General features: G+C 42.7%; 5 protein-coding genes across 9 annotated transcripts; 3 read left to right on the top strand and 2 right to left on the bottom strand.

Annotated features, from left to right (window-relative positions):
- The first annotated feature begins 2,905 nt into the window (after positions 1-2,905).
- LOC311135967 (E3 ubiquitin-protein ligase RNF26-like) lies at positions 2,906-5,995 on the top strand. The gene is made up of 2 exons (XM_084170012.1): positions 2,906-3,047; positions 3,398-5,995. Exon 2 carries the CDS (start codon positions 3,409-3,411, stop codon positions 4,810-4,812), a length of 1,404 nt encoding a protein of 467 aa, XP_084026138.1. The 5' UTR covers positions 2,906-3,047; positions 3,398-3,408; the 3' UTR covers positions 4,813-5,995.
- An 11,368-nt stretch (positions 5,996-17,363) lies between these two features.
- Positions 17,364-24,244, bottom strand: LOC311135644 (protein MIS12 homolog). The gene is made up of 2 exons (XM_084169669.1): positions 24,199-24,244; positions 17,364-18,586 (listed from the first exon to the last, which is right to left on the bottom strand). Exons 1-2 carry the CDS (start codon positions 24,221-24,223, stop codon positions 17,925-17,927), a joined length of 687 nt encoding a protein of 228 aa, XP_084025795.1. The 5' UTR covers positions 24,224-24,244; the 3' UTR covers positions 17,364-17,924.
- Positions 24,245-47,630: 23,386 nt separating this feature from the next.
- Positions 47,631-53,550, top strand: LOC311135724 (derlin-2-like). Its single transcript, XM_084169750.1, has 7 exons — positions 47,631-47,789; positions 50,889-50,954; positions 51,103-51,176; positions 51,413-51,506; positions 51,979-52,174; positions 52,316-52,406; positions 52,865-53,550. The coding sequence occupies exons 1-7, from the start codon at positions 47,697-47,699 to the stop codon at positions 52,968-52,970; spliced, it is 720 nt and encodes a 239-aa protein (XP_084025876.1). The 5' UTR covers positions 47,631-47,696; the 3' UTR covers positions 52,971-53,550.
- scimp (SLP adaptor and CSK interacting membrane protein) lies at positions 53,524-59,069 on the bottom strand. Its single transcript, XM_084169752.1, has 5 exons — positions 58,996-59,069; positions 55,684-55,802; positions 55,488-55,545; positions 55,169-55,251; positions 53,524-54,970 (listed from the first exon to the last, which is right to left on the bottom strand). Exons 2-5 carry the CDS (start codon positions 55,793-55,795, stop codon positions 54,777-54,779), a joined length of 447 nt encoding a protein of 148 aa, XP_084025878.1. The 5' UTR covers positions 55,796-55,802; positions 58,996-59,069; the 3' UTR covers positions 53,524-54,776.
- Positions 59,070-70,782: 11,713 nt separating this feature from the next.
- Positions 70,783-119,607, top strand: LOC311136548 (rab GTPase-binding effector protein 1-like). 5 transcript variants are annotated; one of them, XM_084170716.1, is made up of 19 exons: positions 70,783-70,956; positions 76,123-76,251; positions 78,294-78,497; positions 81,938-82,101; positions 82,358-82,477; positions 82,760-82,895; positions 83,063-83,241; positions 84,390-84,491; positions 109,162-109,473; positions 109,575-109,727; positions 112,021-112,125; positions 112,443-112,559; positions 112,800-112,898; positions 113,258-113,398; positions 114,403-114,592; positions 116,813-116,868; positions 117,710-117,808; positions 117,984-118,100; positions 118,842-119,607. In XM_084170716.1, the coding sequence occupies exons 1-19, from the start codon at positions 70,911-70,913 to the stop codon at positions 118,941-118,943; spliced, it is 2,571 nt and encodes an 856-aa protein (XP_084026842.1). In that variant the 5' UTR covers positions 70,783-70,910; the 3' UTR covers positions 118,944-119,607. The 5 variants fall into 5 exon arrangements, with proteins under 5 accessions (XP_084026842.1, XP_084026845.1, XP_084026844.1 ...); XM_084170717.1 differs by lacking the exon at positions 76,123-76,251 and having other exon boundaries at positions 70,797-70,956; XM_084170719.1 differs by lacking the exons at positions 116,813-116,868; positions 117,710-117,808; positions 117,984-118,100; positions 118,842-119,607 and adding an exon at positions 114,940-115,107.
- The last annotated feature ends 24,572 nt before the right edge of the window (positions 119,608-144,179 follow it).

Below are 144,179 nucleotides of genomic sequence, written 5' to 3'. Positions count from 1 at the left end.
GGGGGTTTGGGGGAGGGGTGACTGGTGACTGGTGACTGGTGCCAGTCTTCACATTGCTCAGTTACAATGACATGGCTTGTGCTGAAGAGGACTCTAACATCTACCCTGACCCCTTATAACAGCCGTTGCCGTGGTGACCCAACATAATTAACAAATGAATCACCTTGGAGTTTCTCAGCTCAGACACATCAAGGTCTGGTTGGTCAGGTGGAGAGAGGGGGTGGACCGTAGGCTGAATCCCAGACACAATACTGGGCGGGGTAGAGGACAGGGGTGGAGCCAAAGTGGGACCCAGGTGGCCACTTGGAGCCAAATATAGTGCGTTAAAATGGGATCAGGGCACCTCTTAATCATCATTAGAAGGCTAGACACTTTATATTAATGTATTATTTTATACAATTTCCTAGTTCTGGCTCTTGTCATTTTTCTACTTACATTATAGTGAGGGTAGCAGTTGTAGCTTCTTGAAATTCAGCTCATGATGGTTTGGTGAAGAGTCGGAATATGCTTTTTTTATGCTGTGAAAAATTCAACCACATACTGTAGGTTCCATATCAAAAGCTTATTTGAATGGTCATTTCTTATATAAACCATGGGCAACCCTTGCCTTTTAAGAAATAAAATCTCCTACTTTTGATTTTGATATTCATTATTTATCTCTCCCTCATAATAAAGCTGTTACTTAATTAAAGATGAACACTTTGTTGTAGGTTATGTACATGTGTTGTGTTCAATTGTTTCTGTAACATTTTCAGTTGAGAACAAGGGTGTGATTGTAAAAGCTGTATGCTTCAGGTTAGCCTCAAGACTTCTTTGACAGACCATTGATAAGGTCCCTATCCCCACACCCAGCTCAGGACAAGGGCAGCCAATTCAGTAGATTTCACACCCGAGCATAGCCTATGAGCATCGACCGAGGAAAGCAATTATAGCTCAGCTGTTCTTGAAAAGGGGACTTTCACAGGCCAAGAACCCCAACCCTCAAAATTGTCAGAGTGCCAGAAAATATGAATGCTATTCTTTCATTAGTTCAGTTACATACTGAAGGCTTGCTCTATTTAGGCTATCAAAATATAATTTAGCCTGAGTAGACTATAGGCAATGTTGTTCTGTGTGTCCTTGGCTGTATGGGAAAATATACTTATCATCTCAACAATAAGTTGATTGTGCTATTTAAATTCCCCCATTCTATTATGTCTATGGAACCAATTGTTACATTATAATCATTGGCATTAATCTCTTGACCAATCCATGAATGTCAACTATCTGTCCTATTTGATTGTTTATATCAAACGTCAACCTAGGATACTGACAGTGCACTTCCACCAGCAGAGTCTTGGAAATCCTTCCTGTTCTCAGCACATCTTAAACATTAAACATGGACAACTCTTTCAGGGGGAGACAGTGGAGGCACCCAATTGTGCTATTAGTGAGGACAAGTGTTGAATGCTCCGAAGGCCTATATGAGGAGTGTTTAGTGGAGGTCCTAGTTGGCAGGAGAAGGGGGCTTTTTCAAAGGATGTCTGATGCCATTTTTCCACAGTTCACTTGAAGGAGAGCAGCAGCTGTGATAAGATGGGCAAGAACAACAAACAGGAGAGGAGTGAGAGAGTGAGAGATTGCAGCTGTCTGAAAAAGATCTGGGAAATAACAAAAGACTAACTGTGGACATTGGGTTACCTAACTGTTAACCTGGAGGCTCATCCATGGAATACCATGATGTCACTTAAAGAGCAAGAGGGCTTGATGTATGGTTGAAGTTGTTTGAAGAGGGTAACACCATATCCTGGACTCCAAATGGAGGCATTTTGTTGACTGGCTCGTTTTAGTCTGTACACTACCACATATTTTTGGAAAGCCGAGTAGCATGACACAAATAGTGGGGAAAACACAGAGGTGGGTGCAAAACAGCTGTCTCTTCTAAGACAACATCACACATGCACAGCTGGGATGAAGGAACATGACTGATTATGTTTTCACCCCTCCAAAAGAAGCCATATATTCAGGTTGTGTGATGATTTGATAAGGGCCACGGTTGACTGCGGTTCCAGAGCAGACAGGATGGGGGTGGACAGGGGTGTTAAGCAGTCAAATTTTGGATTGTTTTTGCCACTTCCATTATGACCATCCTCAGGGCAAGCTTGCTGGTGAGATCAATCACAAATAACATACATTGGTGGTGCTGAGGGATTTATTGACTCATAATGAGAAACAAGACGTCCATTAACAAAAGCATGCCATAGTCTCTCTCAACATGGACTAGGATCTGACCAAGATACATTTTCTCATTCTAGAGTGAATTGTTGAGTGAGGTTATGGCTTGATATTTGGGATATCCTACAGTACAATGGTGTTAATGGTGTTACTACTTGAATGGTGTTGCCTCAGGTGAGTGGGTGGGTAAGTAAATACATTAAATATATCAAATTACTTGGCCTGTATTGTCTCTTAAAGCACAGAATGACAGAGGGTGACATGAGTGTGCAATATCTCACAGTTTTGCTTAAGGTTGGCCACTGTCTAGCCAGGTAACACCAGAAAATGGGAGACTATTGAAAAACAAATGTGAAAAGGAACTGTAATGCCCCTAAATATGTATAAATATGTTTCCACTGTCCGTGCAAAAACAGGATAATATGGACATGACAGTATGGACATGACAGTATGAAAAAAATATATATGATTAAGAGTATAAGATCGCTATGATTGGTGATAAAGTAACTAATGTTACAATGTAATTATTAGTTAGAATATAATATTATTTGTAATTATTATTATTTTATTCTTTGTCGTTCTTGTTTCTTTCACAGGCATAAACGTTGAAGCGGTCACCATCACAAGATCTGAGCTCGATTATTTTGTCTCGATAGGCTTCTCAAAATTGAATCTTCCTGTCTGGTTTGTCGTGTTTACATGAATGGCTAGAATGACAGCGTCTTTAGATGGGAGCCTGCAAACATTTTTATTGATTGTGTCAACCAGGGTGTATGTCAATCCAATTATCCCATTGGTAGCAATTGGTTAGCGCGTTATATACGCTATGTAAGGTGAGATCCGTTTTCTATTTTAGCTGCTATAGCTAGCTAGCATAACATGCTAACTAGCTAGCTGATAGTGGGTAGGGTTTCCATTAGCATTAGGAGTAGCAGACTAGAGATGTTTTTTCTTCTTCAATGTGTCATTTTTCAAATTTCTGTTAATCTCAGTTCATGTTATGTCATTGGTAATCAGGAATAATAGCTTTAGCTAGCCACTTAATAATGTTGCACAGCTTGAAAGTTAGCTAACTATGCTGCTTAGCGTAACTGATAGCATGCTAGCTAACTAGTGTAAGCAAGTTTTGAAACGTAAATGTAGTTCAATGGCAAACCTTAACACATGTTCTTGTCTTCTGTAGGGAACACTAATATGGATGTAGTGAACTTTGCTTCCTGTGTCATTGGGAAATGCCTGGATACTTTTTGCCTTCTACTGGACTTGGTCATCTGGTTTGTGAATTGGCTAGGCCGACTTTTCTCCAACATGGGTTTATCTCTGCACGACCTGCAAATGATGCCGAGTGGCTCCACCTTACTAGAATACTGGAACTGTGCCCTGTTCTCCTTCCTCACTGTAACAGAGGTGGTCACAAGCACAGCACACGGAGCTTTCAATGTACTGGAGGGATGGCTTCAGACCTTAGGAGGGGTGTTTGAGAGTTTCAAAATGGTGGGCCACCTCTCTTCTCATGTTGCATGGCGCACCAAGGAGCTGCTACACCGCGGACTACTGTCTGGACATACTGTGCTTAAACAGACTTGTGACGGTTTTAGCATCGCGTTCAGCCTCGTTCTCTACTTTGTCAACACTATCGTCAACATTCTCCTCATTGGTACCCAGAACTGCTTCTCTGCAATGGTAGGGGCCTGGGAGGCAGTGTCAGGCCCCCTGCATAAAGCCTTGGAATTGGCCCTCACACTTCTCACCTTCCTATACAGCTGCCTGGTGGGCACCTCTGTACTGCTTTGGACACCCTGCCAGCTAGCTCTTGAGTTTCTGGGCTCCCTTGGTCATGTCTTTATCACAGTGTTCATGCTCAACATCTATGGCTTGCTCCTAACAGCGGTCATTGTTGCTTTGACCTTGCTATATCTCAACCCGGAGCTGCCTCGTCGTGTGGCCCAGCAATGTCTTCACTTTGTCAACGTAATCCCAGGAATGCAAAATCTACAGAGGACCATCTATAGACTTTACCTGCTGGCCATGGAGCGAGCTCAAGCTCTTCAGGACAATGCTGCTGGACCACAGGCTATGGGGCAGGTGGCCCAAGCAAGACAGCCAAGGGGCAGAACAGTACAGCCTTCTGTGGACCAAGGTGGAGTGGGGCACCCAGTTCTGGATCCAAGGGCCCCAGGTATTCCTACTGACCATACAGGTACCCTTCTTCCCCCAGAGCAGACTGGAAGAGAACAAGTGGAGTTATACTCAACACTTGAACACCTCGACACTAGGTGGGATGACATCAACCTTAACCCAGACCAATACCACCACCAGTCTACAACAAGGACTACAGTGAAGCAGCAGCCTGCCTCTGGCCAAGGCAGCCAGGCCCTTCCAGTTGACACTGGCCTCCTCAGCCTATTGAAGGAGCATGAGGAGAGGAAGAAGTGCGTAATCTGTCAGGACAGGGTCAAGAACGTGTTGCTGCTGCCCTGCCGCCACCTGTGCCTGTGTCGCCACTGCTCGGCCATCTTGCTACAGCAGCTCCCCCAGCAGCACAACTGTCCCCTCTGCCGACAGGCCATCACACAAACCATGGACGTCTTCCTCTGAGAGACCCAGGGACCTGGTAGTGCACTTTGGGGTACCATTTCAGACACGCCCCCAGAGTTAAAGAGCGGGACGCTGAGATAAATATATAGAAAGAAATGCAGCCAGTCTGAAAACAACCCCAGTTAGCAATATGGGGATGGCTCCAGCTCGCCTTCCAATGGGCTTTAAAAGAGCTTCTGCCATGTTGCTTATTTCTTCTGTACATTTTAGATCTGCAAACACTGAAGGAGGGGAAGACTTTAAACTCAGGATAATGAGTGATGATAGACATCCACAATGTATAGCTGTGCTGATAAAACACAACTCTTGTCCACTGTCATGTAAAAAATGGTACTGTATGTATGGTGCCTATTTAGTGGGGTGGAACATTCAGATAGACATTCATTTTATAGACTAGCATTGACTATAGAGTTTTGTTGGCTCTGTGCAGTACATTTCTATCAATGCTCTGCCCCGAATAAGCCCATAGGGTTTCTGATGCTCACACTTTGCTTCCACCAGTTCAATTAATTCATGTTGCAGCTTGCATTTTAGGCGTTTGGTCCTTTAGGTCTAGTTGATATATTGTGGACATATCCTTGATGGTTTTCCACAGTTGCACTAACTATATTGCACTGGCTACGAAGCTGCTGTTCTGGCTTGTGCAGTGAACAAAATGTTACGTTTGTAATTGAATAGACTTTGAATACTTCCAGTTCCATCTTTCAGGCACATACTGTAGGAGGGCTGCACCAGTACTGTCGATAACTTATGACTACTAGGCCTATAACAATGTATAAATGGTAAAGATGAGGAATAATCCCATTTGTTTGAGAACTAATAAATTCAGAGCGAACTAGACTAACACTGCTATACTAATATATTTAAAGGAAATGTATATGTATACGGGCAAAATTCTACACTTAAAAGTTTATGATTTGATGAACAAGGTCATGCATTTTTCTATGTTTTGTACCTATGAATGTTTTTTTAACGTTATTCAGATACATGTGTTGTCTATTCATTACCCTTGTCAATGTTTTTGTATCATTTCAAATAAACATGCTACAGGCTATGCCTTGATGTAGGCTATAGTTCCATATTCTTCATGTGTATATGCCAGTGTGTATTTTTCATCAAAACTAACAAGCTGAAATCTACGGAAGTCCAGAGAAGAAATATTAATAAAAAATATTATTCCCTCGTTATGTGGCGATCACAACTTATTTATCTCATGATCACTACATAACAAAAGTTGTTTTCATATGTAAGGCTTCTTGCAGACAGCCTACAAGGCAGCATCCTGACCTATCAGCCTCTGGCTGCTATTGAATCTGAATAGAACACGCCCACTCTTGATCATCACCCCTTGACTTTTAATTTTTTTTTCCCCTCAATCTACACACAATACCCCATGACAAAGCAAAACAGGATTTTAGAAATGTTTGCTAATTTCTTTAAAATAACTGAAATCTCACAATTACATAAGTATTCAGACCCTTTACTCAGTACTTTGTTGAAGCACCTTTGGCAGTGATTACAGCCTTGAGTCTTTTGGGTATGATGCTACAAGCTTGGCACACCTTTATTTGGGGAGTTTCTCCCATTCTTCTCTGAAGAGCCTCTCAAGCTCTGTCAGGTTGGATCGGGAGCGTTGCTGTACAGCTATTTTCAGGTCTCTCCAGAGATTTTAGATCGGGTTCAAGTACAAGCTCTGGCTGGGCCACTCAAGGACATTCAGAGACTTGTCCTGTTGGAAGGTGAACCATCGGCTGACCTAGAGTATGTGGACAACTGCAAATACCTAGGTGTCTGGTTAGACTGTAAACTCTCCTTCCAGACTCACATTAAGAATCTCCAATCCAAAATTAAATCTAGAATCGGCTTCCTATTTCGCAACAAAGCCTCTTTCACTCATGCTGCCAAACATGCCCTCGTAAAACTGACTATCCTACCGATCCTTGACTTCGGCGATGTCATTTACAAAATAGCCTCCAACACTCTACTCAGCAAATTGGATGTAGTCTATCACAGTGCCATCCGTTTTGTCACCAAAGCCCCATATACTACCCACCACTGTGACCTGTACGCTCTTGTTGGCTGGTCCTCACTACATACTCATTGCCAAACCCACTGGCTCCAGGCCATCTATAAATCACTGCTAGGCAAATCCCTGCCTTATCTTAGCTCATTGGTCACCATAGCAACACCCACCCGTAGTATGCGCTCCAGCAGGTATATCTCACTGGTCATCCCCAAAGCCAACACCTCCTTTGGCCGCCATTCCTTCCAGTTCTCTGCTGCCAATGACTGGAACGAATTGCAAAAATCTCTGAAGCTGGAGACTCTTATCTCCCTCACTAACTTTAAGCATCAGTTGTCAGAGCACCTTACCGATCACTGCACCTGTACACAACCCATCTGAAATTAGCCCACCCAAATACCTCATCCCCATATTGTTATTTATTTTGCTCATTTGCACCCCAGTATCTCTATTTGCACATCATCTCTTGCACATCTATCATTCCAGTGTTAATACTAATTGTAATTATTTTGCACTATAGCCTATTTATTGCCTTACCTCCATAACTTGCTACATTTGCACACACTGTATATATATTTTCTGTTGTATTTTTGACTTTATGTTTTGTTTAACCCCATATGTAACTCTGTGTTGTTGTTTTTATCGCACTGCTTTGCTTTATCTTGGCCAGGTCGCAGTTGTAAATGAGAACTTGTTCTCAACTGGCTTACCTGGTTAAATAAAGGTGAAATAAAAAATTTAATAAATAAAAATCGCCCCAGTCTGAGGTCCTGAGCGCTCTGGAGCAGGTTTTCATCAAGGATCTCTCTGTACTTTGCTCCATTCATCTTTCCCTCGATCCTGACTAGTCTCCCAGTCCCTGCCGCTGAAAAACATCCCCACAGCATGATGCTGCCACCACCATGCTTCACCGTAGGGATGTTGCCAGGTTTCCTCCAGACGTGACACTTGGCATTCAATCTTGGTTTCATCAGACCAGAGAATTTTGTTTCTCATAGTCTGAGAGTCTAGGCTCCTTTTGGCAAACTCCAAGCGGGCTGTCATGTGCCTTTTACTGAGGAGTGGGTTCCATCTGGCCACTCTACCATAAAGGCCTGATTGGTGGAGTGCTGTAGAGATGGTTGTCCTTCTGGAAGGTTCTCTCATCTCCACAGAGGAACTTTGGAGCTCTGTCAGAGTGACCATTGAGTTCTTGGTCACCTCCCTGACCAAGGCCCTTCCCCAATTGCTCAGTTTGGCCGGGCGGCCAGCTCTAAGAAGGGTCTTGGTGGTTACAATCTTCTTCCATTTAAGAATGATGGAGGCCACTGTGTTCTTGGGGAGTTTTGGTACCCTTCCCCAGATCTGTGCCTCGACACAATCTTGTCTTGGAGTTCTATGGACAATTCCTTCGACCTCATGGCTTTGTTTTTGCTCTGACATGCACTGTCAACTGTGGGACCTTATATAGACAGGTGTGTGCCTTTCCAAATCATGTCCAATCAATTGAATTTACCACAGGTGGACTCAAATCAAGTTGTAGAAACATCATAAGGATGATCAATGGAAACAGGATGCACCTGAGCTCAATTTCGAGTCTCATAGCAAAGGGTCTGAATACTTATGTAAATAAGGTATTTCATTTTGATTTTTTTATACATTTGCAAAAATGTCTAAAAACCTGTTTTCTCATTGTCATTATGGCGTATTGTTTGTAGATTGATGAGGGATATTTTTTTGATTTATTCAATTTTAGAAAAAGGCTGTTGAATCTGATCAAGCTCTGAGGCTGCTATTGAATCTGATCAGCCTGTCAGGAATGTAGCTCACACACTCTGTACATTTTAATATTATCCATAAAACATGAAGTGTCCCTTACAATTATACACATATCAGTTATGCAAGCTAACAACCAGCATAGATAACTGGCTAGTTAGCTAACAAGATTACCTAGCTAACTAGCGAGCTAGTTCGCTCACAAGACTAGCCAAGCTAGCTGTGTTGTTGCTTGCATGCGATTGGCTGTGGTCTTGGGGGTGGCACACAGCCTGGGAGACAGTGCTGCCTGTCAGGCATCGTTCAGGGCTTAAATGTCCCACGAGGGCTTAGCTGCCCCAAGAGCCCTTAGCTCAATGGTAACAATTAGCTTGCTAACATTCTAACTTATAAACTGATAATGAGCTCCAAACACAAATGAAAGCATGGTTAGCATGAAATGTACCATCCCTTAGTGTAGCAATCAATAAAAACGTATGCACTGATCCACCATGGGCTCTGCCGCCTCAGCCAAACTGTCAATCTATGATCAATACCTCCACTCCTATTTATAGTTTCTCGGGATCTCGACAAAACAACTTTTATGTCATGATCATAAGAAACTTGTTGTGATCTCGACAAAAAAACGTTTATGTTGTGATCATGAGAAAATTATTGTGATCTCGACAAATCTATTGTTAGGTCGTGATCATGAGATAAATAAGTTGTGAACTCGACATAACGAGGGAATTCTTTTTTTATTCATATGTCCTCTCTGGACTTCCGTAGAGATCCATATTTTACATATCGATACAATTTGTCTAGTGTTGTGACTACATTAGTAAGTAACACTTCACCATACCTTTATTTGTCACACACTGGGAACTAAGCAAAACTGAAATGTTAACACCACTGCAGATGGTGTGTGTACGCCATAGGGCATGGTGGTAGACTATTCATGTTTGTTTTATTCATTGACATAAATCTGGATGATGGATGTCTCACACACAGTGACCCCCAGATATTTTTTGCCAAGGAAAATAATATGCTTACAATGCAGTTTTAAGTGTTTCGTTGTTTTGGTAATCATATTCACTGTATGAGCTCTGATTTGTCATTGTGTCATTTTAAATGGTACTGTGAGACTGGTGTGGGCTACAATGGGCGTGATCTTTCACCTGCTCCCCTGTCTATTCTTCAATGTATGAAGAACAGTAGTTTAATACATAGCAGTTCCTCGGTTGAAAGTGCTTGAATCCAGGTTACACTGCATTCTATCTGAGAAAAGTTTGTATTGGCTTTACACTTTATCCATCAACTAGTATGAAGCAGTAAAATGTTAATAATTGATTGAACGCCAAGCCTGATTTGTAAATTAATTCTAGATTCGCCAGATTAAGTTCTCACTGCCACCCACACTCAGTCATTACTACCCCGTATTATCATTTAAACACCATTGGGAAATTGAATTCAGGTCTTATGTTTTTCTCTTTCAGCACAAGAGAAGGGACATGAGGGAACAGCAGGGGGGGGGGGGGGGTAAAGGCCCCTTCCTTAGTGGGACGTCTTGCTTTTAAAGGCTGGGGAGTGGCCCTGTCCTACCCTACCGCTCTCTGGGCTAGCCATTGTTCCCCTCCTGACCTGGCACTGGGCCAGCAGGGCTGCCATTACGGGGCCTTTGTTGGTTCTGGGGGGATAATTGGCCAGCAGGAGCCGTCTCTGGACCCTCCAGGCTGAGTGACAGCCAGGAGAAAGAGCCACGACTCCCCGCGTCCACTGTGACAGCTGCCTCACCCAGCCACTCAGGCCTCGCCCATTGTCTGAGGTGTCCTAATAGCTGCCTATGTGGAATAAAGAAGAAACATGCACGTCTTTTCATAATGAGGCATGTTTTTGGAGGGTTTTGTCGTGAGGTGAAAATTGTACATTCTCACTGAAAGGTTGTGGTGCTTTTTGAAAATTAAAGTCCCATCAGTTCATGCTGACCTCAAAATTGCCAACAGACTATTTACTTCATCATAATTTTCTATCGCCTCAATGTACACAGAGTGTACAAAACATTAAGGACACCTGTTCTTTCCATGACAGACTGACCAGGTAAATCCAGGTTAAAGCCATGATCTCTCATTGATGTCACTTGTTAAATCCACTTCAATCAGTGTAGATGAACGGGAGACAGGTTAAAGAAGGATCTTTAAGCCTTGAGACAATTGAGACATGGATTATGTATGTGTGCCATTCAGGGGGTGAATGGACAAAGACAAAATATTGAAGTGTCTTTGAACAGGGTATGTTAGTAGGTGCCAGGCGCACCCGTTTGTGTCAAGAACTGCAACACTGCTGGGTTTTTCATGCTCAACAGTTTCCTGTGTGTATCAAGAATGGTCCACCACCCAAAGAACATCCAGCCAACTTGACACAACTGTGGGGAGCATTGGAGTCAACATGGGCCAGCATCCCTGTGGAACACTTTCGATACCTTGTAGAGTCCATGCCCTGACGAATTGAGGCTATTGTGAGGGCAAAAGGTGGTGCAACTTAATAATAGGATGGTGTCCTTTGTGTTTTGTACACTCAGTGTATATTCAAATTAAACCTCTTCAGAGACTGTATTCTATGTCCATCTCTAGCTGTCCATTGCCTGTCTGTAATGTCAAGTGTTGGGAGTTGTGGTAACCATGGAGCTCCATATAGACAGAGAGAAGCTCGGGGGGGGGGGGGGGGGGTTCCTCCTCCACTCCCAGACTGCGGGCCAGGCAGAGCGGGTGGGTGCGTAGGAGGAGGGCTTTTGTCTTCTCCTCTCCCTGACTCTTGTGGGCTGCCAGCCAGGAGAACTCAATCTGTCACCAGCTGTCTGCTAGGCTGTACCAGGGCCAGTCCCTCCCCCTCACTGCCCACCACTCTCTGGCTGGGTTAGGTCACACCCTAAAGGCCAATGGATGAGCCTCTGTCTGCTGGGAAGCCCTACTGCAGATTATCCACCATTAAATGGTGGGAAATAAGCCTACTTACTATAGTTAGGGACAGTTTACTACTTTGTATCTGTTTACAAGCACGATGCATCATGGAGTATTGGTGCTAACTATTTATTGAAACTACTGTATGTTGTAATTTAGGCAGTATGTTGCCATTTTTAATTGCTCCAAAAAACAAATCTAATGAGAATGTTTATTTATCAAGGTTCAGATCTTTGATAAATATTTTTCTAGAATCACGCATGTTACTTTCTGTGTAAAGTTGTTTTTTTCCTCAAAAGTCTGAAATGTTTCCTTTAATTTTGCCAAAAAACTACAAGCTTGAAATTGGGGTTTCACAGTTATTTGAGAACAGCAGTATGTTTTAATTGATTTTACACTCAGGAAAATGTGAAATTTGTAGCCACCGCCCCCAGAAGACAGAAAATCCCTTTGAGGTAAAAGCCTAAAAAGTGATGGTGTTGTTACCTTTCCAGAATCCCTGAGCTACTGCTAAGAAATGACTAGTCTGCTTGTATTTATGCCAGTCTTTTCTTTCAACCGAGACCTTTGAGAGATAAATAAAATGGGATAATTAATCTAATGCATCAACACAATTATCCCCAAGCTGTAAGCTGGACATCTAAATAGTAGACAGAGACGCCCTTGTCTCTATTGTCCTAGCAGTAAACATAGATCTGAGTAGAACGTCAGTGTAATTACAAGCTCAGGCTCAGTAACTGGCCAGTAAAAACAAATAGTAAAGCTATGGGAAAAGTGGTGTCTGGGGTATATGAAGGCTAAGGTTAACCAGTAGCCTTGTTCCATTAGGAGGCTAGAGAAAGGAGCAGCAGCAGGAGAGAAATGGCCTTTCAGCACCCTGGAGAGCAGCCCAGGGCCACCCCAATCCAATGACACAGTCTGTCCTCAAAGGGCAGCAGCGGAGCAACAAAGGTTGGGTGGGGACGCACAGAAATTCACAATACAGTTCTATAATAGTACGCATATGTGCAATTTCTTTAGAATAAAGGAAAACTATGGTGGAATCAATTAATTCTATATCATAATACTCTACATGACCAAAAGTATGTGGACATCTGCCTGTCGAACATTTCATTCCAAAATCATGGGCATTAACATGGAGTTGCTGCTATAAACAGCCTCCACTCTTTCCACTAGATGTTGGAACATTGCTGCGGGGACTTGCTTCCATTCAGCCACAAGAGCATTAGGGAGGTCGGGCACTTATGTTGGGCGATTAGGTGTTCGATGGGGTTGAGGTCAGGACTCCGTGCAGGCCAGTCAAGTTCTTCCACATCGATCTGGACAAATCATTTCTGTATGGACCTTGCTTTGTGCATGGGGGCATTGTCATGCTGAAACAGGAAAGGGCCTTCTCCAAACTGTTGCCACAAAGTTGGAAGCACAGAATCGTCTAGAATGTCATTATATGCTGTAGTGTTAAGATTTCCCTTCACTGGAACTAAGGGGCCTAGCCCGAACCAACAGCCCCAGACCATTATTCCTCCTCAACCAAACTTTACAGTTGGCACTATGCATTGGGGCAGGTAGCGTTCTCCTGGCATCTGCCAAACCCAGATTTGTCCGTCGGACTGCCAGATGGTGAAGCGTGATTAATCACTCCAGAGAACGCGTTTCCACTGCTCCAGAGTCTAATGGCGGCGAGCTTTACGCCACTCCAGCCGACGCTTGGCATTGCGCATGGTGATCTTAGGTTTGTGTGCGGCTGCTCGGCCACGGAAACCCATTTCATGAAGCTCCCGACGGAAAGTTATTGTGCTGGCGTTGCTTCCAGAAGCAGTTTGGAACTTGGTAGTGAGTGTTGCAACCAAGGACAACTGAGCTGTTGTTGCTCCTAGACGTTTCCACTTCACAACAGCACTTACAGTTGACCGGGGCAGCTCTAACTGGGCAGAAGTTTGACAAACTGACTTGTTGGAAAGGAGGCATCCTATGACACTGCCACGTTGAAAGTCACTGAGCTCTTCACTGTGCTCAATTTTATACACCTGTCAGCATCGGGTGTGGCTGAAATAGACAAAACCACTAATTTGAAGGGGTGTCCACATACTTTTGTATATATAGTGTATGTGGTTAGACTTTTATTCATTTCAGTTAAGAAATGTTTGTTTCAACATAGCTGGTGAAAGAAGGCTACGCTTGGCTACTTCAGAATGCTGTTTGAGTGTCTGGAAGAAACTTAAAGCACCTAAGGTGAACAACAAGCATAGTTTCTGCTGCCTGCATTTTCTGGTTGCTATAGTAACATGCGTGTAGTCGAAACCACAGAAACCCTGAATATGTGTAATCATTGCTTGAGTGTGGGGAACTCCTGCCAGGGTTATTCCCCAAGTGCCATGCTGAATAAAGATGAATTCTCTTTTTAATCCATGTTCTGCCGGCCACAAGCGTACTGAAACATACTGTACCCTCAGAGTTCTTCTTTTTAATGTGCCTTTTATATTCATATAAGAATTGGACAGAATTTTTTTATATAAATGTACATATGAGTCTTATGTCTCTATAATTCAACTGGGCCACTATGTAAACCTGAGTGGGCCCAAATTGTGTACGTTTCTCAATGTGGAAATAACTAGCTAAAAGTAGCAACACTCAATGAAAACCTAAATCTTATTGACAACTGCATGTAAGGACATATGACCAAAGGGTCACAGTTTAGCCAGTTTTGTTTAACCAGCAATTTGTGTACGCATAATTGATCAGCTACTTTCCATTGATTGGCTGCATAATCTGTCCATGTAGGTTTAGCCCAAGGAGCACTTTCCACAAGCCCTATTGATCGTCCACGTGTGGTGACCCCTCCTATCGACCATTACTCCTACACTTATCTCAACACCTCATTTTCTAAAGGACTTACCAATAGATGGAAGCACAATGGAAACAGACAAGAAATCAGAAAGATTTGGAACCACCTGAAAAAAATTTTTATACAATGTTTGCATATTCACAATTGTAAATTGTTCAACATGCTCTTGAACAGTGGTGGACAAAGTACCCAATTTTCATACTTCAGTTAAAGTAAAGATACCTTGATAGAAAATGACTCAAGTAAAAGTCACCCAGTAAAATACTACTTGAGTAAAAGTCTAAAAGTATTTGGTTTTAAAATATACTTAAGTATCAAAAGTAAAAGTATAAAAATGTTATACAATGTTTGCATATTCACAATTGTAAATTGTTCAACATGCTCTTGAACAGTGGTGGACAAAGTACCCAATTTTCATACTTCAGTTAAAGTAAAGATACCTTGATAGAAAATGACTCAAGTAAAAGTCACCCAGTAAAATACTACTTGAGTAAAAGTCTAAAAGGATTTGGTTTTAAAATATACTTAAGTATCAAAAGTAAAAGTATAAAAATGTTATACAATGTTTGCATATTCACAATTGTAAATTGTTCAACATGCTCTTAAACAGTGGTGGAAAAAGTACCCAATTTTCATACTTCAGTTAAAGTAAAGATACCTTGATAGAAAATGACTCAAGTAAAAGTCACCCAGTAAAATACTACTTGAGTAAAAGTCTAAAAGTATTTGGTTTTAAAATATACTTAAGTATCAAAAGTAAAAATCATTTCTAATTCCTTATATTAAGCAAACCAGATGGCACAAGGTTATTTATTTTTATGTACAGATAGCCAGGGGCACACTCCAACACTCCGACACTCCAACACTCAGACATAATTTACAAACGAAGCATGTGCTTAGTGAGCCGCCAGATCAAAGGCAGTAGGGATGTCCAGGGATGTTCTCTTGATAAGTGTGTGAATTGGATCATTTTCCTGTCCTGCTAAGCATTCAAAATGTAGTGAGTACTTTTTGGTGTCACGGCAAATGTATGGAGTAAAAAGTACATAATTCTCTTTAGGAATGTAGCAGATACCCCCTAATCACTACTTAAGTAGTACTTTACACTACTGCTCTTGAATGAAGTCAAATTCTTCCCCTTCTTTTGATCTCTGAATCACATTTTCTAGTTCCTTCACTATGTCAGTATTCACAATATTATGCAATTTAACTGCAAATAAAGCTTTCATTTATGTAGCTACATCAGCATAAGACCCACCCAACCTTAGAGAAACCTCTCACTAGACCCAAAGTATTGATCATACTACCCTTCTTGCATACCATGACATTCAAGACCAATCATAGTGGCACTATAGATTGGGATGTTAAAATGTCACCCCTGAAGAGTCACTCTTTTCATTGACCTGTGCACAGGTCAAGAGTAATAAGGGCACCGAGCAAACCTGCACATACTCACATCAGCATTCTCCCCGTATCCCCAATTGCATTGAGAAAGAGCTCTTACTCTATCACTAAACTATTGGGGTCTCTCTTCTCCCTCCACCCTTCTTAATCACCCCATCCCAGATTGAACTTCATTAACATTGCCCTCCTGCCTCCCTCACTGGCTCCCTATATGACAGAAACACTATTTCAGGCCCACTCAGGGATAGCTGCTACTCTGCAGCCCTGTCAGCAACGTGTCCTGGCTGAGTGAGAATGTGGAAAGTTATTTATCAGTGGACTTGAGCCCCAGTGTAATCCAACAGTGGCAGGGTAGGGAGAGACGGGGATTGGGGAGATGCGAAGAGGGAATGGGAAAGAAGGGGATTGAAGAGAGAGGAAGAAGGAACAAGAGAGAAAGGTGGGCTTACAGTAGGCAGCCTGTCCAGTCTTCCCATTCCACCCTACTGATGAGGCTCTATCCGTGCGACCTTGAGCTCGTTTGGGTGCCCCCCCCACCCCGCTTTGGCTTTAACGTGAGAGAGAGATGAAAGAGTGGATGGGGCTGCTAACCCAGTCCCCCTTCAGACCCCTCATTGCTCTCATCCTTTTTCTTCTGCTCAGGCTCAGTGCTAGCCCTCCAGCAGCACTACATCCAAGACATGTCACTTTTCTGGGGGAGCATAACTACTGTACAGTATACTCTATGTACCATAACATTCACAGTAGTGCTATGGAAATTATGCAAAACTTGAATACATTTTTCAGATGGTACCAATTCTTTGTGATCTATGGTTTCTATTGTGCATACATCTATTGCATTGGATAAATATTTTGTGTCTTTACAGGTCTTGGAATTGGAGGTGGCTGTGGAACATAATAAACCACCAAAATTATATGCTGAGTAGACTAAGATATGGAATCGTATCCCCAGGCTTCAGAAATGAAAAGAAACCCGACATACGTCTCATGTTTAATTATGAGCATGAAAAGGTTTGAACCTGACTTCACAGACATGTTATGCTACTTTGATGTTCCCTGACTGGATCCACCACAACAGGCTAACAATTGATTCAAATAATTATACAATCAATTTAGAATTGGGTTGGGTGCATGCATGTAAATGTGCATCTGGACATACTGTCAGAAGAAAATAATAATTTGTGAGCAGAAATAAATGTTTTGGGATGTCAAGTGCATATTGCCTTGTTTGGGAGAAATCTGTACACCTATTTGAATGTACTCTGCTGGTAAAATGTAGGCCAACATTTAAAAAGTTGTTATTGTATTTTTTTTAAACATAGGCTATAAATACATTCCCAGTATCCATTAACAGGAAGGACCCTTGTGAATATGGAGCCTGGGGTTCCAGCCATGGACATCACACAACTGTCTGATCACTGCAGGGTCTCCCACCGAGACCATACTGTCAGAGCAGCCTACTGTCAAACGAGCTGCTTATCAGTCAGTCAACATCATACAGCATTAGACATCACAGACAAGCCTAGACTGCATCTGACAGAGAGACCAAGATGGGAAAGGATTGGAATGATACCTGAATTAAATCAGATGCGATTGCACAATTACACTTTTATTCATTCAAAATGATGAAAGTGTTGTACGTTTATAATGATTTTGCCTAAAATATATTACGGCAAAGAATCAAAATAATTCACACTGTACAAAGGCACTACTTGGTCAATTGACGTTTGAGATGGCAATAACAAACCAATGCCTCCCCCTTGTGGTGACTATGGCTCCAAAGTTAATTCACTCATTAACACCCTTTTTTTTTTTTATAATAAAATTAAATGCTTTTCAAAGATCCAGAGTTAAGACTGGGAAATTAAAAATAAAATACCAACAGTTTGAGCCTTTTACTACTCAAATTGTGGATAATATATTTACAATGTATAGAAAACCATCAAAAAGAAAATAAATCAAACCAATGGTTTGAAACGTGCTCACATTCTTGTATGTAAGACGTGGGTCTGACAAATTGTATAATTGTTCATACATCCAAAGGCATGGAATTCTATTTGTGTCTTATGTCCGACAGGGGGGGCCATTCCAAGTCAGAATGTTGTCACACCTGCGATCTACCCATCTCACAACACCACTAACAAGTATTTTACGCCATGTGGGTCCATCCCACTGATGAGTCCTCATCCAGTCCTTTGCTTTTCTTATTGATCTCTCCAATGACAGCTTGCAGTTTCTTGACCGACTGCATCATCACATGGAAGCTGTTGTGAAAGCTGCCCATTCCCTCCTGCATCCATGCTGCCTGTAGTTCTCCAATCCATCTCAGGATCCCATCCAGCTGCTCTTGGACCTCTCTTTGCTCCTCCAGTTCAGCCAGCAAGGCCTGCCTGGCACACACCTCCGCCTGGTACGCCTGTTGCAGCTCCGCCAGGGAAGACTCCAGCTTAAGAACCTCCTCTAAACGTTGAGGGTACTTTTTGTGTGGCTGGTCGTCAGGCAGCAACACATTCGGAGGGACTGAGAGGACGTTGTTGACCAAAACAGTTTCCATGCAACCAGACAGACGATTGAAGCGTTCCTGAAGGAATATCTGCAACTTTTGGGTGCATTCTCTTGCCCTTGAACGTAGTTGCTCTCCATTTGGTTCAGTCCCGCTTAGTTTTCTCACGAACACCGCTTCTACAACGAGCAGCAATTCATTCAGGCAGTCCTGAAAGGCACTGTATACCCTCACCATGCAGGTCTGAGGGGTGAAACCAAAGAACTGTGCCTCGTACAGCTTGAGGGAGGAGGGAGACATTGCCTCCTCTAGAAAAAAGGAAGGCAGAATATTGGGTTTACATTGGGATGCACAGGGTTCATACATATTTTGACAGAATTTCATTACTTTTCCATGACTTTTAACCAAATTTCCATTACCAACAATTGGCGCCTACTTTTTATACGTACATAATAAGTATGCGTAATGTGGTATCGACACTGGGAGGCTGCTCTCTGATCCCATGTAACATCTCCTGTCGTTATGCAAGGCACTTAACCCCCCACCCCCCAAGTAGAATACCTGTTACGCAACTGTATAAAACACATCTGGTCAATCCTCAGTCTGGAGAGCTACTGGGTGTGCAGGCTCTTGATCAAGCCCTGCTCAAACACATCGGAGACAGATTATCTAGGTACGGTTGAGCAGCTCATTTCTCAAATGTGGTTTGTTAGAAAGGGACTAGAATAAAAGCCTGCACACCCATTAGCTCTCCTGGAGGATGGTTGACCACCCTTGATTGCAACAAAATATGTTTCATGCCTTTTGAAATAATTAGCTCATTCAATATATCAAAGATCAAATGGCTATGGTAAGCTACAAATCGTTATATTTAGCTGAAGCAAGCCCACACATTTCTTTCAGGAAATGTACCTTTTCGAGTTTAGTCAAATTGACCTTAGAAGTGTTTACTTTGCAGGCTGGCTAGCATCTATTGAGTTGCAATGTCCCATACATTTGATGCCCAAATCAACTGCTAGTATCTACAAAACAAGAAGCCACATAATCCAAAAGAAAGTCTACATCAAATATTTTCTTCTAAAATAACTGTTCGTGATTCACAAATTATTATTTTCATTCACATGATTCGATTCACCACGATTGAACCGAATCCCAACTAATACAATGGCGTTGTGAATCGTTCGTTTCGTCAAAAATAATTGTTTAAATAACTCATGAAAAAAGCAAATCGTTCAAAAAAGGCAAATGAACTTTGTATTGCCTTATTTGCGAGTGTCGGTGAAACGTTTTATTTTTTTATGAAAACAATACACATGAATAATTGCTAAATGGCTAACTAGAGGGTACACAATATGTTTTTGAATTGGCTACCTAGTTAGTCTGTTCTCTATCATATTTTATAGGCATACCTGCTGCTGCAATGTCCGACTGTCTCCCTCTCCTTGAGCAACCGCCCACTCGTGTCGCACACATGCAAGTGATGCACACAAACAGACGCGCAAAAGGGTCATGCTGATCCTGGCTGATACGTAGATTTTTTATTTGATTGATCAAATATTTTACAAATGTGCCTAAATAAACTAAAGTAACAGAAATTATTAAATTAATTTCCTTTACTTTTTGGTTTTTATCATTTCCCCAAACTTCTCCAGGCCTGGAAAACACCATTTAAAAATTCCATGACAGTACAAACCCTGGATGCAGAGCTCTGTATTTATTAGTTAATCCTGCTGTCTGTCTATTCCTTCAAGGACCACATTGGAAATAGGGCCCAAGTTCTGTACAATGTGTGTTCCTCTTGGCTCTAATGTGCCAAGAGGAACACACACATTGTTCCTCTTGGCACATTAGTGTTGTCTACCTGTACAATTTTTTTAAAAATCTATCAGTCAAAACATTTACAACTGGCTCATTCTCTCCTTTCCACTGGTTGTAAAATGTGTTGCTGATAAATAGAAAAGTGTTCTCAGAAGTTATGATCTGGTTCGATAACAACAATAATCACTTTTTATAGTTAACCTCAGGTTTATGGCAATAAAACAACTATCAACTGACCAAACATTCCTATATTTGTTTACATCCCTGTTAGTGAGCATTTCTCCTTTGCTAAAATAATCCATCCACCTGACAGGTGTGGCATATCAAAAAGCTGATTAAACAGCATGATCATTACACAGGTGCATCTTGTGCTGGGGACAATAACAGGCCACTAAAATGTGCAGTTGTAACAATGCCACACATGTCTCAAGTTGAGGGAGTGTGCAATTGGCATGCTGACTGCAGGAATGTCCACCAGAGCTGTTGCCAGAGAATTGAATGTTCATTTCTCTACCATAAGCTGCCTCCAACGTTGTTTTAGAGAATTTGGCAGAATGTCCAACCGGCCTCACAACCACAGACCATGTATAACCACGCCAGCCCAGGACCTCCACATCCGACTTCTTCAGCTGCGGGATGGTCTGAGACCAGCCAACCGGACAGCTGATGAAACTGTGGGTTTGCACAACCAAAGAGTTTCTGCACAAACTGTCAGAAACCATCTCAGGGACGCTCATCTGCGTGCTCGTCGTCCTCACCAGGGTCTTGACCTGGCTGCAGTTCGGCGTCATAACCAACTTCAGCGGGCAAATGCTCACCTTCGATGGCCACTGGCACACTGGAGAAGTGTGCTCTTCACAGATGAATCCCGGTTTCAGCTGTACCGGGCAGATGGCATACGTTGTGAACAGAGTGCCCCATAGTGGCGGTGGGGTTATGGTATGGGCAGGCATAAGCTATAGACAGTATCTGTGACCAACAGATGCATATCTGTATTCCCAGTCATGTGAAATCCATCGATTAGAGCCGAATGAATTTATTTCAATTGACTGATTTCCTTATATGAACTGTAACTCTGTAAAATCTTTTTAAGTGGTTGTGTTTATATTTTTGTTCAGTGTAGAAAGATACTGTTTGGCGTAGCACAGAGAACTTGTTGATACTTCCTCAAACCCTAATTGGAAGACAACCATTGTCTTCTAAACGTCCATGTCTAGTTGCAGGGTGTTTGCTTGAATTTAGAAAATGCTCTTATTAAATTATATAAATGTTTTGCTTCATGAAGTAATCCAACAATGTGAACGCCGACATATTGTCTATTTCCAATATTCTCTCATTGATTGAGACCCGTGAGTGTCCACCCCAAAGTGTTGCATGTCATGATGACACTCACCTGTCTCAATCAATGAGAGAATATTGGAAATAGACAAGATGGTACACAGTAGCCATATTTCCATTAACTTGTCCCGTGATTTTTTGTTGAAAGTTAGAAAATAGATGTGACAATTGCCTGCTAGGGTGCATTTCCGTTTAACTATCTTGTGTTGATCTAAACAGTTGGACGTAATGACATCACACCTAAATATGTACACTTTTTCACAAAAACCTAGTGTAGAATAAAAATGTAGTGGTTGAAGTGTTTCCATTACCCATTTAGGCAAATTGACATGAATAAATTGGTGACAGCCTGTACGCCCTCACACCTATCTGTTTCATGTCTCAGGTAGCCCACGAATGCCAGCAGGGATAGAATGCAATAATTGACTAATATTTGCAATTTAAGTGATAATGCCCGAGAAGCTGGTGTTTGGAGGATATATTTGCACAGATGCTGTTAGGCCCGAGAAGAAGTCGAGGGCCGGCCAACCATGCCAATATATCCTCCAAACACCGGCTTCGAGGGCATTATCACTTTTATACAACGGGTTACCAACATATTCAAATAATGATTTACATATTTTCATTAAAAATGTTATTTTGATTAATTTATTCATACTATTTCATAATTCCACAAGATATAGTCCCGACACAAATCTAGGGTTGCTACCCAAGCCGGCTGGTCGTTCGTTCTATCGGTTCGGTTGTCAGAAATGCGACCCAGTCGTTCAGTCTTTTTGATCTGTATCTATGGACACGACCCAGTCATTCATTCTAAATGTTCCATTGCCATACTGGCTGGCAACGTTCTTATCCCTTGCTTGCTAGGTAGCCAACTACGGCTAACTTACAGTCACGTCAAAAAGCCAGAATAACAGCAAAGTAGCTGCATTTGTTTATGCTGTTTTCTAGTGACATTTATTTGGATACATCATAACAATGAGCTAATGTTGCACGATTTCGCCTGGCATAGAAAATGTGCTCTCTCGTCAGGACACTGTTGTTCAGAGGAGCTAGCCAACAACAACTAACAATCACTTCAAACTGAAAAGACAGAAAACTAGCTGCACTTCGTTTCGTTTGACCTGTTTTCTATTGATAGTTTTGTATATATCCATAAAAAAATGACGCTGATTCATGATTTCGACTGGCTGAGAAAAGTTGCCTGCCTGTCTCATCCTGACTTCCAACACGTTCATTACTATCAGACAGCTGGAGATCGAATTTGAATATTGAAACAATGTTGCAAATGTCAGAGACAGACAGCAAGGTTTCAACAAATCTCCACTGTTAAACAAAATTTTAGTCTAAAAGAAATGTGAGATAATGTCTAGATGCTTTTTAATGTGGAGATCAAGTTAATAAATTGCCTGTCTGGGCTGATGAGACAGTGGATTGCGCAGTCAGATGGAACAGAGTAAATAGGCATTTTAACATCATAGATTTAGCCGGGAGTAACTTGTGGAATAGACACCGGCTGGAATGCGCTTTTAACCAATCAGCATTCAGGATTAGACCCACCAGTTGTATAAATTATATTTTAAACTGGGTGATTCGAACCCTGAACGCTGATTGGCTGACAGCCGTGGTATATCAGACCGTATACCACGGGTACAACAAAACTTTATTTTTACTGCTCTAATTACGTTGGTAACCAGTTTATAATAGCAATAAGGCACCTCAGGGTTTGTGATATATGGCCAATATACCACAGCTAAGGGTTGTGTCCTAGCACTAGGCGTTGCACCGTGCATAAGAACAGCCCTTAGCCATGGTATATTTGCCATATACCACACCCCCTTGGGCTTTATTACTTAAATAATTCTCATGTGCTAACATATCACCACGGTGAAACTTGCACAACTGTAGATCTGAAATAATTTGATGGTGAAACTTGCCAGCCAACCAGAAAAGCAAGGCTAAGCAATTCAGGCATTCTTGAAAGTCAGAACAATCTTTGTCCTGCAAAGGAACACTTTTATAAAAATGGATTTAGCAAGACATAGGCATTTTTATAGTTAAGAGGTGACATCACGTGTCCCGCGTAACTTCAAAATGATTCGGCAATCATCATTTATTCGAAAAACACCGTTTCCATCATCGTTTGTCACAATAAATAATGTTCAACCTCTGTCGAACATATACAAGTCGATCTTTAGTTTCTTTCGTCGAATAAACCTGGGTTAATGGAAATCTGCCTAGGGTTTAGATTAAGTTACTTAATGGAGTGGGAAAAAAACATTTAATTACGGAGCATTTTCTACATTCAAACGAATCCCCTGCAACTAGACATTGACGTTTAAAGACATTGGTTGTTTCCATGCGGGGAATTGAGTAAGTATTGAACATTCTCTGCGTTACGCTAAACACTTGCTACCTTTCATGTCTCGGCTAATGGAGCATCACATTAGGCCGTTACAATCTACTAGTTAATCACGCAAGCCACTTCTAGACAGCTTGCCGACCTAGGAAACAACTAGGCTAGCTAGTATAGTCAGATGAATGATCAATATCTTTGGAGTAGCTAGTTAGCTAACGTTAGCTGGCTATATAGTCTTTTACGATGACTACGGACACGTCCAGGAATGCATTTCAGTGCGAAACACATACTATTGGCGTTAATGGATAGGAAACAATTTAGACGAATATGTCAAACTACTATTTACATATACTGGAATGTATATTCGTAAACAATTAATAATTGTCTTATTATTTTGCCCCTTACCCTGACTGATTCTGCACTCCGCCATTTCCAACTTTCCCGCGCTCCTTTTGTCGGTGGTCGTCAGCTGGCGCTACAAGATGTTGTATGCGCTTCTTCTTCTTCGATGAGGTTTAACAGCGGTTGGCATCCAATATGTTGCATTACCGCCACCTACTACACTGGAGTACAACTCCCTTATATTTTGCTTGAAAAAAATTAAGAAATACCCTACCATCTAACAATCCACTCACAACTTCAAAAAAAATAACAAAATATATAATACAATTAAAACCACTATTTAAATCTATTCATTCCTACCTCATGCCCTCAACCTGAAAGGATGGGACATCACCACTTAACACACCCTGTAACTCTTCTGATGTCAAGTCTCACACACCAAAATATCTCTCTGCAGCTGCCACCACAACCTCAATTTTATTCGACTTACGTTCCATCCCTGCAGTACAATTAATAACCATTGCTATAAACGCTAAAAACCCAATCTTACTGAAACATATATCACTTCTTGGCCTATCCCTATGTACTGGTAAAGATCTACTACTCTCACCACTCCTCCCCCTTGACCCATCTTCCTCTACTTTCTTCACTGCCTCAGCATATGACAACTTCTGCACTACTCTTACCCTGGAAACTTCAACCTGCCTCTCTCGCACGGGACATTTCTGATCCCCAGCCCCACGGGCACCCCTACAATTAGCACATCAAATCACATTTTATTTGTCACATACACGTGCTTAGCAGATGTTACTGCGGGTGTAGCAAAGTGCTTGTGCTTCCAACAGTGCAGTAATATCTAACAAGTAATATCTAACAATTTCACAACATATACCCAATACACACAAATCTAGTAAGGAATGGAATTTAAGAATATATACACTACTGTTCAAAAGTTTGGGGTCACTTAGACATTTCCTTGTTTTCGAAAGAAAAGCAATTTTTTTGTCCTTTAAAATAACATCAAATGTATCAGAAATACAGTGTAGACATTGTTAATGTTGTAAATGGCTATTGTTGCTGGAAACGTCAGATTTTTTTATGGAATATCTACATAGGCGTACAGAGGCCCATTATCAGCAACCATCAGTCCTGTGTTCCAATGGCACGTTGTGTTTGCTAATCCAAGTGTATCATTTTAAAAGGCTAATTAATCATTAGAAAACCCTTTTGCAATTATGTTAGCACAGCTGAAAACTGTTGTGCTGATTAAAGAAATAATCAAACTGGCCTTCTTGAGACTAGCTGAGTATCTGGAGCATCAGCAATTGTGGGTTCGATTACAGGCTCTAAATGGCCAGAAACAAATAACTTTCTACTGAAACTCGTCAGTCTATTCTTGTTCTGAGAAATTAAGGCTATTCCATGCGAGAAATTGCCAAGAAACTGAAGATCTCGTACAACACTGTGTACTACTCCCTTAACAGAACAGCGAAAACTGGCTCTAACCAGAATAGAAAGAGGAGTGGGAGGCCCCGGTGCACAACTGAGCAAGAGGACAAATACATTAGAGTGTCTAGTTTGAGAAACAGATGCCTTACAGGTCCTCAACTGGCAGCTTCATTAAATAGTACCCACAAAAGTATCATTAGTCACTGACCACCTTCCGGAGACACTTGAAACCCTACCTCTTTAAGGAATACCTGGAATAGTATAAAGTAATCCTTCTACCCCCCCCACATAAAAAAAAAGAAAAAAAAAAGTGGTTGTCCCACTTGCTATCGTAAGTTGAATGCACCAATTTGTAAGTCGCTCTGGATAAGAGTGTCTGCTAAATGATGTAAATGTAAATGTAAAACACCAGTCTCAACATCAACAGTGAAGAGGCGATTCCGGGATGCTCCATGCAAGATCTCACCTCGTGGAGTTGCAATGATCATAAGAACGGTGAGGAATCAGCCCAGAACTACATGGGAGGATCTTGTCAATGATCTCAGGCAGCTGGGATCATAGTCACCAAGAAAACAATTGGTAACACACTACGCCGGGAAGGACTGAAATCCTGCAGCGCCCGCAAGGTCCCCATGCTCATGAAAGCACATATACAGGGCCGTCTGAAGTTTGTCAATGAACAACTGAATGATTCAGAGGAGAACTGGGTGAAAGTGTTGTGGTCAGATGAGACCAAAATCAAGCTCTTTGGCATCAACTCAACTCGCCGTGTTTGGAGGAGGAGGAATGCTGCCTATGACCCCAAGAACACCATCCCCACCATTAAAACATGGAGGTGGAAACATTATGCTTTGGGGGTATTTTTCTGCTAAGGGGACAGGACAACTTCACCGCATCAAAGGGACGATGGACGGGGCCATGTACCATCAAATCTTGGGTGAGAACCTCCTTCCCTCAGCCAGGGCATTGAAAATGGGTCGTGGATGGGTATTCCAGCATGAAAATGACCCAAAACACACGACGAAGGCAACAAAGGAGTGGCTCAAGAAGAAGCACATTAAGGTCCTGGAGTGGCCTAGCCAGTCTCCAGACCTTAATCCCATAGAAAATCTGTGGAGGGAGCTGAAGGTTCGAGTTGCCAAACGTCAGCCTCGAAACCTTAATGACTTGGAGAAGATCTGCAAAGAGGAGTGGAACAAAATCCCTCCTGAGATGTGTGCAAACCTGGTGGCCAACTTCAAGAAACGTCTGACCTCTGTGATTGCCAACAAGGGTTTTGCCACCAAGTACTAAGTCATGTTTTGCAGAGGGGTCAAATACTTATTTCCCTCATTAAAATGCAAATCAATTTATAACATTTTTTACATGCGTTTCTCTGGATTGTTTTGTTGTTATTCTGTCTCTCACTGTTCAAATAAACCTACCATTAAAATTATAGACTGATCATGTCTTTGTCAGTGGGCAAACGTACAAAATCAGCAGGGGATCAAATACTTTTTTCCCTCACTGTAGGTATTCCTCTTGTCCAGATGGGATAGGGCAGTGTGCAGTGTGATGGCGATTGCATCGTCTGTGGATCTATTGGGGCAGTAAGCAAATTGAAGTGGGTCTAGGGTGACAGGTAAGGTAGAGGTGATATGATCCTTTACTAGTCTCTCAAAGCACTTCATGATGACAGAGGTGAGTGCTACGGGGCGATAGTCATTTAGTTCAGTTACCTTTGCTTTCTTGGGTACAGGAACAATGGTGGCCATCTTGAAGCATGTGGGAACAGCAGACTGGGAAAGGGAGAGATTGAATATGTCCGTAAACACACCAGCCAGCTGGTCTGCGCATGCTCTGAGGACGCGGCTAGGGATGCCGTCTGGGCCGGCAGCCTTGCGGGGTTAACATGCTTAAATGTCTTACCCACGTCGGCCACGGAGAAGGAGAGGCCACAGTCCTTGGTAGTGGGCCTCGTCGGATGCACTGCGTCATCCTCAAAGCGGGTGAAGAAGGTGTTTAGCTTGTCTGGAAACGAGACGTCGTCGTGGCTGGTTTTCCTTTTGCAGTCCGTGATTGTCTGTAGACCCTGCCACATACGTCTCGTGTCTGAGCCATTGAATTGCGACTCCACTTTGTCTCTATACTGATGTTTTGCCAGTTTAATTGCCTTACGTGGGTGAGTAGCTAGACTGTTTGTATTCGGACATATTCCTAGTCACCTTGCCATGGTTAAATGCAGTGGTTCGCGCTTTCAGTTTTGCGCGAATGCTGCCATCTATCCACGGTTTCTGATTAGGGTAGGTTTTAATAGTCACAGTTGGCACAACATCACCTATACACTTCCTGATAAACACAGTTACCGTTTCAGTGTATTCATCAAAATTATTTTCGCAAGCTACCCGGAACATATCCCAGTCCGTGTGATCAAAACAATCATGAAGTATGGATTCCGATTGGTCAGACCAGCGTTGAATAGTCCTTAGCACGGGTACTTCCTGTTGGAGTTTCTGCCTATAGGAAGGGAGGAGCAAAATGGAGTCATGGTCAGATTTGCCGAAAGGAAGGCGGGGGAGGGCCTTATAACCATCCTGGAAGTTCGAATAGCAATGGTTGAGGATTTTAGCAGCGCGAGTACAACAGTCGATATGTTGATAGAACTTCGGCAGCCTAGTCCTCAAATTTGCTTTGTTAAAATCCCGGCTACAATAAATGCAGCCTCAGGATATGTGGTTTCCAGTTTGCATAAAGTCCAGTGAAGTTCTTTGAAGGCCGTCTTGGTATCGGCTTGAGGGTGGGGGGTATACACAGCGGTGACTATAACCGAAGAAAATTATCTGGGGAGATAATACGGTCGGCATTTGATTGTGAGGTATTCTAGGTCGGGTGAACAGAAGGACTTGAGTTCCTGTATGTTACTACAATTACACCATGAGTCGTTAATCATGAAACACACACCTCCGCACTTCTGCCTCCCGGAGAGATATTTATTCCTGTCTGTGCGATGAACTGAGAACCCATCTGGCTGGACCGATTTCGACAGAATATCCCCAGAGAGCCATGTTTCCATGAAACAAAGTATGTTACAGGCCTTGACTCACTAACTGTTAGTCACTCTAGATAAGAGCATCTGCTAAATGACTCAAATGTAAAATGTAAACGTAAAATGTCTCTCTGTAAATAAATCCTTGCCCAGAGCTCATCGAGCTTGTTAACCAGAGACTGAACGTTAGCGAGTAGTATACTTGGAAGCAGTGGGTGGTGTGCGCGCCTCCTAAGTTGAACCAGCAGGCCGCTCCGAGTGCCTCTCCTCTGCCGGCGATGTGTTGGGTCAGCCGCTGGAATCAATTGCCCTGGGGAGAGCAAACAAAGGATCTGCTTCGGGAAAGTCGTATTCCTGGTTGTAATGCTGGTGAGTTACCGCCGCTCTGATATCCAATAGTTTTTCCCGGCTGTATGTAATGATACAAAACACTTTCTGAGCTATTATATAACCTCGTCGGCGCCAGGTACATAATCACAAACCACTACTTCCCCCAATGCTACACATTCCTTTGTCTCATGCCCTTCTGCACACTTCTCACACCTTGGAACCTCCCTCCTACACACTGCTGCCACATGCCCATAAGTTTGACACCTGTAACATCGTAATGTATTCGGCACATAAGCTCGTACAGGATAACATATATCCTAACATCACTTTGTCAGGCAAAGACTCAACTTCAAAACTCAAAAGAACAGACAATGACTCTTCTGTTTCCCCACTCTCGCCACCCTGTTTACGTCTCACCAAACGTCGAGCATCACAAACACTGGGAATCTTCCCCTTCAGTTGGTCAACTTTTACATTTACTGCTACCCCAGTAATCACTCCTCTCAATGGCGCCCTTTTCTTGAGAGCAAAACAATTCACAATTCTTTCCTCCATTTGTTTAACTCCAAGTGCCTTCTCCCTCTGCCCAACAGAAATACAAACAATTATCACTAGACCACTTCTGGTTACCCTCACCGATTCCACTATACCCAACTATTTTTTCACCCACCCAGAAACCACAAATGGATCAGCCAAAAGACAATGGTCCACTTTTTCCACAAACTTCACTCCTACTGTCACATACTCATCTTTATCCTGACCCTCGGAGCAAGCCTCGGGCTCAGAGTACTTCACCCTCATTCACTTCCATTTCTCCTCCTGTCTTCAGCTCACTCTGCTTACTTTTTCTACCATTCTTCTTTAACAAACCTTCTCCCTTTTTTCTGACATTTTGAACCGACTCAAGCTCACAATCTTCCTCCCTCTCTCTCTTAGACCTCCTCTGCCTCTCTTTTTCCCTCCATTCCTCCTCCGTATTCCAAGTATACGTCTTCTTATGATAATACTGCACTTCTCCTGACAAACATCTTGTTCTTGCTTTCTCAAGGGACGCCATTTACGAGGCTCTCCAACTGAATCTTTGTATAAAGTTACTTCCACCGTACTCCTGGTTCTCACCAGGGGACTCTGGCATCACTGCCTTTCTCTCAATTTTCTTATTTTGTTCTTGGCTATCCCGTCCAAAAAGTTCTCGCTTCGCCACGACGAACGTACAGAACCCTCTTCATGAACGTAAACCAAAACCTCTGCTGTCACATCCAACCTGGATCAATCCTCCCGGCTACGGAAGTCATGTTGTATGCACAGTATCGCCGCCTACTATTCTGGCAGAGCACAAACATACATAGGGGCTCCCGAGTGGCGCAGCGGTCTAAGTCACTGCATCTCAGTGCTTGAGGCGTCACTACAGACCACCTGGTTCGATTCCAGGCTGTATCACAACCGGCCGTGATTGAGTCCCATAGGGCGGCGCACAATTGGCCCAGCGTCGTCCGGGTTTGGCCGGTGTAGGCCGTCATTGTAAATAATAACTTGTTCTTAACTGACTTGCCTAGTTAAATAAAGGTAAAATTAAATAAATAAATAAATAAATACAGTGGTTGAAACTCAGGGTTGAACCTAGAACCAGGCAGAGACGGGCTTTGTGGACCACAACTACCATTGTGGAGACCCAAGAAGCCCAATGACGAACCATATTAACATTTTCACACACAACAATTAAAAGGCATTCAATTACAAAATAATGGTTTATTCTGAAACTATTTGAAATAGACCACATTTCTTTGGCTGCCTATGTAAGATTTACAACTGAGAATTGAGACCGCATATTGGGCAGCTAGAATGACAAAATAGAAGGCTAGGTATGGCTCTTGTCTAGACACAACTTCACTAATAATTTTGTATCATTCTAAAATCTCCATGTCATTATGAATCAACAATAAGGCTAGAACTATAGAACCAAAGAAAGAACCATTAGCCTGTACTTTTTTAACTCTTCAAAATTGGACGAAAACCATGGAGGAGAGGTCAGACTGAATCCGGCCAACAGTTGAGTTAGAAAATAATATGTAGCTAAAAGTGTTTCTGTATCAGTAGAAAAGTAGGCCTACTCACTAGTATTAACTAGATTATACAAGGTAGCCTGAGGGTAACTGAAGTTTGAAATCTGGCACGGTCAGACTGTTGTAAGACAATGAAAGGAAAAAGATTCACACAGAATAAAAAATAATGAATACATTTCTCCACATATCAATGCAGAGAGGGGACAATATATACTGAACAAAAATATAAACGCAACATGCGATGGTCTGCGGTTGTGAGGCCGGTTGGACGTACTGCCAAATTCTCTAAAACGATGTTGGAGGCGGCTTATGGTAGAGAAATGAACATTCAATTCTCTGCCAACAGCTCTGGTGGACATTCCTGCAGTCAGCATGCCAATTGCACGCTCCCTCAAAACTTGAGACATCTGTGGCATTGTGTTTTGTGACAAACTGCACGTTTTAGAGTGGCCTTTTATTGTCCCCAGCACAAGGTGCACCTGTGTAATGATATGCCACACCTGTTAGGTGGATGGATTATCTTGGCAAAGGAGAAATGCTCACTAACAGGGATGTAAACAAATTTGTGCACAAAATTTGAGAGAAATAAGCTTTTTGTGCGTATGGAACATTTCTGGGATCTTTAATTTCAGCTCATGAAACATGGGACAATGTACATGTTGCATTTATATTTTTGTTCAGTGTAGTACCACAGTATGAGTCATAATACCCATAAAACCTAGAAGTCAAATAGGGAAATGGTTCCAATAGTTTTTCCACCATTCATTTTTCCCATAGGGCTATGTGTTGTGTAGGCTTACACTGGCGTGACGTTTTGATAACCGTGTAAATCTCTAGGACAAGGTGACTTTTATCAATATATTTGCCTAGATTTACTCTCAGATTCGAAAATGCTTATTACAGTGCATTTTGACGTTTTCCATATTTTGTTACATTACATCCTTATTCTAAAATGGATGTAAAAAAATATAAAATTAATCCCTCATCAATCTGAACAAAATACACAGGTCGCAGTTGTAAATGAGAACCTGTTCTCAACTGGCTTACCTGGTTAAATAAAGGTGAAATAAAATAAAAAATAAACACCATAATAACAAAGCAAAAACAGGTTTGCAAATTTATTAAAAATAAAAAACTGAAATATCATCAAGTATTCAGACCCTTTATCACTACTTTGTTGAAGCGCCTTTGGCAGTGATTACAGCTTCTTGGGTATGACGCTACAAGCTTGGCACACCTGTATTTGGGGAGTTTCTCCCATTCTTCTCTGCAGATCCTCTCAAGCACTGTCAGGTTTGATGGTTTGCTCCATTCATCTTTCCCTCAATCCTGACTAGTCTCCCAGTCCCTGCCACCGAAAAACATCCCCACAGCATGATGCTGCCACCACCATGCTTCAGGGATGGTGCCAGGTTTCCTCCAGACGTGACGCTTGGCATTCAGGCCAAAGAGTTCAATCTTGGTTTCATCAGACCAGAGAATCTTGTTTCTCATGGTCTGAGAGTCCTTTAGGTGCCTTTTGGCAAATTCCAAGCGGGATTTCATGTGCCTTTTACTGAGGAGTGGCTTCCGTCTGGCCACTCTACCATAAAGGCCTGATTGGTGGAGTGCTTCAGAGATGGTTGTCCTTCTGGAAGGTTCTCCCATCTCCACAGAGGAACTCTGGAGCTCTGTCAGAGTGACCATTGCTCAGTTTGGCCGGGAAGAGTCTTGGTGGTTCTTCCATTTAAGAATGATGGAGGCCACTGTGTTCTTGGGGACCTTCAATGCTGCAGACATTTTTTGGTACCCCTCACCAGATGTGTGCCTCAACACAATCCTGTCTCGGAGCTCTATGGACAATTCCTTAGACCTCCTGGCTTGGTTTTTGCTCTGACATGGACTTCTTCTATGATATAATGGCGGTCCGCAAACAAACGTTAAAAAGGTGCATGCCGCCACCTACTGTGCTGGAGTATGTGGTCAATTACGGTTTACAACATTTCTAAATCCTCCTACCTGTCAAGGGGTGCTGAAGGTGGGTGTGGTGCATGAATCAAGCGCAGGACGCAGAAGCTCAGTCCAAAAGACTTTAGTGCAATATTCACGTAGAAAATAAGCACAATAAGCCCGAAGGCGAAATAACGGCGCACACAGGCGTCAAACAAACGGCGCACTAACATGTGCGAAAAACCTCTCCAAAACACTGGAGGGAAGTACGTAGCTCCAACACAAAACAGAAGAGCAATCACACACAAAGACAAACACACACAACAAGAACTAAATAGGACACTAACGAGGACTAACAAGACACAGGTGTACAACAAAACCAAACGAACATGAAACATAGATCGGTGGCAGCTAGTACTCCGGGGACGACGACCGCCGAAGCCTGCCCGAACCAGGAGGAGGAGCAGCCTCGGCCGAAACCGTGACACTACCTAACTCGGTACTTCTGAGAAAATAAAAAAGAGGCCTACTAACTTCTAATAGACCCTCCCCCATCCCCAAAATCCCTTCCAACCCCCCGCAACCCTGTCCAACCTCAATGACCCTACACTTCAATCTTTCCCTCTCTTCAACATACTTACAACAATATAACACATGCTCCACTGTTTCATCGACCATACACTCCAGACACAAACCATTCACATGCTTGCCAACCAGATGTAATGACGAGTTCAATGTCCTAAGCGCAAACACCACCTCTTCCTTCCTAATCTGACCTTTGAACCTTGGTCCACCGACCTTTCTTTGAAGGGCATATAAATGCCGGCCCATAGGCTCAGAGTCCCATCTCTTCTGCCACACATCTAGCAAAAAGGCTCTGATCTTACATTTGGCCTCACCTCACCCAGTGGAACATTAATATCAATTATATCTCGTTTCAAAGCTCTTTTGGCTAACTTGTCTACAATTTCATTCCCTTCCACACCCGAATGTGCTGGGACCCAGTAGAATCTCACTAATACACCCATTCTCTAAATTCTCCATAATAACATTAATACCTCCAATAGTAGGTCACTCCTATTAGATTTACCAGATTATAAACTATTCAATACAGACAGAGAATCTGAGCATACTATAATTCTAACAGGTTGTATGTCCTCCACCCACTGGAGGTCAACTATTATCGCCAACAGTTCAACTGAGTATACTGAAAGTTAATCTGTTAGTCTTCTACATATCTGCACATCAAATTCCGGAACGTAAACGCCTGCTCCTGTGCGCCCACTATCTGGGTCCTTGGATCAATCTGTGAAAAGCGGTAAAAAAGCATAACAAATTCTAGCAATGTAATTGTCAACCAGTTTCTCTATATCACTGACTTCTGACCAATCTTTCCTTTTCTCTACCAAGGTTAGATCAATAACAGGATCTGGGAGTAACACCACAGAAGGGCCAACCTCCAACTCCCTCAAACCACTCTCATCAGCAAGCTTGCTAACTGTCCAACCAAAACCACTACCTTGTCTACTAGTATATTCCCAACAGTCATCTAGAACAGTAGCAGTGGGATGCTCAACCTCACAGCTTTTCAACCTAACCCAATAAGCTAATGACAATTTTTTACGCCGTATATCCAAAGGCATCTCACCTGCCTCTACTAGTAAGGCACATGCAGACATTGATTTAAATGCACCAATACATATCCTTAAAGCTACAGTGGGGGAAAAAAGTATTTAGTCAGCCACCAATTGTGCAAGTTCTCCCACTTAAAAAGACGAGAGAGGCCTGTAATTTTCATCATAGGTACACGTCAACTATGACAGACAAATTGAGAATTTTTTTTCCAGAAAATCACATTGTAGGATTTTTAATGAATTTATTTGCAAATTATGGTGGAAAATAAGTATTTGGTCACCTACAAACAAGCAGGATTTCTGGCTCTCACAGACCTGTAACTTCTTCTTTAAGAGGCTCCTCTGTCCTCCACTCGTTACCTGTATTAATGGCACCTGTTTGAACTTGTTATCAGTATAAAAGACACCTGTCCACAACCTCAAACAGTCACACTCCAAACTCCACTATGGCCAAGACCAAAGAGCTGTCAAAGGACACCAGAAACAAAATTGTAGACCTGCACCAGGCTGGGAAGACTGAATCTGCAATAGGTAAGCAGCTTGGTTTGAAGAAATCAACTGTGGGAGCAATCATTAGGAAATGGAAGACATACAAGACCACTGATAATCTCCCTCGATCTGGGGCTCCACGCAAGATCTCACCCCGTGGGGTCAAAATGATCACAAGAACGGTGAGCAAAAATCCCAGAACCACACGGGGGTACCTAGTGAATGACCTGCAGAGAGCTGGGACCAAAGTAACAAAGCCTACCATCAGTAACACACTACGCCGCCAGGGACTCAAATCCTGCAGTGCCAGACGTGTCCCCCTGCTTAAGCCAGTACATGTTCAGGCCCGTCTGAAGTTTGCTAGAGTGCATTTGGATGATCCAGAAGAGGATTGGGAGAATGTCCTATGGTCAGATGAAACCAAAATATAACTTTTTGGTAAAAACTCAACTCGTCGTGTTTGGAGGACAAAGAATGCTGAGTTGCATCCAAAGAACATCATACCTACTGTGAAGCATGGGGGTGGAAACATCATGCCTTGGGGCTGTTTTTCTGCAAAGGGACCAGGACGACTGATCCGTGTAAAGGAAAGAATGAATGGGGCCATGTATCGTGAGATTTTGAGTGAAAACCTCCTTCCATCAGCAAGGGCATTGAAGATGAAACGTGGCTGGGTCTTTCAGCATGACAATGATCTCAAACACACCGCCCGGGCCACGAAGGAGTGGCTTCGTAAGAAGCATTTAAAGGTCCTGGAGTGGCCTAGCCAGTCTCCAGATCTCAACCCCATAGAAAATCTTTGGAGGGAGTTGAAAGTCCCTGTTGCCCAGCGACAGCCCCAAAACATCACTGCTCTAGAGGAGATCTGCATGGAGGAATGGGCCAAAATACCAGCAACAGTGTGTGAAAACCTTGTGAAGACTTACAGAAAACGTTTGACCTGTGTCATTGCCAACAAAGGGTATATAACAAAGTATTGAGAAACTTTTGTTATTGACCAAATACTTATTTTCCACCATAATTTGCAAATAAATTCATAAAAAATCCTACAATGTGATTTTCTGGAATTTTTTTTCTCATTTTGTCTGTCATAGTTGACGTGTACCTATGATGAAAATTACAGGCCTCTCTCATCTTTTTAAGTGGGAGAACTTGCACAATTGGTGGCTGACTAAATACTTTTTTCCCCCACTGTATATACTGGATTATGTCCAGCTTCTGAAGCCAAGTCTTCGCCGCTGTTCCATTAACTATACACCCGTAATCAATTGTCGTCCTGATCAGAGCTCTATAAATATCCATCAATGACTGTCTGTCAGCACCCCATTTATAACCAGAGACCAAGCGCATAAGATTCACCACCTTCTTACAATTTGTTTCAACATTTATGACATGATCTTTCCACGTATATCGCTCCTTGAACCATAGACCCAAATATTTGTACTTAGAAACCCTCCCCATAGGCTATCCATACATAAACAATTGTATATTATCATTAACTTTCTTCTTTGAGAAGAACATACAACAAGACTTCACCACTGACAATGTAAAACCCCAGTCAAGCGACCATCTTTCAACATCCACTATACCTTGTTGAATAGATTTGATCACATGAGAGACTTTAAATCAAATCAAATCAAATTGTATTTGTCACATGCGCCGAATACAACAGGTGTAGACCTTACCGTGAAATGCTTAATTACAAGCCCTTAACCAACAATGCAGTTCAAGAAAGAGTTAAGAAAATATTTACTAAATAAAATAAAGTAAAAAATAAAAGTAACACAATAAAATATAAATAACGAGGCTATATGCAGGGGGTACCGGTACCGAGTCAATGTGCAGGGGTACAGGTTAGACGAGGTAATTTGTACATGTAGGTAGGGGTAAAGTGACTATGCATAGATAATTAACAGCGAGTAGCAGCAGTGTAAAAACAAAGGGGTGGGGGTGGGAGTGGGGGGTGGAGGGTCAATGTAAATAGTCCGGGTTGCCATTTGATTAATTGTTCAGGAGTCTTATGGCTTGGGGGTAGAAGCTGTTAAGGAGCCTTTTGGACCTAGACTTGGCGCTCCGGTACCGCTTGCCGTGCGGTAGCAGAGAGAACAGTCTATGACTTGGGTGACTGGAATCTTTGACCATATTTTAGGTCTTTCTCTGACACCGCCTAGTATATAGGTCCTGGATGGCAGGAAGCTTGGCCCCAGTGATGTACTGGGCTGTACGCACTACCCTCTGCAGTTGCCATACCAGGCGGTGATGCAACCAGTCAGGATGCTCTCAATGGTAAAGCTGTAGAACGTTTTGAGGATCTGGGGACCCATGCCAAATCTTTTCAGTCTCCTAAGGGGGGAAAGGTGTTGTCGTGCCCTCTTCACGACTGTATTGGTGTGTGGACACCAAGGAATTTGAAGCTCTTGACCCGCTCCACTACAGCCCTATCGATGTGAATGGGGGTGTGTTTGGCCCTCCTTTTCCACGATCAGTGCCTTTGTCTTGATCACGTTGAGGGAGAGGTTGTTGTCCTGCACCACACTGCCAGGTCTCTGATCTCCCTCTATAAGCTGTCTCATCGTTGTCGGTGATCAGGCCTACCACCGTTGTGTCGTCAGCAAACTTAATGATGGTGTTGGAGTCATGCTTGGCCATGCAGTCGTAGGTGAACAGGGAGTACAGGAGGGGACTAAGCACGCACCCCTGAAGGGCCCCCGTGTTGAGGATCAGCATGGCAGATGTGTTGTTGCCTACCCTTACCACCTGGGGGCAGCCCGTCAGGAAGTCCAGGATCCAGTTGCAGAGGGAGGTGTTTAGTCCCAGGGTCCTTAGCTTAGTGATGAGTTTTGTGGGCACTATGGTGTTGAACGCTGAGCTGTAGTCAATGAACAGCATTCTCACATGGGTGTTCCTTTTGTCCAGGTGGGAAAAGGCAGTGTGGAGTGTGATTGAGATTGCATCATCTGTAGATCTGTTGGGGCGGTATGCGAATTGGAGTGGGTCTAGGGTTTCCGGGATGATGGTGTTGATGTGAGCCATGACCAGCCTTTCAAAGCACTTCATGGACTATGGTGGTTTGCTTTAAACATGTAGGTATTACAGACTCGGTCAGGGAGAGGTTGAAAATGTCAGTGAAGACACTTGCCAGTTGGTCCGCGCATGCTCTGAGTACACGTCATGGTAATCCGTCTGGTCCCGCGGCCTTGTGAATGTTGACCTGTTTAAAGGTCTTGCTCACATCGGCTACGGAGAGTGTGATTACACAGTCGTCCGGAACAGCTGGTGCTCTCATGCATGCTTCAGTGTTGCTTTCCTCGAAGCAAGCATAAAAGGCATTTAGCTCGTCTGGTAGGCTGGCGTCACTGGGCAGGACACGGCTGGGTTTCCCTTTGTAGTCCATAATAGTTTGCAAGCCCTGCCACATCCGACGAGAGTCAGAGTCGATGTATTAGGATTCAATCTGAGTCCTGTTTTGACGCTTTGCCTGTTTGATGGTTCGTCTGAGGGCATAGCAGGATTTCTTATAAGCGTCCAGATTTGTGTCCCGCTCTTGAAAGTGGCAGCTCTAGCCTTTAGCTTGGTGCGGATGTTGCCTGTAATCCATGGCTTCTGGTTGGGATATGTACGTACGGTCACTGTGTGGACGACGTCTTCGATGCACTTATTGATGATGCTGGTGATTGAGGTGGTATACTCCGCAATGCCATTGGATGAATCCCAGGAACATATTGGTGGAACAAGCTCCCCCACGACGCCAGGACAGCGGAGTCACTGACCACCTTCCGGAGACACTTGAAACCTTACCTCTTTAAGGAATACCTGGAATAGTATAACAATAATCCTTCTACCCCCCCATAAAAAAATATAAAAAGGGTGGTTGTCCCACTGGCTATCCTAAGTTGAATGCACCAATTTGTAAGTCGCTCTGGATAAGAGCGTCTGCTAAATGACTTAAATGTAAATATTCCAGTCTGTGCTAGCAAAACAGTCCTGTAGCGTAGCATCCGCGTCATCTGACCACTTCCGTATTGTGATGGGTGATTTGAAAGAGTCAGGCGCAGGAGGGTAATCACAGAATAACATGATTTATTCCGGAATACAGAGTTACGCAGAAATGCGTCAAAACAGTCCAGTGCGCAAAACAGGCGCACTGGAACCAACAAGGCACACGGGGAAAATAACCTGGAGATACAAAATACAAGGAGCTCAACCGAGCTTCACGATCCTCACAATAAACAATCACACACAAAGACAAGGGGGCAGAGGGAACACTTATTAAGGTACTGATGAGGGCGTATGAACCAGGTGTGTGTAATAAACAAGACAAAACAAATGGAATGATGAGATGAGGAGCGACGGTGGCTAGAAGGCCGGTGATGACGAACACCAAAGCCTGCCCGAACAAGGTGAGGAGGCAGCCTCTGAGACAGTTGTGACACGTATTGAGTGAGTCACTGGTACTACCTGCTTTAGTTTTTGCTTGTAAGCAGGAATCAGGAGGATAGAATTATGGTCAGATTTGCCAAATGGAGGGCGAGGGAGAGATTTGTATGCGTCTCTGTGTGTGGAGTAAAGGTGGTGTAGAGTTTGTTTTCCTCTGGTTGCACATGTGACATGCTGGTAGAAATGAGGTAAAACGGATTTAAGTTTGCCTGCATTAAAGTCCCCGGCCACTAGCAGCACCACTTCTGGATGAGCATTTTCTTGTTTGCTTACGGGCTTATACAGCTCGTTGAGTGCGGTCTTAGTGCCAGCATCAGTTTGTGGCGGTAAATAGACAGCTACGAAAAATATAGATGAAAACGCTCTTGGTAGATAGTGTGGTCTACAGCTTATCATGAGATACTCTACCTCAGGCGAGCAATACCTTGAGACTTCCTTAATATTAGACATCGCACACCAGCTGTTATTGACAAATAGACACACACCCCAACCCCTCGTCTTACGAGACGTAGCTGTTCTGTCCTGCCGATGCATGGAAAACCCAGCCAACTGTATATTATCTGTGTTGTCGTTCAGCCATGACTCGGTGAAACATAAGATATTACAGTTTTTAACCTCTACAGGATCATTGTCCCATATACGGGACGGTTGAGCTAACGTGCGCTAATGTGATTAGCATGACTGTTGTAAGTAACAGCAAACTTTCCAGGACATAGACATGTCTTACATGGGCAGAAAGCTTAAATTGTTGTTAATCTAACTGCACTGTCCAATTTACAGTAGCTATTACAGTGAAAAAAGACCATGCTATTGTTTGAGGAGAGTGCACAACAACAAAAAACGTATCACGGCAACTGGTTTGATACATTCACCTCTGAAGGTAAGTAATGTACTTACATTCAGTAATCTTGCTCTGATTTGTCATCCTGAGGGACCCAGAGATAAAATGTAGCATAGTTTTGTTTGTTAAAATCCATTTTTATATTCAAATGTAGGAACTGGGTTCTACAGTTTGAACCCTTGCTGTCTCTGGCTCCACACCCACCCCGCCCGGCCATCTAGATGTGTGAAAGTTAGTGTATAAGCTAATGATCCATCATGTAGGACATTCCTGGGAGTGTGTAAACTTACATTTTGTATTACCATTTAATTTTTGTATGCTTTCTATAGTTATGTACTTGAAAATGCATCAATTGACCAATTCGGCACATTTGGGCACCCTTGGTACAAAATAGTCCAGTATTGTAATGCTTCACTGGATCAATCTGAAACTTTGCACACACACTGCTGTCGTCTTGTGGCCAAAATCTAAATTGCGTCTAAACTGCAATAAAATATATTGTGGACTTTCTCTTGCATTTCAAAGATGATGGAACAAAAAAATAAATAGAAAACGCATGTGTTTTTGTTTGTATTATCTTTTACCAGATCTAATGTGTTATATTCTCCTACATTAATTTCACATTTCCACACACTTCAAAGTGTTTCCTTTCAAATGGTATCTAGAATATGCATATCCTTGCTTCAGGTCCTGAGCTACAGGCAGTTAGATTTGGATATAACATTTTAGGCGAAAATTGAAAAAAAGGGTCCGATCCTTAAGAGGTTAATTTCCTTTTGGTAGGATAGTCTCGAACGGAGATCATCCAGTTTATTCTCCAGTGATTGCACGTTGACCAATAGAACGGATGGTAGAGGCGGGTTACCCACTCGCCGACAAATTCTCACAAGGCACCCCAATCTCCACCCCCTGTATTTCTGTCTTTTCTTCACGTGAATAACAGGGATTTGGGCCTGGTCTCGGAGAAGCAGTATATTCTTCGCGTCGGACTCATTAAAGAAAAAATCTTTGTCCAGTTTGAGGTGAATAACCGCTGTTCTGATATCCAGAAGCTCTTTTCATTCATAAGGAGACAGTAGCAGCAACATTATGTACAAAATAAGTTACAAACAATACGAAAAAACACACAGAATAGCACAGTTGGTTAGGAGCCCGTAAAACGGCAGCCATCCCCTCTGGCGCCATTGCTACATTCCTTCCCCTCTTCCAAATAGCTCCATCATTAGCATATAGGGAAGCCCCAATACCCTTACCTACATTCGAAAACACATTGTTAATCATAATGTTGAACAAAATAGGACTGATAGCACTGCCTTGAGGAATACCATTGTCAACTCCAAAGGCATCAGATAAAATGGATCCTATTTTAACTCGAAAAGAGCGATTCAATAAGAAGGCCAAAACCCAGTTATATAATCTCCCACCAATACCAAGTCTTTCCATCTTAATCAGTAGGCCTTCTCTCCACATAGCGTCATAAGCCTTTTCAATGTCAAAAAAGACAGTAGCCATTACTTCTTTCATGACCAGAGTTTTTTTCAACTTCATTGCTCACCTTTACTAATGCATCCAAAGTAGATCTACCTTTACGGAATCAACTTTGACATTGACTCAATAAACCTCTATGTTCCAGGAAATATGACAATCTATTGACTATCATCTTTTCCATCAGTTTACACAAGTTAGAGGTCAGTGCTATTGGTCTATAACTATCAGCACATGAACGGTAACTACCAGGCTTTATAAAAAGTAATATTACTGCATGTTTCCAACCAGAAGGTATAACCCCCTCACTCCAAATCTTATTAAATAATCCCAGGAGAACATGTATGACCTCATCAGGTAGATGCTTAAACATTACATAGCATAACTGATCATGACCTGGGGCTGTATATCCACAGCCTATTAAGGCTGAACGCATCTCATGTATGGTAAAATCAGCATCCAAAGAAGAGTCAACAGTATCCCTTTTCTTATACACATTAACATGAGCATTTAAAATCTCACACCTGCGTTGCTTATATACTTCATCCAAAGCAACCCCACTATGTACCCTAGCAAATGTCTTCCCCAACAAGTCAGCTTTTTCTTTATCAGTTATGGACATTCTTTGACCCACAACCAAAACTGGAATTCGAGTGGACTTGCTTCTTCCAGTCATCTTCTTCAACATAGACCATACATCTCCAGCTCAGTACCCCTGCCTATTGTAGAGCAGAACTGTCTCCATGCATTTCTCTTGACACGTACTAAAGCTCTCTTCCTTTGGAAATCTAGATTCTCAGGAGTCATATTCCTACGCAACACTCTGTAAGTCCTATTTCTTTCTCGAATAGCCGCAGTGCACTCTTCAGTCCACCAAGGAACAACCTTCCTGTTCTCACCCATTTCACTCACTGGTACATATAAATTCGCAGCACTCAAAATCAAAGAGGTCACAGAGGCAGCACATACAGTGGGGAAAAAAAGTATTTAGTCAGCCACCAATTGTGCAAGTTCTCCCACTTAAAAAGATGAGAGAGGCCTGTAATTTTCATCATAGGTACACGTCAACTATGACAGACAAATTGAGGGAAAAAAATCCAGAAAATCACATTGTAGGATTTTTTATGAATTTATTTGCAAATTATGGTGGAAAATAAGTATTTGGTCACCTACAAACAAGCAAGATTTCTGGCTCTCACAGACCTGTAACTTCTTCTTTAAGAGGCTCCTCTGTCCTCCACTCGTTACCTGTATTAATGGCACCTGTTTGAACTTGTTATCAGTATAAAAGACACCTGTCCACAACCTCAAACAGTCACACTCCAAACTCCACTATGGCCAAGACCAAAGAGCTGTCAAAGGACACCAGAAACAAAATTGTAGACCTGCACCAGGCTGGGAAGACTGAATCTGCAATAGGTAAGCAGCTTGGTTTGAAGAAATCAACTGTGGGAGCAATTATTAGGAAATGGAAGACATACAAGACCACAGATAATCTCCGTCGATCTGGGGCTCCACGCAAGATCTCACCCCGTGGGGTCAAAATGATCACAAGAACGGTGAGCAAAAATCCCAGAACCACACAGGGGGCCTAGTGAATGACCTGCAGAGAGCTGGGACCAAAGTAACAAAGCCTACCATCAGTAACACACTACGCCGCCAGGGACTCAAATCCTGCAGTGCCAGACGTGTCCCCCTGCTTAAGGCAGTACATGTCCAGGCCCATCTGAAGTTTGCTAGAGTGCATTTGGATGATCCAGAAGAGGATTGGGAGAATGTCATATGGTCAGATGAAACCAAAATATAACTTTTTGGTAAAAACTCAACTCGTCGTGTTTGGAGGACAAAGAATGCTGAGTTGCATCCAAAGAACACCATACCTACTGTGAAGCATGGGGGTGGAAACATCATGCTTTGGGGCTGTTTTTCTGCAAAGGGACCAGGACGACTGATCTGTGTAAAGGAAAGAATGAATGGGGCCATGTATCGTGAGATTTTGAGTGAAAACCTCCTTCCATCAGCAAGGGCATTGAAGATGAAACGTGGCTGGGTCTTTCAGCATGACAATGATCCCAAACACACCGCCCGGGCAACGAAGGAGTGGCTTCGTAAGAAGCATTTCCAGGTCCTGGAGTGGCCTAGCCAGTCTCCAGATCTCAACCCCATAGAAAATCTTTGGAGGGAGTTGAAAGTCCGTGTTGCCCAGCGACAGCCCCAAAATATCACTGCTCTAGAGGAGATCTGCATGGAGGAATGGGCCAAAATACCAGCAACAGTGTGTCAAAACCTTGTGAAGATTTACAGAAAACGTTTGACCTGTGTCATTGCCAACAAAGGGTATATAACAAAGTATTGAGAAACTTTTGTTATTGACCAAATACTTATTTTCCACCATAATTTGCAAATAAATTCATTAAAAATCCTACAATGTGAGTTTCTGGATTTTTTTTCCTCATTTTGTCTGTCATAGTTGATGTGTATCTATGATGAAAATTACAGGCCTCTCTCATCTTTTTAAGTGGGAGAACTTGCACAATTGGTGGCTGACTAAATACTTTTTTTCCCCACTGTACATCAACCAGCCTCTCTAAAGACAACTGTCCAACAGAATTTAAGCATTGATCACCAAACTTCTCCCAGTCTGCTTTATGAAAGCACCATCTTCTGAATGGTACCCTATCTGGAATAGTAACATCAAAGTTCATGGTACACGAAATCGGGAAATGATCACTTCCAACAGTAGAATCATTCATTCCATTCCATTCACACATAGATGCAATAGAGTTAGAAGCCATTGTGAGGTCCAGGCAGGATGTAACCCCTCTAATAACATCAACTCGTGTACCACATCCATTGTTAAGACATACTAATGCTCTTGTTTCCATCATATCTTCAACAATAGTACCATTAGCATCTGTATGTGTGCTTCCTCATAAACTATTATGTGTATTAAAGTCGCCGCACCATATCTCTCTAGAGCCCAATTCTCCTGATATTTCATCAAACATCGCTACAGATAGTTGACGATAAGGGTTGTATTTTTGTATTTGTATTTATTATGGATCCCCATTAGCTGCTGCCAAGGCAGCAGCTACTCTTCCTGGGGTCCAGCAAAATTAAGGCAGTTATACATTTAAAAAACATTACAATATAACAGATTACAATTCATAACAGATTTCACAGCACAATAAGTGTATGCCCTCAGGCCCCTACTCCACTAACACATATCTACAACACAAAATCCATGTGTACGTGTGTGTATAGAGCATATGTTATCATGTGTGTGTATGCATGTGTCTGTGACTATGTTTGTGTTGCTTCACAGTCCCCGCTGTTCCATAAGGTGAATTTTTATCTGTTTTTTAAATCTGATTCTACTATGTGGAATAGAGTTCCATGTAGTCATGGTTCTATGTAGTACTGTGCGCCTCCCATAGTCTGTTCTGGACTTGGGGACTGTGAATAGACCTCTGGTGGCATGTCTTGTGGAGTATGCATGGGTGTCTGAGCTGTGTGCCAGTCGTTGAAACAGACAGCTCGGTGCTTTCAACATGTCAACACCTCTCACAAACACAAGCAGTGATGAAGTCAATCTCTGTGAGGAGATCGAGAAAGACAACCAGATGAGGGTGGGACGAGAGCAAGAAAGAGATATGGAGGAGGTGTTTAGAAAGATAAAGGAGATTGAGACTTCTAACAAGGTAGACCACAACCGATGAAAGCTGGAGAGAGAGTTGTTGGAGAAAGTCAACAAGATGAGGAAGGAACAAGAGCAAGAAAGCCAAAGGCAAATAGAAGAGCAACTGAGAATGATAAAAGAGACTGAGACTTCTAACGAGGTACACCGCAACCAATGGAAGCTGGAGAGAGAGAGGTCAAGGCTGGCCTACGAAACCTCAGGGATCAATTATGCAATTAATTGCACTTTTTTTGTCAAATTAGTTAGCTGGCTGGTTGAGTTTTATGAACATGATAAGGCACAGGAGCTAAACAATTTAACACACTGAAAATACAGCACATACACTGACATTTGATTAATTTAAACCTCCTCCAGTGGCAGTTTAGATTTAATCCCTAAACAACATTTAAATTTGATTTTTTTAATAAAGTCCAAATTAAACTTAGTTTAGAAGGATTACATTTAACTAGGATTAATTTTAAACTAGGTTTAAAGTTAGCTGCAACAAGATTTATAGATAAACCTTGATTTAATCCATGTTGGTGCATGAGGAGGAGCATGCAGGCAATAGAGGAGTGGATAATTGAGCTGAGAGAGAAGGAGAGAGCGATAGAGGCTCTGGAAAGAGAGAAGATTAAGATTCTGTTCCTGGATGTACAAGAGAAAGGGATGGGAGATAGAAAAGAGAGCGATGGAAAAGGAGAGGTGGGAGTTTACAGGGGAGTGGGAGAGAAAGAATAGGGAAATGGAGAGAATGCAAAGGGAGAAAGAAGAGAAGTGGGCAAAAGAGAAGAGCGAAATGGAGGAGGGAATGAAGGAGCCAGAAATAAAGCTGTACCAGCTGCAGAATGTCCTGAGTCAAAGTTGAGGAATATCACTTAAGTGTCATATTTACATTTACATTACAGTCATTTAGCAGACGCTCTTATTCAGAGCGACTTACAGTTAATGAGCGCATACATTTTTCATACTGGCCCCCTGTGGGAATCAAACCCACAACCCTGGCGTTGCAATGGCCATGCTCTACCAACTGAGCTACAGGAGGCCTATTTAGGATTCAATAGATTAAATTGACTTCATGCTAGAGAAGGAGTAATAATAATATCGCAGATCACTATTTTACATGGGCTTTCTCTTTCAGATGCATCATTGTAAAAGTATGGAAACTAGAAGTGCCCAGAGAGTCAGGGCAAAGCAGGAGAAAAGGGAGAGGAAAGAGAGATGTTGGAGAAGAACAAAGTAAAAGAGCTGCTCAGAGCTAGAACAGCAGAGAGTAAGGAAAAAGTGAGGAAAAAGCCCACTTGGTGGATGTTGTGAGGAAATATAACGAAAGGAAACCGAGAAAGGATGAGAAAATGTGTTGAAAAAGGCATATGGCAAATAAAATCACACGACGTACATCCCAGACCTCAAATTGAGGAAGATGTAAAAACGCAAAGGAGATGGAAGAGTAAATACTGTCAGCTGTCATTGGTCAAGTTCTTTCATTTAGTGGAATACTTCATAAATAATATAATATGAGCAGTTATTTGTCCTTATTCATTGCCATATTGAAGAAAACACACACACAAAATATAAGTATCAGATGTAGATTAAAGGTGGATGTGGTTACGGGATAACGCAATGTATGTTAACTTTGTTGACATACTGAATATATTTCAAATACTGTATCTAACTTCGTGACTGAATAAAAATACATGAGAAAAGCCGTTCCCATGACGTAAAAACCTCACTCCCCTTTCATCCTATTTGTTGTAGAGACATACGCGGACCAATCAAAGAATGCCATCGTCTCATCGACTATGTGATTGACAGGTTTGTGGTTCGCTCACACCATTGGCTCACACAAAAATAACATGGACTGACAAACCAATGACAGATCATAAAAACTCACAGCAACTCCCCTTTATGCCGCGTTCAAAACAACTCGGAAATCTCTGACTTCCGAGAGTTCAAAACAACTGGGCACTCGGAAAAAAACGAGCTCCGACTCGGAAAAATCGATTTGAACGGTCATCCAACTCGGAATTCCAACTCGGGAACTCAGGCCACTTTCTAGAGCTCCGAATTTCCGACCTGAAGATCACTGACGTCATGATTTAACCTTGTATTTTTCTGAGTTCCCAGTTGTTTTGAACGCGGCATTCTCACCCTGTGATGACGTGTCAAGAAAGTGCCGGAAGCCTTCAGTTGGTCCAAAATGGCTTACCAGACTTTTCAGCAGGAATATTTACAGATCCCTGTTGTAACTCGGGCATACACAACTGCCTGCGTCCTCACCACCGCTGCCGTGGTAAGATATTATAATTTCATCTGAAACATCTTCTTGTTGGCAATGTAGACAGGGTCAGGGCTTGGCGTTTAGCCGTGGATGTCAGTCTGCTAACTCGCTAGCTAGTAGCTTGCTGCTTTAGCTAGCGCGTCTCTTTGGCAAAACAGAAGTGCCAAAGACAGTACGGTAGTGCACATCAATTAGCTAGAGTGCTAGACTGCTGTGTTTGTGTCGCCAAATAATTGTTCTTGACTGTAGTTGGGCTGTCACCGACCTTTATCGAATTGACCAAATGTGTGCAAGGCATGGGTCAGTAGCTAGCTAAATGGGCTATGCAGTTGGTAGCGAAACTTCTCATGGCATGATTACCTGTGAGCACAGCTGCATTTCGTAACGTTTACTTTACTGTGTTTTGGTGCGGTTTACTGCCACATTCAAAACAACTGGGAGCTCGGAACTCGAAAATCTCCTACTTCCGACTTCAGTGCGTTCAAACTAATTGGGAACTCGCGAAAAAACCGAGCTCCGACAGATCAATTGAACGGTCATCCAACTCAGAATTCCAACTCGGAACTCTTTCTATAATTCCGACCTGAAGATCACTGACGTCATGATTTGACCTCGTCTTTTTCCGAGTTCCCAGTTGTTTTGAACGCAGCATACATCTAGCTAGCAAGACATGCTAATTTTACATTTTATATTTTAGTTATTTAGCAGACGCTCTTATCCAGAGCGACTTACAGTTAGGTGAGTGCATACATTTTCATACTGGCCCCCCGTGGGAATCGAACCCACAACCCTGGCGTTGCAAACGCCATGCTCTACCAACTGAGCTACACGGGACTAATGAGGAAGTGAGATTTCTCCTCCTCCTCCCCCTCCCAGTCTGATTAATCAGGTTCTAATACACAATTAATTGGTAGATACAGCCCGAGACATTTGTGTAAATGTTCCTTACAAGCAAGAATGTTGAATAAAATGACATTTAAACTTGCTCTACCAATTGCCTGTGCGGTGTGTCCTACTGCTGCTCGAAAGTTTAGACAAAATAGCCACAGAGTAGTGTTATTAACCCGACTTTCAGTACGCTGGTCTGTATAGCAGTCTGATGTTTAGCCAAGCCTCCTCCAGGCTACTATTTTCGATCTTCAATAGTTCTTATACAAAGCGTGCCATGGTGGAAAAAGTACCCATTTGTCATACTTGAGTAAAAGTAAATATGCCTTTAATAGAAAATGACTCAAGTGAAAGTCACCCATTAAAATACTACTTGAGTAAAAGTCTAAAAGTATTTGGTTTTAAATATACTTAAGTATCAAAAGTAAATATAATTGCTAAATATACTTAAGTATCAAATCATTTCAAATTCCTTATATTGAGCAAACCAGATGGCACCATTTAATTGTTTTTTTTAATTTACGGATAGCCAGGGGCACACTCCAACACTTGGACATCATTTACAAATGAAGCATTTATGTTTAGTGAGCCCGCCAGATCAGAGGCAGTAGGGATTACCAGGGATGTTCTCTTGATAAGTGTTTGAATTTGACAATTTTTTCCTGTCCTGCTAAGCATTCAAAATGTAAAGACTACTTTTGGGTGTCAGTGAAGTATTTTTACTTAAGTACTCGACACCACTGTATGAAAATGATACATTCTGAATCAAGGCAGGATGGACAAAAATCCACAGCAAAAAAAAAAAAAAGTATTTATAAATTTTTTGCTTTCAATCTTCAATAGCTCTTAGACAGTTTGCCATGCCAAATGATATATAATGAGCTCCAAAAGTATTGGGACAATGACTCATTTTTTGTCGTTTTGGCTCTGTACTCAAGCACTTTGGATTTAAAGTGCAGACTTTCAGCTTTAATTTGAGGGTATTTGCATCCATATCGGGTGAACCGTTTAGAAATTACAGCACTTTTTGTACGTGGACTAAAAAGTAAAGGGACAAATTCACTTGTGTATTAAAGTAGTCAAAAGTTTAGTATTTGGTCCCATATTCCTAGCACACAATTATTACATCAAGCTTGTGACTCTACAAACTTGTTGGATGCATTTGCATTGTGCCTACAATCAAATCTATTGCATCGTTCGTTTTGTTTCAGTATGTTGCATTGAAAGTGGTTATTGCATTGATTCGATCACAATTGCCACAGTAAAGGGAAACGTTGATAGTGTTTTTTTTGTTTTTTTTAATTTTTTTTTTCTTCTTGGGGGGGATGGATCAGCTTAATATTGCAGATAGATTGTATCTTCTATCAATGTAATTGTCTGCATCACTTCCAATCCCCCATGTTTTTTTTTTTTTATATATATATATTCCCCTTTATTACTTTTCAACCCCACCATCCTTTCCCTACTTGGAGTAAATTAGTGAACAACAACGCCCAGGCCTCTACTTCCGGTCTATACTTACTATCTACACCTTATGGACAGAGTTAATTTTACAATAATTCTATACATATACATATACATATATATACATACACACATATATACATACATATATACACACATACATATATATATATATATATATATATATATATATATATATATACATATCGTTTTGTTTCAGTATGTTGCATTGAAAGTGGTTATTGCATTGATTCGATCACAATTGCCACAGTAAAGGGAAACGTTGATAGTGTTAACTAACAGGGAAAACTCTAGAAAGTTGAGTGAAGTTCTATATCCTGCTTCTCTCCGTGGGCTGATATTTATTTTGCGCTCGGCTACTGCGTGCCAGCGTCACAGTTTAGAGGGAACATTGGTTACACTTATTGTATATATTTTTCTCGCTGATAGGAATGATGAGGGCCATATGTTTTGAAACCCATTTGGCAAGCGATGATTATTGACACTAAAACACAGCGTTGGAATTGTAGTTCACACAGCCAGCCGTGGGCGAAGATGGCTACGTTTTACCTTAGTTAACCTCAGCATGCTAAGCATAGAGTTGCAGTTTGTTAGCTGCTGTTTAAAAGAATGTCAAGAATTCCAAGATTGATGATAGTTCATGGTTGACTTAACATTTTCTGACAAAAGATGTATCATCAGATAGAACAGGTGAGCTATTGATTCTAATGATGATGCTTTCTTTGCTCTCACCCTCAGCAATTAGAACTCATCACACCTTTCCAACTATACTTCAACCCTGATTTGATACTAAGGAATTATCAGGTGAGTACATGCAATCATCGGTCATTTAGCTACTTTATCAGATATGAAAAACATTTTGGAATTTTTAATCTTAGGCCTACTGTGTATAAGCATTTTTAAAAAATAAGTGAGATGCAAGGTTGAATGATTTCTTTGTTCTGTCTTGTAGGTATGGAGACTCATAACCAACTTTCTATTTTTCGGTCCAATTGGCTTCAACTTCCTTTTCAATATGATTTTTTTGTATCCTTTTTCTGTTGCACTTGTCTTGCTGAGTGTACTTGTGAAATTGATATTTTGCATATTTTTCAATCCCTTTGATTGGAAGCACTATGCGACTCATAAAATGCTTGTCTTGAACAAGAAGACTAGCCATGTTTCATTTATTTGTAATCTTGATGCAACTGTCTAATCATAATGAATTATAGGCTAAGTATTTGCTTTGCCCGTGGCAGATTTCCTTAACCATTGGCTTCCAGGTACCGATACTGTCGTATGCTGGAGGAGGGCTCATTCAGGGGCCGCACCGCTGACTTTGTCTTCATGTTCCTCTTCGGTGGCCTTCTGATGACTGTATCCTTGTAACAACTGTTACTTTCATGGTCTTAGTTGATACCTTTACGAGAAGCTCTTGAGCAACAGTCACAGTCATTGCCACCTAGTTTTCTTTCTTTTTCTAGCTGTGTTTAGGCTAGTTCTCATACTGAGAATCAATCAGTTGGTTGGCTGCAGTTGGCGGCAGGTAGCCTAGAGGTTAAGAGCCTTGGGCCAGTAATTGAAAGGTCGCTGGTTCGAATCCTCGAGCTGGCAAGGTGGGAAAATCTGCCGTTATGCCGATTACGTCAGTTAAGGCAGCCCCCCGCACCGCTCTGATTCAGAGGGGTTGGGTTAAATGCAGAAGACACATTTTGATTGAATGCATTCAGTTGTGCAACTGACTAGGTATCCCCTTTCCTTCCTTTCCTAAGTAAGAGTAAATCAACTCAAATAATGCTGTATGCCACAATTCAATCTACCAATCACTTTTTTCTCAGTAAGCACATAGATATTTGGCACCTTTGTGAGTCTGGTGTTCTTGGGCCAAGCCTTCACCATCATGCTGGTGTACGTGTGGAGCAGGCGCAACCCCAACGTTCGCATGAACTTCTTTGGCCTGCTGAACTTTCAGGCGCCCTTTCTCCCTTGGGTGCTCATGGGATTCTCTCTGTTGCTGGGCAACTCCATCATTGTGGATTTACTAGGTACCAGTCGCCCTAACCACCATAACTCATTTCTGTAATGCATCAATGTTATTAATGGCGTTAAGATCCAAAATGTTGTTGCCTTATTGACCATTGAGGAGTGGTGACTAGTCGGGTCAATGCTGTGTTCCCTTCCCTAAGGTATCGCTGTGGGTCATGTGTACTTCTTTCTGGAGGATGTGTTCCCAAACCAGCCAGGTGGTGGCAGATGGCTCAAGACTCCCTTTTTTCTGTAAGTTTGATATGGTTCTAGTACAGTCCAATAATGAATTTGTCTTATGATAGAAACTGCAGTGTTTACCCCACAAGTCTGTGGAGAGATGGTAATGTTGCTGGAGAGACAGGGGGCACACACACAAATGGCAGTAAGCTTGATACAGAGTAAACAATAGTTATAAATATATGGAAATTGCCAACATTAACAATGTTATAACCAATGTTTTGACAAGGTGTTCTCAAGGTATGCTGTCCTTGGGAGAGGCCATGACAAAATGTTGTCTATGCTGATTGATAATATTCTAGAAAAGGAAGGGCACATCAATAGCTCTTTAATAAAAGTAGAAATATACCATCCATTTATCAGATGAGCAACATATAATCTATTATTAAAAGTATCTTAAGCATATTGTACTGTGTTTTGGTTTGTATATGTAGATCCTTCACCTGTCTCTGTTATTCTCTCCCCCACAGTAAGATGCTGTTTGACACTCCAGAGGAGGATGCCAACTACAACCCCCTTCCCGAGGAGCGTCCAGGGGGGTTCGCCTGGGGAGAGGGACAGCGCCTCGGGGGTTAATTTAGCCCCCCACCACAGGATCACTTTATAATGGACGTTGCCTCAGAGAGAGAGAGAGGGACAAACTTGGTCTTTTTCCGACTTGTTTCTCTAGTTCTGGATGGAAAACGCCAATCTCCAACCAGAGCTTTTCGGAGATTGGCGTGTGGCTTACATCTCCCTCAAACTGTTCTATAAGCCAGACTGTCACTTTAAGACCACATAAGCGGACATAACAACAGGAAGTGTCATTTGATGGTAAACCTTTAGCTGTGTTGACATTTGGCTTTATTGCTGTGGGGAAAAAATGAGGCTCAACAATATTGTCAAAAAACAGGAAACAACAGCGGAGGAAAAAATCTGAATGAATTCAGATCGAGTGTTTTTTCCATTTGACTTTTTTAAAATAATAAACATGTGGCATATGTAGATAATGCTGGAGATATTTTCTTTGTAATTTTTCTGTAGTGTTGCATCGGTTGAAGCAAGTTTTTCTCTAAGGAGTTCCATAATTAAATTAGATTTATGTGCTTGGATGCACTAGGTATCAACAATGTGAGCACTCTTACATATTGAATAAAAGCACATTTGTTTATTGCAACTGTAGAAAGTATTAACTGCAGACAAATCAAACAAGCATATGTTACTCTTTGTAATACTGCCCTCCTCTGGTAGGAGAAGACATTGCAGTGAATGGAAGGAAGGGAGCGTAATGTTGGCCGACCATTGTGTTGCATGCCAGGCTTCTAGGCTCTACACACAAGTGACAAGCCATTTTGAAACCCCTGCAAAAAATACATGTTTACATTTTTCCCTTCCGTATTCAAGTTGAAACTAGACACCTTTTTTTGGTTTCAGTTACATACAGTAAGTAGTATACGCTTCACTTTTTTGCAGTTCTTGACCTTCATGGGAGTGCTTAGAGATCACATTCATCATATTTTAATCAATACCGATTTTGAAATGCCTATAGTCTTTTAGTAGATTGGTTATTGACTATGGAACAAACCGAGGATCTAATCTTTAACTTCGCAAAAGAAAGTTGTCACTGGTGGACAAGGAAAGTCACCATTACACCCATTTCTATTTTTACACTAGATCCGATCAGTTGGAAACCTTTTACAGTTATTGGTTTCATAAAACAATGTAATGTTTTACATGGCAAGGTATGCTGCTTCATGATCCACAGAGAGCTAAGAGCATAAGTACATAGTTCTAACAACACAATCTAACATTGATGATTCATAGAACTACAGGGTTTCAACAACTATATGCTGGTTTATAAACTCAGCAAGCCTCAGATTGCTGCTCAGATGTAAAGACTGAGTAAGATGGTTAAATCTACCACTTCACTTGCGTTGTTTCCTGATACAGCTGGTTTGGTCTATGGGCTTTAATAAGTTAGCAAAACAAGCACCATTGACAACCCCATATGGTACTAGGTAGTTATTAAGATTGTGCACATTTTTCCATTATACTCTTATGTTCAATGTTCATTTTGAAACTACACAGCTTATTTTTCCTGCTAACTACAGCCTAATAGATTCAGTTACATAGTCTACCCTGAAACAACTAAATTGTGTTGAATTCTTGAAGGTAAGAAATTATCCATTGTTACCAGATAGCTTCTTGGTAAATACCAGGCAGCTATACTTTACAGTCCTCTGCAAACTGGTAAAGCATGAACAAAAAAATTATTAAAACATGAAGCCATATCAGCTGAAGGATAGTTGTACTTGTACAGAACATCTATTTTTGGCTAGCAGGAGTATACATTACATATGTGCCACAACAGTGTCTTTAGTATAGTCTCTGATGCCTCGGGCTTTATCCCAGATCATCATAGTCCTCACTCTGGCAGTCTGCTCCGATGTTATCATAGTCCTCTGAAATGCCATCATGGTCATGGGAAACATCCTGACACACCAGTGTATCTGTGTGATGGTACAGTGGAGGAGGGGCCTTGTCATCTACTTTAACATAGTCAGGTAGCTCTGCAAGGTTCTCATAGCTTTCGGTCTCTGGAAAGCAAAGACACACACATTATTGACAGTTGAGGCTGATATTGTACAGGGCCCAAAAAAGGGTTTTGTTACTGTGTGGGCTTAAAAGGTTCCTATTGTGAATTATAACCCAACAGCTTATCCTTGTGTAATATTACTCCAATTGTGTGTTCATGATTGCATTTCAAGGCTCATCGCAAGAAACCTGATGCTTACTGGGACAGGATGTGAGAAATTGAGTCCTGGGTGGTAAAGGAGGCAAATCATCCTCCAGATCTTTGGGATGATATTTACTGCTCCTGGATATGGGAGAAACCCGAGAAATTAGATCTCCACTTTGGAAAATACTTTTGACAAGACCCCTCTCCCTTCCCTAAGAACGCCTAAAACAAATTGCCCTAAATTGATTCAAAGGTTTGAGGGGAATAGAGGACCAAACTTGTGGTTTTAATTGTGGTAATGAATGATGAGTAGACAAAATCAATCTCTATAAATGTCAATAGAAATGTTGTTGAAAATAGTGCAAGAGACTTACTGGGCATAAAACTCAGGTGTCGTGTGACTTGATGTATTTGTATTGTATTGTTCAGCAGCTGTAAAAAAGATAAGAGTTGTTGATACAATGTGCACATACTTTGAAAAGACAGTTCTTATAAGTAGTGATGAAAATGGATCTGTAACGCTCATAATAGTGCTTCTACTGATGTAATAGCATAATTGAAAAGACATACCTTTCTTGGAGATACACTTGTTGATAAGGATGAAGATGAGACTTATTACCAAGGAAACAAAAATCATTCCAAGAATCACCCACAGCCAGAAGTGTTCTCGTAAAGGTTCCATGGGTGATCTAGTGCACAAAAGAGCCCAAATATACATGTAAGTAGTTGATGAACTTGTTGACCTCTCATGAATTCCATAGAAATGGCTTCTTGAAAGATTTTGCAAGAGGGTCTTTCCACCAATTCGGTGTAACTTGTTAAAGAACAGTTTGATTGCACTTGATTTTAATACATGTTCAACTTATGAAAACTAGTTTTTTATTAAGTGCCAAATAAAGTAACAGGGTTGACGATTTCATCTTAAATCAGCCATCAATCCCCTTGTGACAGGGGGAATCAAAGCTTATTGTGTGCAACAGGGAGTGGCATATGAATGCAACCTCCACAAAGAAAATGAAATTGTTAAAACATTTCTAGCCTGTCTATGAGTAACAGGGTTGACGTGTTATGCTCGACCTGCTCAATTTCCCACCACAAAACACCAGAAAATGGCCAAAAAGAGTAGAACCAGCTCACTATGATTTGACTATTACAGTGCATTCGGGAAGTATTCAGACCCCTTGACTTTTTCCACATTTTGTTACATTACAGCCTTATTCTAAAATTGATTAAATCGTTTTTTCCCCTCATCAATCTATACACAATACCCCATAAAGACAAAGCAAAAACAGGTTTTTACACATTTCTGCAAATGTATTAAATATTTAAAAAACGGAAATATTACATTTACAAAAGTATTCAGACCCTTTACTCAGTACTTTGTTGAAGCAGCTTTGGCAGCGATTACAGCCTTGAGTCTTCTTGGGTATGACGCTACAAGCTTGGCACACCTGTATTTGGAGAGTCTCACATTCTTCTCTGCAGATCCTCAAGCTCTGTCAGGTTGGATGGGGAGCATCGCTGCACAGCTATTTTCAGGTCTCCAGAGATGTTCGATCGGGTTCAAGTCCGGGCTCTGGCTGGGCCACTCAAGGACATTCAGAGACTTGTCCCGAAGCCACTCCTGCGTTGTCTTGGCTGTGTGCTTAGGGTTGTTGTCCTATTGGAAGGTGAACCTTCGTCCCAGTCAGGTCCTGAGCAGGTGTTCATCAAGGATCTCTCTGTACTTTGCTCTGTTCATCTTTCCCTCGATCCTGACTAGTCTCCCAGTCCCTGCCCCTGAAAAACAACCCCACAGCATGATGCTGCCACCACCATGCTTCACCATAGGGATGGTGCCAGGTTTCCTCCAGACGTGACGCTTGGCATTTAGGCCAAAGAGTTCAATCTTGGTTTCATCAGACCAGAGAATCTTGTTTCTCATGGTCTGAGAGTCCTTTAGATGCCTTTTGGCAAACTCCAAGCGGGATGTCATGTGCCTTTTACTGAGGAGTGGCTTCTGTCTGGCCACTATCATAAAGGTCTGATTGGTGGAGTGTTGCAGAGATGGTTGTCCTTCTGGAAGCTTCTCCCATCTCCACAGAGGAACTCTGGAATTCTTTCAGAGTGACCATCTGGTTCTTGGTCACCTCCCTGACCAAGGCCTTTCTCCCCCGATTGCTCAGTTTGGCCGGGCAACCAGCTCTAGGAAGAGTTTTGCTGGTTCCAAACGTCTTCCATTTAAGGATGGTGGAGGCAACTGTGTTATTGGGGACCTTCAATGCTGCAGAAATGTTTTGGTACCCTTTCCCAGATCTGTGCATCGACAAAATCCTGTCTCAGAGCTCTACGGACAATTCCTTCAACCTCATGACTTGGTTTTTGCTCTGACATGCACTGTCAACTGTGGGACCTTATATAGACAAGTGTGTGCCTTTCCAAATCATGTCTAATCAATTGAATTGACCACAGGTGGACTCCAATCAAGTTGTAGAAACCACTCAAGGATGATCAATGGAAACAGGATGCACCTGAGCTCAATTTCAAGTCTCATAGCAAAGGGTCTGAATACTTACGTAAATAAGGTGTTTCTGTTTTTTGTTTTTAATACATTTGCAAAAAAATCTAAAAGCCTGTTGGGTTTAAGTGGGTTAAAATCTTCCTTGAAGTCACAGAGGGTGCACAGAGGGAAATGTCAAAATGCAGAATTTTTGCACTTTAGCAAGTCTTCGTGGAACGGGCCAATAAAAGTAAATAACTGATGGGCGCACACATCAACATCGTTCTGCATTTCTGCTTTTTCTCCATGACATGTCACTTCCCCATTTCTGAACTGACCATGTCTTGTGGTTATTTTAGTTTACACTGTAGGTCCCCTGTAGCTCAGTTGGTAGAGCATGGCGCTTGCAACGCCAGGGTTGTGGGTTCTATTTCCACGGGGGGACAGTATGAAAATGTATGCACTCACTAACTGTAAGTCGCTCTGGATAAGAGCGTCTGCTAAATGACTAAAATGTAAATGTTTAAGAGCAGTGTTGACATGCCACTTGTTACTGTCATAAGCCGTTTAGACTCATTGCTTTGCATTGAAGCAGACCATGTTTTATTATCTCTGTAATTGAGAAAAAAAAATTGTGCATACAATTGTACTCAATCAAAGGGGATAAGGCAAAAAGTGAAAAGTGATTTTCACATAATAAATCTCTGATTCTTCTGCTTTTTTGACAGTCCTCAGTCCTGAGCACCCTTACATACGCCTAATAGTATATTTACATTTTAGCTGTAATGAAAGTTAAGTTGATACATTTCCCATGAACCGTGTTTGCTACAGACACAGCTGGTAAATTGTGCTAATTCACACTTATCTCTGTGACCAGAGCTTGATGTAAATGACCTAAGTTTATCAGACAACATGCACAACATCCTTTCACAGCTGCATACCTTTTTATAGAACGAAATAACTTCCGGCAATATACTTTTTCTAAGAAGTTCTAGTCTGAGAGAGAGATGATATATGCACAATTAAAAGGTGTTGCAGAGTAGGCTATTGTTAATTTTTTATTTATTTATTATACTTTAACAGTAAGTGTTAGCATAAATGATAAATAAAACCTTTATGGTAGTTACAACCATCACCAAGAGTAATTATCATACAAAATAAACCCCCAACCTGCCTCCATAGTTTATGGTTATTCTTATAAAATAACATATAGTTGTTTTATCAACACTATAATCAAACAATAACAATATCACCTATTGCATTTATTGAACAATAATGTTCTATGGTCAGCACCGTTTTATAGTACGCTATAGCCTAGAATAAAATATTTTGGTGACAAAGAAGCATTTTCTTGTTCTTATGACAAGAGAATACACCTCTCAAATAGATAGCATATGCCTTACCTTTCAAGGAAAGTCGAACAGCTGAAAACAAGGATTGTGTGGGTCAATGATATTCTTCGTTCTAAGAAGATAGGGAGACTCTTATGGGATCATGATGCACTTTTGAGGTCTGAGGCTTCAGCCAACTCATTTCCTGTCAGTCATATTTAAGGAACTCCCAGTAACTACCCACACCCATCACTCTGCTCCATGCAGTGTGTGCGTGCGTGCGTGAGAGAGAAGGAAAAAGAGAAAATGAATAAAAAGACCGATAAGGTCAGCCATGTGCTGTGGTTACTAAGCAATGCTGCTGCAAACCCATGTTGGAAAGTTACGAATCGGAGAAGTCAAACTCAAATGTGTTTATTTCAACTGGGAGTATGACAGGCTATCAGACAGCCTCTGTGCATGTCTCTGGTTTGAGCAGTTCAATAACATGGAGGTCTTTGACCGTTTACAAGCTGCAGTTTTAATGTTGACTTATTGTCGTTAATGCCAACACACTCAGATGTATGCTTTGTCAATAGAGATCCCCATGCCGACGGCTCATTCCACGGCATTGATCATCAGTTTGACCATGAGCCACAGAGTCAACTAACTGTCAACTAATCAACAGTATAGTATAGTGCAAAGGAGAAACAGGTTGACTATAGAGATCTCCACTACTCAATCAGGACTAGACAGAAATGCGTTGAGCTGTGAGATGGAGAGCAGTCAATTAATAGAATCAATGCATGGATCCACTAAGGTAGGGTCATCAAGAGAGTGGCTGTCAATATGATCTAATTTGTTAGCCAGTTGCTATGAATGGTTCAGAAAGCACACTATGTACTGTATATACAAAAGAGTGAAAATGGTGCCGGAGGGGATGGCTGCTGTTTTAGGGGCTCCTAATCAACTGTGCTATTTTGTTTGTTTTTTCGCATTGTTTGTAACTTATTTTGTAAATAAAGTTGCTGCTACCATCTCTTATGACCAAAAAGAGCTTCTGGACATCAGAACAGCGATTACTCATCTCGAACTGGATGAAGATTTTTTCTTGAATGAGTCCGACGCGAAGGATATACTGCTTTCCGGAGACCAGGCCCAAATCCCTGTCATTCGCGTGAAGAAAAGGTGGAGATACAGAGAGAAAAGGTCAGGGTGCCTTGGATTCCGAGGCGAGTGAGTAAATCGCCACTACCATCAGTTCTATTGGCCAACGTGCAATCACTGTTAAAAAAACTCGATGATCTACGGTCGAGACTATTCTACCAACAGGACACTAAAAACTGTAATATCTTGTGTTTCACAGAGTCGTGGCTGAACGACGACACGGACAATATAGAGCTGGCTGGGTTTTCTGTGCATCGGCAGGACAGAGCAGCTACGTCTGGTAAGACGAGGGGCGTGGGTGTGTGTCTATTTGTCAATAACTGCTGGTGCGTGATGTCTAATATTAAAGATGTCTCGAGGTATTGCTCGCCTGAGGTAGAGTACCTCATGATAAGCGGTAGACCACACTATCTACCAAGAGAGCTCTCATCTATATTATTCGTAACCGTCTATTTACCACCACAAACCGATGCTGGCACTAAGACCGCACTCAACGAGCTGTATAAGCCCGTAAGCAAACAAGAAAATGCTCATCCAGAAGCAGTGCTCCTAGTGGCCGGGGACTTTAATGCAAGCAAACTTAAATAACTTTTACCTAATTATGTGCAACCAGAGGAAAAAAAACTCTAGACCACCTTTACTCCACACACAGAGACGCATACAAAGCTCTCCCTCGCCCTCCATTTGGCAAATCTGACCATAATTCTATCCTCCTGATTCCTGCTTATAAGCAAAAACTAAAGCAGGAAGTACCAGTGACTCGCTCAATATGGAAGTGGTCAGATGACGTGGATGCTACGCTACAGGACTGATTTGCTAGCACAGACTGGAATATGTTCCGGGATTCATCCAATGTCGTTGAGGAGTATGCCACCTTAGTCAACGGCTTCATCGACGACATTGTCCCCACATTGACCGTACGTACATATCCCAACCAGAAGCCATGAATTACAGGCAACATCTGCACCGAGCTAAAGGCTAGAGCTGCCACTTTCAAGTAGCGGAAACCTAATCCGGACACTAAAGAAATCTCGCTATGCCTTCAGATGAACCATCAAACAGGCAAAGCGTCAATACAGGACTAAGATTGAATCCTACTACACCGGCTCTGACGCTTGTCGGATGTGGCAGGGCTTGCAAACTATTACAGACTACAAATGGAAACCCAGCCGCGAGCTGCCTAGTGACACGAGCCTACCAGACAAGCTAAATGCCTTTTATGCTCGCTTCGAGGCAAGCAACACTGAAGCATGCATGAGAGCAGCAGCTGTTCCGGACAACTGTGTGATCACGCTCTCCGTAGCCGATGTGAGCAAGACCTTTAAACAGGTCAACATTCACAAGGCCACGGGGCCAGACGGATTATCAGGGCGTGTACTCAGAGCATGCGCGGACCAACTGGCAAGTGTCTTCACTGACATTTTCAACCTCTCCCTGACTGAGTCTGTAATACCTACATGTTTCAAGCAGACCACCATAGTCCCTTTGCCCAAGAATGCGAAGGTAACCTGCCTAAATGACTACCTCCCCGTAGCACTCACATCGGTAGCCATGAAGTGCTTTGAAAGGCTGGTCATGGCTCACATCAATACCATCATCCCGGAAACCCACTCCAATTCGTACACCGCCCCAACAGATCCACAGATGACGCAATCTCAATCATACTCCACACTGCCCTTTCCCACTTGGACAAAAGGAACAGCTACGTGAGAATGCTGTTCATTGACTACAGCTCAGCGTTCAACACCATAGTGGCCACAAAGCTCATCACTAAGCTAAGGACCCTGGGACTAAACACCTCCCTCTGCAACTGGATCCTGGACTTCCTGACGGGCCACCTCCAGGTGGTAAGGGTAGGCAACAACACATCTGCCATGCTGATCCTCAACACGGGGGCCCCTAAGGGGTGCGTGCTTAGTCCCCTCCTGTACTCCCTGTTCACCCATAACTGCGTGGCCAAGCACGACTCCAACACCATCATTAAGTTTGCTGATGACACAACGGTGGTAGGCCTGATCACCGACAACGATGAGACAGCCTATAGGGAGGAGGTCAGAGACCTGGCAGTGTGGTGCCAGGACAACAACCTCTCCCTCAATGTGAGCAAGGCAAAGGAGATGATTTTGGACTACAGGAAGTGGAGGGCCGAACAGGCCCCCATTAACATCGACAGGGCTGTAGTGGAGCGGGTCGAGAGTTTCAAGTTCCTTGGTGTCCACATCACCAACAAACTATCATGGTCCAAACACACCAAGACAGTCGTGAAGAGGGCATGAAAACACCTTTTCTCCCTCAGGATCCCTCAGATTTGGCATGGGTCCCCAGATCCTCAAAAGGTTCTACAGCTGCACTATCGAGAGCATCCTGACCGGTTGCATCACCGCCTGGTATGGCAACTGCTCGGCATCCGACCGTAAGGCGCTACAGATGGTTGTGCGTACGGCCCAGTACATCACTGGGGCCAAGCTTCCTGCAATCCAGGACGGTGTCAGAGGAAGGCCCAAAAAATTGTAAAAAACTCCAGTCACCCATGTCATAGACTGTTCTCTCTGCGACCGCACAGCAAGCGGTATCGGAGCACCAAGTCTAGGTCCAAAAGGCTCCTTAACAGCTTCTACCCCCAAGCTATAAGACTGCTGAACAATTCATCAAATGGCCACCCGGACTATTTACATTGACCCCCCCCCCCCTTTGTTTTTACACTGCTGCTACTTGCTGTTTATTATCTATGCATAGTCACTATACCCCTACCTACATGTACAAATTACCTCGACTAACCTGTACCCCTGCACATTGACTCGGTACTGGTACCCCCTGTATACAGCCTTGTTATTGTTATGTAATTTTATTGTGTTACTTTTTATTTTATTTTATTTTTTACTTTATTTTATTTAGTAAATATTTTCTTATCTCTATTTCTTGAACTGCATTGTTGGTTAAGGGCTTGTAAGTAAGCATTTCACGGTACGGTCTACACCTGTTGTATTCGGCGCATGTGACAAATAACATTTGATTTGATTTGATTTGAAAGTATGTGGACTCCCCTTCAAATTAGTGGATTTGGCTATTTCAGCCACAGGTGTATAAAATTGAGCACACAGCCATGCAATCTCAGTAGACAAACATTGGTAGTAGAATGGCCTTACTGAAGAGCTCTGTGACTTTCAACATGGCACCGTCATAGGATGCCACCTTTCCAACTAGTCAGTTCGTCAAATTCTGCCCTGCTAGAGTTGCCCGGGTCAACTGTAAGTGCTGTTATTGTGAAACGTCTAGGAGCAACAACGGCTCCGCAGCGAAGTGGTAGGCCACAAAAGGGGACCGAGTGGCGCAGAGGTCTAAGGCACTGCATCGCAGTGCTAGAGGCATCACTACAGACCCGGGTTCGATCCTGGGCTGTATCACAACCGGCCGTGATCGGGAGACCCATAGGGCGGCGCACAATTGGCCCAGCGTCATCCCGGTTAAGGGAGGGTTTGGCCGGGGTAGGCCGTCATTGTAAATAAGAATTTGTTCTTAACTGACTTGCCTAGTTAAATAAAGGTAAAATAAAAAAGCTCACAGAATGGGACTGCCGAGTGCTGAATCGTGTAGCTCGTACAAATCGTCTGTCCTCGGTTGTAACACTCACTACCGAGCTCCAAACTCCCTCTGGAAGCAACATTAGCACAAAAACTGTTGGTCGGGAGCTTCATGAAATGGGTTTCCATGGCCGAGCAGCCGCACACAAGCCTAAGATCGCAATGCCAAGCGTCGGCTGGAGGGGTGTAAAGCTTGCCGCCATTGGACTCTGGAGCAGTGGAAACGTGTTCTCTGGAGTGATGAATCACGCTTCACCATCTGGCAGTCCGATGGACAAATCTGGGTTTGGCGAATGCCAGGAGAACGCTGAATGCATAGTGCCAACTGAAACGTTTGGTGGAGGAGGACTAATGGTCTGGGGCTGTTTTTCATGATTTGGGCTAGGCCCCTTAGTTCCAGTGAAGGGAAATCTTAATGCTACATCATACAATTACATTCTAGACGATTCTGTGCTTCCAACTTATGGCAACAGTTTGGGGAAGGCCCTTTCCTGTTGCAGAATGACAATGCCCCCGTGCACAAAGCGAGGTCCATACAGAAATGGTTTGTCGAGATCGGTGTGGAAGAACTTGACTAGCCTGCACAGAGCCCTGACCTCAACCCCATCGAACACCTTTGGGATGAATTGGAACGCTGACTGTGAGCCAGGCCTAATCGTCCAACGTCAGTGTCCGACCTCACTAATGCTCTTGTGGCTGAATGGAAGTAAGTCCCCGCAGCAATGTTTCAACTTGTAGTGAAAAGCCTTACCAGAAGAGTGGCTGTTTCCACATACTTTTGGTCATGTAGTGTAGTTTGACTCTCAATGTTTTTTATTATTTTGTGTGAAAGCACCACATACTAAATGAAATCATGACATCTAAGATGTGATCTCTAGACTGACATACGTACACCCAGTGTAGATTCCAGTTAGGCTACCATCATCATCATTACCATCATCATCATCATGCAACTCATCCCTTATGTTCAATTTGTGTTCACACATGCGTAGTGAGCTGTTTCTCCACAATGTGAAATGTTGTCTGGCGGCTGGTAGAGCTTTGTGAGTCGACATGACATGGCGGCAAATTCAAGATACAATAACCATTTGAACAGTTTGCTATTACAGTGGATGAACGAGCGGAAAGAGCGTGGAGATGTGGAAAAAGGAAAGGAGGGAAGTGGTGCGGTGAGGAAGATTGGCAAAAATAAAAAACATACACCTGCAGTTCAGAAATGTAACCTGTTGAGAGTGAGGATGAATTACCTGCGGTGGCAGGTGCGCTGAAGACAACAAGTTCAGGCCTTGTCCAGATGATGACAAAGATGATTTTTTGGAGAGAATGGATCCTTGCCATATGGCTGATCCATATGTGGTGTCAGGTTGGGTGGAGAAGAGGTTGGGGACTGTTGAATCTGTGAGAGTAACTTGAAGTGGACTCGTGATGATTATTTTGTGTGTGTTCCATCAGAGGAAACCGGCGCTCCGCACCACGTGCCTCGGGACAAGACCTGTGACTTGCTTTGTTTTCCAGAGCAGGGTGCCATTGAAAGGATTGATCACTGGAGTGGGGTTAAGTGTTGAGTAGGACCAACTGAAATGGAAGATTCCCGGTGTCTGTGACGCCCGCCGTTTGGTGCGACTCAGACCCGGTAGAGCGCGTTATGAAACAGAGAAGACACTGTCTGTCCTGCTGAGTTTTTATGTCTTTACCCTACAAAGTCAAGTTAGGATGTGTCAGTTATCCCGTGAGAGCTTTTGTCCCAAACCCATTACAGTGTTTCAGGTGCCAAGCTTATGGTCATGTTGGAGCAGTGTGTAGGAGGGAGATTCCTAGATGTGAGAAGTGTACAGGAGGGCATGAGACAAAGAAAAAGAAAAAGCTGTTTGTGTGCTGGAGATCAGAAGTGTCCGGTGAGAGAAAGGCAGGTCGAGGTTGCCAGGATCAGAGCAGTACAGAAGGTGTTGTATGCTGAGGAAGTGAAGAGAGTAGTAGAGGAAGATGGGTCCAGGGCAAGGGATCCTAAGAGGCTCCCTGTGAGTATGCCGAGGCCAATAGAGAGTGATAGGAATAACGTGTTTCAGTAAGGTTGGCTTCTTAACTTTCATAGCCATGGTTATCAGCTGTACCACAGAAATAGAAAGTAAATCACAGAAAATAAATGTTGTGGTGGCAGAGAAGTACTTGGGTGTACGAGATTTTACTGCAGAGGAGTTACAATGCGTGTTGAACGATAGTGTTCCGTCCGCCATGCTGCTGGCCTGATGTAGGATCAGATAGGGCCAAGTAGAGGAATAGTGGTGAGGTTTTAATGGGTGTAGGGTTAGTTGGTAGGGCAATTTTTCTTCCCTTTTCCCAGTCCTTTTTCCCTTCCCTTTTGTGTCACAAAGTGTGATGAATTCACACTCCAGAACAGTAGGTGGAAACCAATGATGTGTATAAACCCTGGATGACTGCCATCTTGGTAATCTTGGCACAAAAAATATTTAGAAATGCATTTATTAATGTCTACATTCGTTTTTGAAACATTATTATATTACAGACACCTTAATGCATACTTCTAAATTATATTATGTGAGTTAAACATAAAAATAATAAATTTAAAACGATATAAAAACATTTTCCTTAAAGTTATTTATTTATTTATTTATTTATTTTTCTTCTAATGTTACTGTCCCCACTACAAGAAAAAAATACTTACATTGATGGTTCGTCGGAGTGCATAGTGGGATTTCTTATAAGCGTCCGGGTTAGAATCCCGCACCTTGAAACGGCAGCTCTACCCTTTAGCTCAGTGCGGATGTTGCCTGTAATCCATGGCTTCTGGTTGGGGTGTGTACGTACGGTCACTGTGGGGACAACGTTATCGATGCCTTTATTGATGAAGCCAGTGACTGATGTGGTGTACTCCTCAATGCTATTGGAAGAATCCCGGAACATATTCCAGTCTGTGCTAGCAAAACAGTCCTGTAGCTTAGCATCTGACCACTTTTTTATTAACCGAGTCACTGGTGCTTCCTGCTTTAGTTTTTGCTTATAAGCAGGAATCAGGAGGATATAATCATGGTCAGATTTGCCAAATGGAGGGCAAGGGAGAGCTTTGTACGTGTCTCTGTGTGTGGAGTAAAGGTGGTCAACAAGTGATTTATGCTTCAGTAAAGTTGGCTTCTTAGCATTCATAGCAATGGTTATCAACTGTACTGCAGAAATTGAATGTAAATCACAGAAAATTAATGTTGTGGTGGCAGCTGAAGAGATGTATTCGGGTATACGAGATATGACTTCAGAAGAGTTACAGGGTGTTTTAAGGGGTGGTGTCCTGTCCTCCCAGGCTGTTGGCTTGGTGCAGGAGCATATAGAGTCAAAGTAGTGGAATGGGGTAGTGGGTTTTTAATGAGTGTAGGTGGTGGTGTCTAGGGCTACATTTCACTTTCTTAGAGGAACAGGACTAATTAAGGGAATTTAATGTAGGTAGGCCGTGACTGGCCTCACACTTCAGTAGAGTAGGTGGCGGTGTATGCACCTAAATGTTGGATGCGATCCGCCAACCAAATTCCAAAGAAGAAGAAGAGCTGTTTCTTGTACTGGCTATAAAAGTACTTAGCAGTGGGATGTTGGTGTTGTAGTTTCAATGAGCAAGGCAGAGGCAAAAAGCCTGATATGGACAGTGATGGTGCAGAGATGGCAGGAGCAGTGGAATAGAGATACTAAGATCAGTCTTGGAGGGGAGGACGGCAGGAAGGGACAGAAGAGAGGAGGCTATTGTTACAAGATTAAGGGTGGGATACAGCCGGTCACTTGAGTAATGTACCTAGTTATTTACAGATTCTCTCATTTAGCTCTTTTGTACAGTGTTTTGTACAGTGGCTTGCGAAAGCATTCACCCCCCTTGGCATCTTTCCTATTTTGTTGCCTTACAACCTGGAATTAAAATTGATTTTGGGGAGTTTGTATCATTTGATTTACACAACATGCCTACCACTTTGAAGATGCAAAATATTTTTTGGGGTGAAACAAACAAGAAATAAGACAAAAAAACTGAAAACTTGAGCGTGCATAACTATTCACCCCCCCAAAGTCAATACTTTGTAGAGCCACTTTTTGCAGCAATTACAGCTGCAAGTCTCTTGGGGTATGTCTGTATAAGCTTGGCACATTGAGGTCTGGGCTTTGGCTAGGCCACTCCAAGACGTTTAAATGTTTCCCCTTAAACCACTTGAGTGTTGCTTTAGCAGTATACTTAGGGTCATTGTCCTGCTGGAAGGTGAACCTCCGTCCCAGTCTCAAATCTCTGGAAGACTGATTTCTCTATATTTAGCGCCATCCATCATTCCTTCAATTCTGACCAGTTTCCCAGTCCCTGCCGATGGAAAAACATCCCACAGCATGATGCTGTGTTCTTGGGGTGATGAGAGGTGTTGGGTTTGCGCCAGACATAGCGTTTTCCTTGGCCAAAAAGCTCAATTTCAGTGTCATCTGACCAGAGTACCTTCTTCCATATGTTTGGGGAGTCTCCCACATGCCTTTTGGCGAACACCAAACGTGTTTGGTTATTTTTTTCTTTAAGCAATGGCTTTTTTCTGGCCACTCTTCTGTAAAGCCCAGCTCTGTGGAGTGTACGGCTTAAAGTGGTCCTATGGACAGATACTCCAATCTCCGCTATGGAGCTTTGCAGCTCCTTCAGGTTTATCTTTGGTCTCTTTGTTGCCTCTCTGATTAACGCCCTCCTTGCCTGGTCCATGGGTTTTGGTGGGCGGCCCTCTCTTTGCAGGTTTGTCATGGTGCCATATTCTTTCAATTTTTTAATAATGGATTTAATGGTGCTCCGTGGGATGTTCAAAGTTTCTGATATATTTTTATAACCCAACCCTTATCTGTACTTCTCCACAACTTTGTCCCTGACCTGTTTGGAGAGCTCCTTGGTCTTCATGGTGCTGCTTCCTTGGTGGTGCCCCTTGCTTAGTGGTGTTGCAGACTCTGGGGCCTTTCAGAACAGGTGTACAGTGAGGGAAAAAAGTATTTGATCCCCTGCTGATTTTGTACGTTTGCCCACTGACAAAGAAATTATCAGTCTATAATTTTAATGGTAGGTTTATTTGAACAGTGAGAGACAAAATAACAACAAAAAAATCCAGAAAACCGCATGTCAAAAATGTTATAAATTGATTTGCATTTTAATGAGGGAAATAAGTATTTGACCCCCTCTCAATCAGAAAGATTTCTGGCTCCCAGGTGTCTTTTATACAGGTAACGAGCTGAGATTAGGACCACACTCTTAAAGGGAGTGCTCCTAATCTCAGCTTGTTACCTGTATAAAAGACACCTGTCCACAGAAGCAATCAATCAATCAGATTCCAAACTCTCCAGCATGGCCAAGACCAAAGAGCTCTCCAAGGATGTCAGGGACAAGATTGTAGACCTACACAAGGCTGGAATGGGCTACAAGACCATCGACAAGCAGCTTGGTGAGAAGGTGACAACAGTTGGTGCGATTATTCCCAAATGGAAGAAACACAAAAGACCTGTCAATCTCCCTTGGCCTGGGGCTCCATGCACGATCTCACCTCGTGGAGTTGCAATGATCATGAGAACGGTGAGGAATCAGCCCAGAACTACACGGGAGGATCTTGTCAATGATCTCTTGGCAGCTGGGACCATAGTCACCAAGAAAACAATTGGTAACACACTACGCCGTGAAGGACTGAAATCCTGCAGCGCCCGCAAGGTCCCCCTGCTCAAGAAAGCACATATACAGGGCCGTCTGAAGTTTGCCAATTAACATCTGAATGATTCAGAGGAGAACTGGGTGAAAGTGTTGTGGTCAGATGAGACCAAAATGGAGCTCTTTGGCATCAACTCAACTCGCCGTGTTTGGAGAAGGAGGAATGCTGCCTATGACCCCAATAACACCATCCCCACCATCAAACATGGAGGTGGAAACATTATGCTTTGGGGTGTTTTTCTGCTAAGGGGACAGGAGAACTTCACCGCATCAAATGGACGATGGACGGGGCCATGTACCGTCAAATCTTGGGTGAGAACCTCCTTCCCTCAGCCAGGGCATTGAAATTGGGTCGTGGATGGGTATTCCAGCATGACAATGACCCAAAACACACGGCCAAGGCAACAAAGGAGTGGCTCAAGAAGAAGCACATTAAGGTCCTGGAGTGGCCTAGCCAGTCTCCAGACCTTAAACCCATAGAATATCTGTGGAGGGAGCTGAAGGTTTGAGTTGCCAAACGTCAGCCTCGAAACCTTCATGACTTGGAGAAGATCTGCAAAGAGGAGTGGAACAAAATCCCTCCTGAGATGTGTGCAAACCTCGTGGCCAACTACAAGAAACGTCTGACCTCTGTGATTGCCAACAAGGGTTTTGCCACCAAGTACTAAGTCATGTTTTGCAGAGGGGTCAAATACTTAAGCCACTTTCTACCACTCTAAATTTCAAGCTTCTGCCTCTAACCCTAGTAAACTCTTTTCCTCCCTCCTTAATCCTCCACCCCTCCCCCTCCCCCTCCCTCTCTGTGGACGACTATGTCAACCACTTTGAAAAAAAGGTTGACTACATCTGCTACTCATTCACTCAGACTATTGAGTCCACTGGTCACACTCACACAGAAATACCCTACACCTTGACCTCTTTCTCCCCTCTCTCTCCAGATGACATCCTGCTGCGACTAATGAGGTCTTGCTTACTTTCTATGCCTGTGATATGTGGTTGTCCCACCTAGCTATTTTAAGATGAATGCACTAACTGTAAGTTGCTCTGGATAAGAGCGTCTGCTAAATACTAAAATGTTATGTAAAATGAATAAGACTTTAAATGTGATAGGAAAGCATCCAACAGGAAAGTGTGATTATTGCCAGGAAACAGAGACAGTGGAGCATGTATTGATACAGTGTGGGCAGTATGAGAGGGAAAGAGAGAGGCTGAGATCTAGTATGAGGGAGAAGGGGATACATTAAATTAGTTTAAAGAGTATATTGAGTAGATACAGTGTAAAATATTTTGTTATCTTTGTTAAGAGAAACGGGGCTGGAAGGTAAGATATCGTTTCTCCCGGTCGCTAGCACACACTCCAGTGCAGTAGGTGGCATTAATGCACCATAACGTTGGATGCCAACCGCCGATAAACCCCACCGAAGAAGCAGAAGAAAAAGAGCTGTTTCTCCAATGATGTTGCCTTCCATGTAGCGGGCAGCCTGTTTTCTTGAACACTTCTAGCTAGCTTTCTCCCACACCACGCCAGTTAGTGCATTTCCACCTCCCTGGAAACCATGGCCGAACAGGCCACGGAATCCGCCCGGCAGCCCCAGCATGACGGTAAAGCTTGTTCTTTTTTGGAAGTCTTTATGATGTGGTGACGTTGCGAGCTAATCCAGATAAGCGGCCTGTGAATCTTCGGTTTAGCTACCAGCACCATCACCCGACGTGTCACTACCTATCCTTGGCCATTATTTCAAGTTCCCAATGGATGTATATCATCATACATAGCGAGCTTCACGGGCACCAAACTAGATGTGCATACTTTGTGTTAGAAAATAAATGCATCGTTCCATTTTGCGCGATAAGAATGGCGTATGATTGCTGATCCATCTGGCTGGAACTATTTTAGTCAGAGACGACGCTTAACTAACTAGTCGAACTGTGTTGATGCTAACTAGCTAGCTAGCTGTCATTGTTGTTTTGCAGCGCTTGTGTAGGCGAGTTATTCGACGGAGTGTAAAATTTGTTAGTGGTGGTTATTTTTGTACATGTAGCAAACGTTTTCGAAAACAGTTTTTATTGACGCATGAATATTCAGTCATTTAGTTGTCCATCCTCTGGTTTGTTTGCAAAATGTTGCGCCTATCCCAAAAGTTATACAGGTAACATTAGCTAGCTAGTTTGGGGACGGGCCAATGTCTGACGTTGAACTCCAGACTAGTTAACTAGTTTACTAGCTAGCTAGGAACGTTAGCCACACTCCACAGATAAATTGTAAGCCAACATGTCTTTATACTTTGAGCCTATGACTGAATTGAATTGACAGGATAATTTTCTCCAACTAGCTACACCAAATATGGTAATGGAGAGAATGAATTATGTCATGACAATGCTGTTATGTTAATACATTGATGCCATCCCACTCTGAAAAAATGTAATGGTCTGCAAATAATATGCATGGGCAGACATTTTTACACCTCTTTGTTAATTTTATTGGCTTCTAACTCCCTGAGTTGTAGCTATGCCATTCCTAGGAGTAGAGCTGGTCAATATCGGTCTTCAGTTTAGCCTAATGAGGCTAGGTACATACACCAGGTGTTAAATGAGTGAAATGACACATTTCATTGACTTCAGACAGGCTTTACAACAGGCAACACTCTGATGATGTAATTTCCATGTAATTTTTTTAAATGTAGGTCATGACACTGAGTATATTCCTTGTTATTGTCAGTACAAGAATAAAGTCCTGATAGCAGTAACTTGGTATAGTAATTTACAGGACGTGAAATCAAGCATCAGCATAGGTCTAGAAGCATGTACTACATACTAGTCCCGCTGTTGCTATGCTGTGTAATGTTACAGCATAGCCAAGCACAATTACATAGAAAAACACACAAAATGTATCTTGTCAGTCATGAATGTTGAATCAAATTATACAGTGGGGAAAAAAAGTATTTAGTCAGCCACCAATTGTGCAAGATCTCCCACTTAAAAAGATGAGAGAGGCCTGTCATTTTCATCATAGGTACATGTCAACTATGACAGACAAAATGAGAAAAAAAAATCCAGAAAATCACATTGTAGGATTTTTAATGAATTTATTTGCAAATTATGGTGGAAAATAAGTATTTGGTCAATAACAAAAGTTTCTCAATACTTTGTTATATACCCTTTGTTGGCAATGACACAGGTCAAACGTTTTCTGTAAGTCTTCACAAGGTTTTCACACACTGTTGCTGGTATTTTGGCCCATTCCTCCATGCAGATCTCCTCTAGAGCAGTGATGTTTTGGGGCTGTCGCTGGGCAACACGGACTTTCAACTCCCTCCAAAGATTTTCTATGGGGTTGAGATCTGGAGACTGGCTAGGCCACTCCAGGACCTTGAAATGCTTCTTACGAAGCCACTCCTTCGTTGCCCAGGCGGTGTGTTTGGGATCATTGTCATGCTGAAAGACCCAGCCACGTTTCATCTTCAATGCCCTTGCTGATGGAAGGAGGTTTTCACTCAAAATCTCACGATACATGGCCCCATTCATTCTTTCCTATACACGGATCAGTCGTCCTGGTCCCTTTGCAGAAAAACAGCCCCAAAGCATGATGTTTCCACCCCCATGCTTCACAGTAAGGATGGTGTTCTTTGGATGCAACTCAGAATTCTTTGTCCTCCAAACACGACGAGTTGAGTTTTTACCAAAAAGTTCAATTTTGGTTTCATCTGACCATATGACATTCTCCCAATCCTCTTCTGGATCATCCAAATGCACTCTAGCAAACTTCAGACGGGCCTGGACATGTACTGGTTTAAGCAGGGGGACACGTCTGGCACTGCAGGATTTGAGTCCCTGGCGGCGTAGTGTGTTACTGATGGTAGGCTTTGTTACTTTGGTCCCAGCTCTCTGCAGGTAATTCACTAGGTCCCCCCGTGTGGTTCTGGGGTTTTTTGCTCACCGTTCTTGTGATCATTTTGACCCCACGGGGTGAGATCTTGCGTGGAGCCCCAGATCGAGGGAGATTATCAGTGATCTTGTATGTCTTCCATTTCCTAATAATTGCTCCCACAGTTGATTTCTTCAAACCAAGCTGCTTACCTATTGCAGATTCAGTCTTCCCAGCCTGGTGCAGGTCTACAATTTTGTTTCTGGTGTCCTTTGACAGCTCTTTGGTCTTGGCCATAGTGGAGTTTGGAGTGTGACTGTTTGAGGTTGTGGACAGGTGTCTTTTATACTGATAACAAGTTCAAACAGGTGCCATTAATAGAGGTAACGAGTGGAGGACAGAGGAGCCTCTTAAAGAAGAAGTTACAGGTCTGTGAGAGCCAGAAATCTTGCTTGTTTGTAGGTGACCAAATACTTATTTTCCACCATAATTTGCAAATAAATTCATTAAAAATCCTACAATGTGATTTTCTGGATTTTTTTTTCTCAATTTGTCTGTCATAGTTGACGTGTACCTATGATGAAAATTACAGGCCTCTCTCATCTTTTTAAGTGGGAGAACTTGCACAATTGGTGGCTGACTAAATACTTTTTTTCCCCACTGTATTTGAACTTACTCTGCCGATTGTCCGTGGGTTTGTACCTTCAGTGGGTCAAAAGACAAAATATTCACAGGAAAGTATAATTAAACCGACTTCAAAACACGGGTCTCTGTGTGTGGCAATCAAGATTTGTTTGCTCATGACCTAACGCACGTGCACAAGACGGAAGTACAGTGCATTTGGAAAGTATTCAGACTCCTTCCCTTTCTCCACATTTTGTTACGTTACAGCCTTATTCTAAAATGGCTTAAATTATATTTTTTCCTCATCAATCTACACACAATATCCCATAATGACAAAGTGATAACAGGTTATTAGAAATGTTTGCAATGTATTAAAAACAAAAACAGAAACACCTTATTTACATAAGTATTCAGACCCTTTGCTATGAGACTCGAAATTGCGCTCAGGTGCATCCTGTTTCCATTGATCATCCTTGAGATGTTTCTACAACTTGATTGGAGTCCACCTGTGGTCAATTCAATTGATTGGACATGGTTTGGAAAGGCACACACCTGTCTATATAAGGTCCCACAGTTGACAGTGCATGTCAGAGCAAAAACCAAGTCATGAGGTCAAAGGAATTGTCCATAGAGCTCCGAGACAGGATTTTGTTGAGGCACAGATCTGGGAAAGGGTACCAAAACATTTCCCTATGCTTCACCATAGGGATGGTGCCAGGTGTCCTCCAGACGTGACACTTGACATGAGAAACAAGATTCTCTGGTCTGATGAAACCTGCATGCCAAGTGTCACGTCTGGAGGACACCTGGCACCATCCCTATGGTGAAGCATGGTGGTGGCAGCATCATGCTGTGGGGATGTTATTCAGCGGCAGGGACTGGGAGACTAATCAGGATTGAGGGAAAGATGAACGGAGCAATGTACAGATAGATCCTTGATGAAAACCTGCTCCAGAGCGCTCAGTAACTCAGACTGGGGGCGAAGGTTCACCTTCCAACAGGACAATGACCCTAAGCATACAGCCAAGACAGCGCAGGTGTGGCTACGGGACAAGTCTCTGAATGTCCTTGAGTGGCCCAGCCAGAGCCCGGACTTGAACCCGATCGAACATCTCTGGAGAGACCCGAAAATAGCTGTGCAGCGACGCTCCCCATCCAACCTGACCAAGCTTGATAGGATCTGCAGAGAAGAATGGGAGAAACTCACCAAATACAGGGGTGCCGAGCTTGTAGCGCCATACCCATGAAGAATCAAGGCTGTAATTGCTGCCAAAGGTGCTTCAACAAAGTACTGAGTAAAGGGTCTGAATACTCAACGGCAGTACCGAGGCTCTAAAAAGTCGGGTAAATAATACTTTCCTGTGGATATTTTGTCAAAAATGTCAACCCGCTGAAAGACCAACCGCACAGACAACTGGTAGATTGAAGTTCAAATGCAATTTTATTAAACATTCATTCATTCAACATTGATTGTAAGGAAACTTTTCACGTCATTCTGATTTATTAGGCAACCTACGTAAATGCTCTCCATAACGACTGAGATTGGTCTGTTGTCTTTTTGAGTAGTGAGTTAGGCTATGCATTATTAAGAATGGGGAAAAACTGTACAGTATGTAGCCTAAAGCTAGTGGACAGATGGGCCTATGCCTAAAGCCCCAAATAATCAAAGATTGGAACTGGCAACTAGTGTACTTTTTGCACTGGAATTTGACTCTAAGAAGTAGGCTATATTACTGTGCTATTATATATAACCATTATGTTGGACACCAGGATGCTATTTGGGGAAGTTACTTTTCAGGCACCTCATGCTGTTTTATATTTATAAAGTTGAATCTCTGAACAACTTTGAAAACCTCCAGAGTTTGTTCATCGGTAGGCCTATGTCATAGATCTTTGTTTAGTTTGCGTCTTTCTGGTCAAACCTTTTGCTAACAGTCAGTATGCTAATACAGTCATTAAAGACTAACAGATCTTGCCCCTAGAATGTTGCTTTGTATTTTGTACTGCACAGGTGTCATACTTTTTTATTGGCTACAAATCTATGTCCACCAGTTAGACCTCCATTTATTGTATGCTATAAACAACACCAACAGGGATTATTGTTTAAGTGAAGCCAAATGACCCTCCCGCTCGGTCCTGCCTGGGCAATACTTTTTTTTACCAGATTCCCCCTTCAAATAAATGAAATCACCTTTCTCAGGCTGCTTGTTGTATTGCAGTTTAGAGAAATACCTTTATTTCTGAAAGTTTCTTTAGTGTTCTTGTTTTGTCCTCTTCCTTAGCGGTGATCCAGCAGCGAGTGGCAGCCCTGGAGCAGGAGAGAGCCGAGTTCTCCAAGCTCAAACAGCAACTGGAGTCTGAGTTCAACCAGAAGCGGGCCAAGTTCAAAGAGCTCTACATGTCCAAAGAAGGTGACTGTTCAATGTCGGGATGTGACCCGAATTTGGGATCATTAACGGTTCAAAAAATCCTTAACCGAACCCCCCCTTGGCCTACGGAAATGTAATTAACATAATACAAACATCCCCATCACAATCTGTTTGTTTAAGATGGAGATATCCGTTTTTTTGCATGGGCTGCTTTTCAATCCACCGCATCCGCTGATATCGCCCTTCCGCATCTGCGGTAGAAGAAAAAAAACATTAACCTGACCCGACCTTCCTCCTCCTGCTCCTGCTGGCTTTCGCAGATTCTGCTCTCCTGAAGTTGCCGGTAATAGGCTACACGAGGAGTTGGCAACCTTTTTCATGTGGAATGCCAATTTCTTTAAATGTCTACTGATCTGCGTGCCAGTTATGGTTTTCATATGCACATTTTTGTGGAACAGTTTAATTTCATTTTAATAAAGTCTTCGTACTGTATCTCAAAATCATTGTCATGTGGTTAATCAATATTCTATCCAAATTAAAATGATACAAACCTAAAAAGTAACTTTCTTGCCAACTATTTAAAAATAGCCTACATAAAGCCAACAAATAAAAACATTGCGGCCTGCAGGTAGAAAATATCCTCATAAAAAATAATCCTATGAATCACATTGGCTACGCATGGCCTGTCTGCAACAAACATGAAAAATCATATAACCTATCAATTTGGGTCTTGCCCGAAGCTCGCGCTAACAAACTTGCAACATTGTATAAAATATTCTGGGCCCCTCAGAATTTCCAGCGCCAGTGAGCTCGGGACAGACACCGCTGTAGACTATTTGGGGACAAGAGCTCATCAGGTAGGCCTATTTTATTAAGTTTCCACTGGATCAGAGCATGACATTTTTCACTTTCACACGGAGTGGTTATCGAAGGGGAGAGAGTTGGAAAGATTTTTCAAATACATTGAGGAAATATTGTCATTCTCAATGGATGTAAAAACAGACTTTGTTTGCTTGCAGTTTGAGGGGAAGAAAACAACATTACTTTGAGAAGCTCCACAGCTCATTAGTGGTAGTGCGTTAAGCCAATCAGAAATACTATCAGATCCCCTAATGGGAACATTTATATGCCTACATTTGCGTGCAGGCCAGCTAGCCTATAGACCTACTTCTATGTGTAATCAGGTGTGCGTCCTTACTCAACATTGACAGTAGCGCTCCAAACAAAAGACGGACTAAATTGACAACTTGTAAATGGAATGAAATAAACCTAAACTTGTTTCTCACAAGTGTAGCATAGGTTGTGCACTCTGCAAACTACGTGTCCACTCTGACAATGAGAACGGTACATTTCGAATAATAATATATTGAATGCATTAACAGAAATTACCGTAACCAAACACATTGTCAATTAGAAATGATAGGAATTAACGGTAAATGTACTACTGGTGATATACATTATGTAATGGAAAATTGATAGACACTAACAATCAAATGCAAACAATTCACAAGTTATGAAACAATGAATGTGCACAACATGGTGGGAGAGAGCGCATTCTGGAGAGAGACGTGCATTGTGCATCTTAGCCACACTCCCCTTCTTGGACTGCCACCCCTACGGCCTCTGCCATGGAGGTGAGCGCTGTTTGGTAGGTAGTCAGGACTACGGTAAATTGAACTGTATTGCCCGCTAGCGGTCATACACAGCACCATATCTGAATTGTGAATTCACGTCATTTAATGATTAAAACAAAAACGTTTAAACAAGAAATAATTCGCTTTTTTAAACGTTCAATGTTCAATCTGCTGTTGGCGAGCATGCCATTTAGCTTATTGTAAACTCATGTAGTTAGCTTCATCAATATGGGAAAGGGGGATACCTTGTCAGTTGTACAACTGAATGCATTCAACTGAAATGTGTCTTCCGCATTTAACCCAACCCCTCTGAATCAGAGAGGTGTGGGGGGCTGCCTTAATCGACATCCATGTCTTCGGCGCCCGTGCCCTGGTCTCCTGAAACATATCCGGCCTTATCATGGGTTACCTCTTGTATTTTCCTCAGTTCATCTCTCTTTTCCTCCCCAGAGGAGCTGAAGCGCCAGGCAGCGTCTCTGGAGGGGGCCCAGTCGGAGCTGAGTCGTGTCCAGGCCCAGCTGGAACAGGCCCAAGCAGACATGGAGAACATCAAGGCGGTGGCCACTGTGTCAGAGAGCACCAAGCAGGAGGCCGTTGACCAGGTCAAGGGACAGTGGCAGGAGGAGGTGGTCTCCCTACAGGCCATCATGAAAGGTAGCTAGGCTAACTCTACTTTGCCGCCTCTGGCCCTCATTTTGCCATTCAGTATCTAGTTGGTGACACTGTTGGAAGACTTTCAGAAAAGCTGTAACCCATGTAACATTTACTCTAGTCTAGACCTTCATGAAAGGCAGTCATTAATTCCATGTCATAGCCATGCTTCTGTTACAGCGTTGATGACGTATCATCTTAGCTTGACACGCAGAAATTAAAATGGAACAGGATTACAATACTGTTCCTGTGGCTAAATAAAGTGTATTGAGTTGAATAGTTAAGCAGTGATAAGCCTGATTGCAAATCAACTGCTACGCTTTACACTGAGGATCAGTTACAAATCAAATTGTATTTGCCACATGCGCCAAATACAACAGGTGTAGACATTACAGTGAAATGCTTACTTACAAGCCCTTAACCAACAATGCAGTTTTTAAGAAAATAAAGTGTTAAGTAAAAAATAGATAAGTTAAAAAAAATAATTAAAAAGCAGTAGTAAAATAAAATAACAGTAGGGAGGCTATATACAGGGGGTACCGGTACAGAGTCAATGTGCGGGGGCACTGGTTAGTCGAGGTAATTGAGGTAATATGTACAGTGAGGGAAAAAAGTATTTGATCTCTTGCTGATTTTGTACGTTTGCCCACTGACAAAGAAATGATCAGTCTATATTTTTAATGGTAGGTTTATTTGAACAGTGAGAGACAGAATAACAACAAAAAAATCCAGAAAAACACATGTCAAAAATGTTATAAATTGATTTGCATTTTAATGAGGGAAATAAGTATTTGACCCCTCTGCAAAACATGACCTAGTACTTGGTGGCAAAACCCTTGTTGGCAATCACAGAGGTCAGACGTTTCTTGTAGTTGGCCACCAGATTTGCACACACCTCAGGAGGGATTTTGTCCCACTCCTCTTTGCAGATCTTCTCCAAGTCATTAAGGTTTCGAGGCTGACGTTTGGCAACTCCAACCTTCAGCTCCCTCCACAGATTTTCTATGGGATTAAGGTCTGGAGACTGGCTAGGCCACTCCAGGACCTTAATGTGCTTCTTCTTGAGCCACTCCTTTGTTGCCTTGGCCGTGTGTTTTGGGTCATTGTCATGCTGGAATACCCATCCACGACCCATTTTCAATGCCCTGGCTGAGGGAAGGAGGTTCTCACCCAAGATTTGACGGTACATGGCCCCGTCCATCGTCCCTTTGATGCGGTGAAGTTGTCCTGTCCCCTTAGCAGAAAAACACCCCCAAAGCATAATGTTTCCACCTCCATGTTTGAGGGTGGGGATGGTGTTCTTGGGGTCATAGGCAGCATTCCTCCTCCTCCAAACACGGCGAGTTGAGTTGATGCCAAAGAGCTCCATTTTGGTCTCATCTGACCACAACACTTTCACCCAGTTATCCTCTGAATCATTCAGATGTTCATTGGCAAACTTCAGACGGGCATGTATATGTGCTTTCTTGAGAAGGGGGACCTTGCGGGCGCTGCAGGATTTCAGTCCTTCACGGCGTAGTGTGTTACCAGTTGTTTTCTTGGTGACTATGGTCCCAGCTGCCTTGAGATCATTGACAAGATCCTCCCGTGTAGTTCTGGGCTGATTCCTCACCGTTCTCATGATCATTGCAACTCCACGAGGTGAGATCTTGCATGGAGCCCCAGGCCGAGGGAGATTGACAGGTCTTTTGTGTTTTTTCCATTTGCGAAATATCGCACCAACTGTTGTCACCTTCTCACCAAGCTGCTTGTCGATGGTCTTGTAGCCCATTCCAGCCTTGTGTAGGTCTACAATCTTGTCCCTGACATCCTTGGAGAGCTCTTTGGTCTTGGCCATGGTGGAGAGTTTGGAATCTGATTGATTGATTGCTTCTGTGGACAGGTGTCTTTTATACAGGTAACAAGCTGAGATTAGGAGCACTCCCTTTAAGAGTGTGCTCCTAATCTCAGCTCGTTACCTGTATAAAAGACACCTGGGAGCCAGAAATCTTTCTGATTGAGAGGGGGTCAAATACTTATTTCCCTCATTAAAATGCAAATCAATTTATAACATTTTTGACATGTGTTTTTCAGGATTTTTTTGTTGTTATTCTGTCTCACTGTTAAAATAAACCTACCATTTTTAAAATTATAGACTGATCATTTCTTTGTCAGTGGGCAAACGTACAAAATCAGCAGGGGATCAAATACTTTTTTCCCTCACTGTACATGTGGGTAGAGTTAAAGCGACTATGCATAAATAATAAACCGAGTAGCAGCAGCGTAATAGATGGGGTGGGGGTGCAAATAGTCCGGGAAGCCATGATTAGCTGTTCAGGAGTCTTATGGCTTGGGGGTAGAAGCTGTTAAGAAGCCTTTTGGACCTAGACTTGGCGCTCCGGTACCGCTTGCCGTGCGGTAGCAAAGAGAACAGTCTATGACTAGGGTGGCTGGAGTCTTTTGATAATTTTTAGGGCCTTCCTGGTATAGAGGTCATGGATGGCAGGAAGCTTGGCCCCAGTGATGTACTGGGCCGTACGCACTACCCTCTGTAGTGCCTTGCGGTCAGATGCTGAGCAGTTGCCATACCAGGCGGTGATGCAACCAGTCAGGATGCTCTCGATGGTGCAGCTTTAGAATTTTTTGAGGATCTGAGGACCCATGCCAAATCTTGCCAAGTATCCTGAGGGGGAATAGGCTTTGTCGTGCCCTCTAGAGTCCTGCTCCTTGAAAGCGGCAGCTCTACCCTTTTGCTCAGTGAGGATGTTGCCTGTAATCCATGGCTTCTGGTTGGGGTATGTACATACGGTCACTGTGGGGACGACGTCATCGATGCACTTATTGATGAAGCCAGTGACTGATGTGGTGTGCTCCTTAATGCTATCGGAAGAATCCCGGAACATATTTCAGTCTGTGCTAGCAAAATAGTCCTGTAGCTTAGCATCTGCGTCATCTGACCACTTCCTTATTAACCGAGTCACTGGTGCTTCCTGCTTTAGTTTCTGCTTATAAGCAGGAATCAGGAGGATAGAGTTATGGTCAGATTTGCCAAATGGAGGGTGAGGGAGAGCTTTGTAAGCGTCTCTGTGTGTGGAGTAAAGGTGGTCTAGAGTTATTTTTTTTATCCATCTGGTTGCACATTTAACATGCTGGTAGAAATGAGGTAGAACGGATTTAAGTTTCCCTGCATTAAAGTCCCCGGCCACTTGGAGCGCTGCTTCTGGATGAGTGTTTTCCTGTTTACTTATGGCCTTATACAGCTCATTGAGTGCAATCTTAGTGCCAGCATCGGTTTGTGGTGGTAAATAGACAGCTACGAAAAATATACATGAAAACTCTCTTGGTAAATTGTGTGGTCTACAGCTTATCATGAGATACTCTACCTCAGGCGAGCAAAACCTTGAGACTTCCTTAGTATTCCAACACTGTAACAGTCAATGCTCTCACTTCCCCTCCCCCCTAAGACACAGTGCGTGAGTACGAGGTGCAATTCCACCAGCGCCTGGAGCAGGAGCGTGCTCAATGGAACCAGTACAGGGAGGCGGTGGAGAGGGAGATGGGTGAGCTGAGACACCGCCTCTCAGAGGGTGGCCAGGAGGAAGAGAACCTGGAGAACGACATGAAGAAGGTAGGCTGGTTTCACACCGGGGGGGGTCATCAGAGTACATGTATCCTTTTATCAGGGTTGGGGTCAATTTCATTTCAATTCCAAATAATTTTTCTCATAGAGAAGCATTGATGAGAATTTGAATTTTAGATTAATTCCTGAATTGACTGAATTTAAATGGAATTGACTGCTTTTGTTAGATTTGACTTGTATGTCTGTTTTGATTCACGGTCAATAGAGTTGGACTTACTTGATTTTAATGGCTTTTTCCCCCCAGGCCCAGGAAGATGCAGAGAAGCTGCGGTCGGTGGTGATGCCAATGGAGCAGGAGATAGCAGCTCTGAAAGCCAAGCTGACCATGGCAGAGGACAGGGTAAAGGAGCTGGAAGCCTCAAAGGTTAGTCAACGGGGACTGGAAAGGAAATGGATGTTCTCCATAATAATTGTTCTCCATAATAATTGTATTAACAAAACAATGTTATCCATCCAAAATGTCAATTGAGGTTGGGTTATATCTAGACCATTTGCAAAGGAACATTAATTTGTGTTGATTATTTATGACACTTTATAAGCAAAACTGTCTGAAGTGATACAGTGGAAAAAATGACTTTCTAAAAATGGCTTACAGTTTAAATATGTAATCTGAGTTACTGATGAATGACTAATTTTCATTCTGTAGGTAAAGGAGCTCAATCATGTCCTGGAAGCAGAGAAATCCTGCCGCACAGACCTGGAGATGTATGTGGCGGTGCTCAACACTCAGAAGTCTGTCCTTCAGGAAGATGCAGAGAAACTACGCAAAGAGCTCCACGAAGGTGACTCGCTCGTAAAGCTTTATTCAAAAGCATGCTGTCAAACTTTAGGAAAAGAGATGTGAGAGACTTCAAAGTACAGCACAGTATTCTCTTTCTCTTTACCTCCCCCCCCCTCTCTCTCTCTCACACACACCCTCTCTCTTTCTAAATGCCATATATTTTCTTAGTTTGTCACCTGTTGGAGCTGGAGCGGCAGCAGCACAACCAGTTGAAGCACACGTGGCAGCGGGCCAACGACCAGTTCCTGGAGTCCCAGAGGCTGCTGATGAGGGACATGCAGAGGATTGAGAACGTGCTGTCCTCCGAGCAGCTCCGCCAGGTGGAGGAGATCAAGAAGAGGGACCAGGTACTCACACTAGAGCTGAGCGATGTGGAATAAAATCCATATTGCGAAAATGATAAATTACGATAAATACTTTTTTAGGGAGGTGCTAGAGCTGGGTGATGTGGACTTAAAGTCATATTGAATGTGACTATTTTGCTCGACTACAAATACAATGATAAAACAAAATGTTTTAATGGACAGTTACTTTACATTAGCGGCAGGGCTCTAGACAAAATGTTTTCAGTGCCAAGTAAGAACTGAGATGGTAGCCTATGATTTAAAAAGTTTTTCAGCTAACATATCCAGGGAATGCATGATTTTATATTTTGATGGTCAACCTGGCAAAATATGATCCAGAAATATCTGATTTATTTTTGGCTCTTCGGAGAATTTGCCGACATCTTTGTGCATGTTGGCCTAAGCTATATTTTTCACCACCTGTGGAAGTGGGATCTTAAAACACCTGCTCTAGTTGTAAAGTGGTGCCATGAACTCCATATTAAGAGGTGAGAAATAAATGAGATATGCACAGAACGCTGTGACTCTCCTCTCTATAACTAGAACAACAGTAGTTGCTTTGAAAACTGTAATTTTCCCACAATTGCATTTTGCGCAATGTGCTTCTCAGAATGCATCACTCCCTCCTTGCGCACAGTGGGGAGAGAGCTTGAGAGTGGCCCGCTCACACAGCAGGCGACTGCGAAACGGGGATAGGCAAATACTTTCAGAGCAGGAATCTACATAATGCATAGGCTATTGCTGTTGACCAAATAATGTTTTTCGTACAATCTACAGGAACATTGTGTAGTAAAATCACCAAGAATTACAGACGTACGCAAAATGCTTCAGTAAGAGGAAGGCAATGTCGTTGTCAGTCATTTTCGGTTTATCGTCCTAGCTCTAGCTCACACCTCGAGTCAGAGGTGTGTGTGTGAGGTTATTGGTGGGGGTGTGTTTGACCGTGCAAGGGTGAATCAGACAATTGTGGAATAGAGTAAATACTGTGACAGTGTACTGACATTTATCGACAGGATATTGTGCGTGCATGTGCGCTTATGGGAATGCAAGTCAGTTGATGAGGTAGAAATTCCCTGTCAAAGTGTAACATTGTTCACAAGGAGTATTTACATGCTCAGACCATTTATTGACATTGTGTTTGCTTCCCCCAGGAGGAGGATGATAATGAAAGGATCATCCAGGAGCAAAACGAGGAGGACGGGACAGAAACTGAACCTTTAGAAGACTCATTTCTTGGGCTCAGTATTGAAGAGGTAGGGATATGATGTCACCAACACCTTACCGAGAGCACATTGCCCCAGACACCCGTGATCCTCTGAGAGGTCAACCGCTCTATAAAACATTCTCTCTTGAGTTCATATTGTGACCCACCACCTGGATTCGGTCCTATTAAAAATTTGAAGTGGTGTTTTTTACATTTTACTTTGGATAAAAGTAGAGACTCAGAGCTAGAAAATCATATACTGAACAAAAATATAAACGCAACATGCAACAATTTCAAAGATTTTACTGAATTACAGTCAATTTAATCTATGGATTTCACATGACTGGGAATACAGATATGCATCTCTTGGTCACAGATAGATACCTTAGAAAATAGGTAGGGGCGTGGATCAGAAAACCAGTCAGTATCTGGTGTGACCACGATTTGCCTCATTCAGCGCGACACATCTCCTTCGCATAGAGTTGATCAGGCTGTTGATTGTGGCCTGTGGAATGTTGTCCCACTCCTCTTCAATGGCTGTGCGAAGTTGCTGGATATTGGCGGGAACTGGAACACGCTGTCGTACACGTCAATCCAGAGCATCCTACACATGCTCAATGGGTGACATCTCTGGTGAGTATGCAGGCCATGGAAGAACTGGGACGTTTTCAGCTGTCAGGAATTGTATACAGATCATTGCTACATGGTGCTGTGCATAATCATGGTAAAACATGAGGTGATGGCAGCGGATGAATGGTACGACAATGGGCCTCAGGATCTCGTAACAGTATGTCTGTGCATTTAAATTGCCATCGATAAAATGCAATTGTGTTCGTTGTCCGTAGCTTATGCTTGCCCATATCTTAACCCCACTACCTACAATAGGGCACTCTTTTTACAACGTTGACATCAGCAAACCGATCGCCCACACAACGCCATACACGTGGTCTGCGGTTGTGATGCAGGTTGGATGTACTGCCAAATTCTCTAAAACGATGTTGGAGGCGGCTTATGGTAGAGAAATGAACATTCAATTATCTGGCAACAGCTCTGATGGACATTCCTGCAGTCAGCATGCCAATTGCACGCTCCCTCAAAACTTGAGACATCTATGGCATTGGTGTTGTGTGACAAAACTGCACATTTTAGAGTGGCCTTTTATTGTCCCCAGCACAAGGTGCACCTGTGTAGTGATCATGCTGTTTAATCAGCTTTTTGATATGCCACACCTGTCAGGTGGATGGATTATCTTGGCGAAGGAGAAATGCTCACTAACAGGCAGGTAAACAAATTTGTGCACAAAATTTGAGCTAAATATGCGTTTTGTGCATATGGAACATTTCTGGGATATTTTATTTCAGCTCATGAAACATGGGGGACCAACACTTTATTATAATATTTTTGTTCAGTATACACTACTGGTCAAAAGTTTTAGAACACCTACTCATTCAAGGGTTTTTCTTTATTTTTACTATTTTCTACATTGTAGAATAATAGTGAAGACATCAAAACTATGAAACAACACATATGGAATCATGCAGTAACCAAAAAAGTGTTAAACAAATCCAAATATATTTTATATTTGAGATTCTTCAAATAGCCACCCTTTGCCTTAATGACAGCTTTGCACACTCTTGGAATTTTCTCAACCAGCTTCACCTGGAATGCTTTTCCAACAATCTTGAAGGAGTTCCCACATTTGCTGAGCACTTGTTGGCTGCTTTTCCTTCACTATGCCGTCCGACTCATCCCAAAACATCTCATTTTGGTTGAAGTCGGGGGATTGTGGAGGCCAGGTCATCTGATGCAGCACTCCATCACTCTCCTTGGTAAAATAGCCCTTACACAGCCTGGAGGTGTGTTGGGTCATTGTCCTGTTGAAAAACAAATTATAGTCCCACTATGCCCAAACCAGATGGGATGGCGTATTGCTGCAGAATGCTGTGGTAGCCATGCTGGTTAAGTGTGCCTTGAATTCTAAATAAATCACAGACAGTGTCACCAGCAAAGCACCCCCACACCATAACACCACCTCCTCCATTCTTTACAGTGGGAAATACACATGCGGAGATCATCCGTTCACCCACACCGCGTCTCACAAAGACATGGCGGTTGGAACCAAAAATCTCAAATTTGGACTCCAGACCAAAGGACAAATTTCCACCAGTCGTGTTTCTTGGCCCAAGCAAGTCTCTTTTTCTTATTGGTATTTAGTAGTGGTTTCTTTGCAGCAATTCGACCAGGAAGGCCTGATTCACACAGTCCCCTCTGAACAGTTGATGTTGAGATGTGTCTGTTACTTGAACTCTATGAAGCAGAGCTTCACTGGGCTCCCGAGTGGCGCAGCGGTCTAAGGCACTGCATCTCGGTGCTTGAGGCGTCATTACAGACCCCCTGGTTCGATTCCAGGCTGTATCACAACCGGCCGTTGGGGCGGCGCACAATTGGCCCAGCGTCGTCCGGGTTTGGCCAGTGTAGGCCGTCATTGTAAATAAGAATTTGTTCTTAACTGACTTGCCTAGTTAAATAAAGGTAAAGTAAAATAAAAAGCATTTATTTGGGCTGCAATCTGAGGTGCAGTTAACTCAAATGAACTTATCCTCTGCAGCAGAGGTAACTCTGGGTCTTCCATTCCTGTGGCGGTCCTCGTGAGAGCCAGTTTCATCATAGCGCTTGATGTTTTTTTCAGTATTGACTGACCTTCACGTCTTAAAGTAATGATAGACTGTCATTTCTCTTTGCTTATTTGAGCTGTTCTTGCCATAATATGGACTTGGTCTTTTACCAAATAGGACTATCTTCTGTATACCCCACCTACCTTGTCACAACACAACTGATTGGCTCAAACGCATTAAGAAGGAAAGAAATTCCACAAATTAACTTTTTAAGAAGGCACACCTGTTAATTGAAATGCATTCCAGGTGACTACCTCATGAAGCTGGTTGAGAGAATGCCAAAAGTGTGCAAAGCTGTCATCAAGGCAAAGGTTTGACTATTTGAAGAATCTCAAATGTAAAATATATTTTGATGTAACACTTTTTTGGTTACTACATGATTCCATATGTGTTATTTATTCTACAATGTAGAAAATAGTAAAAATGAGGAAAAACCATTGAATGAGTAGGTGTTCTAAAACTTTTGACCGGTAGTGTATATCATACACTGCAGTTGAGGAACAATGGGAAAGTAATTCTGCTTTGAAAGTTGATAAACATCTAGCCCCACTTTTGAGAAAATGGCCCGTGAATGTTTTGGTACACCTATTGGAGAGCTCTTCTTTGTCTACACCCATTCAGCATCAATCATCCTCTTAAGCCTTAGCCCCACCCATCTCTTTAAGGGTTCACAGTGTAGTAAACAACCAAAGATTTCAAGATTAAAAGTGGTGAAAGTAGAAGCTTAAAGTACACTTTATCTAGTCGTTGGCCTATATCCTAATCTGACTTTGGTGCAGGTCATGTTGTTCTTCAGTTTCCTCTGGTAAACACACACTATATCAAATAAAATCAACGTTTATTTGTCACATGCACAGGATACAGAAGGTGTAAACGGTAGGGTGAAATGGTTACTTGCGTAGTGGAGTCTTGTTTAGACATGTAGCTCCTCCCGAGTGGCACAGTGGTCTAAGGTCCGTGTCCGCTGTGCCACTAGAGATCCTGGTTCAAATCCAGGCTCTGTCGTAGCCGGCCGCGACCGGGAGACCCATGTGGCGGCGCACAATTGGCCCAGCGTCATCCATAGTAGGGGAGGGAATGGCCGGCAGGGATGTAGCTCAGTTGGTAGAGCATGGCGTTTGCAACGCCAGGGTTGTGGGTTCGATTCCCACGGGGGGCCAGTATGAAAAAAATATAAATAATGTATGCACTCACTTAACTATAAGTCGCTCTGGATAAGAGCGTCTGCTAAATGACTAAAATGTAAATGTAGCTAGCTAAACAATGAACCATAATCCCAACTCTAATGCCACTTTGAAAACAACTGGGAACTCGGAATTCTCTGACTTCACTGCGTTCAAAACAACTGGGAACTCTGGGTGGGGAAAAACAAGCTCCGACTGGGAAAAATCTATTTGAACTGTCATCAAACTGGGAATTCCAACATCGGGAACTTGCAATGAAATGACTTTCTGACAAAATTGGAAAGTATAATATCTGAAAACGTAGCTAGACTCTTACCCTTATACATGGATGAACGCTTCTCCCTGTGTCATGGATGCCATGATTGCTTAGCCAGAACTTGGTTCTATTTGTGACGCTTGATGCGCTGCAAGTCCCGCCTCTCCCATCTCCTCATTGGTTTTTAGGAGCATATACCCACGTGGGTGATTTTGAAAGATGAACTGAGGTCCACAGTGCAGTCCAGTTGGTGGTGGTAATGCACCTCAAAGTTGGTTGCCAACCGCCATATAAAGTCCAAAGACGAAGAAGAAGCCTGAAGGAGGAGAGAATACTAGAAACGAACTCGGTTTAGCCTTTTATCTGTGTATTAATTGGCGGAGTAGAGGACCTTGTGCATTCCTGGTAAAATAACAACCAATGTTTATATCCCAGGACAAATTAGCTAGCAACAGCAAGCTAGCTAGCTAAATTGCCATAAATGTTTAATGCTTTTCGACCTGTACCCAAATTAATATAGTTGGTTCAGAGTTCGTTTTGATATTTCAACCTGCGTGTCCTGATCGCGTCTGGTGTGGGTGGAGAAAATCAACATGCGCACGATGACGCACGTGGACGAGCGGTGTGGTCAGCATGTGATTTTGAAGATCTAATCCGGAGACCGGTGTTTTATACAACAGCCTTCGATGTTCTCTTTTGGACTCTCTCCACATTTTGCAATCATCTCTCTGCTTCCACCGGGCATTCCACTGATTTCAAAACTCGGTCAACTTCTTCATTTTACATTACATTTTAGTCATTTAGCAGACGCTCTTAACCAGAGCGACTTACAGGAGCAATTAGGGTTAAGTGCCTTGCTCAAGGGCACATTAACGTCATTTAGCAGACGCTCTTAGCCAGAGCGACTCACAAATTGGTGCGTTCACCCTATAGCCAGTGGGATAACCACTTTACAATTTGGGGGGGGGGGGGGGGTTAGAAGGAATACTTTATCCTATCCCAGGTATTCCTTAAAGAGGTGGGGTTTCAAATGTCTCCGGAAGGTGGTGAGTGACTCCGCTGTCCTGGCGTCGTGAGGGAGCTTGTTCCACCATTGGGGTGCCAGAGCAGCGAACAGTTTTGACTGGGCTGAGCGGGACAACGACACCGTTTCTTCCCCACCACTGTCATCAGAAGACTCTACAATGTCTGTCTCAATGAAAAATGTTTTGTCCTAAAATCAGGGATTCCCTCACTGTCTGATTCATTTTCAGAATCAGAGAGTCTCAGTATGGCACGATCGTCCTCCAGAAAGTAGTCCAGCAAAACTTTTTCAGTTCTCATTATATATATTTTTTAAAGCCACGGTAGAAAGGAATATCCACACATACTGGGCAGCTCATGTTATAGACAGAAGCGTGATACATGGCAGACCAATCCGAACCCATTTCTCGGCATGTCCAGCCCATCATTTATCTCAGCCAATCATGACTAGCGGGAAGGTTCATGTATTTTTCCGTGGCTAAACCAACTAGGCTCTTAATTTTAACAATTTTATTCGTATTTACAGATGGCGTACAAGTTTATTATGGCACATGAAAGTTCACATGTTCCCGAAGTCAAGTCAAGCTATATACATGCACAAGTACAGTGAAATGCCTTTCTTGCAAACTCAAAACCCAACAATACAATAATCAATAACAATGTAATACAAGAAAAAAATGAATAATTTAAGCTGTTTGGGTTTTAGGACCCCTTAAGGTATAAAAGCAGATATACAAAAATGTATTTGAAACATTGAATTTGGCCTTACTGCTATTAGCCCATAGAGACCATATTGAATAGCAGCTTCATACATGGATAAACAGATAGTTCACCAAAAAATCTAAAGGAAATTTTGTTATGAAGTGTCTGTCCTATATATTTTTTGTTACTGGTACCCGGCTACCTTTTTAGACTAGTCTTGTGAGGCTTGTGGGTGTCCTAGGGAAAAACAACCGACATGTACGTGAGAGACTCACCTTTCCACAGAGGGGTCATATTAGTGTGTAGCCCAAATGGTTCAGACGCTACAGACAAGTTGGCAGATCGGATGTACCGACTTCAGACGAGTCCCGTGACGCTTGTGGGGCTCGTAGAGCAAAAATGAGAACACCATCGTGTCCGTGAGAGTCTCATTGTTCTGTTCGGACACTACAGATGTTTTTGAGAAGACCGATTTTTGGGCTGTCTCATGGTCTGACAAACACTGCTCTACCTCTGCCACCTTTCACCGCAGATGCGGAAGGGTGCCATCGGCGGATGCAGTGGATTGAGACGCAAACATAACTCTAGCTGATACTGACGGATTTGGATGGGATTTTTTTTTAATGCTAATTATTCAATACTGTCAATACCGTTAACTATTTTCTTAATTTTTTTTCAATAAATGTTAATATTTGTAGCTACTTAAGTAAATACATGCAGTCAACTTGTGCAATACGTTGGGAGATAAAGCAGATCGCATTCTTAATTTCACCTGTCACGTTATGAAGCTTACCGTAGTTCCCCAGAATAGTTGAGCCAGTTGAGCCTGTTCGTAAATAGCACTACGGGAGACGGGTCACGTTTTTATATTGGAATTCAAGTATTATTTTTTTGCTTCAATAGAATGATCAGGGTTATGCAACTATTGTTTTCCTTCACAGAAAATACATTAGTCCATCACATTCGGCAGAAAATAGCTTCATCATCAGATGACAACAGAAGTGTAACTATTTGGCTGGCAGCCACACAAGTAAATTAGCTTACAATGAAAAAGCAAGGTATTTTTTTTGTGCAAAAAACGATACACGGCCATCATATGTCTATCATAGAAAGAATGTAACCAGCTACATTTCCTAATGTTAAAGTTAATCTTGCATTTTACAGTAGGCTGGCAACACAGAGAAAAGTACAGGAGAAAAGTATCTACACATCAGTCAGAGCACTGTCTTTTGATAGAATGTCCGTTCGTGAATTCTCATGCGAGTGGAGAAGTGCAACTGAAGCACAATTTGTGCTTCAAAATTAGTTTGATGCTGAGCAGAAATGACCATGAGAAGCATTTTAGATCTGCGTTTACAAAACGCAGCAAGATATTTCTTATGCATTTTATATTTTACTGCGTGAAAAATTCAGAATTCTGTGTTAGGGCAACCCCTAAGTTTAACTTGCTAGTTATCTAAGTAAGTGGCTGAATTAATACGGTTACGGGGCATCATATTGTGTTCTCTTTCTGCCGTGTTTGAGAAGTCAAAGCCCTTTGGATGAGTTATCTGTACAGCTGCCACTGCAGCTTGATTTCCTTGCGTTTTTTTCTCTTCTCTGTTTTGGGCCCGTCTGCTCCTCCATCTTCTCCGAGCAGAGCAGGCAGGCCCGTTGCCCTAGCGACTCCCAGACTCCACACAGATAGTGTGTACACAGTCCTGTTCTTCCTTCAGACAAGCATGCATCAAAACTTTGTTGATTTGTACGTCTCTCATTCATATTCGCTGGTAAATGTCCAAACTCACCAAAAATGAGATTCGGTAGCTCCTACCTACACTATATATACAAAAGTATGTGGACACCCCTTCAAATTAGTAGATTCGGCTATTTCAGGAGCAGTGGAAACGTGTTCTCTGGAGTGATGAATCACGCTTCACCATCTGGCAGTCCGACGGACTAATCTGGGTTTAGCGAATGCCAGGAGAACACTACCTGCCCGAATTCATAGTGCCAACTGTAAAGTTTGTTGGAGGAGGAATAATCGTCTCGGGCTGTTTTTCATGGTTCGGGCTTGGCCCCTTAGTTCCATTGAAGGGAAATCTTAATGTTACAGCATACAATGACATTCTAGATGATTCTCTGCTTCCAACTTTGTGGCAACAGTTTGGGGAAGTCCCTTTCCTGTTTCAGCATGACAATGCCCCGTGCACAAAGCGAGGTCCATACAGAAATGGTTTGTCGAGATCGGTGTGGAAGAACTTGATTTTGGGTTGAATTGGAACGCCGACTGCGAGCCAGGCCTAATCGCCCAACATCAGTGCCCGACCTCCCTAATGCTCTTGTCTGAATGGAAGCAAGTCCCCGCAGCAATGTTCCAACATCTAGTGGAAAGCCTTCCCAGAAGAGTGGAGGCTGTTATAGCAGCAAAGGAAGCACCAACTCCGTATTAATGCCCATGATTTTGGAATGAGATGTTCGACGAGCAGGTGTCCACATACTTCTGAGCATGTCTGTGTCAACCAGGGAAAATAACTCCATAGTGCCTTTTGCGTGGTAGGCAAGGGCACATATCATCAATCTTCTCATCAGGTCTTGCTTGACAGATACTCAGCTTAATGTTTATCTTGTCTCTGAAATATGTTGCAAACTCATCACATTTAGATGTAGAGTTAAGTTCACATAGGTTTGCGTGGGTAGGATTTAACAGGCGATCAATGGTCGAGATGAGCACTCTCTCGAATTATTCTGATTATTAGTTATCAAGTTAGAAAAATTTGCCCGTTTGGCATTTCTAATTGCCTTGTATATGCCAAGTTGCTATCTCAGAATATTATAATGAACCTGCAACTTTGACTTTCTCCACTACCGCTCTGCCTTTCTGCAATTTATCTTTAAATGATTTGTTTCCTCACTCATCCAAGGGACTCTCTGTTTGGATGTGGCTTTTTAAAACCTTACTGGAGCTATGGCATCAATGGTTGCCCTTAATTTGCTATTGAAGTTATCAACTAAATCATCACTCAATAAAATCTGTAGCCACTTCAGAAGTAAGAAAGCGTTTCTTAATAATGCGTTCAGTATTACCCTGTGATATGGGCAACAAGGTAGTTAAAATACACAGTGGTGATCAGATAAAGCAACATCAACAATAGAGGATATGTCAATAGAAAGCCCCCTGGTAATAACCAGGTCCAAAGTATGGCCGCAGTTATGGGTGGGCCCAGTAAGATGTTTGATAAAGTCCATAGAGCTCAAAAGATTCATAAATTCAATGGCCTTGGAATCAGTCTCTTTGTCAATATGAATATTAAAATCGCCCAACACAATGATTTTATCATAGTTCTCAAGGACAATAGACAATAGTTCAGAGAAATCAGTAATGAAAGTGGAGCATTGCTTTGGTGGCCTATGCAGGGTTATAGCCATCACTGGTGGCTGACATTTAAACAGTATGACATGGTGCTCAGAACACCCAAAGTCGCCAAGTGAAATGTCCTTACAGCTGAGAGCATTAGTAAAAATAGAGGCCCTTTTCCCTTTTCTGATAGAGTATGAAAAGCTGTAGACTGGGGGGAGGCTTCAATAAGAGCAGCACTACAGTCTGAAGACAGCCATGTTTCAGTGAGAAACATGCAATCAACTTTGTGCTCAGTAATGAGGTCATTCAAGAGAGGTTTTATTAGTGATTGCTCTAACATTTTAAAAGCACCATATTCAATGAGTGTGGGCCACTCTGCCCCTGGGGCATCTGCCTCGAGGCAACCAATGGAATAACAACCAAGTTATAAACGTTCAAACTACTTTTTCTGACAGTCTCCAATCTATCAGCGGTAGGATATGACAGTTTGTATAAACTCACTAGAAGGCGGAGTTAGAGGAACATAAGTTTGGTTACTCACAATAACCATAGTGCCATTTCTACAGGAGTTGATATGCTTTCCAAGTCCTCTGCTCATTCTGACAGGGAGGACTGGAGCACTACCAGACCCTGTCCGCCAGTCTCTAAAACAGCTTGCGACATTGCTTGAAATAATCCTGGAACCCCTGTGGTTAGGGTGAATCCCGTCTCTTTTAAAAAGTGCTGGTTGCTTCCACAGCAAATCAAAGTTGTCACAAAAGGATTAATTCCTGTCGTTGCAAAGTTTCTTCAGGTACTCGTTTAGTGCAACGAGTCGGCTGAACCGTTCTGAACCCTTTCGATAGCACGAGAGGGGGCCAGATATAAATATTATCTTCCTTGTGCTAGCGAGGGTGTTACATTTTTTTTTTTGTAGTCCTACCTCAGTTCCTTCAGATCACCTTAAGCGAAGGTCGTTAAAACCTACGTGAGTGACGATGGTGTCAATATTGGAGTATTTGGCCAGAACCGTGTGCAGGAGGGAGTTGATGTCATGGACACAGGCTCCTGGGTGTCAGTGGATCTTGGTCCATCCACTGACCGTAGGCAGACCAAAATCTCACCATCAAGCTGCCCACAATGATGGTGGTCGTGATGGAATCCAATGGGGAAGGAAGAGGAGGAGCAGGATGGAACTGCCTCGGGCAGGCGGATGGAGGCTTCGAGCCAGGCTAGCCAGACTTTTCGCACCTGCAACAGCAGATGGCGTTGGAAACCCCAGGAAGGTGGAAGATGGCCCGAAACCCTTCTGTCTTGAGTCAGCGACCTGCTGAACTGTAGTGGCCGTAGGGGAGGGTGCCACTAGGTGGCCGCCGGCTGGTGGTATACTCCCAGGATCCGTGCTGACTCCCGGGGCTGGTAGGTCCGTCTCAAGCGGGCCAAAGCTGTTTGATAGCTGGATCGGATCTTCTCGGATAGATGAAGGGTGGCCTGACTGCCTCCCCGATCTCCTACGCCTTGTGAGTGTCCAGTCTCCCATGGGCCGCGGAGTTGAGCTTAACATCTGTCCATTGGATTGGGACAGATCACCGCCTCCCGACTCATCGACAGCTTTGCTATAGGAGGCATTTATAACTGTGATTCGGTTTACCTGGGCTACAGCGAGGTCGGTGTACTTAGAGAGCAGATTATCCTTTTCTCGCTGCCGGAGTTTCTCTTCCACTAAGCTGCTTGGTGGTGCATTTAGGGCAGACAAATCCCTTTCAATTTTTCAGTTCGACCTTATCTTGTGATTGTGTGGCAATCATCTCACACCTAAAGCGTTTGTGCCCAGCCGTGGATAAAAACACCGGTGGGCTAGCACTGCTTGCGTTAGCCTGCTCCGTTTTCATGACTGCTAGCAGCTAACTGCTACTTAACACTATAACCGCCTGGCCTTTCAACATATAAGTACCCGATAGAGAACATTGCTGGGTGTTCCCTTTAACATATGCATCAGATGCAGATCAACCCGCAAGGTGCACAAACACGCTTGATAAATAAACGCTTGATAAATAGTGCATAAACTATTGTAGAGGATGAATTGCATAAAGGAATATATGTGGAAATATATAAAATAAAAATAAAAAATATTGTTTAGAGTCAAGGATATGTGTATAGTTCTACGAAGTCCTAGAAAAAACGTAGGCCTATAACCTATTTTCGTTTCCCTTACAATAAAAACATTAGTGTAACCCATTTGATCAACTTTATGTATAGATTCGATTAGTAATAGAGTTATAGTAATTCATAAAGTCCTGTTCAAGCTTCTTTTGACAAAGTAGAAACTAAAAGGATGATAATAATATAACCAGCCAGGTGTTCAGGTGAAATGATTTGCTGTATTCCTAAACAAAAGCACCAGTGCATGAACAATTGTAAAGGATGAATTGCATAAATAAATATTTGTGGAAATATATTCATGACAAGATATAAAGTCAATTGTTGAATGTGTCGGACACTGTATTGTGCCTTTACTCTTGAATCAATCTTGTCTTCTCTTTATGCTTCGGGTCCACAGTCAGCACACAGCTTTGGGGCTTTGTATGAGCAAGTGCCACAAACAAATCAGTTGCACTGCACACAGTTTTCATGGGCCTTATTTTGTGTGCACCTGCCGACTTGACATTGTCTTCTTTTTCCAGAGTGGGAGCTGTGGTGCTTGGGGAAGAGGGAGAGCAGGACCTGCAGCCTTGGTGGCCTGCTTGGCGGCTGTAGTTTCTTTCTTGCCGTTCATGTGGTTCTCATGAAGCTCACATGCCAGATCATGATGAAATCTCTCCTGCTGACTGTCTTGTCAAGGCATTGCTTGTACAACACGTGTGCGTTGATAGCAGCCATTGTCGAGCACTTTGTAGAACACTGCTACAGGCCATCGCCGAGTACCTTCTTTTACGGAGTACAGTCTTGCCATCTGGTCGAGTGCATCCACACCAACCTATTGCATAAAATAAATGTTACAATTATATAGAATAATACTACTAATAGTAATAACAATAATATTAATGTAATATAATAAAATGAAATATTTGGTGTTTAGCAAATGGAAAGGCTATCTGTATATGGCAGAGATATATACCTTTGCTGATGGCAACAGTGGGATGCATGGTGCTGAGGATGCAAACACTCTTGTTTATTTTACATCTGTACACCGTGAGGGTTGCTTTACCACTCTCCATCACTGATGTGGAGTACAGCTCCGCTGGTATGTTTTGCACAGAGGGGGACAGCTCCCGCCTTTTGTTTGTTCACTGTTACGAGCAGGCTACTCTTCTTTGCAATCAACTTGTCTGCCAGGGAAATTGATGTGAAGAAGTTGTCCATGGTCACATTTCTGCCTTTGCCCATGTAAGGCTCCCCGAGTCTCAAAACCACAGTCTCACAGTCACTCACCCGCTGGCCTGGTTTCATCTTTCCCGTAAAACGGCACTGAGCTTTTGTTGGGAACAGTTGTTCATCAACAGTTACGTTCTCTCCTGGCTTGTAAGAAGCAATGCAATTAGTCACAATTTTTCCAGGTGTCTGAGACAGCGGCAAATTTGTCTGTCTGCACGTGTACTGGTCTTGTCTCTTTGTCATCAAAACGCAGGTGTTGCATAATCTCTCTGAAGCGGTTCCGTGGCATGGTCTCTTGGAAAAAGTCCACCCCATACCTATCAGACCAAAATGACTCCACATCCATGATCTTTCCGCCGTATGCTCCGCGGACATACAAGAGTGCAATAAATGCTTTAAATTCATCCATAGACATGCCCCACGTACTGTTCCTTTTCTGTGCGCATGAGCGACAGTACAATCTCTGTGCTGCAACATCTGCATGTCACATAAACAAAAACATTTTGAGTGCACTGGCAATTTGTCTCTTTGTGTGAGGTTTAGGGCCTACTCTCTCTGTGAGAATATTCTGGGAAGGCTGCCTTCCTGTTGCGCTCTCATCACACTTTCTACCCAAACCGTGCCATCCCTCCCAGACTCCTGTCTCACCGTGGCAGTTGGGATCACCGTCTGTTGGTTCTGTTCTGGTTTTTCTGCGGCGAGGCTCAGGCGTTGGAGGTGGAGGCTTGAAGTCAACATCAGAATCAGATGAAGACACTTCATCAGCAATGTCGATTACAAGCTCAATATCCGATCCTCCATCCGACTCAACTCATCTAAATTCTGCAACATTTGCAATGCTGTCAGTGTGTCCATTCGTTTGGTTCGGCTTGCCATTGTGAACGTTGTACTCAGTGTATGATTTGACTCTGAGGGGAGATTATATACCATTTCTAGCCTTTCATAATAAAATAATTACTGTCCACAATTCTTCATCATTACGCTGTTGTTCTAAATTCAGTCACCCTCTTCACCCTCATCATTCAGTTCATTGAAGTTACATGCACCGTTATCAGTTTCAATCTGGTTTCTATTGCCCATTCATCCATTTATGACAAATTAGCATATTTTAAGTTTGTTTTTTGCTTAGTAGCCAGAGCATTGCGGCCTCGCAAGTGTTGATGTGCTGAAGGCATGGACTGCACGGATATTTTCGTTAAAAGTGGAATTTGGAAATAGAGCTGCACCTCTTGAATTTTGAGAATTATTTGACAAAGGTAAGTGTCAGAAACTGCAGAATATGCTCTTTCTGATACTAATATAGAAATGAAAAGGTTTTACCTGCATGTGACTCTGAACGACGATTTTATTAAGTGATGCTCCTTCCCTGCATATGTCAATTTGACAACTGATAATATTGTCACTCATCAGATTACACATCATTTGTTTCCCGCTCATCAACTTGGATAGAGTCAAGGATATGTTTAAGTGATAAAGCTAGAGACGCGACCCAGTCGTTCAGTCTTTTTGTTCTGTATCTATAGATGCTACCCAGTCGTTCATTCTAAATGTTCCATTGCCATACTGGCTGGCAACGTTCTTATCCCTTGCTTGCTAGCTAGCCAACTACGGCTAACTTACAGTCACGTCAAAAAGTGCAGCCAGAGTAACAGCAAAGTAGCTACATTTGCATTTGTTTAAGCTGTTTTCTAGTTAGATTTATTTGGATACATCCATAACAATGAGCTTATGATGCGCGACTTTGCCTGGCAGAGAAAATGTGCTCTCGTCAGGACACTGTTCAGACAAAAGAAAGACAATCCATGACATTCATTTGAGCTGATTTTAATAAATGAAACTATACATTCTCTTTGTTATCCACCACAGCTGACATAGCTATAGCTACTTATTGTGTGTCACATTTATCTGTACATTCCCCTGGATGGTGCATTGGTTGAAATATCTGTCAGAGTCTGTGCTACTACTTCTGCTGCCATGCTTCAGCCTTTTGGGTGTTGATGGTGCTGCAGTGTTCTCTTTGTTTTCGGCCAGGATGTTGCTCCAGCGTTTTCTGTCTGTCATTGAGGGATGCCAGTAGCTATGTGGCGAACCTTCGCACCGATTCCCACTCACTGACATAATCTCCCTCGCTTCTAAACCAGCATTGGCCAGTTTCAGGACTGTCGTGGTCCTGATGCTGTGATTTGTGTATGTAGTTGTTCCCGCTGCCCTGCAGATCTTGGGTAGAAGTGCTACCAGATAGTTCACACCCATCGGCTCTGACGTGTACCAGATCGACTCCCCGATACACTCTCCTTTCCTTGGGTGGAGATAAAATGCAAGGGCGTTCTCCGGGCATTTCGATAAATATTAATCCAGTGATGCCACCGGGCATAGTGGGTTCCCTGGCTGCTCGAACATGAATCCCCTCTTGGACTCCCTGCCCCTCTCCCTTGGGTCCAGAAGATTATTTGTGGCCTCGTTATATGCGAGAGTGGTGTATTTGAGAGAGAGTGCGTTATTATATATTTTTCCAGTAGCCTAATTACGAGTGCAACCTAGAAGTAACACAAACAGGCTATATTTTAGACTGTCTGTTTTTACGAGGAATGAGTTGGGCTTTAGTTGTCTGTTCCTCTCTTTTCCTCTTCGACCCAGATGTAACTGGAGGTCGAACCACACTTTCTGGACCAGACCCCTTAGTGTACCGGGATTCAGAGCATGAGAGTTTTGGAGCTGTGCCATGTCCTTATCGGTGATGGGAGGGTGGCTGTTTGTGATATATTTTTCTTGCCGCCTTAGCTGTTTGATGTTGCCCAGAAATACATGATTCGAGGTGATAAATTCAGTGTCCTTCATAAGGCACCAGCTGCAACCGATGGGTGGGTCAATTAGAAACCGGTTGAGCCCACTCCAGAGTGCCAGGTAGAGTGGGGCAGTGGTCTAAGGCACTGCATCGCAGTGCTAGCTGTGCCACTAGAGATCCTGGTTCGAATCCAGGCTCTGTCGTAGGCGGCCGCGACCGGGAGACCCATGGGGCGGCGCACAATTGGCCCAGCGTCGTCCAGGGTAGGGGAGGGAATGGCAGGCAGCGATGTAGTTCAGTTGGTAGAGCATGGCATTTGCAACGCCAGGGTTGTGGGTTCGATTCCAGTATGAAAAATAAAAAAATAAAAATGTATGGATAAGAGCGTCTGCTAAAAGACTAAAATGTAAAAAATGTAGCTGCTTATGCTGTGCTGCGCCGCCTTGCCATTTCTACATTTCCATAAAACTGTCGGAGAAGGATGTTAAACTCTTCCTTAGTGACAGTTTTGAAGTCAACAACTTTTTTATTCTCTGCTAGCCAGCCCTGGAAGCACCACACAGCCCAGTTTGTATTCCTAACTGTGTTTTTTTCGTTGCGGCTTTTCTTTCGTTCGTTTATTCAATGCAGTATCCCCCAAATCTGCATGCCTGGGTATTATTGCCATCTCTTTTACCCATTCATCCTTAATTATGCCGCTGAAAATATCAAAATAAATGTTCCACTCATCCATTTAAGTTTTCGCAACAAAGTATCGATTTAGCCAGTCAACTGAAAAAAAAAGTGTGTCGCTATGACAACCTGCTCAATTTGCTGTCTGTCTTGTTCGGACACATTCACTTTATATGGGACGGTGGAGATCGCAATTCAATATTGAAACAATATTGAAAAGGTCGGAGAGATAGACGGCAAGGTTTATATAAGTCTCTGCTGTTGAAAACCAAATGCTAGTCTAAAAGAAATGGGAGATAATGTCTAGATGCTTTTTATAGGGGAGATCAAGGTTATACATTTCCTGGTTAATGGAACGTAGTAAATAGGCATTTGAACGTCATAGATTTAGCCGGTGGTAACTTGTGGAATAGACACCGGCTGGAATGCGGTTTTAACCAATCAGCATTCAGGATTAGACCCACGCGTTGTATAATTTGCAATATTCTAAAGGCCTACAGCAACAGGTAGCATGTTTTCGTTTCCCTTACAATACATTTGGTTAGTAATAGAGTTACAGTAAATAAAACAGTCCCATAAAAGCTTATTTTTACAAAGTACAAGAGAATGGTATCAAGCCGCAAGGCGCACGGTCAAATTATTAACATAAGCGACAATATTGATAAATAGGCATAACACAAACTCATCATTACACTATTGTTCTAAATTAAATCGACCTCTTCACCCTCATCATTCAGTTAGGCTTAATTTTAAATTTGATTGTGAAGTAACTTGCACAATTATCGCCCATTCCATCCATTGGTCATTAATTCAGTGGGCTGGCATCGTTTGCGTCCATTCGCTCATCAACTCGGATAGTCGAGGATATATTTTGCATTATTCTAAAGGCCTACTGCAACATGTAGCATGTTACCATTTCCCTTACAATACATTTGATTAGTAATAGTTATAGTAAATAAAACAGTCCCATAACAGCTTCTTTTTATAAAGTAAAACGTAACAGAGAATATCAACCTGCAAGGTCATGTGGTCCAATTATTTGCTGCTGATAAATAGGATAAATTGGCACATAACACACTCATCATTACGCTGTCTTTATAAATTAAATCAACCATTTCATTATCATTCAGTTAGGCCTAATTTTAATTAAATTGTGAAGGTGCACAATTATTGCTCATTCATCTATTTGTCATTCATTCAGTGAGGGGAGAGAAAGAGACGCATTAGCGCCTGGCTGGATACCAACATCCTACTGCGCATTGTCTTGGCGGTTTAAGTTGGGAATAGGTGTGAGAAAACCGGTAAAGGCTCTAAATACTTTTCTGTTTGTGCTTTAAAAATTCTGACAAATTAGCAATGTAAAATACAAACATTTAGGAAAAGTCAGTTAAAGAGCAGGACATTGCTTTTTTTGGGGGGGGGGGGGATTTATTTTATTTACTAAATAAAACGTCAGTGGCCGTTGGCCTATGGTGGTTCTAGTGTTAACAGTAATCCGGAACACAAACTTGCGGTCCCAGCCGTAAAGGCTAACCGGATCGCGGAATCCGTAGCAATAAAAACTTTAGCTGTGATTAAAAACAATTTGAATATACTCTGACGTCTGTTGCGTGATGACATACAAAGAGATACGAGTGAGGGCTGGAGTGGCCATAAACTCTAGACATTGTAACTCCACATCTTTACAATGACTTCTCTGTGAAGGTAGAAGGTTCACTTTTCCACCTAATCCTCTGTGACAAGCATGGTCAATTGTGGTCTGAAATGCCATCTCCTTAAGTGGCTTAGAGAATTCCTGTAACACTGACATAAGTATTCAAGAAATTGGTCTAAAGCATGTTAAAAGCACTTCTCTGCTGACAATGCACCTCTCATTTCCAATCTTGACACTGCAGTTTTACCATCGCTCAACCACAGAACATCCCCACGGCACTTTTTCCTCTCTGTTTTCTCTCTTTTCTGTGTTTACACAGCCACCCTAAGAACCCAAATTGTATTTTTTCTATATCCAATATTTTTTTCGGACTGTCCACACTGCGTTTTACATGTAGCGAGCTGTCCCCGACTAAAACAAAATCTTATTCGACCAAGAGTCGTCTGTTCTTTTGACCAATCGATTGGTCTAAATGTTGAAGTGTATTTTTCCATATATTGACACATCCTATGTGTTTTTTAATCAAATCAACTATATTCACTGAGCTTTTATTTTTTTATTTTACCTTTATTTAACTAGGCAAATCAGTTAAGAACAAATTCTTATTTACAATGACGGCCTACACCGGCCAAACCCGGACGACGCTGGGCCAATTGATGCTTTAAGTACATTGTTTGATAAAATAATGAATACACACAAATGACTAGAGGGAGTCCGACCAGCACTTTATTTGATTGTGCCGGGCCGGGCTCAGACTTGCTGTGCTAAAAAAAAGACTGCGAGTGACTAGCACCCGTTGTCTCTTTGTCCTCCCTGCTGCAGTGACCACCACAGAACATCAAAGTGTTTATTGTGCTGTCCGTGTTGCTGAAGTTGCAACAATTACAGCCATTTCTGACTGAAAAGTTGTATTAACGAAATCCCTGATTTGTTCCCTCAACCCTTGCTCTCTTTACATGACACATGTACAGTGGGGAAAAATAATATTTAGTCAGCCACCAATTGTGCAAGTTCTCCCACTTAAAAAGATGAGAGAGGCCTGTAATTTTCATCATAGGTACACGTCAACTATGACAGACAAATTGAGGAAAAAAAATCCAGAAAATCACATTGTAGGATTTTTTTATGAATTTATTTGCAAATTATAGTGGAAAATAAGTATTTGGTCAATAACAAAAGTTTCTCAATACTTTGTTATATACCCTTTGTTGGCAATGACACAGGTCAAATGTTTTCTGTAAGTCTTCACAAGGTTTTCACACACTGTTGCTGGTATTTTGGCCCATCCCTCCATGCAGATCTCCTCTAGAGCAGTAATGTTTTGGGGCTGTCGCTGGGCAACACGGACTTTCAACTCCCTCCAAAGATTTTCTATGGGGTTGAGATCTGGAGACTGGCTAGGCCACTCCAGGACCTTGAAATGCTTCTTACGAAGCCACTCCTTCGTTGCCCGGGCGGTGTGTTTGGGATCATTGTCATGCTGAAAGACCCAGCCACGTTTCATCTTCAATACCCTTGCTGATGGAAGGAGGTTTTCACTCAAAATCTCAAACTTCAGACGGGCCTGGACATGTACTGGCTTAAGCAGGGGGACACGTCTGGCACTTCAGGATTTGAGTCCCTGGCGGCGTAGTGTGTTACTGATGGTAGGCTTTGTTACTTTGGTCCCAGCTCTCTGCAGGTCATTCACTAGGTCCCCCCGTGTGGTTCTGTGATTTTTGCTCACCGTTCTTGTGATCATTTTGACCCCACGGGGTGAGATCTTGCGTGGAGCCCCAGATCGAGGGAGATTATCAGTGGTCTTGTATGTCTTCCATTTCCTAATAATTGCTCCCACAGTTGATTTCTTCAAACCAAGCTGCTTACCTATTGCAGATTCAGTCTTCCCAGCCTGGTGCAGGTCTACAATTTTGTTTCTGGTGTCCTTTGACAGCTCTTTGGTCTTGGCCATAGTGGAGTTTGGAGTGTGACTGTTTGAGGTTGTGGACAGGTGTATTTTATACTGATAACAAGTTCAAACAGGTGCCATTAATACAGGTAACGAGTGGAGGACAGAGGAGCCTCTTAAAGAAGAAGTTACAGGTCTGTGAGAGCCAAAAATCTTGCTTGTTTGTAGGTGACCAAATACTTATTTTCCACCATAATTTGCAAATAAATTCATAAAAAATCCTACAATGTGATTTTCAGGAAAAAAAATTCTCAATTTGTCTGTCATAGTTGACGTGTACCTATGATGAAAATTACAGGCCTCTCATCTTTTTAAGTGGGAGAACTTGCACAATTGGTGGCTGACTAAATACTTTTTCCCCACTGTATGTATCGCATGCACGTGACCAATAGGGCCCGACCTATAGCATATCATAATCACACCGTACCACATGACAGTAAAATGGATGCAGAGGACATGACAAATAAATAAACTTGAAACAAGTGAATGTTTACTGGTTGCTCAGGAGTCAAAGGGGAGGTCAGATGTGTGGAATAAATTTGACTAGTTGTGGAAAATACTGGAGATCAAGAAAAAGGTAAGGAGCAAGCGTGTGCATATTATGTGTGCCAAACAAGTGCTGTATAGATTACAATATTTTTCGGACTGTTTGGAACAATGTAAAAAACACTAAATTATAAGCTTACCAGAGTCTATTGTAAGGTTTTTTTTGTTAAGCCTTTTTTACATGAAATACTAAAAACAGTCCCATTCATGAATGTAATTTCTGAAATGGAACTGTGTATTTCTTATTTAAGCTAATTATTCAAGGCTCACTTTATTGTATTTTTAAACTAAAATGCTTGATTGCATTTCAAATCGTGAATGACTCGTATGATGTACATGTGATGTGATGATGTACTCGTACATGTACGAATGAATGATTGATTGATACAGTAGCATTCGGAAAGTATTCAGACCACTTGACTTTTTCCACATTTTGTTACGTTACAGCCTTATTCTAAAATGGATTAAATAAATAGAAATCCTCATCAATCTACACACAATACCCCATAATGACAAAGCGAAAACAGGTTTTTAGAAATAGCTTATTTACATAAGTATTCAGACCCTTTGCTATGAGACTCGAAATTGAGCTCAGGTGCATCCTGTTTCCATTGATCATCCTTGATATTTCTACAACTTGGAGTCCACCTGTGGTAAATTCAATTGATTGGACATGATTTTGGAAAGGCACACACCTGTCTATATAAGGTCCCACAGTTGACAGTTCATGTCAAAGCAAAAACCAAGCCATGAGGTCGAAGGAATTGTCCATAGAGCTCCAAGACAAGATTGTGTCGAGGCACAGATCTGGGGAAGGGTACCAAAAAATGTCTGCAGCATTGAAGGTCCCCAAGAACACAGTGGCCTCCATCATTCTTAAATGGAAGAAGTTTGGAACCACCAAGACTCTTCCTAGAGATGGCCGCCTGGCCAAACTGAGCAATCGGGGGAGAAGGGCCTTGGTCAGTGAGGTGAGCAAGAACCCGATGGTCACTCTGACAGAGAGATGGGAGAACCTTCCAAAAGGACAACCATCTCTGCAGCACTCCACCAATCAGGCCTTTTATAGTAGAGTGGCCAGGCGGAAGCCACTCCTCAGTAAAAGGCACATGACAGCCAGCTTGAAGTTTGCCAAAAGGCACCTAAAGAACTCTTATAATGAGAAACAAGATTTTCTGGTCTGATGAAACTAAGACTGAACTCTTTGGCCTGAATGCCCAGCGTCACTTCTGGAGGAAGCCTGGCACCATTATGCTGTGGGATGTTTTTCAGCAACAGGGACTGGGAGACTAGTCAGGATCGAGGAAAAGATTAATGGAGCAAAGTACAGAGAGATCCTTGATGGAAACCTGCTCCAGAGCGCTTAGGACCTCAGACTGGGGTGAAGGTTCACCTTCCAACAGGACAATAACCCTAAGCAGACAGCCAAGACAATGCAGGAGTGGCTTCTGGACAAGTCTCTGAATGTCCTTGAGTGGCCCAGTCAGAGCCCGGACTTGAACTTATAAATTTGCGGACATTTATAAAAAACAGTTTTTGCTTTGTCATTATGGGGTATTGTGTGTAGATTAATGAGGGAAAACATGTTTTGAATCAATTTTAGAATAAGGCTGTAACGTAACATTTTGAAAAAGTCAAGGGGTCTGAATGCACTAAGTATTGAAATATAGGCCTAAGTTATGGTATTAAGACTAAACAGGATGCGCTCTTAGGCCTACAGCTCATTATAAAAGGCTGCTATACTAAGGCTGTTCTAATGGAAAAACATTTTTAAAGCCTTAATTACAGCAAAGCAAAGTTTAGAATAGCCAAATTTGTGAAATTGTTTACTTGATATGTCATTGTGTGAGGCTCGGTGCTCACGGAATCAGTAGGCTATTAAACAAACACTCAAACAGGCAACAGAAGCAGGATCTGTCCTATTTCTGTAGATATATTGATAAAGCCAGGCACATTTAACAGTTAGGCTATTGATTATAGACTTAAGTTGGGGTTTCCTCTCTTCACATTTCTTTTTTTTCTCGTTTTTTTTTTTCATACATACACATATACTTTAAAAAAATATATATTCCCCTTTATTACTTTCCAACCCCACCACCCTTTCCCTAATTGGAGTAAACTAGTGAACAACAATGCTTAGGCCTCTACTTCCAGCTTATACTTACTATATACATTTTATGGACAGTCAATTTTACAATAATTATATTTTGTTTTGTTTTTTCTCCTGAACTTCTTCTACTCTCAACCTCTGATCATTTTCATGATGTCCATCCGGTTTTCGTTCTATATGCCATATCTTTCTAACTGTGCTCTTTCACAAAAGCTCTCAACCTACAACCTATATACTTATTATGGACACAGTATGCTTACATTATTAGTTATCTTGTTATTAGTTGTTATTAGTCCCATCCTTCAACTCCATTCAACACCACCCATCTATCTCTTAACACCATCCATATAGGATTTCTATTTGCCATATATTTTCCTACTGTACTGTGTTTTACAAAAGTTCTGAACCTTTCTATTCTCATTGTTTCTACAGATTGTAAATTGAAAATAAACATTTTTCCTAAAAGTATTATTATATTATTGATCGATTGACTTTGACTTTTCAGATCACCCAGTAATGCTATCTGCAGGGTTATTTCCAGGTAAATATTGCAATCCTTCAGCCATTCCTGGACCTGTGTCCAAAAACAAGCTACAAATGGACAGTACCAAAACAAATGATCTAATGATTCTGTCTCTTCGCAGCAAAATCTGCAGAGCTGGGAAGATTGTATCCCCCATATAAATAACATTCTATTGGTAGCAAGAATTTCAAATAATAATTTAAATTGAAAGATTCTAAGTTTTGAATCCGGTGTCGTTTTGCGTGTCAGTTCATAAACACTATGCCATGGGATCGGTACGTCAAAAATCTCTTCCCAACTATTTTGCAATCTATATGGGACGGCTGTCAATCCTTTAGTCCTCAAATGAAACTGGTATACTTTTTTATTTATCACAGTTTTCTTTAACCAATTATGTTCTTTAATGCAAGGCTCGTCACATTTCTTAGACAATAAGGCAAGGGCTGTTTTCTCATCTCGTCTCATTCTGCTGCTGCCTCCGCCCCATTGTTCTCAACACCAATATGCTGGTTAACTTTGCTATTATGCACATTGTGACATGGTCTAGGAAAAGGTGCCAATTCAACAGCACACTGATGTGTTTTATAACCGCGGACAGCGACCACTATCCAACGCGGGAGAAAGCGCATTGTTATTAAATTATATTTTTATTAGTGTTGCACCATTGCTCTTATGTAATATAACCATATACAATTTCAGTAGCACATCTTAGAGTGATGGACTGTGCCATCCCCACGGCCTCCACAATTGATTAGTCCACTTAGACAGGCGCGAATCAGTCAGGTGTCTTGTACACCATGATATTATTATTTTATTTATTTGCTACTGCTCGACTAAATAAATATCGGTCGACCAAACAATCGACAAGTCGACTAAATGGGGTCAGCCCTACATGTGACCCATATCAGATTTGTGCATTCACACTGATGTAGCCTCTGAAGTAGCACACAGATGCAATGCTCATTTCCTGTCACTGTTCCTTTATATTTTTGGGTAGTTGTCATGGTAATGACAGGTCATGTGCAAAAAAGAATGTATCATCTTCAGAGCAAAAACATCTGATCTGAGCGTCCAGACAGGTCGCAAATGGACTATCAGGTTTGTATCAGGATTCAGCTCAACACACTATAAATACAAAAGTATTTGGACACCCCTTCAAATTAGTGGATTCGGCTATTCCAGCCATACCCATTGCTGACAGGTATATAAAATCGAGCACACAGTCATGCGATCGCCATAGACAAACATTGGCAGTAGAATGGCCTTACTGAAGAGCTCATTGACTTTCAACGTGTCACCGTCATAGGATGCCACCTTTCCAACAAGTCAGTTCGTCAAATGTCTGCCCTGCTAGAGCTGCCCCGGGCAACTGTAAGTGCTGTTATTGTGAAGTGGAAACGTCTAGGAGCAACAACGGCTCAGTTGCGAAGTGGTATGCCGCAAAAGCTCACAGAACTGGACCGCTGAAGTGCGTAACATGTAAAAATCCAAACTGCCTCTGGAAGCAACGTCAGCACAATAACTGTTCGCCGGGAGCTTAATGAAATGGGTTTCCATAGCCGAGCAGCCGCACACAAGCCTGAGATCACCATGCGCAATTCCAAGCGTCAGCTGGAGTGGTGTAAAGTCCCCGCAGCAATGTTCCAACATCTAGTGAAAAGCCTTCCCAGAAGAGTGGAGGCTGTTATAGCAGCAAAGGGGGGACCAACTCCATATTAATGGCCATGATTTTGGAATGAGATGTTCGATGAGCAGGTGTCCCCATACTTTTGATCATGTTGGGTTTGTAGGTGGAGGTCAAAAGATCAGATTCCGTGTGCTTTTTTTGATGTTTACAGATTAGGGTAAAGATCTGAAGTGGGCTGCCTGTGTAAAGGGAGCCCGATGTGCTACTCATCTACTTCTCGTCATTACAACCACTCTCTTCCTCCCTCTTCTCTCCTCCAGCCCCACGTCAACCACAGCGCCCACGGCTCCATGCACTCCTTAGACACTGACCTGGTGGCAGGGGGCCCCTTCGATCCCTACAAAGACTGCCTGCGGAGGGTCCAGTCCACAGACAGCCTGGGTTCCTCTCCCGGTCTCCAGGGCCTGGGGGGCCACAACCATAAGGCCAAGTCGGCCAGCCACCTGGACGAGTCCGACTTCGGACCCCTGGTGGGGGCGGACTGCGGGGCCTCTGAGGGCCTGTTTGGCTTTGGGGACACTCTATCGGTCAGCTCCATCCAGCTGACGGCCAGCCACTTCCTTCTCACCAAGGTCTTAAATCTACCTTTATTATACATTTATTGTGTCTGTAAAATGTGTAGAGTTTTTTTTTTTATGCCGTTTTAAATCAAGTTTGATTTGATATGATCCAGGACCAGGAGAAGGCCATCAAGGCCATGACACCGGAGCAGGAAGAGACTGCCTCGCTGATGTCCAGCATTTCCCACGCCCCCGACACCACCTTCCTGACCCCGTCAGGCTACCGGTTGGTCAGTGACCAGGAGTGGAACCTGCTACAGCAAGAGGTCAGACAGTTTCATACAGTGTTTTAGTTCATTTATATTGTATGATGTTTTGGTTGGGCTTTGTTTTGCAGTTCGACATTTTTACATTTGAGTCATTTAGCAGACGCTCTTATCCAGAGCGACTTAGTTAGTGAGTGCATACATTTTCATACTGGCCCCCCGTGGGAAACGAACCCACAACCTTGGCATTGCAAGCGCCATGCTCTACCAACTGAGCTACACGGGGCCATATTGTATGCTATACCTCGTTTACATGGTAAAAGTTGTTGGCTTGTAATTCCATAACCCCATAATCACATTGGTTCAAAACCACCACTAAGTACCATTTAGTACCAGGTTTCCGTTAGGAAAATGTGGCGCCGGACATTTACCGGTAGCATTTTAATTTACCGGCTATTTGAGAAATCTACCGGACCCATATGCATTGGGTGTGTAACCTGATTAGGGCGTCCACTCACGGTGCTCAGAATGAAATAAATCACATTTGGATTATGGTAATTCATATTAACAGAACATGCCCTTGCCTACCTGGACAAAAGGAACACCTACGTGAGAATATGCCGTTCATTGACTACAGCTAATCATTCAACACCATTGTGCCCTCCAAGCGCATCACTAAACTGAGGACCCTGGGATTAAACACCTCCCTACACAACTGGATCCTGGACTTCCTGATGGGCCGCCCCCAGGTGGTGAGGGTAGGCAACAACACATCCAACAACGCAGTGTGGTGCCAGGACAACAACCTCTCAGGAAGACAAAGGAGCTGATCGTGGACTACAGGAAACGGAGGGTTGAGCACGCCCCCATCCACATCGACGGGGCTGTTGTGGAACAGGTCGAGAGCTTCAAGTTCCTCGGTGTCCACAACACTAAGGAACTATCATGGTCTACACACATCAATACAGTCGTGAAGAGGGCATGAACATGCCTATTCCCCCTCAGGAGGCTAGAAAGATTTGGCATGGGTCCTCAGATCCTCAAAAAGTTATACAGCTGCACCATTGAGAGCATCTTGACTGGCTGCATCACCGCTTGGTATGGCAACTGCTTGCCATCCGACCTTCCAAGGTGCTACAGAGGGTAGTGCGTACGGCCCAGTACATCACTGGGGCCGAGCTCCCTGCCATCCAGGACCTCTATACCAGGTGGTGTCAGAGGAAAGCCCTACCTAAATGTACATATCTACCTCAATTACCTTGTACCCCTGCAGATGGACTCGGTACTGGTAGCCCGTATTTAGCCAAGTTATCATTACTCATTGTTTATTTATTCCTTATGTTATTATTTTCCTACTTATTCCTTGTGTTATTGTTCTTATTTTGTTTTCTACTAATTCTCTTGTATTTATTTTGCATTGTTGGGAAGGGCCCGTAAGTAAGCATTTCACTGTTAGTCTACACCTGTTTATGAAGCATGTGACAAATAACATTTTATTTGATGTGCGGTCCTTCTTACCGAATGCTGGTGTGCACTTTGAAGATGTTTAGAATAACTGTCCACATTTACTTTCCCTCAGCCAACAAGACGAGTAACGAACACCAAATCACTAGCCTATGTCCATCTACTATCCCCCATAGTAGAAAAGTTTACCTATTCAATTGGTCAGTTTGTCGAGAAAGAAATAGTCTATTCCAAACACTCTGGGACAGTTGGGGGACTATAGATCCCAAATTAATACAACCAGTAGGCCTAGGCTATACAAAAGTAATGTTAAAAAGCAATGAGTCTTAAAAATTATGCAATGGATCAGAACGTTTAGCTTTTCACATTATAAGCGCAGCAATGCGCACAAGACAGTAAGTAGGCTACGGCGCGAATGTTCGTTCTATAATGCAATTAGCTGGAAAACACTGTTGTCAAAAGCGCACTGCACATGCGAGCGGTTTCATGTGACAGATAAAAATATCTATTAGAATTTAGAGGGGAGATCTAATGTGCAACAACTAGCATGTGTTGCTAATATGACTTGGATTTTGCCTGGGGCTACTGGACAATGAAAGAAAGTTTATATATATAATAATTGCTTTCACGGATATGGTCGGATTTTGGTAGGCTACTTTGACTTGCCTCATATGTAGTAAAAGCATTTGCTGTTTGAGATGCTGTAGCAGCAGCTCTCGCGCTATCTGACAAATGGTAGAATAAAGTCAACAATCTTTACACTGCTATGAATTGTGTACAGTTTAGTCTGCTCTCATGGACAGCCCCCAGTTTCTATATACATCTTTCTCCTAGACGTATTTACCATGTGGTATTCCTCCTAAGTGGATTCTTGGCTATCTGTCACTAGGTGAAGAACGCAGGGAGGAAGTTGGGCCGGCGGTGTGACATGTGCTCCAATTACGAGAAACAGCTGCAAGTCATCCAGGGCCAGGAGGCAGAGACACGCGATCAGGTAACGCCCTCCCTGAGACACTCCATTACAGTTGGACTTTCTGAGATGTTTACTAAATGCCAAGGATACGTAAAGGGAAGGTTCATCTCAAAATCAAAGTCCTTTATTATAGACATAATTATAGATAAATGTGATCTTTAGTATTTCCATATTCCATGTCAGCTGTTGTGGGGCTCCCACTAAGCTATATGAATTAGAATAAATATGTCGACAAGAATCCTAAATGAATGGAAAAGATTTGCACCATCTGATTAGATGGAAAAAGAGTGTGTTAACTGGTGCCTAGCTCTCCCATTCATTTCTCTGGTTCTTCTCAGGTAAAGAAGCTCCAGGTGATGCTGCGGCAGGCCAACGACCAGCTGGAGAGAACCATGAGTGAAAAACAGGAGCTGGAGGACTCTGTAAAACAGGGAAACGAGGAAACCACTGCCAAGGTCTGTCCTCATTACACACACTTCAGAGTCCTTATGCAAAAAGCGTAAAGTATAGTAAGTGTAAAGTAATCTTTATGCTTAGCTCTTATGTTGTTTGAGTAGTTATTTGTAATCTTCAAAGAATGTACCATGCTCCCTGTTGGAATGTGGATAAATCGGCATACGTCATTATTTTTCTGTAGATTGTATGTTTGTTCAGTTATCCCCTGGAGCATGCTGATTTCTTTCTTTGTGTCTCAGGTAGCTGCTCTCATGCAGAGAGTCCACGAATCGGAGTCGCTGCTCAACACACTACAAGAGGCCTTCAGTCAGGCCAAGAGGAACACACAGGAACAGATGGTGAGCAGCACTTCTCCACTACACCCTCTCAATATAGCCTTTCTTTGGGCCTCCAGTGTCTCAATAATGTCTGTCTGTGCCAGAAAGCCTGTGTAAATAAAGTTAGCAGCCAAAGCATTTGGACATTCCATCGCTGCATGTGCCTTTTGATTTAGTGATGCAACTGGCTTCTTTCTGGAATTAAGGAGGATGTTTCTCCTGCCAAAGAGATAGAGCTGGTGGAAATGTGATGTAGTGTTCTGCCAGTGAATCACACCTGAAGACTGTGGTCGGCAGTTCCATTTTACAGTACATTGAATCATCAGGAGGAAACAGGATGATGACATGATTTGACAGAGTGCTGTTTTTGCCATAACCAGGCAGTGCTGATGCAGTCTAGGGAGCAGGTAGCGGATGAACTGGGCAGACTGCAGATGGACAACGACAGCCTAACAGGCAAACACAGACTCCACGTATCTCTCCAGCAGCAGGAGGACTTCAAACTACCCATCACAGTGCAAGTACGAAACAATCATTCACAGCCACCATTTTGAGAATTGCTCTAAACCAAAGCCCTCTATTTTTTTGTATTTATTTTGTCACACAAATTCATAGATTAACAGAATAATGTCTCTTGACATCTGAATAATAAACATGAGTAATTTGCAAGGACCATCCAGACTCTTCATTTTTTCCTGATGATTACATACCATGCGTTCATAGCATTGACAAAGAAGAAAACAACAATAATATCCCAAATATTCAAAAGTTAAATCCAAGAGGGATAAGGAAGTGTGTATTTTAGGCCTAGATTTGGCTTCAAGTCATATTCTAAAACTTTGGTTGCGTTCCAGATACACAGATTCTGTACACATTATAGGAGCGTTATGTCATGTTGATGTGGTTCCTGAGATGTTAAACACTTCTCCTGGAATTGTAAAGATCTAGTAATGTTAGCAGACCTGCACATAATCTGTCTTTCAGAAATGAAACAATCCCCTTGTCTGACCAGGTAATATTTCACTGACTTTGGTTGACGAACTGGCAGGGGACAACATACTAGGGCCCTTCAGGGTGTTAAGGATTCTATAGTGTACTTGTTGACTGCTTTGACATGAACAAGTCTTTAGAGTGAATCCAAACCTTGATGAAAATGCGGTAGCTAAACCCTCGTAACCACCTAACTGATTCTTGGTTTTTTTCATCACATATAAACTAAGATATTGCAGTATTCAATTACTTAAAATAGCTTTTTAAATGAGTGATAGAAATAGGAATACGTTGGAGTAAATGAAGAAAATGAAGAAATCTTAGAAGAACTGAGAGTAACGAGTATGAAAGGGTTGGAAGCAACTGAAATGTATGAGTAAGTCATCACCATACACTTCTCCATGCGCACGGTCCCCAGAAGCAGACGACCATCTCTGGTTCACACCATCGAGCTATTTACATGTCCATCAGGTACTTCTTTCAGCATTGTGACTCACTTAAATTGGTACGTGCAACTATTTCTGCTCCCCTCTAGGAACTACAACCCCTGGTGCTGCAATTGCGGGAGGACATAGTTGCGGTGCGCACGGCTGCAGACCACCTGGAAGAGAAGCTGAAGGCGGAGATCCTGTTCCTGAAGGAGCAGCTCCAGGCAGAGCAGTGCCTCAAAGAGAACCTGGAGGACACACTACAGCTGGAGATAGAGGGCTGCAAGGAGGAGATAGGTGAGGCTCCCATTCCCATTCCTTAGGCTTGACACAAGGATAGATCAGAGAAGGGTGAGAAGAACCATGGATGTATATTTCGCATACATTTATGAAAAGCTACTTTTTTGTGCTATAATCCTCAAGATATCTATTGATTAATGTGCCAGATTTATCAAAAGTTTAAATTGTATCTGTATTTTCTGGGCAGGTGTAGAAAGTGGTGTACTGTACTTAATTAAAAATAGTAGTTTTATGGGGTATCTGTACTTTACTATTTATATTTTTGACCACTTTTACTTTTACTTCACTACATTCCTAATGAAAATAATGTACTTTTTACTCCTTACATTTTGAATGCTTAGCAGGACAGGAAAATGGTCCAATTCACACACTTATCAAGAGAACATCCCTGGTCATCTCTACTGCTTCTAATCTGGCAGACTCACTAAACACAAATGCTTTGTTTGTAAATTATGTCTGAGTGTTGGATTGTGCCCCTGGCTACCTGTAAAAAAATAAATTAAAAAATGGTGCCGTCTGGTTTGCTTAATATATGGAATTTGAAATAATTTATACTTTTACTTTTGATACTTAAGGAAATGTAAAACCAAATACTTTGACTTTTACTCAAGTAGTATTTTACTGGGTGACTTTCACTTTTACTTGAGTCATTTTCTATTAAGGTATCTTTACTTTTACTCAAGTATGACGATTGCATACCTTTTCCACCACTGGGTGTGGCTGTTCATGGCTCTGAGTTGAGCTGTCTGGACACCCAATGCAGGTGCAGAGAGTGAATACGAGCAATAAAGAAAATCTTGACATTTGCATTTTATAAGAGCCAGAGATGCTAAATATGACCGTTAGCTCAAACTTGTATGACTTAGTTGTTTCATTAGTACACATTTCAGTTACGGGATGAAACGTGCTGAGCTAGTGTTCAGCTTCACGGTCCCATAATGAACTCTTCAGCGCAACTGAACGCTGCTTCTCCACCATGAAATTGTCTTTTCCTTTGAACTTCATGAAAGACCCTGGCTTTCACATCCTCTGAAGATTTTTTTATTTCCTTTGTACCCTCTCATATCTTTCTTTTTCTCCTGTCCTTTTTTCTCGGTTGGTGATTGTTGTTCAGACATCTTGGAAGGTACGAAAAACACTGTCTGACGAACCTACTTAGGCTGTTTATGTATGTGTGTAGAGGTGTGTGTTAATGCTGTAAATGTTGGACTAATGACCGTAGGGCACTAAAACTCACTCACTGCAGTAATGTTTTAGAAAATGTGGTGTTGTTTAAATTCTTACACAGGAACACTCAAAGTCAATCTTAAATCAATCATTGTTTATTGTCAGCACACTGGAGAGTTTCCAACAAACTTGATGGACCATAGTGAACGTCTGTCAGGAGCCCTAACAGGGCAGTCCCGTTTAGTTCCCTTATATACTGGTTACAGACACAGTTCATAGGGTTGGTTCCGGCATGTGTCTGGCACCGTATCCCATCTTAACTTATAGAACATATTCTGGGAGTTCTGCCAACTAGTCTAAAGGAGGAGGTCATAACGCCCCTCCCTCATATACTTACCAGGCACAGGCAGGAACCAAAAATGGTTTGACACCAAAGACAAGATGCACAAAATAACATTTCCTTTACAGTATAGGCATGAAAGGATTATGGATGTGCATAGCACCTGTTGTCATAGTCCAGTCATACATCTACATTTTAGTCATTTAGCAGACACTCTTAACCCTAATTGCACCTGTAAGTTGTTCTGGATAAGTGCCTTGCTCAATGTCATAGCTATTCACTTCACTCTTCTAAGTCAGCATGGGTATGACAAAATAACATGCCTCACTACTAGTAATACCATTAATGTGGCTTAACATCACCGCTTTGTGGTTGTCTATTTTGTCTTCAGAAATGTTCAAATCAAATGCACTGCTTAAAGTGCAGAAAACCCATGTTCTGCAGTGGCTGAATTCTGGCCCAAGTTATCAACACTTCCCTTGATTGCTCTTTGTGTCAGTCTTATAGTTTGGAGGAGCACTGTGTTTGCTTGCTTAGTAGCCCACACACCACTCTCCTTGGCAAACCGTGGTAATTCATTCATGAATTGACGACTAATTTTCCAGGAACCACATTAGAAGGCTAGAATGCATGTCTGAGGTTGACGTTCTGATTTACCATCACAATGACACTTTAATAAGCCTTCTATCTCTTTTCTCTCCTTCCCCCAGCGTCATTCTCGAGTCTGAAAACTGAGCTGGAGCGTGTGAAAGATGAGAAAGAACAGGTAAATGAGCTGTAGGGAGTCTGCATGAGTCACTCCTCTGAATGTGAAGTCAGATTTCCTTCAGTGGCTGCCTTTAATAACATAATCCTAGCGAAGGCCTACAACCACTGGCTTGTTAGAGTAGTAGTTGCTGTTTTGAAATGTGTGGAAGAATATGTAGGTGTGAATTATTTACCATCACCAATGTGTTAATGTGAATACCTCATGAATGTACAACAGCTAATATCAGTGGTCACCGACCATAGTTGCGTAGAGCTACAGGGTGTGAAGGCTTTGGCACAAGCCTTATGTACACACCTGAATTAACGAAAGTCTTGATGTTTAGTTGAATTTGACGTTTGAGTTCTGAGCTGGAACAAAAGCCTGTGCACCTAACTCTCTACCAGGACCAGGGTTGGAGACCACTGGCTTAGCATAATTGTTTTGCAGTGCAGACTGTTGGTAGCCTTGTTGGCGTGCAGACCACGTGACACAGCGAGAGGAGCGGTGCCCCACTGGTCTGGACAGGTGGCTGTTATTACATATTCCTTTTCGAGAGTGGACGCATTGATTGGTTCTCTTAAATATTTGTTTTTTCCTGGGGGATTGGATTTGAAAATCCAACAGTTGTAATGGAAGGAGGCGGCGCTCTGGGACTGTGTGTGGCTGTCCATGTGGGTGTTTGAGTGAGAAAGACACAGAGGAGAACCAGTAAGGCAAAGCCCCTTACATTATCGACACATCGTGCTGACAACCTCTAACAGCCTCCCCAGACTCTGAAGTCAGGAGGACTTCAAGTTTGGTACTAGACTATTTGTGCCAGTAGTTGATAATAACCCTAACTGATGTGCTAATTTCCCAGCTGGAGAGCAGCTTGGCAGAGAAGAGCAAGACATTAGAGAGTGTCCAGGGTCTGAAGAGCAGTCTGGAGGAGCAGCTCAGAGAGCTCTCCACCACCAAGGTCAGAGGTCATTCACTGCTCAGACATACCAGACAGCCTGTATTTTAGAACCAGCCACTACTGCTGTTCCTTTCTCACCTATCTGTGATAAGTCTCAATATCCTGTGGGAGTAGTGATACTCAATGTGTGTGTGTCTGTGCACTGTGTATACGGTGTGTGTGTGTGTGGTGGCAGACTGCCCTGGAGGCTCAGGCGTTGGATGAGAAGGACAAAGCCCAGCGCTTGCAGACGGAGCTGGACGTCAGTGAGCAGGTGCAGAGGGACTTTGTCAAGCTCTCCCAGACCCTCCAGGTACGGACCGCAACACTGCCAGGTTACCATGGCAACCAGTCTCTGAGATCGCAAACTGGTTACTCAAGTTATTTTCTTCACACTGGGGTGTTCAACATTCATAGATATAGTCCAGTCAATAGGACAGCAAATGCACCTCCAATTATGTATTCTAGGGTATGTACGACCATGACGCTTCCATTGGTAAGCAATGCATGCCTTCCCCTATAAATGGATGAGCACTTACTTGCTTGTAAAATGCATAATAGTATTCAATCAACATTTGTGATGTAGATCTTAGTCATACCTTTCTATTTGACAAAAACGGATCTTTACCTTGTCTGACCTTACACTTGATAGGTCCGCATGATCGTGGCGTTACTATGGCAATGGTACTCCAACTCCTATAGTACACCTCTTACCATGGCAACCATATTCAGCACCTCATCAGTGCTTTTAACACTATTTGATAGTGATTTATTTTACCCTGTCTCTGATGTGCCGCCCCTGATATGTGAGATGTATCCTACATGGCTGTTTGTGTATTTCTAGATCCAGGGTATATGAGGTCCGGAGCCTTCTGGTTTTCTGTTCTACCTGATAATTAATTCCACCCAACTGGTGTCCAAGGTCTAAATCAGTCCCTGATTAGAGGGGAACAATGAAAAAACACAGTGGAACTGGCTTAGAGGTCCAGAGTTGAGTTTGAGGGTTCTAGATTATGTAGTAAATTAAATCATTCAATCACGCTCTTCCCCTCAGGTCCAGTTGGAGCGGATCAGACAGGCTGACTCTCTAGACCGTGTCCGAGCCATCCTCAACGACACCAACTTAACTGACATCAGCCAGCTCCAAGAGACATGATACCCGTGGCTGAAACTGCATTCTCACTCCTTCCACTCTCACTGGCCTAATGACATTATCCCACCCCTCCAGGCCACTCCCCCTCCTCTTCCCCCCCAATTGAAGGGCTCAGGAGGGATAAGAGCTGTGTGGGTATTTTTAAATAAAGACAAAATCCAAGGTGGAGGACAAAAAAAATCTATAATTTGAGAAGATAGGAGAAAAGGCCTTTTCTGTACAGGGGGATTTAGAGCACACCAAGGCAGGAGTGACCGTGAACACTACTACTAAGAGGTTGCAAATAACTAAATGACTTTTCCTGCAGTGGCAATTCTTGCCTGTTTATCTGTCCTGTGTTTCTACTGTAGATATTGGACTGACCATATTAGCCCAACCAAAGGAGGAGTTTGTAGTCTTCTAAGGCACTTTCATCTACAACAGGGATCATCAACTAGATTCAGCCACGGGACAATTTTTTTCTTGAGCGGATGGTCAGGAGGTCAGCACATAATTACAAATCATTTGTGGACTGCAAATTGACCGCAAGAAGCCGAAACAGAGATATTTGACTAAAACGTAATCATTTCAAACCTTGCTTACATTTGTATACGATCATGTAGATCTCTCTATTATACGTGGGAATACTTTGGAACAGATTTCCAAAATTAAAATCACTTGGAGCTGATTTGTTGGTGTTTTTACAGTCTTTTATGTCCAACAATTAAACTTGGAGGGTCAAATAAAATCACTGCGGGCCGCCAGTTGAAAAACCCTGATCTACAACTTCTCTTTCAGGTAATGGGAACAAATGGATCCATACCATTTCTGCAAGTGGTTAATAAAATGTTCTTGCTCCCACTGTTTCTCACTCACTCACTTTCTCTTTCTCTCTCTCCCCTTGTGTTTACTATTTTTCCCTCTCTCTCGCTCCATGCTTTTTTAGTTAATTTTCACCCTGCTGGGCCTATGGCAAAGACTTAATGAAGGAGATTCACAGAAATATTTTTACGTAATAATGTAAACAGTTTATTAGGTGCACCACCCCGTTAATGAAAATGGTTCACTCCTACAGACTGAGTCACGTGGCCTTGGCTTGCTATATAAAGCAGGTGGACGGGCATCGAGGCATTCAGTTACTGTTCGATTGAACGTTCGAGTGGGCTTTTCACTCAAGACATTGTCTAGGGTTTACTGAGAATGGTGCGACAAACAAAAAATATCCAGTCAGCAGCGGACCTGTGGGCGAAAACAGCTAATTGATGCGAGGTCGAAGGAGAATGCCAAGAATTGTGCAAGATAACAGGCAAATAACGGTGCAGTTCAACAGTGGTGTGCAGAACGGCATCTCGGAACGCACAACTTGTCAGTCCTTGTCACGGATGGGCTATTGCAGCAGACGACCACACCGGGTTCTACTCCTATAGGCTAAAAACAAGTAGCGGCTCCAGTAGGCACGCGATCACCGACACTGGACAATTGAGGAATGGAAAAACATTGCCTGGTCCGACGAATCCAGGTTCCTGTTGCGTCATGCTGAGTCAAGATTTGGCGTAAGCAGCATGGCCCCATCCTGCCTGGTATCAACGGTACAGGCAGGTGTAGGGAATATATTCCTGGCACACGTTAGGTCCCTTGATATCAATTGAGCAATGTTTCCATGCCCCGAAGAATTCTGTCTCTTCTGGAGGCAAAGGGGAGTCCGACCCAGTACTAGATGGGTGTACCTAATAAACTATGTGTGTATATACAGTACCAGTCAAAGGTTGGACACACCTACTAATTTCAGGGTTTTTCTTGTATTTTTGCTATTTTCTACATTGTAGAATAATAGTGAAGACATCAAAACTATTAAGTAACACATATGGAATCATGTAGTAACCAAAAATGTGTTAAACAATTCAAAATATATTTTAGATTTGAGATTCTTCAAATAGCCACCCTTTACATTGATGACTGCTTTGCACACTTGGCGTTCTCTCAACCAGCTTCACCTGGAATGCTTTTCCAACAGTCTTGAAGGAGTCCCACATATGCTGAGCACTTGTTGGCTGCTTTTCCTTCACTCTGCATCCCAAATCATATCAATTGAGTTGAGGTTGGGGAATTGTGGAGGCTAGGTCATCTGATGCAGCACTTCATCACTCTCCTTCTTGGTCAAATAGGCCTTACACAGCCTGGAGGTGTTGGGTCATTGTCCTGTTGAAAAACAAATGATAGTCCCACTAAGATGGGAGGGCGTATTGCTGCAGAATACATACATTCGGGAAAGTATTCAGACCCCTTGACCTTTTCCACATTTTGTTACGTTACAGCCTTATTCTAAAATTGATTAATCTACACACAATACCCAATAATGACAAAGCAAAAACAGGTTTGTAGACATTTTTGCAAATGTATAAAAAAATAATAACTGAAATATGACATTTACATAAGTATTCAGCTTTGGCAGCGATTACAGCTTCGAGTCTTCTTGGTTATGACGCTACAAGCTTGGCACACCTGTATTTGGGGAGTTTCTCCCATTCTTCTCTGCAGATCCTCTCAAGCTCGATCAGGTTGGATGGGGAGAATCGATGCAGAGCTATTTTCAGGTCTCTCCAGAGATGTTCGATCGGGTTCAAGTCCGGGCTGTGGCTGGGCCACTCAAGGACATTCAGAGGACTTGTCCCGAAGCCACACCTGCGTTTTCTTGGCTGTGTGCTTAGGGTCATTGTCCTGTTGGAAGGTGAACTTTCGCCCTAGTCTGAGGTCTTGAGCGCTCTGGAGCAGGTTTTCATCAAGGATCTCTCTGTACTTTGCTTTGTTCATCTTTCCCTCGATCCTGACTAGTCTCCCAGTCCCTGCCACTGGAAAACATCCCTACAGCATGATGCTGCCACCACCATGCTTCACCATAGGGATGGTGCCAGGTTTCCTCCAGATGTGACGCTTGGCAATCAGGCCAACAAGTTCAATCTTGGTTTCATCAGACCAGAGAATCTTGTTTCTCATGGTCTGAGTCCTTTAGGTGCCTTTTGGCAAACTCCAAACGGGCTGTCATATGCCTTTTACTGAGGAGTGGCTTCCGTCTGGCCTCTCTACCGTAAGGGCCTGATTGGTGGAGTGCTGCAGAGATGGTTGTCCTTCTGGAAGGTTCTCCCATCTCCACAGAGGGACTCTGGAGCTCTGTGAGAGTGACCATCGGGTTCTTCATCCTTCTCCCCCGATTGCTCAGTTTGGCCGGGCGGCCAACTCTAGGAAGAGTCTTTGTGGTTCCAAACTTCTTCCATTTAAGAATGATGGAGGCCACTGTGTTCTTGGGGACCTTCAATGCTGCAGACATTTTTTGGTACCTTTGCCCAGATCTGTGCCTTGACACAATCCTGTCTCCGAGCTCTACGGACAATTCCTTCGATCTCATGGCTTGGTTTTTGCTCCGACATGCACTGTCAACTGTGGGACCTTATATAGACAGGTGTGTGTCTTTACAAATCATGTCCAATCAATTTAATTTACCACAGGTGGACTCCAATCAAGTTGTAGAAACATCTCAAGGATGGTCAATGGAAACAGGATGCAACTGAGCTCAATTTCGGGTCTAATAGCAAAGGGTCTGAATACTTATGTAAATAAGGTATTTCTGTTTTTATTTTTAATACATTTGCTAACATTTCTAAAAACCTGTTTTCGCTTTGTCATTATGGGGTATTGTGTGTAGATTGATGAGAAAAAAAGGTAATTTAATCAATTTTAGAATAAGGCTGTAACGTAACAAAATATGGAAAAGTCAAGGGGTCTGAATACTTTCCGAATGCACTGTGTACACACACATATATTGCATTGATGAAGTAATACTGAAGTTGTTACCCTGCCCTGGTTTCTTGGAATGCCATAATAACCAGACCTGTGTTTTCCTGTGATCCATTAACCCATTTCACTAAAACGTCTACAGCTACATCTCCATTACTATGGTCTCTTACCCCACGCCTGCTTCCAGTAGTAGTCCTGATCTGCCTCAGCCTGTGGTCTCTGAATTGTAAAATGGATGGAGTGTCAAACATAACTGCTTGAGTTGTAGGCTGTCCCCCAATAGTCTGAAATAGGTTCCTTTGCTTTACTAGTCTCCTTTTCTTTAGGACCTCCGGCAGGTGAAATTACTGGTTATGTACGAAACATATGGCTCACGTCTATACATTTATGAGGGAACCGTTTAGGACTATTGAGAGACAGCCATAGTGACAGTAATGACCAGTTATCACAATGGAATGGATAATCCATAGAACTAACTAATTGACTTCTGAAGGGTGGATTTTTAAATGGTCGGGATCACTGTTGACAATATTCCTGTTGACATTTTCAGTGCGTCTTTTCGTGTGACAGGCCTGGATGTTAATGGTAAATAGTTTTAGAAAATATAATCAGATTTATGTCCCTCTGTTGCTAAAAAATTCACTTTTTATATTTATTTTGTATTTCATTTCACATGTATAGTTTTGTTCCGGCTTCATCACTAGTCACCAATACTCTTGCAACCTCAAGTCATTTGAGGGGGCATTGACCAGGATATGATGTCATAATTAGTATTTCTGTACAGTCTGTCCACATTGAACACTACCTGATTCAACAACACTGTCCCTAGTCTCATTGAGTTTCTGGCACATAACTTCTTGAGCACCTTCTGAGGTTTCTCTAACCTCAGTGGATGGAACATAACCGCTCACCTCTACTAGAGAATACAGAAGGCGTCCTGGTCGCTTAAGTGTAGGTGTCACGTCTCAGTGGAAATTATGAATAGTGTGAGAAATCAGTTGGCTTATCATGGCCGTATCCTACTAAAACTGAGTTTTACTAGGTTTCCATGGAACTGGCTGTGGACTCTTCCTGTTAAATTAGATCCTGCCATTTTTCCTGTGTTGGTTTAATGTCCCTTGGACAGAACTGTCAAATCATCATGAAAGATAATAATCACTGAACACTAAGTGGGCACTAGTAGGAGATGGAATTATTGGATCAGAATGAATATGGTTTTGGCAATGAGGGTTATGATCATTACCAATAACAAGAACCGTACAAAAGGTCAGTCCTTGGCATCAGAAAAAGCTAGTTCAGCAACATAACACTTTTTCAATATGGGTTGTTATTCTCAAGGAATCTCATTAGGCAGTTAACTTCAGAGAATGGTTGGCTTTGGAGAAAAGAAAGCTTCTACATTTTAATAATCTACTTAATACAGACTTTTCCAAACATGTAATGCACTGTGAAGTATTTGCATTTGAACGTTTCAGCCCATTTCTCTAAAGGAATGAGAACTTCCGTCTAAGATAGAACTGCCAAAGGAGGCGGAGTTACAATCTACTGTAGAGAGAGCCTGCAGAGCTCTATCATACTATCCAGGTCTGTGCCCAAACAGTTTGAGCTTCTACTTCTAAAAATCCACCTTTCCAGAAATAAGTCTCTCACTGTTGCCGCTTGCTACAGACCCCCTCAGCCCCCAGCTGTGCCCTGGACACCATATGTGAATTGATTGCCCCTCATCTATCCTCAAGAGTTCGTACTGCTTGGTGACCTAAACTGAGATATGCTTAACACCCCGGCCGTCCTACAATCTAAACTAGATGCCCTCAATCTCACACAAATTATCAAGGAACCTACCAGGTACAACCCTAAATCCGTAAACATGGGCACCCTCATAGATATTGTGGTTACTAAAAGAAACACTTTTGCTGGTCCATGCTTGTGATGATAAGAAGATCCGCCGACACTATACTTTGATTATAAAGGTTTATTATAACAAAGAGTTTACAGCATCGAATTTTGACAGACTCCTGCAGATGTCTGGAAAACAGCCCGAGCCAATCTGATTAGCTATTCTCCCTATTCTATTGTTCAGACATGGTTTTATATCCTTTGTGACGTATTATGGTGTGATTCTAAAAAAACAATCCCTGGCCATTACATATCCTCTTTTCCAGGAATTTAGTAATGCTTTCCAGATGTTTTCCAGCACAGTAGAGTACACCATTTTGCCACATCAGCAAAATCTTAGGGCCAAGTTCCCTCTATCACACTTTCTGCAACAATCAGCATTTCTAGACTGTTTAAGATACTACATATTCCCCCCTTCGAGACTAATTAAGTCTCGAAAACAAAAAGAATAGGATTATGACAAATAACAATTCTTGCTCTTGAGTAATTTTAACAATAAACCAAAATTAATGGAGATTAAACACATGTTTATATAGACACATTTTTGTATGTAGTGTAAATACATTATTATGGAGTGTAAATAAATTGTCATGGAGTGTAAATGAATTGTCATGGAGTGTAAATGAATTGTCATGGAGTGTAAATGAATTGTCATGGAGTGTAAATGAATTGTCATGGAGTGTAAATGAATTGTCATGGAGTGTAAATGTAATAGTTGTGGATTCATCTATTTTCCCTATACCTTGGAGCTCTTTACTTATACTTCCATCTATCACCACTAGTGTCACTACATTAACTCTTAGTCCCGACTCTAATCCCTCACTTTCAAACTGTGGATTATAAAAAATACATTTATAATCGCCTTGATCCTCCTGCTGGGAATTGTACACATAGAGAGTACAATCACCCTCAATCTTCATTCTTCTCTTATCATTCAGCAACGCATACTTTCTCAATGCAACTGCTCCTAATAGATCTAAACTCCTGCCATGGTTGTCTTCCCACTGAACTCTAAATTTCCCTTCACCACTGTTCTCTCTCGTGCACTGGCATGGAAGCTGAGCTGACTTTCCTAGGGTTACTTCTACCCTAGTTTTCGTAACGTTTTGGTCTGACTTTTCTCCTAACTGGTCTGGGCCTACTTTGTCTAACTGAATCATCAGCTTCTCCTGTAACAGAGTTGCCCTTGGTGATCTCCGTGGTTTCACAGTCCACTGAAGTATTCCCTGTTGTGTCTGGGACGTATTGAAAGTCAATGTCCCCAAATCTCTTTTCCTTCCCATCCATTGCAGAGTCATCACTGGCATCATCAGAAGTGTACACATTATCATCAATGTTGTCCATAACATGAACAATCTCTCCTTCCGGGTGTTGACTCTGGATATTGTCAGGCATCTCTCCTTCCACCTGTTCTTCCCTATCGTCATCCTGCTCTCTTGAGCCTTCAACATCCTCTCTCTCTATGCGTGGCACCACTTCTCCAGGTGCTTTAACGCAATGTGACAAATGATACCACGTTGGAGATCCTTTAACCTGCACAGCTGTTCCAGTACTACGAACAACCTCAAATGGTCCCTCACGGCGTTCGTTATACCACTTCCTTCTAAATACCTTCACGAACACCTTGTCCCCCGGTTGCACTGTACTCCTTTTTTGCTCATCAAGCTTCTCCTGCACCTCTTCTTTTCTTTGCCTGTCAGAAACATACGTGGACAGCTTTTTATGAAAATTGGCCATATATGTAACGTATGCTCTCATTTCATCTTCCAGGAGAGCCAAGCTTGGACCCTTTCCGCTTGTTCGCAAACAAGGCGTAGGCATCCTTCTTCCTGTGACCAGTTCATGGGGTGTCATACGTAGATCACGCAACTCACTTGAGCGACACACCATTAATGCTAAAGGAAGCGCCGCTATCCAGTTTAGACCCGTATGCTGGCAAATTTTGATAATGCGATTTTTCAAGACACCGTTCATTCTTTCACAAATCCCTTGACTTTGTGGGTGATAAACTGCTCCTAGACGTTGCTTAATTCCCAATTTTTGCAACGTCAATTTCACTGATTTATCCACAAATTCTTTCCCATTGTCTGAGGATATTCGGTCGGGAAATCCCCACCTGCTTATGACTTCTTTGCACAAGAACTTAGCAACCGACTGAGCATCTTTTCGCTTGGTTGGACAGGCCTCCGGCCATCGTGAAAATCTGTCAACAACCACCAACATGTACCTTTTCCCATCAACTGGTTTTATCATATCAACAAAGTCGATAACCAACTCACGCATAGGACCTCTCGGTGTAGGAATGTGGCCAGGAAGAACAGTCACACCCCGGCGAACATTGTTTTTCAGACAAATTGTGCACCTGCCTATGACATAGTCAACTTGTTCAAGCAAATATGGTGCCCAACAACCATACTCCTTTGTGATCTTTCTTTTAACCTCCCCCCTTGCAACATGAGCTAACCCATGTGCTTCCTGAATCATCAGACCTAATAGGTCTGGAGGCGCTACTATCAACCCCTCATGGTTTCTCCACAGACCAGTAGCATCTTTGACGGCACCTCGGTCAAGCCATAACTGTTTGTCGATCGTAGAAGCAGCTTCCTGCATCAAAATCACATCCTTAAGCGTAATTTTGTCTTCCAAGTCCACTGCATGAGTGACCAGAAAAACTTTGCCCAATTTGTCCGCTCCTGTGACGGCTTTTGCAGCTTCATCAGCAGCTTTGTTCCCTTGTGTAACTTTCGACACATCTGTCCTATGAGCTGCACACTTAGCTATCGCTATCTCTGTAGGCTTCATCATAGCGTGTAACAGTTTCATTATTTGCGCATGATGTTGTATCGGAGAACCATCCGTTTTCTTAAACCCTCGACCTTTCCACACTGCTCCGAACAGATGACATACACTATGTGCATATGCTGAATCAGTGTATATCGTCACTCGCTTTCCTTCTGCTAACAAACATGCTTCTGTTAGCCCCACAAGTTCAGCAAGTTGTGCAGACGCAGGCTGTGGTATTACTTCAGCCTTCTCGACGACAAATCCAGTTCCTTGGGCTTTGACTACTGCATAGCCAGCGCACAACTTGTCTCCCACACGATAACAAGACCCATCAGTCCAATACTCCAGGTCTGCTTCACGTAATGGAAAGGCTTGCAAATCTGATCGAAGCCTTGAGTATTTCTCTGCTTCCTGGACACAATCATGTGGTTCACCATCCTCTGAAGTTGGCAAATTCTCGGCTGGATTCACCGTATCACACCTTACTAGGGTGACATCTTCCTGCTCTAAGAGCCTGTGATAGTCTCTGAGCCTAGGCATAGTCAATGTATATTTCCCAAAGTTCAGAAGATTTCTGAGACTATGATGGGTAAGAATTGTTACTGGGTAACCCATTGTAACGGATGATGCTTTGTTATACATTGAATATACTCCCACCATTGCTCTGTAGCACAATGGTAGTCCTAGTTCTACTTCTGAATAGGCAGTAGAGTAGTAGGAAATAGGCTGAGGATTCGTCCCTGTGCCTGTCGGCTGACAAAGAACTGCACATGCATATTTGCCTCCAGTAGAAGTAGACACATATAGCAGAAAATTCTTAGAGTAGTCTGGTAATGTGAGTGCAGGTGCCTCCTGCAACCTCTGTTTGATCGTTTCAAATGCCACAAGGCCTTCCTGTGTCCAGGAAAGATTGCTATGGAGTTGACCATTTCCAGTATCCTTTACCATAGCTCTCAAAGGTCCTGTCAAACTAGCATAGCTCTCAACCCAAGCTGAAGAATATCCAGCAATACCAAGAAATGTCATCATCTCTCTGACAGTTCTAGGCTTCGGAGCCTTACGAATAGCTTCCAATTGACTATCCGAAATGCTTCGATTTCCGTGCGTTATTGTCTGACCCAAATAGACAACCTTCTCCTGGCAATATTGCAACTTTTTCTGTGAAACCTTATGTCCCTTTTCTGCCAATACCTGTAGCAGTTTAATTGAGTCTCTATGACATGTTTCCTTATCCTGTGAGCAGATAATTATATCATCTACATACTGAATGACAGTGCTTTGCAATATCTGATCTATCCCTACCAGATCTTCCTTCAATACTTTATTGAAGATGTGCGGGCTGTGCCGAAAACCCTGTGGTAAACGATTGTACTCATAGAACTGTCCCTTATATGTGAACCCAAATAAACCCTGACTCTCTACACTAAGTGGAACACTAAAAAATGCACCACATAAGTCTAACACCGTAAAATGTGTCGCATCAGGAGGAATTTGGGCTAACAAAGTATGCGGGTCTGGCACTTCCGCTGGAAAGTCAGTTACTACCTCATTCACTGCTCTCAAGTCATGAACCACACGATAAGTTCCATCTGGTTTTTTCACAGGTAACAAAGGTGTGTTACTCTGAGGATTTTCGAAAGTCCTTCAATTTGTGGTTCGATCCCTTGGATTGCTTCATCTTTCAATGGATACTGATTCTTCCAAGGAGGTCTGGCTCCTGGTCGAAGTTCAACTTTCACCGGTTGGGCTGATTTCACAAGTCCAATATCGGTACTGTGTTGAGACCACAGAAATTCTGGAATTTGTTGCAACATCTCCTCTTTCATAGGGTCTGAATCCATCTTCACGCTGCAAATAGATTCGTGTGTTATCCGTACAGCTTGTGGCTCTCCTTGTCCTTGAGCCGAAATCATGATTTTGAGAAATCGATGATCTTCAGTCCTCCAGATCGCCAAATTCTCTTTCATCGGTATGAAAACAGCTTTCTCTGCTTCTGTCATCATTTCTCCTATTTGCTTCTGCTCATAGCCTTCAGAAACCAACAAGGTCACATGTGGCACACTCTTCTCAATCTCAAATTCTTTATCCAGATAATCGTCTGTGTTTATCTTCATAGCTGCTCCTTGTGGTCCTAAAATTATGCAACATGAGGTAAGTTGAACTTTCTTTGGTTGACGACTCAGCCATTCCTCTGAGTCCGATTGGGCAGCATTCTTGAAATACTTGAGCGTACAATGAGATGGATATTCCGGAAGCCTCGCATCTGGCATGTTTGTCACAATGAATTTCTCCCATATCTTAGCCTGCTTCAAAAAATCTTCACTGAGATTTCCAATCCAGAATACTGAAGAAGAATCCATCTCAGTTGTCATCGACAATTGGTAAACATTTTCCTTTGGCATCTCTACCAGACAGCCGTCTGGTGTACATTTTATTGTACAGTTCAACTTACACAATGCATCTCTTCCCAACAATGCAATAGGTGTATGTTCTGATACTAGTATGGGTATTGTAATTTTCTGATTTTCATAGCAGAGCTCAATTGGTTCCGTAAGAGGAATCAGCTGTTTCACTCCCTCAAATCCGATTGTCCTAATTAGTTGATTGGACATAGGGAGATGTGTAGCATCTTCAGGCCGAACACAGGTAAAAGCAGCTCCGCTATCCGCCATCACTTCCAATGGTCGTTTGTTTACTTTTACCTCAATTGTTGGATCTTTTTCCGGTCCTGATGCTACCAGCTGACACCCCCCTTTCGGATCTTCTGGGCACCTCTAGAATCCTTGCTCCGGGCCCCTATAAGGGTTCACCGGTCCTCCAGATGATCTTGACTGGCTCCTGTATCTTCCTCTGAAATTCCCTCTGGTGTTACCTTCTGGCCCATTACACTCACGGGCAAAATGACCAACCTGTCCACAATTATAACACACTTCTGAAGATTGCAAGAAGTGTGGCTTGAATCTTCCTCCTCTTCCTCTTCCTGAACCTTCTCGTCCTCTTCCTCTCCAATTCTGTCTCTGTCCAGAAACTGGCTGTGGATATGAAACAACTGGTACCGCTATTGGTGTCTGGTACAATTGTGGTTGGAACTGGTTTGGTTGAAGCTGTGGCAGTGATTGTTGATTTGGTTTACCCTGATTCTGCATCACCAGAGCTTGTTTTTTCTCCTTCTTATTCTCCACCAATTGTATTTGATTGAGTTTTCTGAGAGTTTCTTGGTCCTGTTCTTTCTGGTTGTGTTCCTTTTTCCGGTACAGATCCACTTGATGGGCTATATGATCTGTATAGACGCCTTTTGTCATGCTTCCAAGTCCAACCACTTCTGCCAGTTTGCTCCTTACCGGTAAGGGCAGTCCCATCTGTAGTTTAGCTCTCAAGATTGACTGCTCAATTTGACTCACATCTGGATCATTTCCGGTAATATTTCTCCATACTTGATGAACTCTTGACACGTAGGCTCTCGGATTTTCTTGTTGTCCTAGTGGGTCAATCAGAATGTTGTCAGGATGCACATTTGTTGGAAACGTATCCTTCAGTGCTCTCCACAGCCGATTCCTGCTTGCAGCCAACAATTCAGGATCATTCACAGCAGTTCCCACGTATCTATGAAGTCCAGCTCTCTGAAAAATGTCTTCCATGCCTGGAATCCCAAGGAGATTAGCCAAAAGTCTCTTAATGTCTCCTATGGCAGACTGTGTTCCCACCGTAATTTCTTCCAACTTTGAAATCCAAGGATATGCTCCATCTTGAAGAGTAGGCAGCTTCTCAAGTATATCTGACATATCGGTATTCTGCAAAGGCTTATATTCTAGGTTTTGTCCTCGAATGATCACCGGCATAATTTTCTTACTAGTGCCATCTTTCCTTGGCCTCAATGTATATCTCTTCTCAGATTCTTGGGATTCTTTTCTCAGCAGCTTCTTGAGTCGGTCTTCCAGTTCTTTTACTTCTTCTAAATCATTGGCCTTATACAGGTATGATACGCATCGGTCTATATCACTTTCTATTTCTTCTGTGTTAGTCATTGGAGGATAAAATCCTCTTGAACATGAAGCACCTTTAGTCTCCAAATCTTCATCGCTGTCTCCATCTTCATTTTCACCAGGGCTTGAATCGCTTGTATTCTTCTTCTTCCAACTTCCATCACCCCTTCTTTCCGCTCTGGCCAACCTCTGTCTGATGACAGGGTCATATCCACCCATGATCTCTTCTGAATCACTCTGATCATCCTCATCATCATCGTCATCATCAAGTTCCATCCTCCTTGATCTCACTCTACCCTTAGTCTCCAGACATCTCGTTGTCTTCCTGCCTTTGGAGTTTGGATTCATCTTTATGGTCGTTTCTGCTTGTCCCCTCTCTATTATTCGTTCATCCTCATCTCTGATGCAATAATCACCTTCCTGAATGATCACTGGAAGCTGAGGATAAACGTCCTTAAACTTGGCTTCTTTCTCATAAGGTGGGGGTGTTTTTGCTGAATCCATATATGAGAAAGGTGTATTGACTTCTGCAATCAGTTTTTCTGTCACCTTCACCTCTTTTGCCATTTTCTCTGCACCTCTGTCTCTCTTATCTTTTGTGTCTTTTATCAGTTTTTGTCCTTCATTTTCAAAAAGCTTAAGAACACCCAGCTCTCTTTGTCTTTTTTCTTTAGGAAGTTTTCCTTTCTTCCCCTTCTTTTGATCTGTCTTATACGTGGATACAAGCACTTGCATTATCTTGATGACGTCTGGATTAAGCGTGCCTTCCAATGGCCATGGTTGTTCAATGTCAGGCCAACGTTTATTCCATTTTTCAGATAATTTTGCTATACCATTAACTAGTGGATTACTATTCTGTACTACATGAAGAGGAGTAATTGCTTTTGTAGTTTTGATGTCCTTTTTCCCCATTGTAATGCACTTGTTATGTGTTACCCTCTAGTTTTCCCCTTTTTTTTTTTTTTTTTTTTTTTTTTTTTTTTTTTGATTAAAAAATAATTAATCAATTAATCCAATCAATCAATTAACCAATTCAAATCAATACATCAATCAACCAATTCAATCAATCAATCAATCAATCAATAAATTCAATCAATCAATGAAATCAAATCAATCAGTCAATCAATTACTAATGAAATCAATCAATCAATTAATCCAACCAATGAACTAACTAAATCAATCAATCAATAAATCAAATTAATCAATCAATCAACTAATGAACCAATCAATCAATCAATCAATCAATTACCAATGAAATCAATCAATCAATTAATCCAACCAATGAACTAACTAAATCAAATCAAATGAATCAATCAAATAATCAATCAACAAATCAAATCAATAAATCAATCAACTAACTTAATCAAATCAATGAATCAATTAACTAATCCAATCAAGTCAATCAATCAATCACTAATCAAATCAATAAATCAACTAATCAATCAATCAATCAACTAATCAATCAAATCAATCAACGAATTACAAATCAATCAATCAATCCGATCCATCAACAAATTTAGCCAATCAATCAATCTGATCAATTAAAGAAGCAATCAATAAATTAACCAAATCAATCAATCAATCAATTAATCAAATCAATCAATGAATCAACCATTAATCAAATCAATCATTTAATTACTAATCAATCAAATCAATCAATTACTAATTATTCTGTGAATTTTATTTTACCAAATTATTGATTAGTGGCAATCTTACCACATCCGATGAGGAAGAGTAAAGGAAAGTAGTCAACTCCAGAGCAATTCAAAAATAAAATACCTGTACCAGCAACACTACCCAATTGCTTAATAAGCAATTAATTACCTTAATTTTACAGAATAATTTCAATGCTGGAATTCCAACACAACTCTAATCAAAACAAGTCATTGACAAAAACTGTAATGTGCAATTATCAATTACATAAATTCATCAGTCTGTTGCCAAGCTCTTGCGAAATGGTCACAACATGAAATATTCTATGTAAACACAATGTATCAATTATATCCTGTGAGGGAAAGTAGATTTGTGAATAATAACAGCACTGGCCTTAATTTGGACTGGGTTGCCGTCTCTGATGTCAGTTGATGTCAGCCCCTCCTCTCTCTCTCTCTCTCTCTGTCTCCTCCTTCTCGTCTCTCATATGACAGAAGGACAAAAGGACAAAGAAGAGTTTAGTTTATACTTTTTCCACATTCACGCTAAGAAATAAGCAAACAGCTTAACTCAGGAATATTATAAATAGCTCAATAACATTTTATTTTATTCATTTATTTTAGTATTATTATTTTTAATCCGTCAATATATCTCTCATTCACCAACTCAACCGATTATCAACCAAACAGTTTTACAGTCAAGCAATAGTTAATTCAAAAGAACATTTAACTTGTGTGCAAAATTCCCCCTCCCGTTTTCTTTTTTTTTTTTTTTTTTTTTTTGCTGCACTGAAATGGACTCTCCCAATCAGTTCAGTGCAGGGGAGTGGCTAAAGTCATAAATCCTACGCGTGCGCAGTTCAGTCACCAATGTGATTTCAGAGTGTAAGGACCTATAAACAGACCCGCTGTTGCTCCGGTCTCTCCTCCCATAGACAATAACACTTAAGACTTTAACAGAGCTCACAAACTGAACACATAGAACATACAGAACACAGAACACAAATCCCACTTCCAAGTTATGTTATCTTCCACTTATCCTAGTTTGCAGATTGATAGTTATGCTGTTATCAATTACAAAACATCTCTATACACTTTTAAAAAGTCCTCCCTGTAGGCTCATGATTCGTTAGTAAACGTTCTCTTTTTATAGAGACTCATAAGATCTTTAAACTTATAGTCCTTCCAGGGGGCTCATAGTTTATATAGTTTAAGAATTACAAACGTTCTCACAAACAGAGACTCATAAGATATTTAACCTTAACTGTGTTGTAGGGGTTTTAACTTTTTACTCTAGGGGCTTAACATTTGAAAACATAAATACCTAAGACATTTATTTACAAGAGACTAAAAAAACTCTGGTCAAAGCCTTAGTCGACACACATCTGGAACTCATCAAGCACGCAGCCACACTCACTCACACACGCTGACAGAGAAATGCGCTTTTCCTCCTTTCAGACACACACACAGAGAGAAATTGGATCCATCTATCGCCGTTCCTATTTCTTTATATATTCCATTTGCTAAATTTCTGCTACCTTCCGGTTTTAGACATTCAAAAGAGAGGATTACTTCAGACAGATGTTTCGTCAAACAAATTCAGAGCGGTAAACTTACAATTGAATATATTGTCTTAAACCAGCAGTCCCGAGAACTGACTTGAGAGTTAATCTAATAACTATCAAGATTTATGGCCCATCTCTAATGATCGCCTCGTTTGAGGGCTTCCTTAAATTAACGGCGCCCTAAAAGTATACTGTCAACTCATTTCAAACGTTATCCTCTAAGCCTTTCCTTGGACACTCCTTGCACTTTTATTCAAGCCAAAACATCGGTGTCCTGTCGGTGTGTCCTACAGACACTCAAACTAATTTAGAAAATTTAGAACGGAATTCCTATCACACAGCAAAAAGAACCAGCAAAACGCACGCATAAGTAATTTAACGGTACATCTTGAACGCACACACTCTGGACTCACAAAACGGCCAACGCCCAATATTAGTGAAAAATCTCACCTTTTTAGCCGGCTTCTTTGAGCGGGAGTCACTTTGTAGCCCAGGAGTGGAATGCAAAGAAAAGACGTAACACGCCCCAAAAAGAATAAAAAATAAAATAAAACTACCTCGTCGCCATTAAATGTGGTTACTAAAAGAAACACTTTTGCTGGTCCATGCTTGTGATGATAAGAAGATCCGCCGACACTATACTTTGATTATAAAGGTTTATTATAACAAAGAGTTTACAGCATCGAATTTTGACAGACTCCTGCAGATGTCTGGAAAACAGCCCGAGCCAATCTGATTAGCTATTCTCCCTATTCTATTGTTCAGACATGGTTTTATATCCTTTGTGACGTATTATGGTGTGATTCTAAAAAAACAATCCCTGGCCATTACATATCCTCTTTTCCAGGAATTTAGTAATGCTTTCCAGATGTTTTCCAGCACAGTAGAGTACACCATTTTGCCACATCAGCAAAATCTTAGGGCCAAGTTCCCTCTATCACACTTTCTGCAACAATCAGCATTTCTAGACTGTTTAAGATACTACAATATCATCCTGACTAATTTACCCTCTAAATACACCTCCGCTGTCTTCAACCAGGATCTCAGCGATCACTACCTCATTGCCTGCGTCCGTAATGGGTCCCCTGTCAAACGACCACCCCTCATCACTGTCAAACGCTCCCTAAAACACTTTAGCGAGCAGGCCTTTCTAATTGACCTGGCCCGGGTATCCCGGATGGATATTGATCTCATTCCGTCAGTAGAGGATGCCTGGTTGTTGTTTAAAAGTGCTCTCCTCTCCATCTTAAATAAGCATGCTGTTATGTATGGTACGACGTGCTGTACGTCGTACTGTACGTTGTTATGGTTTACGACAGTGTGCTGCGTTACGGATGAATGGGTTGTCAGAATGCGTGGCACATGTCATTAAACGACAGAGTGATGTTCAATGTGAAACTGTGCAGATGTCCGTTCTTCTACAACTAGGCTAGATATAACATTGGCGACGAAGATGGCTGAATTCAGTTTACCACCGCCAGCACCATTCCTCGCCGTGCCTGGCGAACCTCCAGTCCCGTGGAATAACTGGCTTGATAGTTTTAACACTTATCTAGAAGCTATGGACTTTTCTACAATCTCCGACAAGCGGAGGACAGCACTGCTCCGTCACTGCCTTGGTACAGAGGGACAGAGGATTTTCAGAGCGCTTGGATCGGCTCCTACATTCACTGCTGCAGTCAGCCTCTTACGGAACCACTTCGCCGGGAAAGAGCGAGTGCTCCTCCGACGCTACCGGCTACGGAAGAGACACCAACGGCCGGGTGAGTCCATTCAAAGCTACGTGGCTAATCTGAGGGATTTGGCTAGCTCTTGTAACTACGGGACACTTCAGGACGAGATCATCAGGGATCAGTTGATAGAGGGGACGTTATGTGAAAAGACAAGGGAGAAACTGCTTTTGGAATCGGATAATTTACAACTAGATGGAGCTATTAAAATAGCACTCCAGGTTGAAGCGGCGTTGGAATGCTCTTCTATGCTAACAGACAGCTCTGCAGCATACACTCGGCCCCCAGCCATTCTCACACAGCAGCTTCAGCCCGAGCAGGCGCACTACAACGATCACGCGCTGCGCACGCCCTCCCGCGTCGATAGCTGCATGGACACAGACACCGACATGCCCGTGCAGCAGGCACACAGACAAACAAACAGAACTAGCTGTGGCAACTGTGGGGCTAGCTCTCACAATTCAAGGGCTTCAAACTGCCCAGCCCGTGGGAAAATATGCAAGAACTGTTCAAAATACAATCACTTTGCGAAAGTGTGTCGTTCTGCCCCTGCTACTAGCTCCACCCAGAACAGGCCCTTCGTTTCATCTCACTCTCAACATGAACACACGGAAATCCGAACCGTCTCCACCAACCATGTGTCATTCAGGACATGCACTGTGCAGCTGGGTGAGGTGGGTTTGCCTTTGCTGCTGGATACTGGCGCTGCGGTGTCGTTGCTCAACCTTGCCACTTACTACAAGTTTTTCAGTCACCTACCACTCCAACAGCCCTCCACTGCCCTGTGTGGGTACGGTAGATCTAAGATAGACATTGTAGGCACCCTCCAGGTCCCAGTACACTACGGCACCAAACATCTGCCATCATTCACATTTCATGTTGCAAAGCGGGGTGCCAACCTCCTGGGCCTCGATCTCTTCACAGGCTTGGGATTCACACTGAGAGATGACAGTGGGTCAGCTATCTACCAGGTTACCTGCACATGGCAACAGAACTGGCCGACTCTGTTTGATGGACTGGGCTGCCTCACAGCCTTTACTCACAGGCCCCTAGTGAATCCGGAAGTGACCCCAGTCATGCAGCCCCTGCGGCGCATTCCCTTTGCACTGCGTGATGACGTCACAAAAGATCTCCAGTCACAGTTGGATGCAGGCATCATTGAGCCAGTCAACGCTGCCCCCTGGATTTCAAACTTGGTCATTGCAACCAAAAAGTCAGGTGGAATCCGGACCTGTGTGGATCTCCGTGCTGTGAACAAGGCCGTTGTCCCGGATAAGTACCCCTTGCCTACAGCTGAGGAGCTGACCGCACAATTCCATGGCTCCACGATCTTCACGAAGCTTGACCTTCGTCAGGGTTATCTTCAGGTACCCCTCCATGCAGCTAGCAGAGACCTCACGGCCTTTGTCACACATGCTGGCGTGTTCAGATATACACGCATGCCTTTTGGACTTAGCTCCGCCCCCAGCTGCTTCCAGAAGGTGATGAGCACCATCCTCGCTGGAATACCTGGGGTGGCGGTCTATCTGGATGACATCGTGGTCCACGGCCCTGACCTCCACATCCATGATTATCGACTCCACAGAGTATTCAGTGCTCTACTGCGGAACAACCTGACCCTGAACGGTGGAAAGTGCACCTTTGCAGCTCCAGCCGTCGAGTTTGTGGGCTTCCGCCTGTCGGCCAAAGGCATTGCCCCACTCATGTCGAACATTGAAGCCGTCCACCGGATCCCGGAACCGACCTCAGCCTCTCAGGTGGCCTCATTCTTGGGCATGACAGCTTACTACCTCCGGTTTCTGCCCCACTACTCTCAGACCACAGCGCCCCTTCGCCAGCTCCTCAAGAAGGATGAGCCATGGGCCTGGACGGCAGCCTGCTCAGACGCGGTCCGCTCACTGAAGAGTCAGCTCACCACAGCCCCAGTCTTGGCTCACTTTGACCCGTCTGCCACACCATTGTCACATGTGACGCCTCAGCTGGAGCACTAGGAGCTGTCCTCTCACAGCTGCAGAATGGCATTGAGAGGCCCGTCGCCTTCGCCTCAAGGGCCCTGAGCCCCACAGAACAACGGTACTCTGTGGGCGAACGAGAAGCACTGGCCTGTGTCTGGGCGTGCGAAAGGTGGCACCTCTACCTATATGGCCGTCTGTTCACACTCCGAACCGACCACCAGTCCCTCACAACGCTACTGTCAGCATCAGGAACTGGCCACAAGCCACTTCGGCTGCACAGATGGGCCGACCGCCTCAGACAGTATGACTATCAGCTGAAGTTCACTCCGGGGAGGGATAACGTGGTGGCAGACCTCCTCTCACGCTCCTTTGACGCTCCTACTCCGACCGTCTTGCCAGACGACAACGAAACAGAGCTTGTACAAATGCTCTACGCTCCTCTTCAGTCAGTCGTCTCACTTGAGGAGCTGAAGCAAGCATCGGAACAGGATCCCACACTGTCTACCCTGCGCACCTACATACGCACTGGATGGCCAGCACATGTGCTGGAAGAGCTGGCGACTTTCGCCAGAGTGAAGCACGAACTTTCTTGCTGGGAAGAAGTCTGTGTCTCTCGAGGGTTTTGCACTGTGGTCCCGAGTGGCCTGCGTGCGCGTGTTCTATCCATGGCGCACGAGGGTCACTTGGGCATAGTCAAGGTCAAACAGCGATGTCGAGACCTTGTGTGGTGGCCAGGCATCGACCACGACATTGAAGCCCTGGTCAGGGATTGTGCTGCATGCCTCCTCAGTGGGAAAACAGGACAGTCCGCCCCACCCCCCCTGCAGCCTCTCGCATGGCCGTCCCACCCCAGGGAGCACATCCAACTGGACATCTGTGGCGAGATCCATGGACACGCAGTCCCTCACCATCAGCGCTTCCTGGTGGTGGTGTATGACCTCCACTCTAAGTGGCCAGAAGTGGTTCCTGTCGGAACTGTCACAGCACAGGCCATCGTGGACATCCTAGACAGCCTGTTCACAAGGTGGGGCCTACCCCTCACCCTTACCACGGACAATGGGCCCCAGCTAACCTCTGCCGAGTTCTCCTCATATCTCAGCAACAAGGGAATCAAACACATCCGCACGGCCTACTACAACCCACAAGCTAACGGAGGGGTGGAACGCTTCAACCAAACGCTGAAGAACGGCATCAGAGCGCACCTGGTCCAGGGGTGCACGTTCCAAACTGCTTTGAATCAAACGCTAATGCACTACAGAGCAAGCAAACACACAACAACACAGGTCTCCCCGGCATCCCTCATGCTAGGTCGTGAGATGGAACTGCCACTGGACAGACTCAGAACACAGAGAGTAGCAGAACCGGCGACTAGGCGCACCCAAGAACAGCAGGCAGTGACCAGGCACCAAAGAGCAATGAAACAGCGTTTTGACAAGGCACACAGGGTGAAGAAGTCGATCATTCAAGTGTCAGACTGGGCGGCAGGGATGTAGCTCAGTTGATAGAGCATGGCGTTTGCAACGGCAGGGTTGTGGGTTCGATTCCCACGGGGGGCCAGTATAAAAAAAATATGTATTCACTAACTGTAAGTCGCTCTGGATAAGAGCGTCTGCTAAATGACTAAAATGTAAATGTAAAATGTAAGTCAGGAACCAATATACACAATCAGTTAGGAAAGCAAAGGCTAGCTTTTTCAAACAAATTTGCATCCTGTAGCACTAACTCCAAAAAGTTTTGGGACACTAAAGTCCATGGAGAATAAGAGCACCTCCTCCCAGCTGCCCACTGCACTGAGGCTAGGAAACACTGTCACCACTGATAAATCTACGATAATTGAGAATTTCAACAAACATTTTGCTACGGCTGGCCATGCTTTCCACCTGGCTACCCTTACCCCGGCCACCAGCTCTTTACCCTCCGCTGCAACTTGGCCATGCCGACTCTGTCAATCACCGCATTCTTATTGGCAGACTAAATAGCCTTGGTTTCTCAAATGACTACCTTGCCTGGTTCACCAACTACTTCTCAGAGTTCAATGTGTCAAATCGGAGGGCCTGTTGTCTGGACCTCTGGCAGTCTCTATGGGGGTGCCACAAGGTTCAATTCTCGGGCCGACTCTATTCTCTGTGTATATCAATTATGTTGCTCTTGCTGCTGGTGACTCTCAGATCCACTTCTACGCAGACAACACCATTTTGTATCCATCTGGCCCTTCATTGGACACTGTGTTAACAAACCTCCAAACGAGCTTCAGTGCCATACAACACTCCTTTCGTGGCCTCCAACTGCTCTTAAACGCTAGTAAAACGAAATGCATGCTCTTCAATCGAACGCTGCTTGCACCCGCCCGCCCGACTAGAATCACTACTCTTGGCGGGTCTGACTTAGAATATGTGGACAACTACAAATACCTAGGTGTCTGGTTAGACCGTAAACTCTCCTTCCAGACTCACATTAAGCATCTCCAATCCAAAGTTAAATCTAGAATCGGCTTCCTATTTCGCAACAAAGCCTCCTTCACTCATGCTGCCAAACATGCCCTCGTAAAACTGACTATCCTACCGATCCTTGACTTCGGCGATGTCATTTACAAAATAGCCTCCAACACTCTACTCAGCAAAGTGGATGTAGTCTTTCACAGTGCCATCCGTTTTGTCACCAAAGCCCCATATACTACCCACCATTGTGACCTGTATTCTCTCGTTGGCTGGCCCTCACTACATATTCGTTGCCAAACCCACTGGCTCCAGGTCATCTATAAATCACTGCTACGCAAATCCCCGCCTTATCTTAGCTCATTGGTCACCATAGCAACACCCACCCGTAGTATGCGCTCCAGCAGGTATATCTCACTGGTCATCCCCAAAGTCAACACCTCTTTTGGCCGCCATTCCTTCCAGTTCTCTGCTGCCAATGACTGGAACGAACTGCAAAAATCTCTGAAACTGGAGACACTTATCTCCCTCACTAACTTTAAGCATCAGTTGTCAGAGCAGCTTACCGATCACTGCACCTGTACATAGCCCATCTGTAATTAGCCCACCCAACTACCTCATCCCCATATTGTTATTTACATTATTTATTTTGCTCATTTGCACCCCAGTATCTCTATTTGCACATCATCTTCTGCACATCTATCACTCCAGTGTTAATACTAAATTGTAATTATTTTGCACTATGGCCTATTTATTGCCTTACCTCCATAACTTACTACATTTGCACACACTGTATATAGATTTTCTATTGTGTTATTGACTGTACGTTTTGTTTGTCCCATATGTATCTGTGTTGTTGTTGTTGTTTTTATCGCACAGCTTTGTTTTATCTTGGCCAGGTCGCAGTTGTAAATGGGAACTTGTTCAACTGGCATACCTGGTTAAATAAAGATGAAATAAAATTCAAATTAAAAAAAGTTTTAAATGGTGGCAGCCAGTTAACAGTTTTCTGTGGATTTCATTCTGTGTGGGTAAAATGCTTTTTCACTCATTGGCTGACATGACTGGGGTACTTAGGGTGGTTCTAGGGAAATTCTTAAGACATGACAGCATGATTTATTGCTTTTAACTGTTGTAAAACAATTCATATAGAAAAATGTTTCCTGCTGCTTAATCTTGGTTGAACATAATACAATGTGATTTAAGAATACATTGGAGATAATTGATTATTTGAATTGCATGTACTACATCTGTAAATGTCTTGAGTTGATATTTATCAAAGAATCTTGCTATGTTTTGTCTAATAGTTTTAAGAGGATATGAGTAAGGAAGCCAGATGAACTTGAACTGAAAGATAAATGAATGTTTATGCCTTGTAAAATTATTGATTCGTGTATAATATTTTGAATTCACTTCGCTCTCTGAAAATTTGATCTGGCACAGTATGAGTTATATACTGTGCATGTGTTTGATATCCATCAAGAGACCTCTTACATTGTGTTGGTGTGTTCATAATAATGTTTTCCATTTTGTAATGACAGCAGAAATGGAACCAAATTCCCCTGGGTTACCCAGAAAAAGGTTAATTCATAAAAATACATTGTATTAGTCACGTGCACTGAACACAACAGGTGTAGACTTTACATGGCATAGACACTTCAGCTGAAGTCTTAAAGCGCTACCATTATTACAGTGATCACTTCACTACCACATGCTCATTTATTTGTAAAGCATTGAATTTGTAAGTCAGCCTTAAAAGGCGTTGTGGTTATCATTTCTATTGAATAACTTGTCTACCCTTCCCTTGGATAGTGCTGCTGTGTGTAATTGTCTCAAATATCCCCTTTATTTGGGATGTGCATAAACAAGGCCGTGGCTTTCATTTTAGACAGCGTTTAATTTAGGATTTCACTGTGGCGTGTAATGTTTCCTGCAGAACAGTAATTTCAATAATGTGAGGAATCTTCAGCAAATCATGAGTTCTCTGCATGCTTCTGCAAGGGCCCCTTTGCAAATGTCTATACGGTACTGTGTACATTTCTGTGTATGTATATATATATACACAGTGGGGAGAACAAGTATTTGATACACTGCCGATTTTGCAGGTTTTCCTACTTACAAAGCATCTAGAGGTCTGTAATTTTTATCATAGGTACACTTCAACTGTGAGAGACGGAATCTAAAACAAAAAATCACGTATGATTTTTAAGTAATTAATTTGCATTTTATTGCATGACATAAGTATTTGACACATCAGAAAAGCAGAACTTCATATTTGGTACAGAAACCTTTGTTTGCAATTACAGAGATCATACGTTTCCTGTAGGTCTTTACCAGGTTTGCACACACTGCAGCAGGGATTTTGGCCCACTCCTCCATACAGACCTTCTTCAGATCCTTCAGGTTTCGGGGCTGTCGCTGGGCAATACAGACTTTCAGCTCCCTCCAAAGATTTTCTATTGGGTTCAGACGGGCATGTATATGTGCTTTCTTGAGCAGGGGGACCTTGCGGGCGCTGCAGGATTTCAGTCCTTCACAGCGTAGTGTGTTACCAATTGTTTTCTTGGTGACTATGGTCCCAGCTGCCTTGAGATCATTGACAAGATCCTCCCGTGTAGTTCTGGGCTGATTCCTCACCGTTCTCATGATCATTGCAACTCCACGAGGTGAGATCCTGCATGGAGCCCCAGACCGAGGGAGATTGACAGTTCTTTTGTGTTTCTTCCATTTGCGAATAATCGCACCAACTGTTGTCATCTTCTCACCAAGCTGTTTGGCGATGGTCTTGTAGCCCATTCCAGCCTTGTGTAGGTCTACAATCTTGTCCCTGACATCCTTGGAGAGCTCTTTGGTCTTGGCCATGGTGGAGAGTTTGGAATCTGATTGATTGATTGCTTCTGTGGACAGGTGTCTTTTATACAGGTAACAAACAGATTAGGAGCACTCCCTTTAAGAGTGTGCTACTAATCTCAGCTCGTTACCTGTATAAAAGACACCTGGGAGCCAGAAATCTTTCTGATTGAGAGGGGGTCAAATACTTATTTCCCTCATTAAAATGCAAATCAATTTATAACATTTGACATGCGTTTTTCTGGATTTTTTTGTTATTCTGTCTCCCACTGTTCAAATAAACCTACCATTAAAATGATACTGATAATTTCTTTGTCAGTGGGCAAACGTACAAAATCAGCAGGGGATCAAATACTTTTTTCCCCTCACTGTATATATAATTCATTATTTTATGGTATGCATGACTGTTTCTCAAAAACAATGTTTGATTGGAGGGCAATCCTGTAAAAGGCTCTTAGTAGAAGCCATAAAACAATTATGGAATTCCAGATACTAAAATAAAAATGGGAAATGCATCTTGTTCAGAAAGCTCTTCCAACCAAGGGTTGAAGATAGGTATGCTATGGAAAACAAGTATTAGGGCTAGATTCAATCTTGACCGTGAAGATCATAGCACGA

The sequence above is a fragment of the Coregonus lavaretus genome (genome assembly GCF_964263955.1).
Source record: "Coregonus lavaretus genome assembly, chromosome: 10".
Classification (NCBI taxonomy): Eukaryota; Metazoa; Chordata; class Actinopteri; order Salmoniformes; family Salmonidae; genus Coregonus; species Coregonus lavaretus.
Note: the sequence above shows the minus strand (reverse complement) of the source record. Positions and strands in the feature narration are given on the sequence as shown.

Excerpts from the sequence above, each read along its gene's own strand:
- LOC311135724 (XM_084169750.1), top strand. The coding sequence starts at position 47,697 with ATGGCTTACCAGACTTTTCAGCAGGAATATTTACAGATCCCTGTTGTA. Across the intron at positions 47,790-50,888 it reads TCCTCACCACCGCTGCCGTG|CAATTAGAACTCATCACACC; the intron begins GTAAGATATTAT and ends TCTCACCCTCAG. Across the intron at positions 50,955-51,102 it reads TGATACTAAGGAATTATCAG|GTATGGAGACTCATAACCAA; the intron begins GTGAGTACATGC and ends TCTGTCTTGTAG.
- LOC311135644 (XM_084169669.1), bottom strand. The coding sequence starts at position 24,223 with ATGGCGGAGTGCAGAATCAGTCAGG. Across the intron at positions 18,587-24,198 it reads GGAGTGCAGAATCAGTCAGG|AGGAGGCAATGTCTCCCTCC; the intron begins GTAAGGGGCAAA and ends CCTTTTTTCTAG.
- LOC311136548 (XM_084170716.1), top strand. The coding sequence starts at position 70,911 with ATGGCCGAACAGGCCACGGAATCCGCCCGGCAGCCCCAGCATGACG. Across the intron at positions 82,478-82,759 it reads AGGAGCTGGAAGCCTCAAAG|GTAAAGGAGCTCAATCATGT; the intron begins GTTAGTCAACGG and ends TTCATTCTGTAG. Across the intron at positions 117,809-117,983 it reads GAGAGCTCTCCACCACCAAG|ACTGCCCTGGAGGCTCAGGC; the intron begins GTCAGAGGTCAT and ends GTGTGGTGGCAG.
- LOC311135967 (XM_084170012.1), top strand. The coding sequence starts at position 3,409 with ATGGATGTAGTGAACTTTGCTTCCTGTGTCATTGGGAAATGCCTGGAT.
- scimp (XM_084169752.1), bottom strand. The coding sequence starts at position 55,795 with ATGGAACCTTTACGAGAACACTTCTGGCTGTGGGTGATTCTTGGAATG. Across the intron at positions 55,252-55,487 it reads ACACCTGAGTTTTATGCCCA|GAGCAGTAAATATCATCCCA; the intron begins GTAAGTCTCTTG and ends TCCCATATCCAG. Across the intron at positions 54,971-55,168 it reads ATTTCTCACATCCTGTCCCA|AGACCGAAAGCTATGAGAAC; the intron begins GTAAGCATCAGG and ends TTTGCTTTCCAG.